A 126,311-nucleotide genomic window follows, 5' to 3' on the forward strand; every position below is an offset into this window, starting at 1 on the left:
ACATTCAGCCTCCATAGTTTTCTCTAAATGTGGATGGCACTTTTCATTGCAAGTCCATTAGAATTGCCTTGAATTATCTCATTGTTGAAAAGATCCAAATTTAAGGCAGCTAGGTGGTGATAGAGCACCAGCCCTGAAGTCAGGAGGACCTGAGTTCAAATGTAGCCTCACTTAACACCTTAGCTGTGTGACTCTGGGCAAGTCACTTAACCCCAATTGCTTCAGGGGGGAAAAAAAAGAAAGAAAAGTTGTAAATCTGGAGAGCAGTTTGGAATTATGCCCAAAAGACTATAAAAACTGTGTATCTCTTTTGACCCAGCAGTGCTACTATTGGGTCTTTATCCCAAGGAAATCATGAAGGAGGGAAAAGGACCCACATGTGCAAAAATGTTTGTAATAACTCTTTTTGTGGTAGCAAAGAATTGGAAAATAAGTAGATGCCCATCCATTAGGGGATGGCTGAAGAAGTTGTGATATGTGAAGGTAAGGGAGTATTATTGTTTTATAAAAAATGATGAACAAGCTGATTTTAGAAAGGCCTGGAAAGATTTACATGAACTAATGCTGAGTGAAACAGGCAGAACCAGAAATACACCAAGATTGTACAATGATCAGTTTTGAAAGACTTGGTTCTTCTCAGTGGTTCAGTGATCCAAAGCAATCCCAATAGACTTTGGACAGAAAATGTCATCTGTATCCAGAAAGAGAACTATGGAGACTGAATATAAATCAACTTATGCTATGTTTACTTTTTTTCCTGTTTTTTTTCCCCCACTCTCATGTGGTTTTCCTTTTTGTTGTAATTTTTCTCTCTCAACATTATTCATAAAGAAATGGGTATTAAAACAATTAACATACATATGCAAATAGAAAATTTTTTTTTAAAAGATGAAAAGAAAAAGAAAAAAAGAATCAAGTCGATCACAAGTTGATCATCAAATAATCTTGTTACTATGTACAATGTTCTCTTGGTTCTGCTCACTTTACTTAACATCAGTTCATTAAAGTTTTTCTGAAATCAATCTGCTCATCATTTCTCATAGAACAATAATATTCCATTACTTTCATATACAGTAACTCATTCAGTCATTCCCCAACTGAGGGGCATCACTCACTTTCCAGCTCCTTGCCACTACAAAAAGAGCTGATATAAACATTTTTGCATATGTGGATCCTTTCTCCTCTTTTATGATCTTTTTAGGATACAGATCCAATCATAGTACTGCTGGATCAAAGGATAGTTTTACAATCCTTTCAACATGGTTCCAAATTGCTCTCTCTCTAGAACGGTTGGATACTTCACCAACAATGCATCAGTATCCCACTTTTCCCCACATCTTTCCCAACATTCTCTTCCCTCTTTTTCATCAATTTTACTTCAATCTTCCTACCAAAATTCAAAGCTACCTCTAAAGCAGCAACTTTATTCACTATAATTCTTCTTCTTTACATTTGACAACATAAACAAGAAGTCCTTGAAGTTTCTTCTAGTGATGAGAAAAACTTTTTATGCTGCTGACTTTAGGATCATAAGCAGAAGAAATGTCATTTTTGGGGGGTAGGAGTCTAAGATTTTTTAAACAGTCAAATCTTCTTAAAAGTAATTGAAATCATGCTTGTCCTGAATAATCTAAGGTATTCATAGTTTTTTAATATCCCTCAAAAGTTCATCCAAATAGAGAACTGAGATATATGAAATAAAAGAGAGATACGATATTAGATATATATGGTGAGATAGATATGAAATAAAAAAAGATAGATATAAAATAAATTTTTTTCCAGTTTTAAATTGAAGGTGGCTCTTCTGAAGTGCAAAGTTCTGTTAAGTACAGACTATGGTTTTATTTTCAATATGGTCATTGTTTTGAATGTGTTAATGGACATGGATAGAGTAAGCAGATCTCTTACAGATATTAGTAATGTCTTCTTTTTTTCCTTTGCTGCAGTGCATTCAGCCACCTTCCTTTCTAGCTGAACGAAACTCTTTTAGCCATTGATCTGAGTGCTAAACTTAATAGTTGAACTAGAGGAAGGCAGATTGAAGGTTGGAGGTGTCTGATCAAACAGAAGTTGGGTCATTTATGATTATCATAAAGATACATACCAATCCAATTGGTTCCATTCAGAAAGGAATGGTAACAGAACCAATGGTAAAAGAGTAAAGCAAAGGACAACTTCTTCTTATGCATGAATTATTATTTCCAATTATGGACAATACATTTTATTTTATTTTTAAATTTTATTTTATTTAATTAATAACTTTGTATTGACAGAATTCATGCCAGGATAATTTTTATACAACATTATCCCTTGCAATCGCTTATGTTTTGTTTTTTCCCCTCCCTCCCTCCACTCCCCCCCCCCCCCCCCAAGATGGCAAGCATGGACAATACATTTTAGAAAGGATGTTGAGAATATCCAGAAAAAGACAACCAGGATGAAAAGCTTCAAATACATGGCCTATGAGGATCATGTGAAGAAGTTAAAGATATTTTAGTCTGAACAAGTGAAAATCCACCAGGATAAAGTTGGACTTGATGCTCTTTATTTTCTCTTACCAACCAAGACCAGCCTACCACTTCAGTAAATCTACTTTTCTTCTTTATTCTGCAAATATGCTGTGAGGTCAAGGGAATTTAGTCTTAATGCTAGCTCTGCAAGCTATATAATCTTAGGGGATTCACTTAATTTTTTTTGAAATTTAGTTTCCCACATCTATAAAATGATTACAAATTTTTTTCTCTACCATATTGAGTTATTGAAGATTAAATATAGTCTTCAGCTGTGGATTTAGTATACATGCTGGGAAGGAGGAACATGGTGATTTCTTAGAAATGAAGTTAGGAACTGAAAGTGTTGTAATAACTCAGACAAGTATATGCCAGGAAATGGAGATAACAGAGAATGGTGAGAGCATGGTTTATATATAGCTTATATTTGCTGGATAAAGATAGTAATGATGAGTAAGAGCAGGAGGACCAGTCTCTGGAAAATTAGTATCATAGATTTAAAGACATTAAAGAAGGACCTTAGTGGTCCAATACTTTCTTTGTAGAAGATATATAGAATTCTGAATCAGCTCTGCCTCTCAACCTCCTCAAGTTACAGTTTCCTATCAGTTGTAAACAGAGCACTAAAGAGAAATGATTCTGAGGAAACAGAGTCATGTCAGAATCGTGGAAAGGAGGCATAAAGAAAGAAGTTGGAAGAGGAAGAGAAAAAGGGGAAGAACATAAAATATTTCTGGTCTTTCTCTTTTCTTTGTGCAGCCTCTAGAAGGGGAGGAAAATGACAAAGGGGATACTTTGTTGCACTCTGAAAAGCAAGTGTTCAGTAGGAGATAATGTATTAAAAATGCTTAATGTTCACTAAATGGGAAGAGGCAGTGTGGTGTCATACACAGAGCATTGAATTTGAAGCTGAAAGACTTGGATTTTCATTCCACTTTCATTTATTCCACTAATTGTGTGACTATGACCATAAAGTGAGAGGTTAAACGAGATGATTTTTTATTAAACAATCTGGTCCCTTTGTTGAAGGCATGGTTCTAAATCTAGAACCCTCTTAGTTTAGGGTCAATGTTGAGACAAAATGAAGTACTTGCATGTCATTTATTATTTGACAAAGGAAATTTTCCTCATCCTAATACAGTAAGATTATACAAGAAAATGATGGCACTTCACTTCTCTCCAGAAGGGCTGTCCTTGGGCAGCTAGGTGGTACAGTGGGTAGAATATCAGCCCTGAAATCAGGAGGACCTTAGTTCAAATCTGGCCTCAGACACTTAACACTTCCTAGCTGTGTGATCCTGGGCAAGTCACTTAACCCCAGTTGACTCAGCAAAAAAAAAAAAAAAAGAAGAAGAAGAAGAAGAAGAAGGGCTGTCCTTGATCCCCATTTGGAAGCATGTCTGGTCAGTCAGTCATTATGATGAGGTTTAGATTTGGGGTGCCCAAATGAAATGAGGGTTTCTGGTGATCAGGGAGTTAAATAAGGTCTAATGGCGGCACAAGGGTAGAGAGTTCTGAGGATTCCTTTCTAGCAGCACAACCAGTTCTCTGTAAAGGAATTTACAGACTTGAAAACCTAGATTGATAAAAGACATTTATTATGGGGATTGGAAGTAAGGTTAAAATCTAGTTAAGGAAATAGGTATGGGTAAAGAGAAGAGGGCAGAGACCCTTGGCTTGCCAAGCATAGGGCTGCCATGTTTGGAATCTCTGCAAAGAGAGGGTTTTAGTTTGGCTCTTTTATAATAGGGGGCTTTGGCTACAAGCTGAAGGGGACTTGGGTGGAGTCCCAGGTTGGCTCCTCGCTGGGTTTCAGCTAGGGCTAGAATTTGAATTGAATTCAATGGGTTTCAGGACTGAGCTTACCCCACCCAGATAACAAAGATGAAACTGTTTGTTCTTGGGGTGGAGTGCCCTCATTGAGACAGAATCGAAGGATTTTCAGTTTTGGAGTTCCCTCTTCAATTAGAGTATAGCAAGGTCTCAGGGATCCACCAAATCTGAGAAGGATCTACTACAGAAAAATAGGACTGGTTATGCTTCCAAACCAGGAAGCTTTCAGCAAAGAAATTAGAGTCAACCAAGTTACATATAGGGAGGAAGCTAAATCAGGGTTAGAGAAACTGTATTAGGAAACCACTGGTTTTGGCACTTCTTGTTTTAAAAGTTAGTGATCTTGCACTGAGTGCAGGGATTGAGGATTAGAATTCTTCTTTTGAAGTGGGAAAATTAGATGTACAGGACATACAATAAGTAATCAAAGCTCAGCTACTATAGTCTTGTATGGGGAAGGACTGTTTGAGATGCCCCCTTCCAGAGCTATCCTTGGAAGGCTGAAAAGTCCAATGAAAATTAGATTGTATACTCCTTTGTCTCCAGTATTTTTGAAACAAGTGAAATTATGCTAAAGAAAAATATCAATTTTTCATCCTTTTAGGGGAAAAAAGAAGTCACAAAAGGAAAAAAGAAGTCATGCCATAAGAGTAGGGTGGTTAACCTCATTGATTGAAGTGATGGGCAAAGGGAGAGTTCTTACATGTAGTTACCACATAGCTTGAAATTGCCTTCTTTCACCACTAGATATTGGTCTTGTACCACTAGATAGTGGTAAAATATTTATTGAACTAATAACCACCAACTAGAAATTAATGAATCAGTTCTTGAGAATAATGCCCATAAAGCTACAACTTAAGGTCTAGGTGTTGAAAAGTGAGATATATATTATGTTATGGGTAAAATTTAAAATCATGATCATTTAGTTCAACTTTCAAGTGACCAGTTAGTCTTTGAAGATAATTTGAAAGTAATATTGTTGTCCAATATATGGGACAGTGGAAAGAACCTGGTTCTAGTAGGAGAACATTGAGGATCTAATCTGAAACCTAACACTTAATGAGAAGTATTGTCTAGGGAGTAGCAGAGTCTTAGTTTTTTAATTGTAAAAAAAGTAAGTTATTTTAAAAAGTGATGAATTATGAACTAAAAATTCAATGGAGGAAATATTAGTTCTATGGACAGTCTGGGATGTGATTAGGAAATAAACAATGGAATAATTAACCAAGTAGAAGAAAGCAACAAAAGTATCAGATGAAAATATGGAAAGAAAGATGCAGTTTTGAAAAGTTTTCATCAAAGTTCACTGGAAGGGTATGATATATAAAAAAAGAAAGTTTAAACATGTAGTAATAAGAGGAAATAGGTAGAAAGCTAAGAAAGTTGTCTGTTCATACTTAGTATAAATGGATGGTTTAAAAGTAAAGAGTTTGGACATTTTGGAACAAAGATTTTGAGGAAGGATTTTGATTTCAATCAAGTAAGAAGAATATGAAAAATTTTAGTTATTTTTCATAATATGGAAAATATAAAGATATTTGCAACATTGAATTATTTAGAGATAGCACGACAAAATTCTGTCCTAGGAGGACTATTAGAAAGACATATTTTACTCCTAGTGTAAAGGATATCCATTTATAATTTTATTATATGTTTGCAATTTCCATGTTCCAGAAAAATCTTGATGAATCCTAAAATGGGGTAATACAAAACTTTCACTTTAAACCTTTGACAATAGACTAACTAAAAATAGCTGGCTCTGTCATTTGAAGTACTAATAAAAAATGGAGAGCCTTTGGAAAAATTGAGGTTCAAAATATGACAATTCATTTGAGATTGTAAATCCAAATTTCTACTGATTGAAATTTGGCCCTGAAAATTAAAAAAAAAAAATATGATCTTATTTACAGTGGCATGTATTCTCCTACCAGCATAATTGTGGTAAATTTTAATTTAATGGAAAAAACATTTGTTATTAACAGAAAGGAGAAATGCTCAGAAAACTATATGAAGAAAACTACAAAGTCACATGGATTGGTAAAATAGAGTTAAAATCTGGTCTCAAATTTATCAGCTATGTGATTTACAAGTTATTTTACCTGTGTTTCTATCAGTTTCCTCCTTTGTAGAAGGGATAAATAATAATTACCACCCACCCAGAATTATTATAGGGAACATTTAACTGTAGAGTTCTTAGCAGAGTATTTGACACATGAAAAACATTATATTTATGCTAGTAAGTGTAAATACTCTATATTGGCCTTCAATGCAATGAATATAAAATGTCAAAAAAGAAAAAAAGTATGAATGATTTTTCTATGTAAGATAAATGTATTTAGCTGAACTGATGTCACTTGACTGATAATCAATTTTGTTTTGTGTTTAAATACATGATATCATGTATGATATAATTGTGTTTCTTAATTTTTTTATATTATGGAATTTGGGAAACAATTATATCAGAAATAGTCAGAAAAGTAACTTTTGTTTCAATTCAAATACTATTAGATTGTGAATTAAGCCATTAAAACAATGTGGTAAAATAAAAAGCTTGAAAACTGATTAAGAAAAAGAAAAATTAAGATAGACAAAAGTTAATACATGAAAAAGTTTTTATTATTGCTACTAATACCTAGCATCAGTATAATACTTCAAGATTTGCAAAGTATTTTTTAATATGTTATCTCATTTGATCATGACAACAATCTTATAGGTAGGTGATATTATCCCTATTTTACATATAAAAAAACCTGAGTCCCAGAAAGGTTAAGTGACATGTCCAGACTCACAAAGTGAATGTTTGAGACTGGTTTCTAACTTAGCTATTCCTTATTTCTAGCACTAACACAGCTTTAATAAAATAAAATATAAGAAATAATAAAGCTTTTTAATTTTCAAAACATATGCATGGATAACTTTTCAACACTAACCCTTGCAAAACATAATGTTCCAATTTTTCCTCACTTCTCCCCACTCCCTCCGCTAGATGGCAAGTAATCCAATATATGTTAAAAATGGTAAAAACATGTTAAATCCAATATAGGCATACATATTTATATCATTATCTTGCTACACAAGAAAAATCAAATCAAAAAGGAAAAAAAATGATAAATAAAATAAAATGCAAGAAAACAACAACAAAAAGAGTGAAAATGCTATGCTGTAATCCACATTCAGTTCCCACAGTTCCCTGAGCAGCAGGATTTATGATATAATTATGATATAATTATCTCATTGCTGCAAAGAGCCATGTCCCTCAGAATTGATCATCATATAATCTTGTTGTTGCCATGTATAATGATCTCTTGGTTCTGCTCATTTCACTTAGCATCCATTCATGTAAATCTCTCCAGGCTGCTCTGAAATCATCCTGTTGATCATTTCTTATAGAACAATAATATTCCATAATATTCATATACCACAACTTATTCAGCCATTCTTCAACTGATGGACACCCACTCAGTTTCCAGTTTCTTGCCATTACAGAGAGAGCTGCCACAAACATTTTTGCACATATGAATCCCTTTTCCCCCTTTAATATCTCTTTGGGATATAAGCTCAGTAGAAACACTGCTGGATCAAAGAGTATGCACAGTTTGGTAGCTTCTTGGGCATAGTTCCAAATTGTTCTCCAGAATGGATCACTTCACAATTCCTTCAACAATGTATTAGTGTCCCAGTTTATAGCGCTCTTTTATACACTTCAGTTACCAGCTGTCTAAACATTTTAACTGACTCTTAAGTCCAGAATTAGTCTACATTATGACATAGCATACTTCCCTCTTTTTTTTTTTTTTTTTTAACTTCCCTCTTTGTGTGTGTGTGTGTCATGTTCAGGTGAGCAGCAGGATTTATGATATAATTAGGTATAGGAAACCTCTTTATCATTGCAGACTGACACCTGCTCTGTCATCTGAAGCCTTAAGGGGTTTCTTGGTTTTGAGCCAATGAAAACTAGTTGGACTGGTTTGACTGGTCCAGCCCCAACTCCTTCTCTTCTTCCTCATTCAGGTTCCTGCTGAAATGCTACCTTAAGACTTAAATCTCCTGTTTTCTTGCTCTTCCTTTCCACTCCCTTGCTCTGCATTCCTTAGTAGATAATTTAGAAAATATTGTCACTTTACTGGTCCAATAATTTATAGGTATCCCTTGGTATCATAATGGCTCTTTGTATTAAATGATAAATGTTTGCACCCAGATAGTCTCTGAGTCTTCAACTGTAGCATCAATATCTCTTCCTCCATGTGTTACCTATTACGGACTGGAAGAGTGCACAATTACACTGATCCTACTAGTAAATATTATTTTCTTCCCTTTGTGAGTAGCAATAAAATTTGTTAAATTGATCATTGTGTGGGATGATATTTCATCTGGACTTCCCTGTATCACATTGGAATCTTTTTTATTATTGTTGTTGTTGTTATTGCTATTCAGTTCTTTCAGTCATGTATGATGTTTCATGTCCCCATATGGGGGAGTTGAAAAAAATCTCAGAAGTCATTTAGTCCTTAAAAAGAATGCTTTCTATAAAATACATGACATGTAGTCATCAACTTCTGAATACTTCCAGTGAGAAGAAATTCTCTATTCTCTTAGGCAACCCATTTCCCTTTTGGACAAATCCAGTTGAAAGTTTTCTCCTCCTTATCTCAAGTCTAAACTGTTTCTCTGTAACTCTATTCATATTCTCAAGGGCCACACTGAACAAGTCTAATCTCTTTCCCATATGATAGCCTTTCAAATACTTTGAATTTAGTTATCATTTCCCCACCTCCTACATCATCTCTTTTCAGTAAGAAGAAAGGTCAAATTTTTGTTGGTGCAAATTGAATCTCAATGCAGATACAATCTGCCATCAACTCTGACAATCATAATGTATACAAGTTCTATTATTGTGCTGTTTGCAATTTGTAAATTCAAAGATTATTTGTATGGAAAATTGAGAGTTTTGTAATACATGTTTTAATGCTTTTCATTTGGATAAATATAACAAAGTAAGATTGTTTTAAAAAACATGCAACTTTTAAAAAATTGAAATAATTTGAGAATAATCAAATATTTTTGAAATTGTGAATAATTAAATTTAAATTCTATTCTCTTTTATTGCTTTTTGTTTTTAAGAAATAAAATATCCCTTTGTGATAAAAAATACATAGTCAATTTAAGAGAAATCCAACTGAAACTGGACTACTGAAACTAGTATAGGCAAAGAAAAAAGAAAAATACTAAGTAATGAAAATACAGAAATCTAAAGTAAAAAGCCCAGATCCAGAAAATACAATTTATTGTATTTATCCCTGGTATTAATCATGGTTTTTATTGATGAATAAGAAAAATTATTTCCCTTGTATGCATGCTTTAACTAGATAGCTTGTAGGCCCTGAACCAACACCCAAGAAAATACCTACATCCCCTTCCTGCTATTCTTCCATGATATCATTTTCTTCCTTCCTCAACCTAAACTAAATATAGGCAGCTATGGTCTTATTGGCCAAAATTCAATTTTCTGGGGAAGTTCCTGAGTTTAGAATGTAAGACTCTCAACCAATGAGGATGAGGGTCAGTGGTAGAAGGGATTTCTGAATTAGGGACTGTTTAATCTGTTCATCTCTCTCTAAAGTGCCTCTTCCCTTGTATTGTTTTCTCCACTGGAGTGACACCTGCTTCTCTGGAAAACATATAATAAACCTTTGTTTTGCACCTGGAGTTATCTTCAATTTTAAAAAAATTATATGATGGTCATTGACCTGAATTACACACTTATAATTAACAAATTGAAATATGTTGAAACTATGGGGACAGCTAGGTGGCGCAGTGGGTAGAGCACCAACCCTCAGGAGGACCTGAGTTCAAATCTATTCTCAGACACTTAACACTTCCTAGCTGTATGACTCTGGGCAAGTCACTTAACCCCAATTGCCTCAGTTAAAAGAAAAGAAAAGAAAAGAAAAGAAAAGAAAAAAAGAAAAGAAAAGAAAAGAAAAGAAAAGAAAATATGCACAATATACATTGGCAAGACAAATATTTTTTCTAGAAAAATTAGATGTTTTTTAATTTAAAAAGACTTTTTGAAAAACTCTTTCACACTGGAAGGATTACTTACCTCATACAAGATTGCTTACAGGATTAATAAGTGTAAAACCTTCTCTTTATTGGAAATAGGATATTTGATAAGTGATAGTATTCTTGCAGTTCCTGGTATAATAAAAACTATGCTGGATTAATATAAATCATGCTATGCAAAATTAAGTGATAGTTTGAATGGTTCTATTTGCAAACAATATGGTAGGATAAAGAATTGCCTATATGTTTGAAGAATTTCAGGACCGATTGCTTTGAGATCAATTAATTTGAGAAACAAAAATCTTTCTATTTTTCAATGCTAGTGGATAAAGCAACAGATATAATTAAGGTGTCCATTTTTATTACTTACATATGATAGGTATTAAAGCTGTTGCTAGGTAAGATCTGTTCCTTTGAAATGCTATTGGTGACAATAAAAAGAAAATTTCAGTGTGATTTTATGAAGTTGATATAATGTCGAAGAACTATATTGGCATTCAATGATAGAGTTTTCTCTATGCGTACAAAAGGCAGGTCTACATGAATAAGCAGAGTTTGTATAAACAAGTTAACGAGTGTGGCTATATGCCTGTGTAGAAGCTAAAAGAATGTTTGAGGTCAGTAATTAAAAACTGCTGTCAATTTGCCTCAAGGTAAAATGTCAGCACTGAGAGCAGAACGAATTAGAAACTGGTCTTTTGGCCTCTGAACCCACAAATTTCTTACCTTTTATCTCAAGTGTAATATAGTCAATCCTATATGACTAGCATGTATTAGTATAATGGCTTGATTTTAAACCATCTCAAGTCTATCCTTATCCTATGCCTTCTTACACTGAAAAAAAAATATGCTTCTCCTTGGAGAGACTCACATGAACTGATGCTAAGTGAAATGAGCAGAACCATTATACACTTCAACAACAATACTATATGAGGATCAATTCTGATGGAAGTGGCTCTCTTCAACAATGAGAGGATCCAAGTCAGTTCCAATTGATCAGTAATGAACAGAAGCAGCTACACCCAGATTATAATTATAACAACCAACTCCTTTTAGGATCTTAAATTCCTTTTAGCGTTAACTATGTAATTCCCCACTTGCCAGGTTTTAATGGTGTCTTCCTCCTGCTTCTTTGTAAAAGGGCTCTGGAAGAATCTGTTCTCTTAGGAAAGTACAGTTACAAATTATCTAAATCTTCAATCCTTATTTCAGAGGCTAGAAATTTGAGACTTTTGTAGAAGCAGGTACACTTAGCTGCTCAGTTGTTTTGATGTCATCTTTTAATTTTATTTCCATTCATAGTATATATACTTCAAAGTTAGTACTTTGTGGTTCCTTAGAAACTGGGGACATTAGAATCTTAATGGTGATAGAACAGGTAAAGCAAATAAATTATGATAATCACCTTTTCCCCCTAAACCAAATAAGAGGCAATAAAAAGATTGATTTCTAACCTATTAAAAATGTGGTATATGGGGGACCCAGAGAAATCTGGTCTCATTTGTGCAAAGGGAAGGATTGGAGTAGTTTAAAATTTGAGCACCATCTAGTGGCTTGTATAAATATTGCATTCCAATTAGTTGGGAGTCATATGGCATGACCTGTCTATCCATCTGCTTACCTTTCTGCCTCAATTATCAATGTAAAAAAGCACTTCTATAGAGAAGGAAAAACCTATAACTATATCCCACAAATTATAAAAGAGTATGGTAGCACTGTCCACAACAACCTCTTTTTTTTTTTTTTTAATATTTACTACATTTAATGTGGATAAACTAGAATCCTTTCTAATATGATAAGGATCAAATGTACATTATCAACCTTATTTATCACAGAGCTAAAAATTTTATCTATGGCAATAAGATTTAATAATGCAATTTGGAACACAAATATGAGTCCATTCCTGGAGACTTGGCTAGCCCAAGACTAAGGCTCAGACTTTTAATATAGATTCTTTTCCAGCTGAATACAAAACAGTTGTGAGCAGCCTTAGGGAATTTTTCTAAATGTGTAATCCCAGCAAGGGACCTTTGCTTATCCAAATTACCTCAAGGTGTCCTCAAGACCTTTCTTTTTGTATATTCTCTTGCTGCTATATCTTTTTTTTTTTTTTTTTTTCATTATAGCTTTTTATTTACAAGATATATATGCATGGGTAATTTTTTCAGCATTGACCCTTGCAAAACCTTCTTTTTCAACTTTCCCCCTCCTTCCCCTCACCCCATCCCCTAGATGGCAGGTAGACCCATACATGTTAAATATGTTAAAGTATATCACAACAATCTCTTTTTGCATGTTCTCCCCCCACCCCCTCTTCCCACAGGGAATATACTTTGATTTTGTTCTGTGTGTTTTGGTTGGGTTTGCCTAAAGTTCCTAGAGGCCACATGTCATGTTCTCCAAACCACCCACTTTGTCTATTATTATCTCCTTTGTATTCAAGACTTTATGAGAGGCAAAATGGAAAATTGGATAATGTTGGACTTTATTCAGGAAGATTCAAATTTCATTTTAGACATTAGTTTGATCCTGAGTAAGTCACTCACCTCTCTAGACCTCAGTTTCCTTATCTGTAAAATAACTATTGCTTACATTATTTTTAGCTCTAAACCTAATCTAATATAGATTTGATGTGGTTAGTGGCAGTGATGAAATTTGTGGGAATCCCCTCTGGTTGATGCAGATCCAGTGTGAAAGAATTCACGAACCCAAAAAATCTGAATGGCAAAAGGGAAGTTTATTGGTACTGAGAGGCCAGCTTTGCTAGGAAGACAGTGACAAGGTCCTGGTAGAGAAATAACAAAAGGTTATCACTGAGAGAGAGTCTCTTCACACCAGGAGTCCTGGCAGGCAGCTTTGCCAAGAAGAGAGTTTTGTTGGCAAAGCATAATTCCTAGTTAGGACTTCTGCAAAGATTTGGAGTTCAAAATGGTCATTTTATAAGAAGTCTGGAGGTAGGGCTTCCATTGAATGAGATTCCTTCAATGTTGTCACTGCCCCCAGGCCTAGATTTCCAATTAAATGAAACCACTAAAGTTATATCAGGTCCAGATCTCCAGCTGAATGAGATCTTAAGTTCCAGCTAAGTAGGGAGTGGTCCTGGGCTAATCTCAATGAAACCACTTAACTACCCTGAAGGGTGGGTTTCTGTCAGAGGAGAGTTTCAGAGCTCACCCCAAAAGTCAAAGAGGATAACATCAGGGATCACCCCCTTATATTCTTTTGTAATTTTTACACTCTTTTCTACTGAGCTTCTTCCTATTCAAATCTGAGTATTCCAGTGTTTCCTTAATATTGCTCCCATTTCTAGGATTTCCTTGGCTCCCAGTTGATTGATCCAGTAAAGGTAATAGACACACTTTGGGATGAAAAAGAATGCACTCTTTTCCCTGGCCCTGCTACTTAATCTATCTACTTTCTTAAAGACAAGTTCCTGAAGACTCTCAATGACCCCCAGACACAGAACTAATGACATGAATGTAAATTGAAGTATAATTTTATCCCTTTTTAAAAACAATGGCTAATATGAAAATGTTTTACATAATTTTCATGTATAATTTATATCATATTGCTTGTTTTCTTAATGGGTAGGGAAGGAGGAATAGAGGGATAGAAAATGAAATTCTAAATTTGAAAAGGAAGAGTTTAAAAAAGAAAATAAAAATAAAAAGACCCCCAAACTTCTAGGGTTAGATTAACCAGAGATGATTATTGGAGAAAGCAAGTTAATACCTAGGACTTAAAAAAAGACATTTGCATGTAAATTGACCACATATTAAATAATATAAAATAGTATTTTTCCTATGCGCTTTTTTCTCTATTGCATCATCTCATTTAATCTTTCTTAGAAATTCAGTTACAGAGACTTCCTGGTCACGTGGCTAAGGAGATAGCAGAGTAGGCATTATCTGTAATCCTTATCACCTCTCCAATCTCTCACAGTATAGATGAAGCAATTTCAGCTGTCTCCATATTCTAGGTAGGTTATCAAGAAGCCAAACAAGTTAAAAACTCCGTGAGCTAACAATAAGTAACCTAACCCTTAATAAATAATCACTGAACAGTTTTTCTCCCTTGATTCTATCACACTTCCTGGATGATCCTGATCACAAGCTTGCAACAAAACTGAACTTCATAAGCCAAACTCTCCTTCAATCCTTTCAAAGGAAAGTAGATCTAAAGTAGAAGTGGTAGAAATTTGCTCAGGACCATTCTGTGCTTTAACAGAACTCTGCCTGATCAGAAGAACAGAGGAACCAGGGCAGTATAAATGAACAGGCTTATGATAGAGCCTCAAATTCACACTCTGCTACCAGTTACATGGAGATCCAAACGCCAAATAGCAGAAATCTATCCTGGAATGTTTGGGCTAGCTTTCTGGAGGTCCTTCAGATGGGCCTTGGTCTCAGCAGGATAGTTACCATGAGAATGGTCAAGAATAGAATCTAGATTCTTTATTCTGGCTCAGTCTTGATCTCAGTGCAGGAGGCAGGACAGCCACCATGAGGTTGGTCAAAGATAGAATGTCTCTCTTCTAGTCCTTGTTGATTCTTATATACCTTATTGTAATTACATCATTACAGCACACTGATTATGTGTGAATTTAGAGAACCATTACATCATGATGCTAAGTACTAAGTGTATATGTGAACTAGAGAACCATCATCTCAATTCCACTGAGTTAATGTCTTGTTTCAAGTATACTTCTTCAAAGTTCCACCTTCTACATATCCAATCTATGATTGCAATATGGTAGTATTCTCTAGGCCCATGCAGAGTATTTTGATTATAGGTGTGTGGGACGCTAGATCCCTTTCCCCCAAATCAACTAATCAGAGACATCTTCAGGTACAAAGAGAAAGCATTTATGTAGTCCCTGCAGGGAGAGGCCCAGCACACCTGGGAGCCATCCCAGCTCCTCCATGTGCTTGTGGAACCTGACCAGCTTCCAGCTTCTCAAGGATTTAAATAGCAAAAGACTCAAGCCTTTTCATTTGGTAGACTAAAAAGACATAACCATTCTTGACCAATAGTCACCGATATTGTCTGCTTCCCACAGGTCACGTCATTTCCTGTAACTTCCTACATCCCAGGGTTCAAGGCCTGGTTATAGGGATCATGTGACTTAGTTTCAAACTGAGAAAACTTCATCCAATCAGTTCCATTCAATCCCCCCTCTTTTTCAATCCATTTGAAGGTTTCTCTCCCCAATATATGTATTCCACTAGGGCATCTTTGTGACCCAAGCCTTTGGGCTGGTCCCTCTTCAGTACTGACTACCCTCTACCATTTAGAACCAACACCCACACATAAATGGAAGCTTTTAGGAACCATTTTAGCTTTTTCTGAACTTAGCTAAATCTTGAACTACTCTAATGATTAAGTGCATAAGCAAGTGGGTGACAGGATATTGCTGCTTACTTCAATGAGAGGAATCACCCTACTTCCACCAACTCCCACTGTCTGTCTTGGAAACCCCATCATCACAGAACAGATTGGCATCTAGCAGCACTGAGGAGGCCCCAGGGGCCTCAGGGCCATTGTCACATCATCCCCATCTCAAGCAGCCCAGACCCAGATTCATTTGGGACGAAGGTCTGATCTTCTGAAGCTTCTTCAGGCTGATAAGGGGAGTAGAGCTGGCACTATCCAGTGGGGTTCAGCCTGAGGGGAGACAAGTGACTTGTAGGTGGTGTCAGCAGCATCTGGAGTTGAATGTCAGAATCAGGTCTCAGGTGATTTAAAATTGACCAAGTGGTTGGAATTTCATGACTTGGAGTCTGGAAGAAGCAACTCTCACAAGTATATTAAAAATAGAAGGACTTGGGGCAGCTCAGTGGGTAGAATGCCAGCACCAGGAATACCTGAGTTCAAATCTGGCCTCAGACTTCCTAGGTGTATGATTCTGGGCAAGTCACTTAACTCCAATTGCCTCAGAAAAAAAAAAAAAACCAAAATCAAAACCAAAACCAAAATAAAATAAAATAAAAATACAAGGACTAAATATGAGCAAAAGAAAAGAATAGACAAAAATATAGTTAATATGGAGATTACTAGGGATAGTAACCAGGAATCCCACCCAGAGGAAGGCAGAGGGGTTAGATGAGGCTATTATAAATGCCTTTCCTTCAGTTTTTCCTAGGATAATTACTAAAGAATATTTCCCCCAAATTTTTGCTTTTGTTTCCTCAAAGGAATAGGTGCAATGGGTAGAATATTGTGCCTTTTAGGGAGTATGATCTCTCCCAGCAAAACCCCTAGAATCTTACAAGGGAAGACTTTTGCCCATCTAGTGTAGGCATTAACAAAACCAAAAGTGGTTTGAAATCCCTGCAAGGGTGCACATGTGCAGGCTTTTTTTTGACAGTCTTTTCAGAATTTACCTGCCTAGCAACTATATGAGGGAATATAGGAGTCAGAAGTTGGGGAATTAAAAGTGCCATGGTTAGGGACAAACAACAAGTTTCTTTGGGGTTTAACTAACAGAAGACTCAAGCCTTTTCATTGGATAGATTAAAAGAACATAACTATTCTTGACCAATGGTCACCAATATTATCTGCTTCCTACAGTGTCCTGTCACTTCCTATAACTTCACTAACTTCCTGTGTCCCAGGGTTCAAGGTCTGGGAATAAAGATCATGTGACTTAGTCTCAAGCTGGGAAAACTTCATCCAGTCTCATTCATAGGGTATACCAGGGAAGGTTGTGCAATGGATTGGTTGAAGTCAGGAAAACTCATCTTTCTGAATTCAAATCTTACCTCACTACTTGCTAGCTGTGTGACCCTAGGGAAGTCACTTAACCTTGTTTACACAATTTTCTTATCTATAAAATGAATTAGAGGAGGAAATGGTTTGCAAAGAAAACCCCAAATGAGGCCCAAAGAGTGAGACATAGTACTCTGTATGAACTTGGGAATCTCTGTGACTATAAAGCTATAAAGCTGAGAAACAGAGGAAAGAGAGGGCTGAATTTGTCTGCATGGGACTATATGGTATTACATTAAGACTGAAGGAACAAATCTAGTGTGTATTTGCAACCAATTCTATCTCCTAGAAGACACTTGGGGCAGAGATCTAGGCAAATGAATTATGAATTACTTAATGTGAGAGGAGGCTGAGACACTTTTTGAAACAAATTTTTCCCTTCTAATGAGGGTTTCCTTGGAATACTACCAATGTGTAATCTTGCAAATTATTTTTTTGTTTATTTAATTAATCTGTTTAACAGTTGCAGACCTTTTGCTAATATTGTTTTCAATATTTTGTTCATTAGAGATATTGATCTATAGCTTTCTATCTTTCCATAACTAGGCATCAAATCTATATTGGCATCATAGGAGTTTCATAGTTTTTCATGTAGTTTAAACAATATATGAATTAATTTTTCCTGAAATCTTTGAGATAATTAATTTGTAAATCTGCCTGGTAATGGATTTATTTTTTTATTTTAACATTTATTTATTGCTTATTCAATCTCTTTTTTGGTTGCATACATTGTATAATTCTCCTTCTATAAGACTACATATTTTATACTTTTATTCATATATGTCACTCATATAAGTTTTCAGTTCTTTTGGTTATTAAAAAAAATCTGTTTGGTTATTTCCTTTTTGTTTTCTTTTTTTTTGGGGGGGGGGTTTAAAGTTTTGACAGTAGTAATTTTATTTTCTTCTCTCTTTTCAAGTTAGACCAGGTAACTTCCAATCTAACTTTTTTAGTTTTATCCCCCAAAACATTTTCTGGGTTTAAAAAAATATTCTTTTTTTGGCTTTTAATTTTGTTAATCTCTTTGATTTTGAGAACTTCTGTTTTAGTGTTTAGTTGGAGTTTTTTTTTTATTGATTTTTCTAGTTTTCTTTATTGTGTATCAAATTTGCTGATTTCTTTTCTTTTGCTAATGAAAATGTTTAGAGATATGAAATATCTAAGGATTGCTTTGACTATATGCCAAAGTGTTATTATATTTTCCTATTGTTAAAATTAACTTTGTTAGAATTGTTTCTATATTTTCCTTTGAATTAATTAACTCTTCAGGATTAAATTATCTAGACTACAATTAATATTGAAATTTTCTTCAAAGATCTTTTATTAAATATTGACTGATGCTGGAGTTAAAAGGCTTGGGGAAATCCCATATTTGATTCTTACATAGCTTGTGACCATGGTCAAGTGACTATTTTCTTCTCATTTATCATTTATAAAATAATGATATTTGAGTAAAAAGTGTCTCAAATCTCTTCTATTCTATATCATTCTATGATGATCTTCTTATTAGTCAGTACAAGATGTATTCAATATTTCTACTTTTCTGAATTTATGAGAAGTTTTAGCCCCCCTCCCACTTTTTTCTTCTCTTTAAGTAACTTCCAGAGAGTTACTAATTTTTTTGTATTGAATAAATTCAAGTCTCTAATTTATTTTTTGTTTTTCTTTGTTAGGTTAATTTATTTCTTAAAAGTATACAATATGGGTCCTAACAATTTTATTATTGATTTCTTTCTATAATTTGTTAAACCTTTCATCTGAATTTTTAGATGCTATACTTTTTGTGCCCATATGTTAATTATTTATATTAATTAACAGTTTATAACCATTTTACACATAACATTACTTTCCTGTTTATCTCATTTAACTATGTATATTTTTATTGCTGCTTTCAAGATTGCTACTCTTGCTTTTTGGAGTTGACCTGAGTCATAAATTTTGCTCCCTGCCCTTATTTTAAGTGTTTATGAATCTTTATATTTGTTGTAAACAATGTATTATTGGAATTTACTTTCTCATCCATCACGTTATATTTTCTCAGGTTTTTTTAAGACATTTTTATCATCATTTCCCCATCAATTCCTTATTCATGATCTTTCTCTCAAGTTGGAATTTATTTTTCTCATGACAATTTTCTTTCCAATTGTACCATTCATGTAACCAATCTCCTCTCTCTATTCCAATTTGAATTCTATGTATATTTAACATTTTTTCGTCCAGTTTTGTTGAAACCAAAATCAAAATGTTGACCTTTTCCTTATTCCCTTCACTATGTTTGTATATTGTCATCCACCTAGATTTTGTGAGATTCCATTTCACTAATAAAATCTCCTTTTTAATGAAATTTTTTCCATCTTTATTCTTTTTTCTCTTTAGGCCATGTAAACAAAAAAATAGTGCCTCAATCCTCTCTTTGTTTTATTTAATTTCCTTTATGTCCTTGAAGGACATGAAAAGATTTTTTTTTTCTTTTTTCTCCCTATTAAAATGTAAGCAAATTGTTATTGTTTAACTCCTTTCTTTTATTCACATTTTTATTTACTTTTCTATGTACTCCTGTGTTTGAATTTTAAAGTTTTTCCTCAACTCTCATACCTCCATTAGAAATACTTGAGAATTCTTTATATCATTAAATTCCTATTACTTCCCTTCCTCTCCCCTCCCCCCCCCCCCCCCTCCCCTTCCCCCCCTTCCCCCCATATAATATTGTACTCACGTTTTTGTTCTTGGTTGCAAGATTTTATCTTTTTTCTTTGAAAATATCATGTTCAGGATCTTTAAAGAATGGATATATAAAGAAAGATTAGGAAAAAATATTTAATGAAGGATAGATCTGTGACCCCAGTCCTTAAAGACAAGAAAGGTGTCATTGATGTATCTTATGAATATGGCAGAGGCTGTGGAACCTGTATCTGGGAGAGTCATCATGATGTTTAATGAAAGTGGCTTAAGAAAGCTTTGGAACATGAACAATCATTTTATAATTGGCTTTTGTTTCTTAATCATCTATTGAATAGGATCCTTTTAATTGGCTGTGCACCAGAAAACAGGAAGATTAAAAAGCCTTAGTTAGTCTTAGACCTTTCTTTTACTTTGACTTCTCTCTAACTTACTTCTTCCAGTTAGGCAACACATAAAAGACAATTGTTTTAAGGACAGAGACTTAAAGAGCTCTTTTTCTCTTTCATAGAACCTGTGAATCTATGAAAACATAGCTCCTCACCACAGCAAACAATGTGAGTTCTCAATGACATATATATACATAGCTCAGACTCAAGGGGTAGACTGAGGCAGGAGTGGTGTCAGGGTGCTGAGAGTGGGAACAGGGCTCTGACAGGATGGAGCAAGCCACCAGAGATGGGATGACATAATGGAGGGAAGAACCCCAGAGATGGGGAGAGGCATCTTGATAAGATGGTATCTGATATTCTGATAGCTTGGGTTGGGGAGAGGCATTCTGATATTCTAAAATATAAGATCTTTTATCCTTACCAAATATTATGATTAAGAGGGAGGGGTGGTTTTACAGGATTGAGCAGAACAATTATAAACTGAGTCAGAACAATTAGGGAAACTGAGTCAGGATAATAAAAGAGAACTGTGGCATAACAAGAACAATTAGGGAAACTGAGTCAGGACAATAAAAGGGAACTGTGGCGCAACAGCATATACCTCTTAGATGTCATGGGAGGAAATGTTTGTACTTTTGCTCTCGATATATCTTTAAAATAAATAAGTAAAGATCCATTTATAAAACCTAATCACTATCAGAATTGGATAAATTTAGACTGGGAGTACTGACATCTATTGAGGGGAAAGGAACACACTTAGAATGGGTATTCAAGTTTCTGGCATTAAGGAAGAGCTGTCTGCAGTCCCTTAGGAATATTTTTTCTAGGAAAGTAGAAGTATTTGGTCTCAGTCTTAAAGAATGAGGCCAAAGAATACTCATTGCATATAAAATAAAATACTTATATACCTGTGAGCCTTGGATAATTGGAAATTATTGTCTACTTCATTATTTTGATGAAAGGTGGGAAATTTTATTTTGAAGTTTTTAATACTTAGAACTGTAATGCCAGAGAAACTGAGGCAGGATAGAGATTAGAGAACAATTTAATATTTTACTTTTAAGAGAAAGATTTACTGGGATTTACTGGGACCAAATGGATCCATGTCACAGGGCTGAATGAAACTATTGTCTCCAAGAATCCAGCTGCATATGTTGGATACAAGATTCTTTTATAAAGTAACAAGAATGATGGCATAATGGGGAAGATACCTGGGATGAGGATGACCTAATGGGGGGAAGCACCTCAGATGAAGATGACATAATAGAGGGAGATCCAGGAAAGGCTCCTGATATTCTAATGATGTCTAAGATATAAGACCTTTATCCTATCAAACATTAAGAGGGAATGATTATAGCCTGACATCTTGGGCCTAGAGTAACTGAGGTAGGACAATTAGGGAAACTGGATCAGGACATTAAAAGGGAACTGTGGCACAACAGAACACATTAAAGATACATGCCAATATAACTTAAGCTTAGATCAAAAATACAATATGAGATTTCTTATGGGGTTCTATAGAACAAAAATTACTACTAGCCATACCACAATCTAAAAATGTAAATTTTAATTATAAATTCATGCCAAGAGAACAAAAAAGAAAACTTCACAATCATAATATTTTGTAGTTCCATAAGGTGCTGTCACAAGGAAATATTTCTTATTTATTACATTTCATTACATTAATAATGGAAAGCTTTTAACAATCCTGTATCCACTTTCTCCAGTTAAATGCTGAATTTGACCCATGGGTTAGTGTTTTAACTGGTGGGTTGTTCAGCTGCCATTTATTCTCTTCCACTTCTTCACAGAAACACATGCCAAGTGAAGGGATCTAGAAAAGAGATTTTAATAGCTTGTTAATGGGGATTTTTGGCCAAGATAGCTGCTTCAGTGGAGGCAGAGCAGCATCAAATTCCCACATGCTTACTTCAACAAAAATTTTAAATTCATATAGGATAGAATAATAATTAGGAAATCAAATGAATAATTATAATGTGCTTCTTTGCCCCCTCAAGAAATACATGGATTTTATTCAGGAACCCATAGCAAAGCTGAGAGAAGCATAGGCAAACAAGTTTATAAGCAATGAGTAACTTTCTTTTTTTTAATATATTTTATTTTATTTTATAATAACTTTGTATTGACAGAATCCATACCAGGGTAATTTTTTTTTACAACATTATCCCTTGCACTCGCTTCTGTTCCGATTTTTCCCCTCCCTCTCCCCACCCTCTCCCCTAGATGGCAAGCAGTCCTATATATGTTAGATATGTTGCAGTATATCCTAGATACAGTATATGTTTGCAGAACTGAACAGTTCTCTTGTTGCACAGGGAGAATTGGATTCAGAAGGTAAAAATAACCCGGGAAGAAAACAAAAATGCAACTAGTTCACATTCGTTTCCCAGTGTTCTTTCTTTGGGTGTAGCTGCTTCTGTCCATCATTTATCAATTGAAACTCAGGTCTCTTTGTCAAAGAAATCCACTTCTATCAGAATACATCCTCATACAATATCGTTGTCGAACTGTATAATGATCTCCTGGTTCTGCTCATTTCACTTAGCATCAGTTTATGTAAGTCTCTCCAAGCCTCTCTGTATTCATCCTGCTGGTCATTTCTTACAGAACAATAATATTCCATAACATTCATATACCACAATTTACGTAGCCATTCTCCAATTGATGGGCATCCATTCAATTTCCAGTTTCTTAGCCACTACAAACAGGGCTGCCACAAACATTTTGGCACATACAGGTCCCTTTCCCTTCTTTATTATCTCTTTGGGGTATAAGCCCAGTAGTAACACTGCTGGATCAAAGGGTATGCACAGTTTGATAACTTTTTGGGCATAATTCCAGATTGCTCTCTAGAATGGTTGGATTCATTCACAACTCCACCAATAATGCATCAGTGTCCCAGTTTTCCCGCATCCCCTCCAACATTCATCATTATTTTTTCCTGTCATCTTAGCCAATCTGACAGGTGTGTAGTGGTATCTCAGAGTTGTCTTAATTTGCATTTTTCTGATCAATAGTGATTTGGAACACTCTTTCATATGAGTGGTAATAGTTTCAATTTCATCATCTGAAAATTGTCTGTTCATATCCTTTGACCATTTATCAATTGAAGAATGGCTTGATATCTTATAAATTAGAGTCAGTTCTCTATACATTTTGGAAATGAGGCCTTTGTCAGAACCTTTAACTGTGAAGATGTTTTCCCAGTTTGTTGCTTCCCTTCTAATCTTGTTTGCATTAGTTTTATTTGTACAAAGGCCTTTTAATTTGATATAATCAAAATTTTCTATTTTGTGATCAGTAATGGTCTCTAGTTCATCTTTGGTCACAAATTTCTTTCTCCTCCACAAGTCTGAGAGATAAACTATCTATGTTCCTCTAATTTATTTATAATCTCATTCTTTATGCCTAGGTCATGGACCCATTTTGATTTTATCTTGGTATATGGTGTTAAGTGTGGGTCCATGCCTAATTTCTGCCATACTAATTTCCAGTTATCCCAGCAATTTTTATCAAATAATGAATTCTTATCCCAGAAGTTAGAATCTTTGGTTTGTCAAACACCAGATTGCTATAGTTGACTATTCTGTCTTGTGAACCTAACCTTTTCCACTGATCCACTAATCTATTTCTTAGCCAATACCAAATGGTTTTGGTGACTGCTGCTTTATAATATAATTTTAGCTCAGGTACAGCTAGGCCACCTTCATTTGATTTTTTTTTTCATTAATTCCCTTGAGATTCTTGACTTTTTATTGTTCCATATGAATTTTGTTGTTATTTTTTTTAGATCATTAAAATATTTTCTTGGAAGTCTGATTGGTATAGCACTAAATAAATAGATTAGTTTAGGGAGTATTATCATATTTATTATATTCGCTTGGCCTATCCAAGAGCACTTAATATTTTTCCAATTATTTAAGTATGACTTTATTTGTGTGGAAACTTTTTTTGTAATTTTGCTCATATAATTTCTGACTTTCCTTTGGTAGATAGATTCCCGAATATTTTATGCTATTGACAGTTATTTTGAATGGAATTTCTCTTTGTATCTCTTGCTGTTGGATTTTGTTGGTGATGTATAAAAATGCTGAGGATTTATGGGGATTTATTTTGTATCCTGCTACTTTGCTAAAATTATGAATTATTTCTAATAGCTTTTTAGTAGAATCTCTGGGGTTCTCTAGGTATACCATCATATCATCTGCAAAGAGTGATAGTTTGGTCTCCTCAATGACTAATTCCTTTAATCTCTTTGTCGACTCATTGCAGAGGCTAGTGTTTCTAATACAATATTGAATAATAATGGTGATAGTGGGCAATCTTGTTTCACTCCAGATCTTACTGGGAAAGGTTCCAGTTTTTCCCCATTGCATATGATGCTTACTGACGGTTTTAAATGTATGCTCCTGACTATTTTAAGGAAAAGTCCATTTATTCCTATGCTCTCAAGTGTTTTTATTAGGAATGGATGTTGGATTTTATCAAATGCTTTTTCTGCATCTATTGAGATGATCATATGGTTTTTGTTTGTTTGGTTATTGATATAGTCAATTATGCTAATAGTTTTCCTAATATTGAACCAGCCCTACATTCCTGGTATAAATCCTACTTGGTCATAGTGTATTATCCTGGGGATGATTTTCTGTAATCTTTTTGCTAATATTTTATTTAAGATTTTAGCATCAATATTCATTAGGGAGATTGGTCTATAATTTTCTTTCTCTGTTTTCAACTTACCTGGTTTAGGTATCAGTACCATGTCTGTGTCATAAAAGGAGTTTGGTAGGACTCCTTCAATCCCTATTTTTTCAAATAGTTTATTTAGCATTGGAGTTAATTGTTCTTTAAATGTTTGAAAGAATTCACATGTAAATCCATCTGGTCCTGGGGATTTTTTCTTAGGGAGTTAGTTGATAGTTTGTTCTATTTCTTTTTCTGAGATGGGACTGTTTAGGATATTTACTTCTTGCTCTGTTAGATTGGGCAAGCTATATTTTTGGAGGTATTCTTCTATTTCATTTAAGTTGTCAAATTTATTGGCATAAAGTTGGGCAAAGTAACTCCTAATTATTGCTCTAATTTCCTTTTCATTAGTGGCGAGTTCTCCCTTTTCATTTTTAAGACTAACAATTTGATTTTCCTCTTTCCTTTTTAAAATCAGATTTACTAAGGGTTTGTCTATTTTGTTGGTTTTTTCATAGAACCAACTCTTAGTTTTATTAATTAATTCAATAGTTTTTTTACTTTCAATTTTATTGATCTCTCCTTTTATTTTTAGAATTTCAAGTTTAGTGTTTGACTGGGGGTTTTTAATTTGTTCCTTTTCTAGCATTTTTAGTTGCAAGCCCAATTCATTGAACTTCTCTTTCTCTATTTTATACAAATAGGCCTCTAAAGATATGAAATTTCCCCTTATTACTGCTTTGGCTGCATCCCATACATTTTGGTATGATGTCTCATTATTATCGTTTTCTTGGGTGAAGTTATTAATTATGTCTATGATTTGCTGTTTCACTCAATCATTCTTTAGTATGAGATTATTTAGTTTCCAATTATTTTTTGGTCTACTTTCCCCTGGCTTTTTGTTGAATGTAATTTTCATTGCATCGTGGTCTGAAAAGGATGCATTTACTATTTCTGCTTTACTGCATTTGAGTTTGAGATTTTTATGTCCTAATATATGGTCAATTTTTGTATAGGTTCCATGAACTGCTGAAAAGAAAGTGTATTCCTTTCTGTCTCCATTACATTTTCTCCAGAGATCTATCATATCTAATTTTTCTAGTATTCTATTTACCTCTTTGACTTCTTTCTTATTTATTTTGTGGTTTGATTTATCTAATTCTGAGAGTGCAAGGTTAAGATCTCCCACTATTATAGTTTTGCTGTCTATTTCTTCTTGCAGCTCTCTTAATTTCTCTTTTAAGAATTTAGATGCTACACCACTTGGTGCCTATATGTTTAATATTGATATTTTTTCATTATCCATGCTACCCTTTAGCAAGATATAGTGCCCTTCCTTATCTCTTTTAATTAGATCAATTTTTGCTTTAGCTTGATCTGAGATCAGGATGGCTACCCCTGCTTTTTTGACTTCACCTGAAGCATAGTAGATTTTGTTCCAACCTTTTACCTTTAACCGGCATGTATCTCCCTGCTTCAGGTGTGTTTCCTGTAAACAACATATTGTAGGCTTCTGGCTTTTAATCCATTCTGCTAACCGCTTCCTCTTTATGGGGGAGTTTACCCTGTTCACATTTATAGTTAAAATGACCAATTCTGTATTACTTGCCATCTTGTTAACCCCTGTTTATGCTTTTCTCCCTTCTTTTCCCCTTACCCCCCTTCCCAGTATTAAGCTTGTGAGCACCACTTGCTTCTCACAGCCCTCCCTTTTTAGTATCTCTCCCCCCACCTTAGAGTTCCTCCCCCTATCTTACCCCTTTCCCTCCCAGTTTCCATTTTCCCTTCTGCTTAGCTTATTCCTTCCCTTTTCACTTTTCCCTTCTCACTTTTCACTGAGGTGGGAGAAGTTTCACCATAAATTGAATATGTCTAAAATTTTTCTCTTAAAGCCAATTCTGAAGGCAGTAAGATACCCACTATATTCATCCCCCTCCATTCTTTCTCTCAGATATAATAGGTTTCCTTTGCCTCTTCATGAGATGTAGTAGCCCCACTTTATCCTTTTTCTGGTACAATGTCCTTTTCACATCTAGTTGCTAGAACAAGGTATACATGTATTCTTTATACATCTTTATAGCAGAAATATAGTTCCCAAGATTAATCTTTACCTTTTTAGATTTCTCTTGAGTTCTAGATTTGTAGATCAAATTTTTTGTTAAGTTCTGGCTTTTTCATCAAAAATAGGTGAAATTCGCTTACTTTGTTGAATGTCCATCTCTTCCCTGGAAAAAGATGCTCATTCTAGCTGGGTAAGTTATTTTTGGTTGCATATCAAGTTCCTTAGCCTTTTGGAATATCATATTCCAGGCCCTTCAATCCTTTAAAGTGGATGCTGCTAGATCCTGGGTGATCCTTATTGTGGCTCCTCGATACTTGAATTGGGTTTTTCTAGCCACTGGCAGTATTTTTACCTTCGTCTGAGGGTTCTGGCATTTGGCCACTATAGTTCTTGGTGTTTTGATTTTAGGATCCCTTTCAGTAGGTGATCGATGAATTCTTTCAATGTCTATTTTACCCTCTGTTTCTATGACTTCTGTTTCAGTCCTCTTTGATAATTTCCTGGAAAATAGTGTCCAGGCTCTTTTTTTCATCATACTTTTCTGGGAGTCCGATGATTCTCAGATTGTCTCTCCTGGATCTGTTTTCCAGGTCTGTTGTTTTCCCCAGACGGTATTTCACATTCTTTTCCATTGTTTGATTTTTTTGGATTTGCTTGACTGATTCTTCTTGTCTCCTGGAGTCATTCAACTCCGTTTGTTCAATTCTGATTTCCAATGAAATATTTTCTTCACTCACTTTTTAAATATCTTTTTCTAATTGTCCAATTGAGTTCTTTTGTTCTATGGAATTTTTTTTTCCATTTCTCCAATTTTGTTTTTTAGAGAGCTATTTTCTGTTTTCAGTTCACTAATCCTATTTTTCAAGGATTTTATTTGTAGTAGGTATTTGTTGGAGTCCAGCTCCAATGAATACCTAGAGTGTGAATGAATATCCCAGGCCTGATGGAAGATATACTTTGCAATTTCCATTTATTAATGTGAGAGCCAGAGTTTATATATCTTTTAGGTTACATTATTACTAGCTACCTTCAGGTGACAATCATATACCTTCCAGGGTTAATTCAAAGACCATACTTTGACATTTATTCAACTTAATTATCAATATCAAGGTACTTATCAACATAGAACTTGTAAATAATATAGTTATGATGCTCATCAATACCAACAGAATTGTAAATAGTTGTGATGTTTATCAATACCAAAGTACTTGTGAAAACAAAGAAATAAATAGCAGAAATTATCATGGTAATGTATTTACTTCATGTCCTTAATTCATTGTTAAGGGGTAAATAGTATAGTTGAAATGTCTTATTCCTGTCTCATGCATTCTCCATCAGGATTGTCTTAAATTTATCTCATATCTTTATAATTCATTTTTAGGAAGATGATGAGCCAATAGTTTGAATTACTTGCCCTAACAGATCAGATCTCAAATAAAATCTCAAGGGGATTCTTACTGTTCATGGACTTATTCAATACTTGTCCTCTACAGGTACTGTATTCTATTTCAGTATCTTTGCCAAGAAAATACAAATGGGATTATAAAGAGTTGGACATGACTGAAATGACTAATCAGCAACAAACAAGAAATAGTATTGGATCAGGTGCATACTATATGAAAGCAAATGAGCACACTAAACTACTGTTTAACAAACCCCAAATCCCAGCTATTGAGGCAAGAACTTACTACTTAACAAAATCTATAAGGAAAACGAATATAGTCTGACAGAAATTAGTTATTGATTGACATCTTATATCATATACTTGGATAAGTTCAAAATAGTTACACATTTAGATCCAAAGACTGACATCATGTAATGCCGGAGAAACTGAGCAAGACAGAGATTAGAGAACAATTTAATAGTTTATTAAATGGAGAGATATACTGGGACTAAATGGATCTTGGTTGGTCCCAGGGCTGACCGAGACTATTGTCTCAAAGAATCCGGCCCGGGGTAACAAGAACAATGACATAATGGGGGAGGTACCTGGATGGGGATAACCTAATGTGGGGAGGCACTGAGGATGACATAATGGAGGGAAGTACTAGAGAGGTTACTGATATTCTAATGATGTCTAAAATGGATAGACCTTTATCCTGTCAAACATCAAGAAGGAAAGATTATAGGCTAAAGATATAAAACCTTTATCTCATCAAACATTAAGAGGGAAAGGTTATAACCTGAAGCAGAGTAACTAAATAGGACAACTGGAGAAACTGGGTCAGGAAATTAAAAGGGAACTGTGGCACAACAATCATAAACAATTTATTGGAGTATGGAAGAAATTACTTGTCAGATCTATAGTTGGGAAAGAGTACATGACCAAACAAGAGATAGGAAACTTGACAGGACGTATGATGATAATTTGATTATATAAAATTAAAAAGTTTTTGCACAAAACCAGTGGAGCTAAAGGAGAAGAAAAGTAGGAAATTGGGGAAAATATTTGCATCAAGATTTTTTTGAAAAAGGTTTCATTTCTAGGTTATTTAGGGAATTTGATCAGACTTATAAGAATCAGAGCCATTTTCCAATTGATAATCAATCAAAGAATATGAAGAAACAATTTTCAGAGGAAGGAATTCTATGTGGCCCAATGTATATGAAACCCTTTAGTGTTCTAAGTCACTTTCAAGCTGTAAGTTGCAGAGAAAGTATTTAATTTTATTTGTGAAATTTATTCATCTAGAAGATATCTATTTTAATCAAAACACCAGTCTACTCCCTGATCCAACATTATTTTGGTCCTTCTCCATTGCCGTTTTCAGTAATTTTGAACACCTAATTTTATTTTTATGTCTCATTCCCACACTCAGATATATTGGACTGCTTCCTGAAGAAAATACCTATGTAAACACAAAGCAATGCCTGAGACACCTCTGATCTCATGTTGCTACATATGGCCTACATCAAGGAGAGAGAAGTAGTTTGAAAGAAATATGGATAGAGAGATAAAGTATGAGCTTTGAAATAGCTAATGGACATCTCTAGAGCCTCAGATATGTGGAGAAAGCTATCCACTAAATATATTCCTCGATTCTTAGAACTAGCAATCCCAGATGCTTTTCATCATTCCTAAGCCAAAGAACCTATTTAATATTATTTATTCTAATGTGTATAATGTTTGTGATTTCTGTGTTACTCCTTGCTTAGATAAATGTTTGCTAGCTATTTGTAGTGAATTTTATTGTTATTGTTGTTGTTATTGTGTGTGTGTCAAATTTTTGGTTTGAGGGAACTAAACTGTCTGAGAGTAAGCTAATTATTATTCTCTCAATCTAAGGCAGGATTTCTTCTCACCCAGAGTGGCCAGAGAAATTAGTTTTTATTCTACTTCAGAAAAGACTGCATATATCTGATATGTAGTAGGTGGATATAATTTTATCTCCATGTCCCTCTTGGAGACAGAATGGATTGTAAATGCCCTTCTGCTCTATTTGAAGATGGAAATAGCAGCATTCTTTGCAGATGTGTAATGAGGCTTCACAGATCCATATATTTAAATATATATATTTTCCACATGGGTTGCCCTGGGTACTTATGTCCACCATCTATACTCATTACATTAGTGAGCCAAAAAAAAAAAATCCTCTTACATTTATTTCTGTAAAGAAAGGTAAAGTAATAATCCTACTCCTTAGAGAAAACCAATTGAATCATTGTTAGGTTGGTAAAGGCAAGGGATCATAGTATCTAGAGCTGAAAGGGATCTCATTCTGTCCAACCTTCTAATTTTCTATATGAAAAGAGCAAGGTTGAGGGATGTAAAGTGATCTCTTCTAGATCACATGAGTCAGTATTCAAAACAAGGATTCTTTTAGCTTCAAATTCATTTTTTTTCCAGATTATACTACCCATTTAATTAGTTTCTTACTAACTCATTGATCAAGACTGGTGCAGGCATTAGGACATAGTATAGCATTTAAAGAGAAAATAGCATTCTATATAGATTTCCTATAAGAGAATCTATTTACCTTTCTGACTAGTTGGGCAAAATCACTGATGTCTCTGGGTGGGAGGTCAAGTAAAGGTCGAGTGCAGGAGTCCAGAGCTGAGCCATGGCTTACAATTGAAATTATACCACCTAAAAAAAAAAAAAAAAGAAAATGAAAAATAACCAAGGTAATAACTACTGAAATACTCAAAGTTTGGGTCAGGATACCTCAAATAGTTTGTAGGGTGAAGTCAGAAGTGTGCAAGCAAATATATAATAATCAACTTTTTGAAAATATCATACTTAAAAAGAGAAGATTCAGCAGCTACTGTTAATAATGGGTATTATGATCAAATACTTTTAAGTTTAATCTTCTCTATTATTTTTTTCTTTTTTATCAATAGTATTTTATTTTTCCAAATATATGTAAAGATAGTTTTCAACATTCATTTTTATAAGATTTTGTATTCTAGTTTTATTTTCCCTTTCTTCCTTACCACCCTCTCTCCAAAATAGCAAACAATCTGATATAGGTTTTATATATACAATCCTTTAAAAATATTTCCATATTTGTCATGTTGTGCAAGAAAAATCAGACCAAAAGGGAAAAACCCACAAGAAAGAAAAAGTAAACAGTAAACAAAAAGGTAAAAATATCATATTTCAATCCACATTCAGTCTATATAGTTTTCTCTCTGAATGTGGATGTCATTTTCCATCCCAAGTCTATTGGAATTATTTTGAATCACCTCATTGCTGAGATGAGCTAAGAATATCATAATTGATTATCACATAATCTTGCTGTTACTGTATCATTTTCTTTTCAACAAAAATAATAAATTAACCCTAATTTTTAGTATTTGCTCATTTCTAAAGTAAACAAATGTTCACCCTGAAGAATTAACATTTGGTTTTTGCAAGCCCCCTGGATGAAAGTATTTTTTATTCCTCCCAAACCTTGAGATTACCTGGAGAATAATGAGGGGGTAAGGTATATCAGCATAATGGTAGAGCTTTATGGGCAAATCAGTTTATGGTCAAGAGTGAGCAGGGCCCCTTACCAAATGTGATCATAATACCCACCATTAACAGTGCGTATTATTATAATAGCATTTTTTTAAGTTAAAAAAAGTTGAGCTGATTTGATTTTGATTTGATATCTTTACTTATATTCGCTCTAACATCTTTGCTCTGACCCAAGATATATTTGGATATGGGGAGTGAGAGCACAAAAAAAGGAGAGGAGTATAACTTCAAAAAGATTGACAAATATTAAATCAATCCACTGAATTAAACCCAATGTTGCACCATAATTCTGCTATAGGAAAAAGATACTAACTTATTTAGATAATAGTTATTTTGATGGTTTCTTTTTCTTTCATTTTTTTTTTTTTGCAAGGTAGTTGCGATTAAATGGCTTGCCCAGAGTCATCTAACCACTACACAGGAAATGACTGAGACTGTATTTGAACTCAGTTCCTCCTATTCCAGGGCCAGCACTCAATCCACGGTACTATTTAGCTTCCCCTCTTGGCTAGTTTATAATACAGGATAAAGATTCTGAAAATATAGGAAGTGAAAATAATTATATACATTGTGAAAAACAATTGCTTTTACCTGGGCAAGCAGCAACAATTTGCTTCACAGTCATAGAACACCTTTTTACATAATCATCATAACTTTCTGATGGCATCAGGGAGGAAAGTGGGAATTCAGATCTAAAAAAGAAGATAAAGGGAACAATCATGTGGTGTTACCTCCATGCCAGAAAGAATTGTCTCCCTTTCCCTCTTCTGATAATGATGGTTCTGTGATCTCACTGATGAGGATGTAAGGTAATGATGACATTGCCTTACAGGCCATAGTTCATATGTACATATTTGTCCTATGAGATTCTTGTTTATGTTTTCCTGTATATCCTCATAAGAAATTGACCTAATGGGTCTTCTAGATTTCTTGACGTGCTCATGAATCTATATATGCAATGGTTATGTCTCAGTTGCGCTATATTAGAAAATCAAATAAACGGAGGCCATTGTTCTGTACTTAATGATCCTTGCTGGCTGTTTATGAACTTAATTTAAAACATAATGTTATCTATACTTTTATATCTTTTTATTTATTTCCCTGTTATATTTTAATCTGGTTCCTGGTGCAAGGGGAAAAGGGTGCAAAGGTTCACCTTTCTGTGCTACTTGACTGATTGATATCCATTTGGATTGTTGTTTATTTCTTTGAGGCTAGTGAATATGCCTTATTTTTATTCTCCCTCTGAACTTAGTGCTTTACTTAATCTCATGATGAAACTGGGCTGTCCTAGAAAAAAATCTGGGAATTTTTCCTAAACAGTAATCTAATTAAGTTTCTAAGGAGTTTCCTAAAGAAAAAAATAAGGAAAAATGTTTAAAATGATTGCATATGTATAACCTAGACTAGATTGTTTGCTATCTTGGGAAGAGGGGAGGGAGAGAGAAAAAAATTATAATTCAAAATCTTACAAAAATGAATGTTGAAAATTGTAGTGTTCTGGTTGGTTTTCTGGAGGTCTCTGGACCAGCCTTTGTTTCAGCTGAGTATTCACCACGAGAATAGCCAGGGATAAAGTCCAAATTCTTTATTATCTCCTTCAAAGTCTTGTTTCCTTGCCTAGGGCTTGGCTAGCTTTCTTGAGATCCTCTGGAATGTGTCTTAGTTTCTGTGGGAGAGGCAGGAGGACCACCACAATGGTCTCTTGTTGAAGTCTGTCTCAGTTTGAGAGCTTGTGCTCCATCCTCCAGCCAGTCTTCCCCCAGTCTGTTCCAGTCCCCTTCCGAGTCTGTCTCTGAGCCCTTATCTTTCCCAAGACTAACTCTGGCTGAGTTTGTCCCAGTTTATATGCAGTATACTGAGCATAAGCCAATCATTATATTACTAGGGAACCATTATTTGTTGTAATATTAATAAAATCATACTGAACTAAAGAACTATTAATCACCATACTAAACTAAATAACCATTGTCTTATCAATTCCACTGACTTAATACCTTGTAAGAATCCTTGTTTCAAATACAGAGTTCTGGACCATAACAGAAAACCATTTTTTTACATGTAATTGGGAAAAAAATACTATCAAGTGAAAAAAAAATGAGATAACATGAAAAGAGCCAAGTTCATCATAGTTGATCATCACATAATATTGTTGTTCTGTGTACAATGTTCTCTTGGTTCTACTCAATTTACTTAACATCAGTTCATGTAAGTCTCTCCAGGCCTTTCTGAAATAAGCCTGCTGATCATTTCTTATAGAACAATAACATTTCATTACATTCATAGACATAACTTATGCAGTCATTTCCCAACTGATGGCTAATCACTCAGTTCCTTGACACTACAAAAAGGGCTGCTACAAACATTTTTGCACATGTGATCCTTTCCCCTTTTTTATGATCTCTTTGGGATATAGGCTTAGTAGAGACACTGCTGGGGTATGGACAGTTTGATAGCCTTTTGGAAATACTTCCAAATTGATCTCCAAAATGGTTGGATCAGTTCACAACTCCTCAATGTCCCAGTTTTCCAACATCCCCTTCAACATATATCATTATCTTTTCCTGTAATTTTAGCCAATCTTAGAGGTGTGAAGTAGTACTGAAGAGTTGTGTTAATTTGTATTTATCTAATCAATAGTGATTTAGAGCATTTTGTCATGATTAGAAATGGCTTTAATTTCTTTATCTAAAAATTGTCTTCATATTCTTTGACCACTTATTGGAGGATGGCTTTTTACTACCTTTTTAAATGGAAAAAAAAAAAAAAAACTTTTGTTTTGCAAGAAATATAGTAAGAAAAAAGAAATGCATGTATTGGCTGTGTCTGAAAATCAAGTCTCGTAATTCACTAACTTGTGATAAGAGGTTGGTTGAATGATTCATCAATGGTCTTCTGTGGTCTTAACTGGCCACAAATTGTTTTAACTGTTCTACCTCTGCTCACTTTACTCTGGGAACTAGTCTGTGGATTTCTGCCTTTCTTGTGGTATCTCTAGTCAGAGCTTTATGGTCTTTCTGTTCTCTATATTTTGTTAGCCAAAGCTTTGTGGTCTTCTTCATCCTTCCATCCTTGCTCAGTGTTTCTATCACCTTCAGAGCTGTTTACCTGAGGTTTTTTTTTTTTTTTTTAACTGATTCCCTTGAGGCTTCTAATTCTTGCAGATTTTGCCTGTCGTTTTGCATACTAATGGACTGGATTAAGGAATTTATTATTTTTTTTTCTCCCTATGAATTTCTTGGTTATTCTTTAATCTGATACTTTTTTATGGAACTTTGCTGGATTATATGTGGGAGATTCTTTATGGTCATTATGGTCTTTATGGTCTGAACCAGTAGTCTGGATTTAAATCTTTTTAATTTCTGCATTTTTTTGTCAATTGCAAAATCTATTTTATTGGCTCTTCTTAGGTTTGTTTCATTTTTCAAAAAGTTTCCATCAGTCCTATATTTTAAGATGGTCCAGAAATATAAGACTTCTTAGGTGAAAACCTAAGTTTTCACCTTTTCAATAATTTGAATTTTCCTTGATTGGTTTTGAATGTCCATGAATCTTATCACTAAACCCTGTGGTGTTTTGAGATTGGCTGTAGGTAGCCCAAAGTTATCAACAAACAATCTTTATCAACAAACAATCTTTTTAGTAAACATCAACTCCTATAGAACAAAACTTTTTAAACTGTGGGTTGCAATTCCAAGTTATGCAGTTGCAACTGAATGTGGTAGTCACAAAAATTTTTTTTGCAACAATAGAAGGTTTTTGAATGCAATGACTAAAAATTTATTCAAAAGCAAACATATGATGAACTGAGGTGCTTCTGGCAGCACTTGCCTGTGTTACATCATGTGACTTTACTGCAGTCTTGGTTCTGAACACACAACATGCACACTTTGCACTGTGCATGCATGAAAGCTGCTAGAACTGTATTGGCTCAGTTTTGAAATGGGGTTGTGGAAAAATTGTAAAACAAAAAAGGAGGGTCATAAGTGGAAAAAGTTTAAGAGGCCCTGTTATATAGGGTTCTTCTTTCATTTATACTTTGCTCGGCTTATCTTCTGTAGCAATGACAAAATTGTCATTGAGGAATATTTCCCAGATCTTGATAAAAAGATCATAGAATAGTTATCTTTGAAGTTACACATATTAAGGAATCTTATATGCTGTGAATATGCTCATGAGAAAAACCTTGATCAAAAAGAGCATTTATAGCTACATTTTCCCCCACTTAAGTCAAATTCTTTCTAGTATGGCTGTGAAGATGTGGTTTGAGGGGAGGGGGCCACATAGAACTGAGACCATGTTTTATTCCATTAATAGTTTTCTGTGCCCCGAAAATTTATTTCCTGAAGGACAATTTGAGTCTCTTAATACTTAGTCCTAAATCAATAGTCATCTTGTTGCCAAACCATATACAAAGTCTTCCTACTTTGGGAGAGTTTGTTTTTATTTCTGGGGAAGGGAGGCATGATGTCTTAGATCCTAGAGGGACAAAGTAGCACTTGCCTTCTGGGGATATGGAGAAGGATACTAAAAACTCTCCTATTCCTTCCCAATTCTGCCCTTGACTTGCCTCTCTAGCCTATAGATTTTTTTAAAAAGCTTTTTATTTTTAAAACATGAATAGATGATTTTTCAACATTGACTCTTGCATAGCCTTGTGTTTCAGATTTTCCCCTTCTTCCCCCCAACTCCCTCCCCTAGATGGCAAGCAATACAATCTATGTTATACATGTTAAAATATATGTTAAATCCAATATGTGTAAACATATTTATACAATTCTCTTGCTGCATAAGAAAAATCAGATCAAAAAGGAAAGCAAATAAGTAAGAAAACAAAATGCAAGTGAACAACAACAAAAAGAGCGAGAATGTTATGTTGTGACCCACATTCAGTTCCTACTGTCTTCTCTTTGGGTGTAGATTAGCCTACAGATTATTAAGGTTGTCAGAGTCTAAATCTCCACTCTCTTTGGCTTTTAATTTACCCCTGATGGGAGGTAATAGGAAATTTGATGCTCTTTTGTTTTTTTCTCCCTCCAATTTTACCCTTGGGAAAGGATCAGGAATTTTAAGTGTTACTTCTCTCTGTCTCCCTTGTACTGAATTCAGGACCACCTGATATATTCCTTTGGCTCCTAGTTTTCCTCTTGGGAAAAAAAATTAAAATTCTGTTGCCGCTTCTGTTTGCCAATACCCAGAATTATCTACATCTCCCAAGAATCTTCATCTTCCTTTAAAATTCAGTTCAGATGTTAACTCCATTATGAAACTTTCTTTGATCTTTCAGTTATTTCTTATTTGTGTATATATTATATCTGCCCAACCAAATGTAAGTTCTTTGGGGGTGATGATAGTGGTAGTCTTGGTTTTTTATCTTTGTATCTATAATGCTTAGAACACTGTCTAGAGATATTTAACAAATTGATTTGAAAGCACAGATCATGTCTTTTGTTAATTATATATCTGACAGTTCAATGCTGTTATTTAAGAATACTTGACAATTAAAAAGTTGAAACTTTTGTTTCAAACACTCACTTTCTTTCATAAAGACACTGTCTTCATTTTCTCACTCTTCATTTACCCAACATATCCAATAAATTGCCAAATCAAGTCATTTCTACATTCATGATGCCATATTTGTTCTATTTCTACTCACATATTTAATAACTAGTCCAACCCTCATCACCTTGCATCTTAACTATAATAACCTCATTAGTTTTCCTCTTTCTTGTCTTATTTCTCTCCAATCTATCATTTATAAAGCTGCCAAAATGATCTTTTTAATATAATGGAAATTTGGAACATACCTAGAACTTATAATACAAAGGTGCTCTGATTCTATGAGGAGATATCCTGTGTTCTTCTGTCACCTGAATAGGAGCAGCTTCTTTTGGTTGGCTACATAGCTAGAAAAGACTTCATCTTTAAAACTCCAATCTCTTTTTTCTGGAATACTCTTTCTTATATTCAGAGAGTGAATATTATGTACATCACAATTCAAATGCTCTTCAAATTCTTCTTAAAGGAGGACTTTTTTGATCCCTTAACTATTGCTGGAGCTCTTTCCAAAGTTATTTTATATTTATTTTTTTACAAAAATATGTATATATAATTTGTACACAATTGTTGCTGTACATGGGTATCTGGTGTGGTATAGTGAATATAGTGTCAGTCCTGGAACTAGAAGGACTTGAATTCAAATCTGTCCTGAGACATTTACTAGTTGTGTGACTCAGAGCAAATTATTTAACCCTGTTTGCCTCATCTGTAAAATGAATTGGAGGAGAAAATGGTAAATTATTCCAGTATCTTTGCTAAGAAAAGTCCTAATTAGGGTCATGAAATCATACATGACTAATTGACAGCATAACAACAACAAACTGATATGTATTTAAAATGTAAGTTCCTTGAGAGCACCGACTGTTTCACTTTGTTTTTTTGTATTCCTAGGGCCCAGAGAATGCTTATACTAAAGTATGTACTGTAGCACGTTAAGTATGGTGCTCGTGTGTTTCATTAATTCAATTTTAGAAGAGTAGTCTAAAGTTTAAATGATTTGAAGCATGAGAGCACAGAAAATTCAAGGGAAAAACAGAAGTTCTGGCATACCTGTAATCAACATCAACATTATAATTTGCTTTGGTTAGTTCAGTCAGTGTCATGAGGGAAGGTATTGTTTCACCTATTTCCCACTTGGTCCATTCAAAGAGTCCAGGTTCCACTCTTATTTTCAATGATTTCTCCTGTTTGAGTTCTGGATTCAAAAAAAGACGTATTTTGTGGTGATTGGATTATATATAGTTGAACCTTAGATTCCAACATCTAGCATATAAACATGCCCAAATATCATATTTTAAAGAAGATAGGTTGAAATATGTGATGCTCTTGTGAAAATTTTGCTGAAAACTCAGATGTACAACAAATCACATCATTGTGAAGGTAATGAATGACCCCATAAATTCTACATTTGTTATCGTAATTGTATAACCCAATAAATATCAGAGTCATTAGTGAGTCTAGTAAAATCACAGAGCATGGAAACCAGAAAGTTAAAAATGCAAATGGAATCATGGCATTTTAATCATTACAATTTAAATCAGTACAATTACATAGGCAAACTAAATGTTATTAATATAAGGATGAACAATTGATTCAAAGAAGAAATAAAAATATTATCTAATCTAAGAAACCATGTAATTTGAGTGATATGCAAAGACCTACTATTAACCACAGCATTTATCAAACATCTTTAAGATAGTACCATAGGGCAAAATTTCTTTTCTTTGACAACTGAATATTTGGTTAATATAATGCCACATGGGAGAGTAACAATAAAGATGAAGTTGTTCTGGGTAATTGAGATTTCATATTAATCTAATAGGTCTATAGCATGTTCCAGGGGCAGTGATTCAAAAGCCTCGGGAGAAGGAAACTCTTTCTGTTGATGGTGACTTGATTCCAAGCTGACTTTCTTGCCTTTGTTCTTGGGAGAACAAGAAGAAGAGGTTTCCTGATATATGGAACTAAGAAAAGAGTGTAACCATTACCCTAATAGGGATTATGGGATAGAACAATGTCAAAGAGATGTAGTTTTCTCTGTCCAACCTGCTAGCTATTGTCATATAACTCTTCTCCCTTTCATGGCTAAACTCCTTGAAAAAACCCATGTACAATCAGGAGTGTCCATTACCTTTCTTTTGACTCTTTTCAAATCCCTCTGAAATTTGGCTTTTAGAGGGCAGCTAGGTGGCACAGTGGATAGAGCACCAGCCTAGAAGTCAGGAGGACCTGGATTCAGACTTGACTCAGTCACTTAACACTTCCTAGCTGTGTGACCCTGGTCAAGTCACTTAACCCCAATTGTCTCAGCAAAAAAAAGAAATTTGGCTTTAAACTCATCATTCAAATATCACTCTCTCTACAATTACCAATGATGTCATTTCCCCCTATGTTTTTGATTTAAAAATGTATTTTTAATGTATTATAGACATTTGCTTTAAAAATTTTGAATTCTATATTCTCTCTCTTTCCAGTACCTCTCCTCTTTAAGAAGGAAAGAAATGTATACATATGACATCATATAAAACATATTTCTATTTAGCTAATCAATCATCTCTTAATTGCTAAACTAATGATCCTTAGTGCTAAAGCTGTTTCTCTGAGATAATCTCCCATTTTCTGTGGGCCAGGGATTATGCTTTTGCCTTTCTTTACAACTTCTATGCTTGACATATAGTAAACATTTAATAAATACTTGTTAATTTTCAGACTAGCCAGATTTAGGATTTAGCTGCAGAGATAATGTGCATAGGCTTTGGGCAGTTTCATAGATGGAGTAGATCTGATTTGTGAATATTTGTAAACATTATTGAGAGATTAAGTAACTTTCCTTTTTACTAAATAACTCCATAGACTAGTTGAGGACCTTACAAAAAGTAATTAACCTGGAGGTAGAACCAAGATGTTGGAGTAAAGGCAGAGATTCATCTGAGTTCTCCCAAATTCCCTTCCAAAAAACTTTACTATATTGCCTTAAAATGAATTCTGAATTGGCTGACAAAAAGATGGGGGAAAATACAACCTGGCCTAAAAAGCATTTCAGGTAAAAAATTTCTTCTATGATCTTCATATAAATGCTTATTCTTGTATTGTTATATCATTAAGGGGTTTAGAACCAGGAACTTTATAATTCTTTTTTTTTTTTTTTTTTGGAACTTTATAATTCAAAAGGAGTGTGCACCTTACCTAGATGCACCCAAGAGGGCACAAGTACAAAATGTGTGTTCTCAATATTAATTCTTAAATAGTATTAACCCAGCCTTACCAAAATACTATCTCTTTTAATAAAGTAGGACTCTATTTAAATTTTACATTTGATTTTACTTTCACCTTTTAGAAGTATGATAATAATGTTTATCACAAAAATTATTTCCCTGGCTTTATTCCTTGTTAATTAAGATTAGAAATACTAAAAGAAATGCTGGAGAGAATTGAATGTTTGAAAAATGGCATTACAGGAGAGTGTTCTAACAAAAAGAAAGCATGAAAGCACTGGAGCCCAATGGGTGATTAACATAGGCAAGTTGATTTCTTTACAATAGAAGACAATAAAAAGTTCTCTATCATTAAAAACTGTCCAACAATGTTGTCTTGCCAGGCATTTCCATCAGAAAAATGAAAAATATTTAAAACTACTAAATTTTTAAGCCAAATACATTTGTACACAGATGAAAAACTAGAAAGTCAGGAATGTGAATAGGTCAAGCCAACAGTTACTTAGTGGATAAATTAATAGATGGAATTTGGGACTTTTGACCATGAAATGACTTTTTTTTTTTTTTTTTTAAATTGGGATTAAATGACTTACCCAAGGTCACACAGCTAGGAAGTGTTAAGTGTCTTAGACCAGTTTGAACTCAGATCCTCCTGACTTCAGGGCTGGTTCTTTATCCATTGCATCATCTAGCTGTCTGAGATAACTATTTTTACTATTAAATAATGCTTTTCTTTTCTCTTTCTGTTAGAATATACTACAACCTTTAATAGATAAAAGTATTGCTCTGCTACATTCTTAGTAGTTGTTTTTGAGAGATGTGCCTATAATCAATTTTCTAATCCTCTGATCTAGAGAAGTACTCTAGAATTGACAATGACTTCATAGTTCATCTAATCCAACTTTCCATTATGTATAGAAATTCGCTCTCCCTTTATAAGTGCAACAGAACTGAAATGAGCTAAAGTGTGCAGCATGAAACACATATTATATATGTATTTTCTCCTTCTGTGGAAGTATCTTATTTTTCTTTGTCTTGTTCTATTGAGAAATTTTGATAACAATGATATCTCACAGTTTTAAAAAATTTGTTTTATAACTTTTGATTATTCTTAAAGAGTAGATAAAGAGTTATCTCTGAATTAATTATCATTAAATTCTCAGCTATGCTCGATTTTCTTTTGCCATTGGAAAGAAGCAGTATGCGACAAGGGAAAGAACACTAGGCTGTAAGTCAGAAAGCCTGGATTTTAAATCTGTCAACCATTTATTAGCTATATAACCCTGAGAAAATAATTTGGCCTTTTTGAGCCTCAGTTTCCTCAATTATTAAAGAAGGAATTAGACTAGATAAATTCTAAATTCCATTTTCATACACACAATATAAAATTCTGTGAGTAATCATTATAATTTTCTCAGTGAAATGATAGAAACCCATTTAAATATTTAACTTACCTTCTAGGATGTGTTTTGCTGTCTGTATACATCGCAGTGCTGGTGAACAGTACATATAGCTAATTTTGATGCCACTATCTAATAGAGCTTCTCCTTGAAAACAAAAGACATTAAATTCCTCTTTTTAAACTAAATTTTGCCATGGGTGTGGTTATAGTTGTTTTTCTAACTGATGCAGAGAGAAGAGACATACACTCAACCAAAATCTCCTTCAGTAAAATGGAAAACATGATACCTCTTGCTATAGAGTCTATTCCTTTGATAACTTTTTGTCATTACTACAAAAAAATATCAGAATGAGCATAAGATGGTAAAGTTGATTTATAGGTAGAAATTTGTGCTTATATCAGTCACTCATCTACACAGACAAATGTATACAGACACAAAGATGTCAAACAGTAGTTTGAAATACTGCAGAAAGAGATTATCTGAGTTTAAGGATATCAAGATTCCAGTTCTAGTTTTGATGCTCATTAACTTTGTGACCTGCAATAGGATATTTCATTTCTATTTGACTAATTTTTCTCATCTGTTAAAAAAGTTTATTTTTAATTTTTAAATTAAAGAGCTTTAAAAAATTAATTTAGTTCTCCTACTGTCCCTAACCCCACTGAGAAGAAAATAAAAAAGAAGTTCAAATCAAAAAAGTTCTCGATACATTGTTGCATAGTTCAGCAAAACTCATTAGCTAATTTGGAAAATGTGTTTCTTTATGTATTTTAGTTTCAACACTTCTTTTCAAGGTGCAAGTGGCATGTGTCATCTTCATTTTTTTGGATTTGTAGTTTATGATTGTTTTTTATCAGTGTTCTAAAAAATTATCCTCCTTCTCCCCAGCTACTTATTGCTTTTCTAGTTTTGGTTACATTAAAACTATTTGTGTTATACTTGAATATATTTAATATGCATGGGACTATCTGCCATCTAGGAGAAGGGGAAAGAAGCGGAAAAGTTAAGCAGAAGGTTTTGCAAGGGTCAGTGTTGAAAAATTACCCATGCATATATTTTGTATATAAAAAGCTTTAATAAAAAATAAAATAAAATAAACTATTTGTGGAAAATCTTTTAAATTTTATATTTTTAAAATTTTATATTTTTCCTTCAATGTTTCTCTTTATCACTTGATTAGGCATAAAATATTTTTGTATTCATAGATTCCAAAAATAATTTCTTTCTTTTCCCTCTAATTTAAGATGTGGTCTTTTATACCTCAGACTTTTATCTATTTGTACTTATATTTTTGTTTAATATGAAGTTAGTTTAAGCCTAATTTCTGCCAGACCACTAATCATTTTTCCTTAGAATTTTGGTCATATAAGTGAGTTCTTCCCCAGTTTTTGGGATTATCAATTTTCCTATCTTCTAAATAGTCTAAATGTCTACAATGCAGAAAGTAAAATTTTAGGTGTGAATAATATAATATTGAATTGAAAAAGTAATAGATTAATTAAAAAGAGAAAGAACTGGTCAATGCATTGAAAATGAAACTAAAAATACCTAAAAGCCAACAGTTTAAAAAATCCTCTTAATTAAATACCAAGATAGAAATTCTTAAAATAAAGAAGAAATCAACTAAATTAAAAACATTAACTCACTGAATAAATTATTAAAATTGAAGAAAAAGAAATAATAGATTCTGAAAAAAATGTAAAGCATAATTTTATTAAAAAATAAATTGTATACCAAGTGGTGAATCTTCCCTTCTTTTTATACTTTCTATATAGAGAGTTTAAAATTTCAATTCTTGGTATTAATGCTAATTAAAGAAAAAAATCTAATACATACCTGTAAGTCTGGACTGGAAAATACCACAAGAGGATAAAGGTGGATCATTTTCAAAATTTTTGAGTCCTTTCTTCCTTTCTGGAAGATTAGAAGGGAAGTTCATATCTGGTCTATAGTATTTTCCTAAGGTATAAATTAATGTTTTAGTTACAATTAATTCCATCAAATTGGTGAAGATTTGTATTTTAAACATTTTACTGTTTAAGCTCCAGATTCCAGATGGATTCAGTGATCATCTAACCAAATTTATACCAATATGGAATTTCCTCCATAATATTACCAATATGTTGTCATTTAAGCTTTACCTTAAAATTTCCTTGATGTGAAATCCATTAACTCCTTAGGCAATCCATTCCATTGTAACAGTTAGGATATTTTAAATTACACAAAGCTAAAATCTTACTCTCTACATCTTTTGGTATTAATTTAACATTTCAGCTTTACTGTAGCAACAGTGTTATTCATTGAGTTGATACTTAAGAATAGATAGTGTTTATAAACCTGAGCTTACTTCTGGTTTTGGCCAATCACTATGAAAAGAATACTGATACAGAAACTCTTATTTATTGACCTAGAAAGATGTAGCATCCATGTGCCTTTTGCAGGAAACCACTGGCACTATGCTAATGCTAGAAAGTAGTTGAGTCATGCAAAGACCGAAAAGAGATTCAGAGCTTTTATAAAACACAGTAGAATGAGAAATGGGAATAATCATGTTCACTCAGATCAGGAGAGAGGCCTGCAAGAAGAATATCTATGAAACTTAAAGGAAAAGATACCATATAGCTGAAAAATACTATTCAACCTGGATTGCTGCCAATTTTTCAAGATAATATCTATGATTTGAATGGACAGTATAAATTTAATGTGAATGTGAAATAATGGTTCATTAGTCCTTTTGGAAAGAATATATTGAACATCATTATGTTAACACTATTTAATTGTTTTATATTCCTGTTTGGGGCAACTAGGCGAATAGAGTCAGTCTGGAGTCACCAAGACTTATTTCCCTGGATAGACATCTGTCCTCAAACATTTAACTAACAGGCTGATCCTAGGCAAGGCTCAACCCTATTTGCCTCATGAATTGGAGAAGGAAATAGCAATTTATTCCAGTATCTTTTCCAAGAATACCCCAAATGAGGTCACAAAGAGTTGAATACAACTGGAAAAAAGGGAACAAAAATGTTTCTTATCTTTTAGTGCATTGCATCTTTTTTTCTGTAATTAAAATAATTATATAAAAATTAAAAATAAACTTGCCCCATACTGAAGACACATATGTGGAAGACTACTATCTTCTTTAGGGAAAATCTTAAATATGAATCATACAAGCTTTGCATTTCAGATTTCCTTGAAGAAATCTGACTTCTTTGGGGTCAGGCCCTGGGATCAAACCTAATCCATTTAAAGCATCCCTACTTGCTCCTGAGTCATAGAATATGATTACTGCTATGGTACCTGAAAAGCCAAAAACTCCTCCTAAAAAACTGAGATCAGCAACTATGATAGGCTTAATTCTTTTTAGCAATTCAGTGATGTAAGATAATTTCCTAGACTTGGCATAGAAAATGCCATATGCATCCAGAAAGAAAACTATGGAGATTGAGTGCAAGTTGAAGCATATTATTTTCACCTTTTTTTTTTTTTTTGATTTGCTCTTTTTTCTTCATTGTTTTTCCCATTTGTTTTGATTTTTCTTTCACAAAATGACTAATATGGAAATATAGTTAAAATGTTTTATGTGCATAACCCATATTAGATTGCTTGCTATCTTGGGGAGGAAGGTAGCAAGGAAGAGGAGAAAAAAATTTGGAACATGCAATCTTATGAAAATGAATGTTGAAAACTATCTTTACATATATTTGGAAAAATAAAATACTATTTCAATTAAAAAACAAAACAAAACAAAAAACAAAAAACAGAGATCAGAAAGAGCTGAAGGTTTACTATAACAAGTACTTCAAATTTTAAGAGCTACAGAGAATGGAGACAGAATGAAGGCCTTATACAAGGCTGCTCTTGACTTCTTTCCATCATTATGTTACTGAAGAATTGCGTAACATAATTCAAATACCACCAGTAAAGGGACAGAAAGCAAAAAAGCACCAGCTTTGAGTTTTGTCCTAGATCATGCTCAGATAAACCACAATAAGCCCTTTGGACAAATCAACATCTGCATTCAGAGTGATTTTACCTTTCCTGAACTGATAGGGAAGCTTTGCTGATATCTGTTTTAGGTGTTGGTTGATTTCTACTTTAGGATTGAGTAAAAATCCTGGCAGAAACATGTGAGCCTGAGTCTCAAAATGATCTCACCTTTAAAAAGCATTTTAAGGTTTCAGAGCACTTTAATTTTTTAGCTCATTTTAATATTTATTTATAATTTGTGAATTGTGTACATTATGTGCATATTTACATATTTTATTTCATTTGATTTTTGTAAGAACCCTGTGAGGTAGATGCTATTATAATCCTTATTTTAAAGATGAGAAGACTGAGAGAGGTAAAGCCCAGAGAAACAGGTTAAGTGTCTGAGGCAGATTAAACACAGATCTTTCTACTTTCAAAGAGCAGTACTAGGTACACTTAATTGCTTTAAGCTTAGGCACTTAAACTGTAGGCTAGATCATAACTATCTCTTTTTTTTTTAAATTTTTTTTCATAACTATCTCTTAATACTGATCTAAAGAGTTCCTAAGTCAGAAGAAGCAGTTTATCATGTCACACTGTGCTGGATTTGGAGTCAGGAAAGACATGAATTAAAATCCATTCTTAGATATTGACTAGCTGTGTGACCAGGGAAAAATTATTTATCTTCTGCTTCAGTTTCCTATTCTGTCAAATGGGATAATAATAGGACTTTTCTCTTGGGATTATTGAGGCTAAAATGAAATAATATTCATAAAGCCCTTTGTAAACCTTAAAGCTATAGACAAATACTAATTGTCATAAATATTATTATTAGCATGCAGTAGAGGTTCCATTTATTACCTTTGTTCTTTTTACTGATCTATGCCTGAAAGTTAATAACTGTGGCCTGTATGATAGGCATCATTTTAATAAGTGCATGTAATTAGGATTCTTCTTAGAGGTAACAAAAAATTGATGGAAGGATGTAGGATTTTCTTGGTGGGATTATTTGCATTTATAATGATTGAGTAAATCTGCCATAACTACATCTGCTAAATTAATGAAAAAAAGCAGTGGAGTCCCAGAAAGAGATAAAATTGTCAAATGTTACCAGCCTTTTAAAGACCAAAAAGGCTTTGTCTTCTTGAGTTCTCTTAAATGTTGTATGGAGTGAATGCCACTGTGGTGAGCATGGGATGGCCCTTCCTATACCTGATTTTGTTGGTGAGTAATTATCAAGTAGATCTTGTTGATAATAAGCATTGCTTTGGTGAGTAAGCTTGCGATATTAAATAAATTGTTCTTGTTTTACCATAATTATATGTTGTGTAGCTAATAAAACAATTAATGGCTTGGTTTTTTTTTTTTTTTTTGCGGGGGGAGGCAGAGAAAAGCATGATGCAATCAGAGTGAGAAGGAAGACCAATATTTTGTCAGTATTTTGAAACTAAAGATAATTAGAATCTAAAGATGACAATTTGGAGCACTTGTCATATAATATACAATGTGTATCAGGGAATGATATAGATAAATGTAATGGTTGGAGAATTGATTTCAACATATCAATCTAATTTGGATTCAGGGTATGACTTCACCTACCATCTACAGTTGAACATTGCTGCAACCAAGCCTTTCCAAAAATTTGATCTACTCTTTCCCCATGACGTACCACCAAAAGACTTCTCCTATGTGTCAGTGCCTAAGAAAGAAGAAAAAAAAATCAGTATTTCAACATCAAACATGTTCTATAATACTTTAAACCTTACATATGTAAAGTGCTTTTAAACTATCAAATGTTTTCTACATTTTAGATCCTCAAATGCACACTAGGAAGAAGGTAAGATAAGTATTGTTATTTTCTTTTTACAGAAGAGAAAGTGAAAACTTAAAGATGTGAAATGGCCCCATATGTGATATCATACAACTACATTTGAACTCAAGTCTTCTGATTTCAAACACTGTATGCTTTTTAAAACCAAATGTTCTATCTAAGCAGTATAACTTCTAATAATATTGCAGCATGCTAAAATAGAAATAGAACATTCATAGGAATTTTCCCTCTATAATTGTGGTAAATTCTGTGTAGTTCTTTATTTCCCAGAGGACACTTTGCACAGCTTCTATATAGGACAGACAAATATTTGGAAAAATTTAAAAAGTATTGAAAATTGTGACCTCTTAGAAGACGCTGAGTTGTGCATGTTCTGCCTCTTTTTTCTGGAATTGTTTTCCTTTATTTCCTCCAAGAAAGTTTTTTACTTCAAGGACTATTTTGAGGATCATCCAAAATTCTTCCTCTATTGAATGTATTAGAATTAATCTAAGTTTTTAAAGATCACATTAGGATACCAAAATTTATAGTTTTGCTTTCTATTTCTCCAAGTAATTCAACCAACTTTTTAATCAAGTTGAGAACTTAGCTATTATACCATCTGGTATTAATATATTAAGTATTGGTTTTTTGTAATTTTCTCTGCTGCTTAATATGGTTTTTGTTATCTTTGTAATCTGTTTGATTAATTATATTAATTATTCTGTTTAATGTGTAATCTTTCTTGCATTTATGCTATATATCTTTCTTGGTAATAGAGAACCATTTTCTTTAAGTATTTTATTTTATTTTTTATTTTTTATTTTTTATTTTTTTTGCTGAGACAATTGCAGTAAAGTGACTTGCTCAGGTCACACAGCCAGGAACTGTTAAGTGTCTGAGGCCAGATTTAAATTCAGGTCCTCCTGACTTCAGGTCTAGTGCTCTATCCAATATACCAACTTGCTGCCCCATCAGTATTTTATTTTAAAATTTTCTGTTTGTGTTCATTAGGTAGAGTAGTCTATAATTTTCTCTTTTTTTCTTGTCTGATAGTATCCTTTCTATCACTATATTTTAGAGTAGTTTTTTGTAAGTATGAGCTAATTGCTCTTTAAATATCTGATAGAATATACTTGTAAATACATTTGACTTAGAGATTTTCTTTGGTTATTCATTTAAGGCTTGCATAACTTTTTTTTTCAGATTGGGTCATATAAAATATTTCATGGATTTTTTTGGAAGGGAGCATTTTATATATTTTTAGATGCTAATCATTTTCTTTCCTAGTGTCATCTTTGCTGGTATTCCCACCTTTACTGGCATTGGTTTTGAGGTTTTAAAACATTTCTCTCTTAAATGAGAAAAATTTTAAATAAATTGCATATATACTATCATGGTACAATTGTTGCATGGGAGGTTATTTCCTCCTTCTCCCCCCCACCCAAAGAACTAAGAGTCACAGAACAGAAAAGAAGAGAGGGAGAAATTCTGAGTTGAAAATTTTGCCTTCCCTGGTAAAGGTGAGAAGTTAATCTTTGTTGCTTTTAGATTCTAGGCTTTGTGTCATCTTCTTCCCTTCTATTTCCCTCGTTCTCTTCATTAATGTCATTGTTTTTTCTTCCTACCTATATATCAAGTTTGAAATTAGACAGACAAAATGCCCAGAAAGAAGGGAATAGTCCTATTGTAGTCTGTCCTAATCAGACTATATCTGGTTCATATTTATTCCTGGGAAATGTAATGAAAATTTGTAGATTGTTCAGAGAAGGACAACCAGGATAGTAAAAGGTCTCTTAAGCTTTATTTTTGAGGATGGCTGAAGGAATTGGGTATTTATTTAGTAGGAAAAAAGTATAAGGAAAGATATGATAATAGTTTTCAAGTATTTGAAGGATCTTCCTGTGAAAGGTTCAAATTTATTTTTGGTTGTCCTGGAGGGCAGAATTAGGTTCAAATGAAATTTTAGATTTGATATGAGGAAAAATTTCTTAATGTAACTGATTGGTCAGTGAGCCAATGTAATCTCCACGTGGATTTCAGAACATGTACAAATATTGATTTTATTTTGCTTGCCATATGAATTAAGAGGAGCCTTTCTATTGACTGCTAAGCAAGAATTGAAAATGACTTCAAAAGATATTAAGGCCTTGGGTCTTTATCTCACCAGTGGTTTGTGTGTAGGTTGATAAGATACATAGTTTTATTATGGTAGTTATTTCAAACTCGATTGTACTTCCTCTTAAGAGTTCCTTTCTCTAGAAGTCTTTAAGCAAAGGCTTAATGAACACTTCTCTAGCATGTGATAAAGAGTATTCTTGTTCAGGTTTGGTCTCATGTTAATTCAGTTCAATTTAGAATACACCTTTGCAAGCCTGGCATTTTTTTTTATGTTGTATAAGCCTGCTATTCTCTTATGTATTTAGCTTAATGTCTAAGTGTCTACAGAGAGACACTTTCCCCCTCTTCCTCCATTTTCAATTTAAAGACATCTTAATCAGATCGACAAACTTTCAGAACCAAGTATTCTTTAGAACTCACTTTATATGTACTCTTTTCATAGGCAAGAGTCCACAATTGCAGAATTTTATGCCAGATTCAGTTCTCTGTTATAATCCTTGCTCAGCAATTTGACAGCGGAGGTATAAAAATGCCAGATATTATTATTTGTTAAAAAGTTCATATATAAAGATGATCCCTTTCAGTAGGGACCAGAAGGATATAGGACATGTGTGAGGTAATTATGCTTTATGCTTCATAGTATAAACTTTTGTGCAAATATTGCATAATTTCTAAGTTAATATTAAAAAACATTAACATTTAAAAAATGAGATGGACTCAATGGAACATGTTTTAAATGAATTTTCTTTACAAATGTGATATTTAATTCAAATATATGATTGACAATGTGTAAGTAGTTTTAATATGAAGATTTTGATTACCTGAAAAGTTTGTATTTTGCTTGCCTTTGTAGTCATTAATGAATGATGGGATTTATAGTTCATTGTAGTATTGTGGTCACTTTCCTTGGAGTCCAGTCCAAAGGCAAGACTAAATGTATAAGTTCTGATAGGAATAGAAACAATAGAGAAACATTGAGAAATCCAATCAGAGGTTTGTGTCTCAAAAAATAACACTTTCCATACCATTATAAAAATATCTATGAAGCCTGTATGTACATACCTATAATTTTTTTATTTATAGTAAAATCTGCTCTTTTCAAAACTTAGATTATTATTAGTAAATGCATTCAATAAGGCATTTGTCAAGTCCTCAGTATGTATATTGTGAAGAATACAAAAAAATAAATCGTTGCTGATAAAATAACTATTACAAAGGTAGAGTCCTACTCAATTGACTCATTATAAGGTAAAAGTGACTCAATTCTTGAGGGTTAGGAAATCAGAGTGCAGGTTCTGGTAAGTTTTCCTAAACTCAAAAAGCTCTGAAAATTAGGAAGATGACAATGTATTGAGATGTGACATACTAGAAGAGTTAGATATGAAAGAATTCTCTCACATTTAGGTACAGAGAGGCAGGGAAGACTGACAGAGAAGATATTTGAATTGTATCTTGAAGGCAAGTAAACTGAGCAAATGCAGTAAATACCTAAGAAAAGCATTTACCCACGTGTAGGTAAAGGCATTAAAAACACAGAGTCAGAAAGGTTTGGAAGTTAAAAAGCCTTCTTTTTCATTTAACCAAAAATAATTTTTAGTCCAGTCCTTTGAGACTTATCTAAATGAAGGAAATCTTATCAGTATTTGTTCAAATTCTTAGGAAACAATGCCTTCTATTAATACTTTTATAAAAAAAAAGAAGAAAGAAAAAAACACTAAAGTACTATAAAATGGAATATTGGTCATAATTAGACATAGAATGGAAATATCTTAAGATATGTCTTTCCTTATGCTTAGTACAAGAGTCCCAGGCACTGATATCATTCTCTCTGTGCCCCTGATCTCCATAGCTATCATTTGAGGGAAGCAATTTGTGAAGAAGCCAGGATTCTTTCTTTTCAACTGACACAAAGAGAGCAAGCAAATAAACTTAATAAAAATAGCAAAGCACCCTGACAAACAGACAGGATGTAGCACTAGGCAAGTCAAATTAACAACTCCACCTTGACTTCTATCTCCCCTCAGATTCCAATATGGATAGCATGGTATCAAACTCAAGAGCATCTGAAATGGTAGGAATGCCCTCAGACCACCAGTTCTAATTGTTATCTAATCAGATTTAATTCTAGCCTCATAGTCGCTATTGAAAAGAGTGCTCAGTGTTTCTATTGGGCTTATACCCCAAAGAGATACTAAAAAAGGGAAAGGGACCGGTATGTGCCAAAATGTTGGTAGCAGCCCTGTTTGTAGTGGCTAGAAACTGGAAAATGAATGGATGCCCATCAACTGGAGAATGGCTGGGTAAATTGTGGTATATGAATGTTATGGAATATTATTGCTCTGTAAGGAATGACCAGCAGGATGAATACAGAGAGGCTTGGAGAGACCTACATGGACTGATGCTAAGTGAGATGAGCAGAACCAGGAGATCATTATACACTTCGACAACGATATTGTATGAGGATGTATTCTGATGGAAGTGGATTTCTCTGACAAAGAGACTTAACTGAGTTTCATTGGATAAATGATGGACAGAAACAGCTACACCCAAAGAAGGAATACTGGGAAATGAATGTGAACTATTTGATTTTTGATTTTCTTCCCGAGTTATTTTTACCTTCTGAATTCAACTCTCCCTGTGCAGTGGGAGAACTGTTCGGTTCTGCAAATATGTATTGTATCTAGGATATACTGCTACATATTTAACATATATAGGACTGCTTGCCATCTTGGGGGGGGAGGAGGGAGGGAGGGGAAAAAAACGAAACATAAGTGATTGCAAGGGATAATGCTGTGTAAAAATTATCCTGGCATGAATTCTGTCAATACAAAGTTATTATTAAATAAAAAAAAAAAAAAAAGAAAAGAGTGCTCATTGTAGTGAAGGAACCAGTAACAATTGCTGACCAACTAACAAGAACAAGCAAATAGTCACATGAGATGGAGGAGAAGTGGACACATGGGAGCCCCAGAACACAAGTCCTGCTTCTAAATCAGTCCTCACAGCCATTATCTAGAGAAAAAATTCTTGTGAGGAAGGGGATAGCTATACTATTCAACTGCTAACCAATTGCCACTCATAGGACAGGAATGATGACTTAGCTGAAATCGCAAGGCACCCTGAAAGAAAGATAGGAGACACCATGTGCCAGGTAAATCAAATCACTGTCTTGACTACCATCTCCCTTAAGATTCCAATGGAGACAGCTCAGTATTGTGAACCCCAGAGCCTTAGGGCAGCCCTTGCCCATAGCCTGGCACATTTTCCTGCAGGTACTATAGCCATAACTGCTGAAGACCCAGAAAAGAAAGTTCTTGATAAAAATAAAAAAAAAAAAACCCAAAAAAGTTGGTTCTGTCAGAAACTATGATTTTATCAGTGGAAATGACATTTTAAAAAAGGTTTGCTCTTGTACCCTAAAAATTATGGGACTTTTTCTTTCTGACATAAAGTTGAAACTTTCCATATGTGTTGTCTTACTCGTTAAAATATGAGCTTCTTGAAAGCAGTATTATCTTTGTTTACATAGACTTTTTTTCATTAGTTCATTCATTCATTCATGCCATGAAAAGATTAGCATAATGATTAGATGGAATAAGTTTCTTAATTACTTTATTTAGGAGAAATATTTCACTTTTGAATAGCTACAGAGGAGACCCTTTGAAGAATGTGGTCAAAGAGGGATTGAATAATTTTAGGAAAACAAAAGTGTTAAATGTGTGCCAATAAGAATTAGAGATTGAGTGGATACCCCAGTTGGGAAATGACTAAATAAGTTATAGCACATGAGTATAATGGAATATTATTGCTCTATAAAAAATGATCAGCAGACTGATTTGAGAAAAGATTCACATAAACTGATGCTGAGTAAAGTGAGCATAACCAAGAAGAACATAGTACATAGTAACAAGAATATGTGATAATCAATTGTGATGAACTTGGTTTTTTTCAACAGTGCAATGATTCAAGGCAATTCCAATTGATTTGGGATGGAAAATACCATATGCATCCCAAGAGAGAACTATAAAGACTGAATGTGAGTTGAAGTATAATATTTTTGCCTTTTAGTTTAGTTTAGTTTTGTTTTTCTCATTTCTCTCCCTCCTCCTCCCCCCTCCCGTTTTGTCTGATTATTCTTGTACATGCCAAATATGAAAATATGTTTTAAAGGATTACAAATATTTAACTTATCTCAGATTGTTTACTATCTTGGAGAGGGGAGGAAGAAATAAAATTTGCAATACAAAGTCTTCACAAAAAGGAATGTTGAAAACTATCTTTATATATATTTGGGAAAATAAAATATTATTGGGGAAAAAAGAATGTGTCAAAAATTAAGTGACTATTGTTCTGTTTGATGGCACAAATTGTTAACTCAGCTTTTGCCTGTGACTTCATTGTGACTAAAGTGATTGTTTTAGAAAGATGTCTGACAATTCTACCAACAATGTATTAGTGTCCCAGTTTTCTCACATCCCCTCCAACATTCATCATTATCTTTTCTTGTCATTTTAGCCAATCTGAGAGGTGAGTAGTGGTATCTCAGAGTTTGTTTTAATTTGCATTTCTTTGATCAATAGTGATTTAGAGCACCTTTTCATATGACTAGAAATGGTTTCAGTTTCTTCATCTGAAAATTGTTCATACCCTTTGATCATTTATCCAATTGGAGAATGGCTTGAATTCTTATAAATTTGAGTCAATTCTTTATATATTTAAAAAAAAGAAAAAGAAAGATGTCTTCCCAGTTTATTGCTTCCCTTCTAATTTTGTCTGCATTCGTTTTGTTTGTATAAAAACTTTTTAATTTAATGTAATCAAAATTATCTATTTTGTGATTAATAATGATCTCCAGTTCTTCTTTGATCACAGATTCCTTTCTTCTCCACAGATCTGAGTGGTAAACAATGTTTTTCTAATTTGCTTATAATATCACTCTTTATATCTTGTTCATGAACACATTTTAATCTTATCTTGGTATATAGTATTAGATATGCCTAGTTTCTGCCATACTAGTTTTTAATTTTCCCTGAAGATTTTGTCAAATACTGAGTTCTTATTTCAAAAGCTGGGGTCTTTGGGTTTGTCAAACACTAGATTATTATAGTCTTTGACTATTTAGATATTATATTTTGAAGAGCAAAGGAGGTGGGCTGCATTTAAGAATAACTTATCCATCAAAGTTAAGTATAATTCTAAATGAAAAAAAAATGTTTGATGAACCAAATAACTTTCAGGCATTTGTAACAAAAAGAACAGAACTCAATGGAAATTCTATATAAAAGATCCAGAAGAAATATAAGGAAATCATCAAAGGCTAATTATAAGACACTAATTAAGGTTAAACTGTTTTCATATATCTTTCATGATATATGAAAATGTTTTCAGTATTCTTAAAATCATTATTATTACTGAGTTAATTTGAAAGAAAACTTGTGGCTGAGTTGTGTTATGATGAAATGATTCTAAAAAATCAAAACAGAGTAGGAAAAAATTAAAAGGAGAAATTATCTCATGAAAATGGGGCATGAAAAGCAAAACTAATAGAAAGGAAGCAGATGGCAGTGGAGGGCTGGTGATATTGAAATTTTATTCTCACCTGGATTGAAGAGGAAACAATATATTCCTATGAAGAAGTTTAGAAGTCTTTTGAACTACTACAGAGGTGAAAAAACTGTGGAATAAAAAATTTTAGAAGGTTGTATAGATTAAGATTAGGAAGGTAGGGTGAATAGATAAAGGAGGAACCTTTAGAGAGCTGGGTAAAATGAAGAATAAGAGGAAAGGAGGTAAGGTAACAGAAATAAGGTGAAAAGAGAGCCTAAAAAGGAAAATAATAACTAAAAACTTGCCATAGACCAATATCTCACACCATTTGCCAAGATAAGGTCAAAATGGATACGTGATGCATATATTGGATTTAACACATATTGTTACATGTTTAACATATAGTGGGAGGATGTGGAAGGAAGGGGGGAATTGGAACACAAAGTTTTGCAAGAGTCAATATTGAACACACCTGTCAGATTGGCTAAGATGACAGGAAAAAATAATGATGAATGTTGGAGGGGATGCGGGAAAACGGGGACACTGATGCATTGTTGGTGGAGTTGTGAACGAATCCAGCCATTCTGGAGAGCAATCTGGAATTATGCCCAAAAAGTTATCAAACTGTGCATACCCTTTGATCCAGCAGTGTTACTACTGGGCTTATACCCCAAAGAGATAATAAAGAAGGGAAAGGGACCTGTATGTGCCAAAATGTTTGTAGCAGCCCTGTTTGTAGTGGCTAGAAACTGGAAATTGAATGGATGCCCATCAACTGGAGAATGGCTGGGTAAATTGTGGTATATGAATGTTATGGAATATTATTGCTCTGTAAGGAATGACCAGCAGGATGAATACAGAGAGGCTTGGAGAGACCTACATGGACTGATGCTAAGTGAGATGAGCAGAACCAGGAGATCATTATACACTTCGACAATGATATTGTATGAGGATGTATTCTGATGGAAGTGGATTTCTATGACAAAGAGACCTAACTGAGTTTCAATGGATAAATGATGGACAGAAACAGCTACACCCATAGAAGGAACACTGGGAAATGAATGTGAACTATTTGATTTTTGATTTTCTTCCCGAGTTATTTTTACCTTCTGAATCCAATTCTCCCTGTGCAGCGGGAGAACTGTTCGGTTCTGCAAATATGTATTGTATCTAGGATATACTGCAACATATTTAACATATATAGGACTACTTGCCATCTTGGGGGGGGGTGAAGGGAGGGAGGGGAAAAAATGAAACATAAGCGAGTGCAAGGGATAACATTGTAAAAAAATTATCCTGGCATGGATTCTGTCAATACAAAGTTATTATTAAATAAAATAAAATTTAAATTAAAAAAAAGTCAATATTGAAAAATTATGCATGTTTTGAAAATAAAAACTTTAATAAAAAACAAATAAACAAACAAAACCCCCAAACCAAAATGGATACATTACCTAGATAGAAAGAGAGATTACAAAAAACTTACATGGAGCATATTATTTCTCATATGTATGGATAGGTGAACAATTCATTAATAAACAAGAGACAGCAAAGTTAAGTAGAAGATGGATAATTTGGACTATATGATATTAAAAAGATTTTGTATAAATAAAATAAATGCAGCCAAGATCAAAAAGAAAACAGAAAATTGGGAAAACATTTTTATAGATAGTTTTATCATAAAGGTATTTCTAAAATATATAAAGAACTTTGTCAAATCTATACTATTAATCATTTCTCAATTGACAAATGGTGAAAAGATATAAACAGGCACTTTTTAGATGAACAAATTCACTGTGCCATCTAGCTGCTTCATGAACATTTCTGTTACTGTCAAGGGCACTTCCATCTTCCTTGCAATCCAGGCTTCCAAATTATTACAAGCAAAAAGAATTTTTAGAAGATAATTGGAAACATTTTATAAGAAGCTCAGATGCAGTGGCTAGAGCACTAGATCTGGAGTAAAGAAGATCTGAATTCAAATGTAACTCCAAACACAATACTCCAATCATTTAAATACTGTTTGCTTCTGTTTTCTCAATTGTAAAAAGAATGCAATAGTAACACCTAGCTCATAGAATTGCTATGTTAAAATCATTCCCGTCCCCATCTAGTAGCCCTCAAATTGTTTACTTTCATTTTTTGCTATTTTCAATATACCGTTTAACAAAATATATTGAATACCTATGTAGCAGTAAGTATGAAGAATTACTCACTTGGAGAGTATATCAGACATGGGTTGAGGACTCTAGAGCTGATATTTTCAGCAATATTCATGTCATGTACTAATGAAATTCCAAGCTGTAGCTTGAAGCATTGTAGTTATATGACAGAAGAAGGGAGTGGTGACAGCATATGAAGCTGAGCTCTTCTTGTGATTAGTTGCAGAGATACCATAATTTTTTTTGGAGATTAAAGAGAAATGGTGGAATGAGAAAATTTAAGTCCAGAGATATTAAATGATTTACTCAGAGCCAAACATCTAATGAATATCTGTGACAGATATTTGAATTTGTGTCTTCCTGACTCCAAATTCAAAGCTCTATCCACTGTGTGTGTCATCTAGCAGCCTCAATTCTACTTTTATTTTGTCTATTAACTAGTTTATCAACTATTAAAAATACATATACATTTGATTCAATAAGTCAATAATTTCATGACAGAAAAAATAAACAAGAGACCACTTGGGTTCAATGGTCTTCTAGTTATTAATGTCAACATAATATAAAAATGGGAAAAATGATACTTCCTAAAAGTAAGTCACCCTCTTTCAAACAATAAGATGATTGAGGTCATTTCAAATGATCTTGTGATGAAGAGAACCATCTACACCCAGAGAGAGGACTGTGGGAACTGAATGTGGATCACAACATAGTATTTCACTCTTTTTGTTGTTTGCTTGCATTTTGTTTTCTTTCTCATTTTTTTTTTTTCATTTGTGATCTGATTTTTCTTGTGCAGCAATATAATTGTATAAATATGTACACATATATTGAATTTAAGATATATTTGAACATGTTTAACATATATTGGATTACCTGCCATCTAGGGGAGGGGGTTGAGGGAAAGAGGGGAAGATTTGGTACACAAGGTTTTGCGAGGATCAGTATTGAAAAACTATCCATGCTTATGTTTTGAAAATAAAAGATTGGGGCAGCTAGGTGGTGCAATGGATAGAACACCAGCCCTGAAGTTGGGAAGACCTGAGTTCAAATCTGACCTCAGACACTTAACATTCCCTAGTGTGACCCTGGGCAAGTCACTTAACCCCAATTGCCTTGCAATAAAAAAAAGAAAGAAAAAAAGAATGAAAAAGAAAAAGCTTTAATAAAAAAAAATAAAAGTAGATCAGCATAAAAGAAGATATCCCACATAAAGTCCAAATGGAGAAAACAATTCATGTAGATGATGAGATCCCCTAAAGGATGCTGTTTTTGGATGATATTATACTGATTGTAATCAAGCACCATCCAGAATATTACAGAGCTTCCTAAATAAGATCTGTTATTGCTCAAAAAAGCTCAGCATAATAACCAATCAAGTGAATGAAAAATAAAATGGATGATGAATGTCTACTGTCCAGATTAGGATGTGCAGTTACAGTGTAACCCCTGTGTCAAGGCTCAACCTATGCCATTCCCACATTGGGACTCTCTAAATAAATCTTTTTAAAGCATAGCACCTAATTGGTTTCTAGCTTGGGGGGAAAAAAAGATGGAAGAGTTCAACTCCACTTCAAATTGACTCTGACTCTGGAGTCATTAGAAGAATTGACAGTCTCCACATTGTCCCTATCCCTAACTTACTTCTCTAGAGTCTTGGGATAATTGTCCATTGGGTGAAATCCAGGGCACTCTTTCTGTTGAACTGAATTATCTTATTCCCAATAGGAAAACTCCTTCACTCTGTATTGTTTACTACACATTCTTCTATGATTCTCTTTTATGATTTAGATAAATAAGTTTCTTTACTATTCATTATATATGTTCATTGTGAAACTAGTTTTAAACGATGAAGAGGTCAAGCCTTGGATATAGAGCTTGGGCTTTTCTTTTTTTTTCCCCCAAATTACAAAGCTAACAAAAGTTAGATGGAACCTAATCATATCTCCTAGACTATAATATTTAAGGGAGCAGCCAGATATAATTTTTTGTGTGGTAGCCCCTCTGCCTTTGAGAAGAACAGGGTGATGGCCTCCAGTCTCAAGCTTCTGCTTTCTCTCCTGACAGAAATGAAAATCTCCCTCAGAGAAGAGTAGGGGGAAAAGAGGCTGGAAATATATAAGGAGAGACACTTGCCATATGGGCTACTCTGCAATATGAGCATGTGCATTACTTATCCTACCTATTCCTATTAATATAGAAGGAACTGGATATATAATTTGTACAGATGCTACATATTGACAGCTAACTGGCTCCCAAAATTTAAGAAAAAAGAAGAAGTGCTCAGGACTGTCTTTGGGAGACTTTACAGTGTTTTAGTGATCCTAAACAAACTTTTCTTGGAAAGAAAAGTCCACTTTAAAAAAAACTGTTCTTCTGGTGGTACTTTATGCAAATCATGCTATATAAATATTTTCAACAAATTAAAATTTAGAATTAACCAAAAGTAGCATTGCTGGCATAAGCATACTGCTAAATAAAACTAACTTCATCTTAATAAGATAAGTGGTATTTAGAAAGTTATGAGAGACTGCAAAAGAAGGAAGGTCAATTAGGTGGTAAGGATAAGAGCACACACAACCCTCATGTACCACTGATATTCCAGAAATGTCAAGAGATTAAAGGAATATCCTTAGTAATTTTAATGGATTCACCCAGAATGATTTGTGAGAAAATGTACAAAGGATAGACCAATAGAAAGACTTAATCTTCACTACTGGAAGGAATACTCACATTGATAAAATCACAAATGCATTAAAGTATGAAAACACCTTTAATTTGGATATTTTCCTATTTATTAAGTGCTTTTGCTTATATTGTTTTCTTTAATGCTCATAAATTTTAGATGGTGACATTTTTCAAACTACAAAATTTGCATTTTTTCAATGATGGCTGCAGAATCTTAAGAACAAACCAGGAAATTTACTATAAACTTATACAAATCAATAAAGAAGCACAAATCATCTAATAAAAATGAGATAATTCTAAAGCCACTACACATGCACACACATAGATTTAGCGCAGTTTGGGAGATATATTTTGTGAGTTAAATGGAAAGAAAGTAATACATTCTCCCTCTTATAAACATATATATACATGCTCTAATTTGAGGTGTAATTGTCACTCCAAGGCAGTATTTACACTAACCTGTGTTTAACCCAAGTATCAGACTCATTGGCTCTCTCTGTGTAATTCTCAGGCACAAAGCCCCTGCAGCCTGTTCGGTGGGAGATCCCAATAACCCAACCTTCACTGGCTTCAGCTTGTTGGGTTCGATCAACAAAGATGTATTCACCTGCAGTAAGCATCAACTCATCCATGTTTTGAGGCTTATACTGGAATAGTGCTCTCAGTGTCTAGAAAGGTAGGAAATTCTTTTCAGGAATCATAAAACAATTTGCTTTGGGGAGCAATCGCAACATATACAAATTAAGAAAACTTTAAAAATCCATATCCAGAATCAAAACAATATATAGTGTAAATTATCAATGTCAAACTGAAAATACAGACAACGTGGCATCCTCCCTAACTAGCTGTGTGACCATAGGCAAGTCTCTTAGCCCTGTTTGCCTCAGTTTCCTTATCTGTAAAATGAGTTGGAGAAGGAAATGGCAAACCATTCCATTATTTCTGCCAAGAAAATCCTAAAAGAGATCATAAAGAGTTGAACACAAGTAAAAACAATGATTAAACAACAAAAGCCAAATTCAAATAGAAGTGGGGGCCACTAAATTGTACATCAAATCCTTGTGGGTCACATTTGACTTAATTTTAAAATATAATTTCTCTTTTATTGTATTTTCATTTATTTTATTAAGCATTTCCCAAATACATTTTTAAAACTTTGGGCTCTACTCAGTAGTGTTATGTGCTGCATGTTTGACACCTTCAATAAAAATGATTGTGTATGGGAAAAATAACAAAACAAAACTAAAATACATTAAAGAAAAAGAGATCAGAAGGGGCCATGAAAGCAAACAAAAATGTATACTTTACAAACTAGTTATAAAGAATTCTAAGATTGTGGTTTTATGTATTATTTTTTCATTTTAAAAACATTTATTAACTGTTTTGTTAATGATTATATGCTAAGTATAGAATAAAAATGTTATCCCATAGATAAATAATGAAGTGCTTCTATGAATTTCTACACACTATGATATAGCTTTGCCCCTCCAACATCATTCCAAAGTCTAAAGAAGATTAAAAAAAAACTTTATTGGGCTATCAAAAATCTAACAAAAAAGTTCTTTCCTTAACTAATCATAACACAAATGGGAGTTAAAAAATAAATGTTGGTAATCACATTTTGACAGTTACCTCCCTCTAATATGAAATGTCTTGAAACTAGATTTTCAGAGAGCTTTCAGCCATTATCAACTACCTGACATGAAGAATAATAGATTACTAAGATACCAAGAATATAATAACAAATAAGATTTATATTATACTTTAAAGTTTCTATAGTACTTTACACATGTGAACTCTTTCTGTCCTCATTGCAATCTCACTTAGATCTGTGATATCACTGGTAAAGGAAATTAACTCCTGGTAAGGAGATTTCCTCTACTAATATGGATTGGTCACTCTCTACAATTTATAATCTAATGACTACTTGTGAGAGCAGCATGAAATGATCATTGCAAAACTGGACTCAGACAAAAAAGCAATCTAACTTCAAACTAGCTATATAATGCTAGTAAAGTCACTTAGCCTCTCAGTGCTCTTTACTTATGCAATGTTTTTGAGACACTATAATTTCAACCATCTCCCCCAAATTCTCCAAGACCAAAAGTATTAATCTCCATTTCACAGGTAAGGAAACTGAGACTCAGAATAGTTAAATTATTTTAAATGTGTTATATTATTTGTAAACATACAATCAGAAACAGACTTGAACCCAGGTTCTACTATGAGGTGGTGTACACCTCATATGTATATGAGTGTTAAACTCAAATAGAAATAGGGGAAACTAAACCATACATAAGGGTTTTTGAAGACTACAAAAAGCAAAACACAAATGAACATTACCTATGCTTTGTTGCACTTTTATTTATTTCATTATTTCCCAATTATACTTTAATCTAATTCAGGTGGCACATTTAACACCCATGTAGTATGTGTGATTTAGACAAATTTCATTCCCTTATTTCCCAATTCTTGTTTAAGACTGCCATTTCCCTGTCTTCCAAATTATTACTTGACCTTGGGCCTGTGGTGTTCATGTCATAAAAAAAGATGATGGAACACTGATGACAATTATTATTTTCTTTAAAAAGAAAATCTCAGAAGCAGGGCTGCGCTAAACAGGAATAAAGTAATGCTTAGGGATGAAGATGATATGGAAAGATTTGAAAGCTGGCTTTGTAACAGAGGTGTTCAAGAGAGAAGATAAAAGTAGTGATGAATCTGGACATAAGTATGCTATATTGAATACTAGTTCATCCATGAGATTTAGGCTCTTCATTCCATGACATGAAGAAACATGAACATGTTTACTTGCTAATAGAGGAAGTCAAACTATCCAAGCTAGTGGCAACTGAATTCAGGAATTGGTATTGTGGATTATGTGTATTATGAAGCCATAGTCTGAGAGAGATTTCTTAGCAGCCATTCAGGGCTTAACGCAGAAAACTGCTGTGTTTGATCTAGACATTCTTATCCCATTGATGAGTCTGGGATCTCACTCACTACACTCCTTTACTTCCTCCCATGTTCTTGTGGTAGTAGTTGGTGAAGGATTCTTCCCCATATACCTTAAAGAAGGTAAGGAGGAGGAGATATGAAGACCAATGTCTGTGTTCCATTCAGAGTACATTTGTGATTTTACAAGGTTTAATAAACCACACAATCACATAAAATTTAATCTTCTGTGTAATAACTGTATTATCTGTAGTATATGTTGAGTAGCTGAAAAAAACATTTCTTCTTGTGGGGAAAACTGTGGCCTTTCCTTCACAGAAACTCATAATGCATTGTAAGGGAAATATATCAGAAAGATTGTGGGCTGTGCATAAACATCCTGCAGAATGATACATGGGAGGCTCCTTCTTTGGTTGAAGTGGCATTTAAAAGGCTTTAGTCATCCATCTTCTATCCTTTTTTGCTTCATTATTTTCAACTGTGTTCTTCGTGGATAGTAGTGAATCCCTCATTCAAAATGTCAAATAAGAAACAGTATTAAGAGAGAATCCTTTTTAGCATTTTCTTCTTCTGAGGCTTTTGTGGCCTTTTGAAAGGGACAGGTGAAGACCATATTTTAAGGTCAGGAAGAGATTGAATCAAGGCAAAGTTTTGTGGCCAATGCAGCATTGATACTCTAAATATTAAGGGATCACCTTTGGGGACAGGCCTTTAGTACCTAGATTAGGATAGCTGAGACAAATCTTTCTTAGAATTTCTTCCGTGCTTAAAGATGTGGATAGACCAGTAGCTTCAAGTCTCAATTCTATTCCAAATTTCAATTGGAAAAATTTCCATTTCAAATTTCAATTGGAAAATCCAATTCTATTCTACAATTCTGATTAAATTTTTCAATCTCTTTCTTTGCCACAATTGAGGTTTCTTTTTTCTTTCCCTTTTGCCTATTGCCTCCATGCTACTAATTCCTTTGGTTACCTGTTGAGGGCTCCCTTATTCCATTCAGTCTTGTCACAAATTTTAGAGCTTTTAAACTCTGTGTCACTACCTAATCCTGCCTTCTGGCAAAAGAGATCATGGTTGCTCTCAAGGAAAAGGGGATGTTTTCCCATTCAATTACAAATCTCAGATGCCAAATAGTTTTATCATGTAACATTGTATTTTGCAATGATTTTTTTTTTTTTTGTAGGACAGAAATCTTTCTTTTTTTGGCTCAACCACCTTAGTTCCATCATCTTTAGTAGACAAGAAACAAAATAGTTTTTATTGAATTTAGGATGAAGAAATAATCTTTCATTTGAAAGAGTCAGCTTGAAGGATAACTTCCTTGATATAAGTGTAAGTACTGTTCCTTTAAGATGTGATAATTTTAGTTGCTGACAAAAGAAGAAAAAAGAAATCAACTTGAGAAGAATGTCAAGTTTTTCTAGAAGATGAATAGTTTTGTAGCTGAAAAGGTTCACAAAAAGAACTTTTGTTTTATAAAAATAGCTAAAATATATGGGCAAAGAAATCAGAAAAAATGGAAGAAATGTGTTTACCAAAAAAGACAGGAAATGAACTTTTGAATAAGCAAAAAGGCTTACATTATACTTTGTTTTTATACTCTTGTAATGAATGCAAAATGATGTCCTTTAATATTAAAAGAGTTTGCTAGGTAAAAGGTAGTAGAAAACAAACTTTTATGTCCTAAAAACTACTAAAATGCAAGTATAAAGAAATAAAGTTTTTAGAGACACTGAATATTAAGAGGACTGAGGACTGAGAAATAGGTGAAGCTGCATGTTGTGTTCATGTTCCTACAATTCATTTTTGTATAACTATTTTTAAGGCTTAGGTTAAAACTCACAAAAATATCAAATATGGTAACTGAAGACTATGAAGCCTTTTGCTTTTATAACTAACAGAAAAGGGAAGTTAGTTTTTTTTTTTTTTTTTTACCTCATAAAGGGAAAGATGAATTACTGAATAATAGAAGGCACTAATTGAATCACTGAAAGTGGTGAAGAACCTGGATAGAGCAATCAAGAATGGGCAGAAGAGAACTGAGGCAGTAAAGATTGAATGAGAAGGAAAAAAGCAGTTTCTGGCAGAACTGAGTGAAAAAAAATGCAGTAGGAAGACTAGATAACACAAAGGCTCCAGCTGCAAGTTCCTGATTTGCTGGAGCTGGTGAACTACTTTCTAATGACATCTACATGTGAATTCTCTCACAAATGTGTCTTACAAATTCTGCTGGTTAAATAGAGAAAAATTAGAAATGGCTAAGACAAGCTTCGCAGTAGATTTATTGTTGAATAGGCTAGCTGACAAAGAAATGGAATCTAGGGGTGAATAAAGAACTGACAGGACTTGTTTACATTGCTTGTGTAATGAGGGACTGATACATGTATTGACCATATCAATAAATTCAACTGATACAAATTCCTCATATGGCACAGCCATGATGATATAATGTAAATGCTTTGGATTTGCTTAATTAGAGAATTCTGAGGACCAGAAGGACAACAGTTATTGGAGAAACAGTTTTGTGTGGTATAGATGTTTCCAAATGAAAAGAATAAAGCCTGAATACACTCTAGAGTTATGATATGATTTTCTTGACTCTTATGTTTATATTTCGTTAAATATGTGTCCTCTCTCTCCATAGAGATTGAATGCATTGGTGGGAGATTGGTATCCAGGTTCCTAAGTCATAAATGTCACACCAGATACTTACTAGCTATGTGATTTTGAGTAAGTAACTTAAACTGTTTACTTAACTTTCCTCATCTGTAAAATGGGGATATTAATACCACTACCTCACAGGATTTTTATGAATATGAAATAAAATAATATCCATAAAAGCACATTATATCGTACCTGACATATATTCAGTGCTATGTAAATGTTAACTATCATGATTCCTTTATTTCTTTATATTATCTTTGTACTGGTTATTAATATGTTTATTTTATTGTTAAGTAAATGATTATGTTTAAGATCTAAGGGTATCATCATTAGGAATAATTGATTTTGTATAAATTGAATCATACAAAACCTATTTTTTTCCACAATAAGTGTTATAGTAGTGAATCTGAAGCATATATATTGTCAAGTGTGACAATAACTTATAGAAAGAATATGTTTTACCTAGAATCCTGAGCGATTTTGAATATAGCCACAGTGGTGGTTCTTCTCTGAGAACTGAGACTTACCAATGAAATCGCACATTGAGAGGAATGAGCTAACCTAGAAAGTGAGTGGTCCATGTCCCAATTAAGGGGTATCCACACCAGGTACATGCACATAGAGACATAAGAATTCTCTTAGTTAATATGATACCTTTTCTTCATTTCCACTCCTACCTCCCATATTAAAGGCAAAACCTTTCCATGGAATTGAAACTTCATGGGGAAGAAGTTTAAATCTTACCTGGTAATGCACAAAGCGCATATCCCTAGAATACAGAGCTGCAGTCCATTGACAATTGTATATTTGATCAATGGATTTTGCCAATTGTTCCAGAGTCTTTTGATGATGGGGATAAAATTTATGAGCAAGAGTAAGATGGAGTTGTTTAGTACATGGCTTTACAGTGCAATCTATAAAAAAATTTTAAATATCACAAAGTTATTTTAGAGATTTAATATATTAAAAAATAATTAAACATGATATCTCATGTGGCAGTACCACACTGTTATTTAATTCTTAAACTGTTAAGTCATTTTTTGTATTTGTGATTCCACCTAATTTAATTGTAAGTTTCTTGAGTGCAAGAATCTGTATTACACTTCTTTGTGTCCCTTGCAGTGCACATTTGCACACAGAAACACAGAGTAATAGAACATAGAGGCTGAAATGGCTTTAGAAATTATCTATTCAAAGCCCTTCATTTTACAGGTATTTAGGAGAGATTTAACTTAGTCCAGTATAATAATTCAGCTTAGGGATTGGAAATCAATAAAATACTCATGAATAATAAAATTTAATAAAAATAAATTTATGGATTAAAGATTAAAATGATATAATTTCTATTTCCTAATTTAAATGTAGGTTGTTTCCCTATATATACATCTAGACTGCTTTTTATGCCTTAGGTAGCAAAAAAGAAACACTGGTGGTTCAAATCCTAGTCTCCCAAATCATATCACATCGTAAGAATATCCTCCTTGTCACCTTAAAAAAAAGCTATCTCAACATGCATATAAAAAGTGCCTTATGCTACCATTTAATATCAACATTCTTCTACTTCTTTTTTTTTTTTTTTTGGTAACTTTCACTTTTATTGATGGTATTTTGTTTTTATATTTCACATATTTATAGTTTCTCCACTTTATGAGAAGTTTCTTTTAACAACAACAACAACAACAACAACAACAAAACAACAATAACAGTAAAGTAAAACAAATATTATGGTGACCTCACTGAAACATTTTATATCAGTAAAACTCCCACCTATCTATTTCAAAATGAACAAGGATCTTTTTTCTCTCTCATCTGTTACTCATTAAAAAAAAATTCTTACAATAGATATGCATCATCATCAGCAAGGCAAATTCTACCATATATGTCTCAGTCTTCACCTTAAATCCATTATTCTCTGTAATGGATAACAAGTTTCATCATTCATCTTCTGTAATCACGAATGATGGATGATTGTATTGATCCCAGTTCTTATAGATTACAACGTTGTTTTTACAGTAAAAATCAAGAGTAATAATTATGATTTCAGGCAAAACAATAACAAAAATAGACTTAATTTAAAGACCCAAAGAGAAAAATTACATTTTGCTTAAAGATAACAGAGAAATTAATTGATTTCAATTATATATATAAATACAGACACACACATATATATGCCCAGTGGCATAGTTTATAAATACTTAAAGGAAAAATTAAATGATTACAAGGAGAAATAGACAATAAAACTGTAATAATACCAAACCTCAATTTGCCCCATTAACCCCTGGATAAATCTAATAGCTACATTCAAAAATCAACAGAGAAGTTAAGGATCTGCAGAGAATTTTGACAACATTAAATATGATAACTCTCTGGAGAAAACTGGATGGAAATATAGAAAAAGATCATGGGAAGATGGCAGCATGGCAGAGGATTCTAGATTACTAGCAACATTCTAGTGAAGTTTAAAAATGAAGCATTTAAAAAAGGAATAAAAAGACACACTTGTAGATTCTTCTATGTAGACCTGCAATGAACAGAAGTATTGCTAGAATTCTACATAAATCTTGAAGAAACAAGCCCATGTGGGTAGAAAGATCAACTCAGAGTAACTTCATGACAAATGGAAAGAAACAATCAGATGAGGTCTTTGGTGAGGAAGAGGGCCGAAGCACCCATCAGTTAAAGGCTTAGGGCCTCATGTCAAGTAGTGAAACTTATAGCAAAGGGTAGAAAAGCCCTATTGAGTCCAGTAAGGGGGATTGTTCATAACTCCACAAGAATAGGAGAGGACCTGTGGGTGGAACCCTGTGTGAAAATGACCAAGAACCCCTGTAAGAGTAAGAAAAAAATGACTCAGAAGTCTTCTCTGGTCCTAGCCTGATTTAGCATCCCAACAACCTGGGGACCCTTTTGGGTCAATTTAAAAAAAATATAAGTGATAAAGAAGTTTAGGTCTTCAATAGAAGTTTTTTGTTATAAACTATTTGTGATTATTGAAGTGGGAGTTAAAAGGAATATATATATAATCTTAACCGTTCACAGTAACTTTACAAAATTGTCCACATATTTGAGAGGATCATCTTATTGAAAAACCTAGTTAAAAAAAACTGACTCTACCTTTAACGAGTGATTAATCTGTCTATGTACCAGGTTTTTTTCTCTATCCAATCTTGGACCAGTCAGTATTATTTTAGCAAATACTGCAAGGTTCTTCTGATTATAATCAGTTTAGCAAACTTTATTTAATTCAAATAAGGTTAACAAACTTCATTTTTAGCAAATCTAATCCATGTAAACAAAATGAACAAATTTTTATAATTTTACAATCACAATAAGGAAGATTTCACTCTTGGACACCAAATGACTCCCCTTTTTATCCCCATAAGATTTTCCTTCCACTCAGTCCTTGTATATGTTTCCAGTAACTACTCTTTTGAGTATTCATTCATTCAAAAGAAACTTTTGAATGTTTATTCTCTGTCCCTTATCTATGATCTATTACCAATATCAGGGCATACAAATCTCATGAACAAATGCAGAAGGGAGAAATTTAAATATATATATATTTTAACAAACAATTATATTAAATAAAGGGTCATGGAATAAGTGATTCAAAATTAGAGACTAAATGACTTAATCTGATAGAATGGATGGTTCAAAGAATAAATCATACAAATAATAGATAATTTCTCTAAAGATGATAATAGTGACAAAATGTAACAAAATTTGGGGATATAGTTAAACTAATTCATAGCAAAATATTATACCTTTACATACATTCATTTACAAAAGAGAAAAAGATTAGTGAATTGGGATTTAACCGGGGAAAAATACTTAGAAAACAAACAAATTTAAAAACTTCAATTAAATATCTAAAGAAAAATTCTGAAAAATAAAGAATTAACAAGATTGAAAAGAAACACAATTATTAGAATTAATAAAACTAGGAGCTGATTTTTAAAAACAAAAAAAATAAAAGAGATAAACTTAATTTGATTAAAAAGAGAACAATTAAATGATGAGTTGTTTAAAATGAAAAAGAAGGTAAATACACAAGAAATAAAGAAGAAATAATAAAAATTATTAGACACTAATGAAATTCAGGAATATTTACAAAATTAATAAAATACATTAACAGTATAAAAAAATAGAAGACTTACACAACCCTATTTACATAACCTATCCATGAATTTTCAAAGGAAAAAAAAAGAAACTAGGAACAGATGAATTTATAAGAGAGTTATATTAAACATTCAAAGAATAATTAATTCTAGTATTACATTTATTTAAAATATAAGAAACATGATATTGCTAAGTTCTTCCTCTGACATAAAAATGATTTTAATACTTAAACCAGTAAGAGTCAAAACAGAAGAAAACCAAAAACTGTAACATTAAAAGAAAAATAGTAAACAAAATGTTAGCATCATATACAAAGATTTTACATTGATATCCTGAAATTAAGGGTTGGTTCAATATTAGGAAAAATATGAAAACAATTATATCAATTTTTTTAAAATGATGACTATATTGATGCAAAAAAAGCTTTTGACAAGATAAAACACCCACTCCTATTTTAAAATATATGTAATATAAAACTTAAGAACAAATATATTTTTCTTTAAAATGATAAAATAAAAAGTGGGGCAGCTAGATGGAACAGTGATTAGAGTATTATCCCTGGAGTCAGGGGGAACTGAGTTGAAATCTGATCGCAGACATTTAGCACTTACTAACTATGTGACTTTGGACAAGTCACTTAAACCAAATTGCCACACAACCTCCTTCCTCAAAAAAAATTATACGTAATATCTATTATGGAAGAAAATATCATATTAATATTTTGTTTAACTTAGTATTAATCTAATATATAAGTATTTCTAGCTTAGAGACAGAAATGTCCAAATTAGTATACTTTTCCCTTGCTCTCTAACATAACTATCTGTTCCATGGTTATTTTAGGCAACATTTATAGGAGCCTTGAACAAGGAAAAGATCACAATATGTAGAAATACAATTGGAGTTAAAAGTTATGGAACTACTGACCATCACCAGGTTCCCTCTTCTACCACTCCCATGAAAGCCAGAATAAATAAAAGGTTTTCCTCCTTTCCTAAAAGTCAATATACTTTCACAGTGGAAAAGGGTGGGTCAAGGAGTCAATTTGCTCCCAATGGGTGGGGAAGCTATGAAGTAAATAAGAAAAGACTTACTCTTTGTTAAACCTTTGGGTGTCACTCAATCTAATTATTTAAGAAGAAACTTTTTTTATTTACAACCTATTCCTTATCTTTCTAAGGGACTTTTCTCCTGAAGTCTAGAAAGCACTTTGTAGAAAAATAATTTTGTACTATTTTCAATTTTACTAAAAAGGAGATTTTAAGATGCTATCACAATATTTTAAATCAAGACAAAGCATTATATGTAATGAGGATTAACTAGAAGCTTTTTCAATAAGCTAAGTGGTAAATCAGGGATATGCAGTATCATAATTATTATTCAATGTAGTATAAAAATTCTAGCTCCAACAATGACTAGAAGTAATTGATGGAATTATCTTAGCATGATGTCATACAGAAAGCTTTTCAAGTTTTATTTTTATTTTAAAATTTTCTTTAAATAAAATTTTCTTGTTTTTTTTAAAAAAAGAAATGGTGTATATTTGGGATAGAAGCAAATAGAAATGAGTTTTAATGTGACTAGTTTCCAGAAAGATACTTAGAACAATGTCAGGTATGACAATCTTGGCAAGTTTCTCATTGCTTCATGGTACCAAGGTAGAGGTGCTAAGCACAGTAAGAAGGAAACAAAATTATCATTGACCTTTTTAAGTTAAGATCTTTCCTAGATCTCAGTTTGTTTGAGGCAATGCCCATCAGTAATTAAAAGCTAGATAAGAATGGAAGCAAAACATGTCCTTCTTTATCATAAAAGAATCAGTTTGAGAAGGGAGACCCTCAGAATTTCTGGCCAGACTAGAAACAATTATGATTTATATTCACTCTGAGCCATCAAAACCTAGACAATGTGCAAGTGAGTCTTGGAATGGGACCTATTATTGGCTAATCAGTGAAGACCAAATTACCAACATTCATTGGATTACGGAGAAAGCAAAGGAATTCCAGGAAAAAAAAAATCTACTTCTGCTTTACTGACTACACTACTCACATTAAAATATGGCAAATCCTCAAAAGGATGGAAATACAATACTTGAATTTTGAGGAACCAGTAGGTGGGCCAAGAAAGTACATTTAGAGCCAAACATGCAATAACTAGTTAATTTATGATTGGAAAAGAAATATGACAAGGCTGTATATTGTCATCTTATTTATTTAATTTATATGTAGAGTATACCATGAAAAATGACATAGGTGTGTTATTCAAAAGCTAGAATTAAGGTTGCAAGGAAAAATAAAAACAGTCTCAGATATGCAGATGATATCACTCTGATGTCAGAAAGTGAAGAGAAATTAAGACATCTCTTGACAGGAGTGAAAGAGGAGAGTGTAAATTAAAAGATGTTTGCTCCTTTGAAGGAAAGTTATGGCAAATCTGGACAGTCTACTAAAAAGCAGAGATATCACCTTGCTGAAAAAGATCTGTAGAGTCAAAACTATGTTTTTTTTCCAGTAGCAATATATGTCTATGAGAGTCAGATTATAAGAAAAGCTGAGAGCTGCATAACCTATACTTTTTAATTGTAGTGCCAGAGAAGACTGAGAGTACTTTGGACAGCAATGAAATCAAATCAGTCAATACTTAAAAAAAATATTTCAGTCTATTCACTGGAAGTTCAAATATTGAAGATGATATAATGAGAAGATAGGACTTATTGGAAAGGACCCTCATCTTGGAAAGGATTGAAGGCAAAAGGAAAAGATCACAGCAAAGGATGAGATGGATAGATGGTATTATGGAAACAACATACACTTGTACAGACTTTGAGACATAGTGGAGGAGAAAAGGGCTCAATGTGCTATGGTCTATGGAGTCACAAAGAGTAGGACATGACTGAGTGACTAAAGGCAACAAAAACAAAAAAATCTAATGCAGTTAATAATTAGAAATTAATTCTCATATAGCTGGAGAAAATCTTTGCATAAATATAAGGAAAGATCCTTATTCTTCCATACTTGAATCAGTTTCTTATATTTCTTGGAAATGAGATCTTTGTTAGGGACACTTATTGAACTAGTGGAACTCTGCAGCCAGTAGAAAAATCTTAGCTCCCATTAAACCATGTTCACTAATCACTGTTATAATTATTATATAATGTAGATTGTTATTTAAACCTTTCTCTTTGGACCAATCTAAAATTTCTCTTAGAGAAAGTCTACTCGTGACCTGATGTTTTATGGGAGGGAGTCATTATTAAAGAGGTGGAAAACTTTTTTTTTTTTTTTGGCCAAGGATCATTTGGATATTTATAAGATCATTCATGGACTATACAGAATTATCAACTTATAGATACTCAAGCAGTGGGATATTCTTGTGTTGAGATGTAAGAATTGAGGGTTGAGAGATCCCATCTGGTTGATGTCTCAGATTCTTTGGGAAAGAATTCGCAAACCTGAAGTTTGTGGCAAAAAGGGATTTATTCACACTAAGAAGACAGTTTTCTTAGTAGGCAGAGAATCCTTTTAAGATTATTTTTGTGAAAACCTGGGTACATAGCATGTGATTTTATGGGGTCTCCTTGACTCCAAGCCAGGGGCCAATTTCCAGATGAATGAGGGACTAAACTCCAACTCAATGAAGGGCCTTGGCTATGACTTAGGCCGAGCTTTCCAATTGAATGAGATTACTTATCTGGGAGTTGCCCTTATGGACAGAAGGATGGACCCTTCCCAGAGGCAGAGAGGGTTTGAGACTCAGGACCACCTTCCCCCATGGTTTATATCAGCGCCTTTCTAACCCTTCCCCCTTAGATTAAAGGGAACACAATTTACATCAGGGCCCCTGTCAAATATTAAAGGGGACACAATTTACATCACTTCTCTCTAACTTTCAGCTCATCATCATCTGTGATTGGTTGCCTTAGCAAATGATTTTGCAGGCCTTATATAGCCCTCAGGCTGGACATTCTTGACCCCTGTCTTAGAAGATAATAATAGGATAAGTCCAAAACTAAGACCACTAGCTATTCTTAATTCTCAAGCACATTTTTTGCTCCCATTTTTCTGCTTTATAATGCTGATTTCATGATTCTCCAGTGAGAATTCTGGGCAGTAACTATACTTCCTTTCCTATATAAAGTCTATTGGTTTCTACATAAATCAGCAACATCCTCTCACCTGTGTTATGATTAAATCATAATTTGCCCTACTCCTCTTCACATGTAATTAGGAAAAACAAAATAAAAAATAACAAAACCAAAGAAAAACATTCATATGGATCTCTAATTGTTGATTGGGCAAGCTGATGTCTTAATTATTGTATGTTTTTCTATTCCTTGTTTTTTGGGAAATACAAAGCCATAAGCTAGATCTCATTGTAAGTAATTCTCCCTGAGATTAGATAAAGAGTGCAAAAAGTCATAAAAAATAAGTAAAAGTTTCCCTTCTCTTTGGAGCTCAGGTTCCCTTCAGACAAAATCTGGCTTGTTTCTGTTATGAGTTCAGAGTTGAGAAAGGGCTCCTTTGACTGAGAAGGAAATCATGAGGACACAGCTCTGTTTCAGACTTAGAGGGGTTGTTCTCTGTATTTTTATATGAATAAATCTAGAATGGGTTTGAATCTGTTTTTAAGCCATTTTGCCATGTTTGTTGCTTTTACAGTTAAGCAAGAATAAATTCTGAGTGACTTCCAGTAAGTCACTTAATCACTATCGTGTATGGCAATTTATTGAGATTGTCTGATTGAATCTCTCAGTACTTCTGCTGTAGCATGCCATTTTTTTTTTTGGTTAACATATATTGTTTGAGATCAGGGATTGTAGTTATAATTTTGTTGAAAGTTGTAAGTCCAGTAGATGAAACCCCTACTCATACAGGATTGGTCCTTTCACTATAACAAGTAAGAGGCAGGATTTAGACCTACCATCATTTGAGGTTGACTCTTTAGCTAGTATACCACACTGCCTCTCCTGTAAATTTTCTTATTTTTGACATGAAGAGACCTAAGACAGTTTCCCACAAGGTTTCTTTAACAAAGTTAAAGACATTTATCTGATAATCAGAATGAATTCAGTGTTGAGACTGAGTTAGCAGTTTTACAGTTTACTTTGAAGTTGGCTACTCTATGACCTTGTGAAGGTCGCCTTTTTTCTGCATAATCAATTTCCAACTATAAAGGAGTTAGAATGATAGCAATATCTAATTAAACAACTTAGAAGTTAGCAGCATTACAAATGTGTCAGATATATATGCTGTAAATGTCAATCATGAAAATGTCAAGTACTTATGAGCAATCTCTGAACTAGCAAAGATGATAAAAATACAACCCTTTAGAGTGCCGTAGGTTTGGAAGATATTCTAAGTGATAATTTACTAAGCATGAAGATGGGGTGGATTATAAGACATTAGTCATCAGTACACTCGGAAAGGCCAGATTTCCCCTGATAGTCATTCTAGTACTAATTCAAAAAGTTTTGATTTCTGAATCAAATCTTTTCTTCTTTTAAAGAGTGACTACTTGTATTCTGATGGAAGTGGATTTCTTTGACAAAGAGAAGATCTAACTCAGTTTCAATTTATCAAGGATGGACAGAAGCAGCTACACCCAAAGAAAGAACACTGGGAATGAATGTAAACTGCTTGCATTTGTGTCTTTCTTCCCAGGTTATTTTTACTTTCTGAATCCAATTCTTCCTGTGCAACAAGAGAACTGTTTGGTTCTGCACACATATATTGTATCTAGGATATACTGTAACCTATTTAACATGTATAGGACTGCTTGCCATTTGGGGGAAGGGGTAAAGGGAGGGAGGGGAAAAATCGGAACAGAAATAAGTGCAAGGGATAATGTAAAAAAATCACCCAGGCATGGGCTCTGTCAATAAAAAGTTATTAAAAAAATAAATAAAGAGTGACTACTTTAAAATAGAGAAGATCAGTATAATCATTTGCTTTTCATATAAAGTTGTAGAAAATCATGGTAAAATTTGGTTGCTGGAGAAGTTCATCAGTATCGTATGCCAGTTTCATGATGGCATACTTACACATGCACTGGATGAAGAACAATGCTTTCATTCTTTCTCAGTCACCAATGCTGTGAAACAGGGCTATATGCTTGCTTCTAAGCTCTTTAGAATGATGATTTCTACAATGTTGTCAGATACCCTTAGTGAAGATGAAAATGGCATCCAGGCCAGCTACTGTACTGATGGTAAGCTAACCATTTAACTTGAAAAAGCTACAAGTCAAAACCAAAATGGAGGGAGAGTTGGTGCACGACCTTTTGTTTGCAGATCATTGTGCACTCAGTGCAGTCTCTGAGATAGAGATGCAACAGAGTATGGATCAATTCTCTGCTCCTTGTGCTAATTTTGACTTGACAACCAATACCAAGAAAACAGAGGTTCTTTATTAACCACATAATCCATGGTGAAACCATTGGTCAAAATAAATGGAGAAATTTTGAATGCTGTAAATAAGTTCACTTATACTTTCTAGGGATGTTCACATAAATGATGAGGTTGGTATGTGTATACCACAGAGCTAGCTCAGAGTTTGGGGGGCAGGAGAAAAGAGATATTAGACTACTTACTAACCTGGAAGTCTACAGAGCAATTGTGCTAACTTCATTGTTCTATGAACATGAAACCCAGACTGCCTATCAGTGCTATGCCATAATCAGAACCATTTCCACTTGAATTGTCTTAGGAAGATTCTGAAGTTCATTTGGCAAGATAAAGGACTGGACATGGAAGTCCTCTTTTTCTTTTCTTTCTTTCTTTCTTTTTTTTTTTTTTTTTGCTGAGGCATTTGATGTTAAGTGACTTGTCCAGGATCACACCCCTAGGCAGTGTTAAGTATCTGAGGTTAGATTTGAACTCAGGTCCTCCTGACTTCAGGGCTGATATTCTATCTACTGCTCCACCTTTAGCTGCCCCTATTGGTTGTTTTCAAAAACAAAAGGATAAATAATATTCAGTGACAATTATTTAAGCCCATAGAAGAATGTTAAAGTTTATGTACCACCAAGCCTGGCAGCAAATCCACTCTAAATTAGGGCAGAATCAAGAGTCTCAGAAGGGAATATGTAATAGCAGAACATACATCAAGATTACGGTAAGAGGGTGGGGGGATATTTGAAGTCTAAAACCAGACCTATTATTCCTATATCTTTTAGATTAAAGAACTCTAACATTCTAAGTTATAGTTTAAGCACACTTTTATTGCTTGATAATTGCCCATTAAATTGAATTCATATTGATAGTTGTACCAAGTAATTCAAGCCTTAAGTAGAATTTTTTTTCTTTATAGTAATTTCCATTCTGGGTAGTATAAACTAAGTATAAAAAGATTTCTAAAAGTTTTCTGTTTAACAGGTGGGGAAAAGAGGGATCCTTGCCTTTATGTCATAAATTAAAGTCACAAGTCTCCATTTGTAAAAAGGAACATGGACCATGTCTGTAGGAAGAATGTAGGCCAGTTCCACTTTGGTTTGGTCTTTCTAGTGTTACACTTATCATGGTTCAGATATGTCTAAATGTTCATGAACCCAGTTGGGACTATCTTGGCAAAGATACTGTAGTGGTTTGCCATTTCCTTCTCCAGTTCATTTTTCAGATAAGAAAACTGAGGCAAATGGAATTAAGTGACTTGCCCAGGGTCACACACGTAATGGGATATTAGGAACACTTTATTGAAAGGATTCAAGTGAAATTGGGAAAAAGTCTGGATAGACTTTGAGGAATCTTTTATTTTTTTAATGTCTGCCGAACATGGATGTGGGAATGATTAACAAAAGAGATAAAGACATGTTCATTAGTTCCTAGTTATATGGGCAGTCTCTCTCTGCTTCTGACTCTATCTCTTTCTTACACACACACACACACACACACACACACACACACACACACACACACACACACACGCTCACATTCTTCTTTTGAGGAAAAAAAAGTGGACAGTGGCAGTAGATGGCAGCAGTAGCTTAGGGAGAGGCAGAGATAAAAAGCATTTGCAAAGACAGACCAAGACAAACCAAAGCAGAAAGAATGGACTTACAATATTACCCTGAAACCAGCAACAATCCTGGAAATGTTCTATCTCTCCAAAGACTGGACCGCTGTGGAATACTGTACCTCTTCATGTAGGGAGACAGAGAATTTTCTCTTGTTATCTAATTTATTAGTCTGTTCTTGTTCACATCACATGTTTTGCTATTTGTTTTTTGATTTCTACTTGGTAGAGAAAATACTAAATGGAAGTTTTACATAATTGTGATTATTTAGAAGACCCTATACTGAACTTAGGAAAGGACACGATCTCAGAATAATATTATATAGAAAATAATTTATTATCAGCAATACTTGTTAACCTCTCTAAATCACAGTTACTTAAATATTTTGTTTTTTGAAATTTCATAATAAACTTGAGAAACAGGTAGATAAAGAATTATTCCACCGTGTATAAATGAGGAAGAAAGTTAAGACTCAAAGAAATTAAGTTATTTGCTGAGTTGCACAGATAGGTTCAAATAAGTCCTTTGACTTGAAATCCAGTTCTCATTTCATTCCACAACAATTAGGCCTACCTCTTTATTTCTTATATAAAATCACATTAGCTCCCATTTTTAAAAGCATTAAAATTTTTTGTTGCCATTTTTATATAAAATATTACTCTACATATTCAAGTAGCTGACATAGAAGATTATGCCAGGATTGATGTTTTGGTGAATTTTTTCCTTTTCCTTTTCTTTTGGTAAGTATCACAAAAAACTAAACTCAGAACCAGAACCGTACACTTATTATATCAAAATTTAAAAAATAACAAAGCATATTAAATACATTGCTCTCATTAAAATATTAAATTTGTTTAAATATTTCTTTAAATTTTATTTTATTCTCTTAAATTCTATTCTTTATATATTTATTATGAACACAATATTGTAATACAATAGTACATGTATTATGTACATAATTTATCAATAAATGTGGATGTATTTAATTAAAAAAAACAGGTATATGATATAAAAAAAAAAACTGGAGATCACTGGTCTAGAAGATCTGATTTCAAATACTACCACTGTGTGATCTTGGAAAATCACTTCATCTCTCTAAGTCTGTTTCCTCTTATTAAAAAAAAAAAGATTAGACCAGATGAATTACAAGATCCCTTCTAACTATAAATTTATGTTCCTCTTCCTCTTATTATCCTAATATCTTATGGTATCTACTGTAACTTGAGGTGTCCACCATTCCTGAAAACACTCAATTGCTCAGTACCTACTTTAATATAGATTATCCCATATTCTCTCAAACACAGATACAAGAGGCAGAGGGGTTATAATAGTTCTTGTTTCCCACTGTCATTTTCATATAATCATACAATTTTAGAGTGGGTGGATCTCAGTGATCATCTATTATAAGCCATATATAAATAGAATTCCACTTGAAGTTCTCCAATGTGAGTGTCATAAATTGCTTCCATTACACTTTTGTATAGTTCTAATTATAAGGAATATTTTCCTTATATTAAGCTCAAACTTGTCTTTTGTCAACTTTTACTCTTTTTGCCTGGATCTGCCTTCTGGGGTTAAGTAGAAACTCTCTTTTACATGATCTTTAAATATAAGAAGACAGATAGAACTACATGTCAAGGACTCAAAACTCTTCACCATCTTCATTGCCCTTCTTTGGATATTCAAGGTTTTATTGGAGGGTTGTGGTTAAACTCACTTGCATGTCCACTTGCATAGTGGACTTCTTGCTCTTGAAGTTTCTTAAAGACTCACTCTTTACTGTTATATCATAGAAATCAGTAAATGCTACAACTTGAGATTTTACTTTAAAAAAAATTTTTAGACTTACAAAAGTGATGCATAAAATATTAATAATGTAGGTTAAACTTAAAAGTATGTCATGTTTTTGGAGAGTTGATTGTTAAATCAACCGTACTGTAAATCAATTGTTAAATAAGTATACCCTGCTTATTTTACAATGTGTCAGACTGCTAGATGGCACAATGACTTCACTGGAACTGGAGTCAGGAAGACATGAGTTCAAATCTAGACTTAGATACTTACTAGCTATGTCATCATAATCAGATCATTTCATTTTTGTCTCCATTTCTTTGTCTGTGAAATTGGGGAAATAATAATAACTACTTTCTTGGATTGTAGTGAGAATAAAATGAAATAATATTTGTAAAGCACTTAAAGTGCTATATAAATGACAGCCATTACTAGTTATTATTATTATTATCAATGTTCATCTTAAAATGTGGCAACTCAAACTGAATACAATACTCCAAATGTGGAGTATAGTAGAATTCTCAGTATTTTATTCTGAAAATCCTTCTTTTAGACTATTTGGTGTTTTTTTTTTCAGTTACATGTAAAGTGATTTTTAACATTTGTTCTTAAAATTTTAAGTTCTGGATTCTCTCTCTTTCCCTACTCCTTCCCCTCTCCACTAAGAAGGTACATGTGAAGTTATGCAAAATATTTCCATAAAAGTCATATTGTAAAAGAAAACATAGATTTCCATCCTCATCCTCTCAAGAAAACCAATTTTCAACAAAAATAAAAGAAAAAAAAATTCCATTCTGGATTCAGACACAACCAATTTTCCATCATAAGTCCTTCAGAGTAGTCTTGGGTCACTGTGTTTCTGAGAACAGCAAAATCATTCATAGCTGATCATCCCAGAACATTGCTCTTATTTTGTACATAGTACATTTCATTTTGCATGAGCTCTTGGAGGACTTTTCAAGTTTTTCTAAGAGGATCCTATTTGGCTATAATTTCAACAATATGGGGGTTAAGGAAAGCATATTGGGAAACATCACACTAAAGAAAATTAAATTGTTTTGGGAATTTGGGGAGAATTCCAGAACATTATGCTTTTCCTTGTTCAAACCTCTCCCCTCCCCACTTGAACTTTGTACACAGTACATTTTATTTTGCATGAGCTCATGGAGGACTTTCCAGGTTTTTCTGAGAGCATCCTACTCAACATTTCTCATAGGACAAAAATATTCCACCATAATCACACATCACAATTTATTCATTCTCCAGTTGATGGACATCCACTCAATTTCCATTTCCTTGCCACCACAGAAAGAGCTACTACAAACATTTTTGCACATATGGGTCTCTTTTCCTTTCTTATGATCTCTTTGAGATACATTCTATAGTAGCACTGCTACTACAGGTCCTGTAATAATATATATCAACAATCAAAAGAACTAGGTTTCTGGTCAAAAATATCCATATTCAACAAAACTAACCATAATATTGAATGAAAAAAATGGATATTCAATGAACTTGCAGATTTTCAAGACTTTGCCTTAACCAAACATGAACACAATTGAAAAATTAACATAGAAAAGGCAACATCAAAGAATAATTTACAAGAAAGCAAAGAAGGACAGTCATGAAGATATTATTACATATGTTTTCTTGAAATGGAAATTTATTTTTACATATTTTGACTCCTTTTTGGGATTCTGCTAAGCACGTTTTTTTTTTTTTTTTTAAATTTTGCCTTTTTGTCTTTCTTTTTCTATTTTGTTTTTTCTTTTTTTAATCAGCAAGAAAGTGTGGATATTGTATCATTGACAGGAAGAAATGCTGGGAACAGAGAGTGAATTAGATTTCATTGCAGGGTCAGTAGAACATTTAATAGACTATATAATCTCTAACTGTGGCTTGCATAAAGCTGAATCCATTTTTTTTTTTTTTGCATGAGTCAGGTCATTCTGAGAAGATGAGGAGATGGAGTTGGGATACTGATGAGTCTGTGTGGATATCTGTTCATATAATGGGCCTTGAGTAATATTGGGGGATTTGAATTGTTGAGTGAATTGGGCTGCTTCAGTAGCTAGAAGTTGGATGTAATTTTGTGTAAAAACTTACTTTCAGTGCTAGTACAGGAGTTACCTGTGGTCTGACTGGAGGAGGTTGTCTTGGTAGGAGTAGATTATAGGACAATCTCTGACTCAAAACTGTAATGCTCCAAACTGAAAGTTTAAATTTGGTATATCTCTTGAGCCAGACATCAACTTTTCCAGAGCAGAAGTCTTTGAGGTTTGTCTCTGGCTTTGAGTTGGCTGAAAGTTAGAGATCTGGATGTCTGAAGACCATGGGGACATGAGTGGAGCTGAAGTAGATTTGCTTGGCAATGGAGAGGAAGGTGCAGAGATGTAGCTAAAGAAGTGGTTATAGCAGTTTGGCTTTTTCTGCAGGAACATTTTCATTATGGCTAAAGATGAAGTGAAAGCCTAGTGCTTTGTTAATAGCAAGGTTTACAGCAAGGTTTGTTAGTTTGGACTCCTAAATCTATTGGGTCCTTCAAATCATATTGCATTAGCAATGAGAATTGTGTTGTAGAGTCTGTGTCCCAAGAGAAAGTGATAGTGCACCTGATGGGGGGAACCCTAAAATTGCCCTCCCTGACTATTGTGGGGGGAGCCTTGGGGTGAACTCTGAGAAACTCTCCTATGGGAGAGGCCCATTTCAGGGAATCAAGAAAAAGTGGCTTCATTCTGTTATCTTGGTGGTGACTAGCTGCACTCTCCATTGAGTTGAAAATTAGTCCAGGATCACTCCTACTTAGCTCTACCATAAGTGGTCTCATTCATTTGGAAACATTGAAGGAATCTCATTCAATTGATCTCTTATAAAAAAGGCAATATTAAACTCATTTCTTTGCAGAATCTTTAAAGCAGGATTATGCCCTGTCAAGGAACCTCTCTCTTTGGAATAGTTGCCTGCCAAGATTCCTGCCCATTATAAAGAGACCCTCTTCTCAGTGAAAACTTTTATTTCTCTTTCAGGACCTTGTCACTCAGAAGTCTGTCTTTCTAGCAAAGCTGGCTTCTGCAGTGCCAACAATAAAATTTCCCTTTTGCCACTCAACATTTTTGGGTTCGTGAATTCTTTCACATTGAACCTGTACCGACCAGAAGGGGATTTTTATACCTCAACCCTTTGCACTGCCACTAACTGCATTATTCCCACCTGATTGAGTACTAAGTTGCTAACTGGGCTAAAATTTGGGCTATCTTAAACTGCTCTAAAATTGAGAGCCTGTGGTGCTACCAATTTCAGCTTTGCTGACATTTCCAAATCCCTTTCCTACGAGGCTCACTAAGATATAATGGAAGAAAGAGCTTTTTATTACAGGTTGTGATATGGTGCTCTACCCTGAGTTACTGAATACCATGGACTGGGAAAAGAAAAGAGCCTGATATGTATCAGCTTGATTGATTCATTCTGTGTTGAAGTTGTTTTCCCTTATAAAACAGCAAGGTCATTCTAACAAGTGGTGATTATCACTTTTTTTGTAAGCAAAGACCCTGAAAACATATTAGAGGCAGTAAAGCTCTTGGTCTCAGAAAAATATTAATTCCAATCTTCTGTATCCCATTCCTCTGTCACAGTGCTCTATGCATTTATCCTATTGTTTGGCTCAAAATGGCAAGCATTGTATCACATTGCCACAATTTTCACTAGTGGTGGTTTTTTGTTGTTCAATCATTTTTCAGTTATGTCCCACTCTTTGTGACCCCATTTGGGGTTTTCCTGGCAAAGAGACTTGATTTGGTTGCCATTTCTTTCTCCAGCTCATTTTATAAATGAGGATCTGAGGCAAACAGGCTTAAGTGACTTAGTGAGAGCCCCATAGCCAGGAAGTTTCTGAGATCAGATTTTAACTCATGAAGATGAGTCTTCCCGATTTCAGACCATCTAGCTTCCTTTGGTGTAGATGATTCTGATGAGGTCTAGATTTGGGGTACCTAAATGAAATTAGGATTTAGTTGAGGTCTAATGGCAGGTTTGGGGTACAGGAAATCAAACAGAGCTCCCCTGCAACCCCCTTGGATTTGGTGCAAGGATATGGCGGTAAATGAGGTCTAGTAGCAGCGTGAGTCCCCAGTAAAGGCATTTATTGGCCCAAGAGCTAGACTGATAAAAGAGATTTATTATTGGGTTTGGAAGTAAGGAGATAGGTGAAGGTAGAGATAAGGAGGGCACTCGACAGAGGGTACTCACATGGCTAGCATGTTTGGGACCTCTGCAAAAAGGGGATCCCAGCTTGTCCCTTTTATAATGGGAGATTTAACTCGGGAGGGGCTTTGGGGTATAGCCCCGAAGTTGGCTCAGATGGGGGGAGAAAGGGCTGGGACAGTCCCAGATCTTCTATTGGAATACAAAGGGACCAGGATTTATGAGTTAAAGGGTAATTACATTAACTGGGGGGTGGAGGGTTTGGGAGTCACAAAGAAAGGAATCTTTCCCAAATCAATTCTGCATAATTGGCTGGGTTAAAGGTTTCTTGGGCAGAAACCCATCCTTCCCTCCTACCACTTGTACCTCTTTTAGATGCACTTTCAATCTTAGCACCATGTAGTCCTTAAACTCTTATCCATGATTGGTGCCTCTACACTTTGGTATTTCATCAAGTCTCCTTCCGTAGTCTCTGTCTTGGTCTTGATTATCTTTGATTTCCTTATTCCATCTATCCACTGTCTCTCTGCCTCACAGTCCTTTATCGCCAAACATTTTCCAGGAATGCATATCTGGGTTCTCTTCCAGATTACATTGATAGCTCTATTTGATGCGGGCAAGATTCCTTTCTTTGTAACTCAAAAGGGCCCAAAAGCCCCTCAAGTTAAATCTCCCATTATAAAAGGGATCCCCTCTTTGCAGAGGTCCCAAACATGCTAGCCATGTGAGGACCCTCTGTCCACTGGACTCTCTGTTCAGTGCCCTCCTTATCTCTACCTTCTCCTATTTCCTTACTTCCAAACCCAATAATAAACCTCTTTTATCAATCTAGTTCTTGGGCCGATAAATGCCTTTATTGGGGACTCAGGCCGCTACTAGACCTCATTTACTGCCATATCCTTGCGCCAAATCCAAGGTGGTTGCAGGGGAGCTCTGTTTGACTCCCTGTATCCCAAACCTGCCACTAGACTTCAACTAAATCCTAATTTCATTCAGGTACCCCAAATCTAGACCTCATTATATTGACATTTCTATTACAGTCATGTAAAACAATCACACATTAATTCTAGTTCTTGCCTGTGATATCAATCATTTGCTTTACCTTTTCATTAAAGTCATCATTGTTATGGTCCAAAATCATCCATGTAGGTTTACTCCATTTTGTAGTAGTTTCTAGCCTCTGTTTGAGATGCATTTGCTTCTGTCTCTTTGTCTACTTCCAATTTCCCAGGACTCGGTGAATCCTGATGTTATCATTTATAGTACATAAAATAACTGTATTTATGAGGTAGAATGATCAGTTTCCTCTGCACTGACATCTTGAATGACACTGCCCCTGTCATCCAAATCTGGTTCGGATAGCATTTAAAAGTAAGCTCCTTGAGTTTGACACTTCTGCTCTTTTTAATGTTAAAAAATGAGCCAAGTTGGAGCTATGCAATTATTGAATGCCACTGTAGTTGTGCAATGGAATATTGTACTAGACTGAAACTGATCCTACAGGCATTAAAGTTACCATGTACATTTTGTGCCGTAGATGGCATATTTAAAATATATCTAGAGCATTACTTTGCCTTTACTAGTTTACTAATCTGTGCAAGAGAAAATGGCACTAGTTTAGTATGACTTTTTTGTTTTTGCTTACAAAGATTTTCTTTTTAGTTAGTTAATTGTAGATTGTTATATTTATAGATATTCTCTGAAAATCTCAAAGTAGTCTGAAGATATCAGCATAAATCACACAAAGTAAAACATTCATTTAGATAAAAAAAAGTTATACATCACAGATGGAAAGAGCTTACAGTATGCTTTATTCTTTCTTTAATTTTTTTTTTCCCCTGAGGCAATGTCTGAAGTCACATTTGAACTCAAAACCTCCAGACTTCAGGACTGCTGTTCTATTTATTGCACCATCTAGCTGCCCCAATATGCTATATTCTTAATGAAACTATGATGACTCTTTGCTAAATGTTCTTAGTCATTTTTACATCAATCTATCATATAACTTTTCCAGGTATCAAAGTTAAATTTGTTAGTATAGCAAGAAATAAAAGTAAAACAATAAATGAATAACAAAAACTAGTTTAAATAAAGTTTGCAAACTTTATCCTCCTTCATTTTTTGAAAATCATGAAAACATTTATTCTTCTTCAGTCATACAATACCTCATCATTTTCCATAATCCTGTGACAATGGTTCAGTCATTACATTCATTAGCTCTTTTAGTACCTGAGGATATTCTTTATCTTAACCAAGTGACTTGAATTCCTTCAAGCTAACTAGATGCTCTCATGTTGTCTCCTCAATTATCTTGGGTGTCAACTCCCAATTTGTTATTTTTGCATTTCCAATAGAAAAGTCATTCAATTCTCTTTAGTAAGAAACAAAATAAGAATTGAGCAACTCTACATTCTCTCATTCAGAAACTCCCTTTATCACCATCACTTAGCAGGATTTCCTTCTTTAAAATTAAATCTAAGCATCCTGTTCAGATTCTAATTGCTGTCATGATATATGTATGCATGTATGTATGAATTTCCATGTCATTTTCTTCTCCAAAAATAAACTCATTACTTTATTAACATTTGTCTCTTTTGACCCTAACCCTTATTGAACACACTGGTGTTCTAGTTTGTTTGTTTGTTTTATCTCAAAAAAATTCTCAGTTCTTATCATCCCTGTTTCTGGTTTCTTTGAAACTACATACATGTACCTTAGATTTCCTCTTTCCCCTGTGTCATTAAGTGAATTTCCTATGAGTACTAAAATTCCTTTTTATGGCCTTGGCTTATTTTAATATTACAAATGAACAATTTCATTATTGAATAATCTCTGTAGTTTCAATGGATAATGGTGGCCTACCTGCCAATATAGATGCTTCCGTTGCAAAACTCATGGCAAATTCTCGAATAACATCTGCAGAACTATCACTAATGAAGAATCCAAGGTAACTGATAGAAGAATGGAGATTTAAAGGGATAGTAGAAGGGAAGGAATTCAAAATCTTGTCACCAGCTCTCTTCAGGGCCTCATAGAGATATTCCACTTTCTGGTCTTCACACTAAGAAAAAACAAGTAAAAAATGCATTGTCCCTGAGAGGAATCATACAAACTTTATATATAACTAATGGATAGCTATTATGATTGACAATTAAGGTGATACTGATGTAATATAGCAATGATTTTTGCGGTTCCCCTGATTTTAGGGGGGCTTCTGTTCTAGCAGTAAAACAGTAATCCTAAATTTTCTGGCTTTGGAGTCTGCCTCAGGGACTTCTCACACTTCCAATCTAAGAATTTCAGAATAGACCACTCCTCAATTCTTAGCTGACTGATAATCTGGCCAGTGAGAACCAAATTCTGGAGACCACTCCCTGACCCTGGCCCTACCTTTGGGTCATAGAATTAGCATGTCCATGATAGAAAGATAGATAAAGATGTCTCTTCTCTCTTAGGACTTTGCTAAATTGTCTTGGAATTTATAATAAAACTATGCCCCTTGACCAGGAAATGGGTTTGAGCCTGCAAATTCTTTTAAGACACCTTGTGACACTAGTCTATGACTCCAACCTTTTGGGATCCTCTTCCAATCTCAACAATATCCTTACTGAATAATATTTCACGAATAATAATATCACTTTGGAGTACAAGCAGGTGCTTCCCTCTTCCACCTATTATCCTTATAGATCAAGTCAGGATTTTAAAAAGTTTTGGAGCACCTGCAACATTCTTTCTCACATATTAGCTTCCAGAAAAGCTATCCTTTATTGGATATAATGTCTCACAAATTATTGCATCAGTGGGAAAGAATTTTTATGGAGAACACATGATCATAAAACTTGCTCTGAGGGCACATATGTAAAAAGAATGAATATGTATAGTGAAGGGAAATACTCCTCTAATGTTTCAACACTTCCAATGTTCTCTGGGTGATACCATTCTGCTATTATTTGCTATCCATTATCAATATTTCATTTTTGGTCTTTAGTGAGTATGTTATCTCCTGTGGTCTCTATTTAGTTTCTACCATTAAGTTACTGTTATCCTTATGAACTTTATGTTTTCAGGAAAATTCTGTGGAATCTTTGTTGCCATTTACCTTGGTGGAGTGACTAGAAAACCTCTCCCTAATAAAACTAGGCTGAGAGATCGTTAGTCCTTAATTTAGGTTAAAAGCCCCTTCATATATTTCAGGGCAGCCAACAAAATCCAGCCAGTGTACTTGTTACAATTAAGTTTATCCAATTCACTGTCAATTTATTACTGATTCAAAGTCTGTGGTCTAGGCAATTATCTGATTAGGATAAGAGATCTCTTTGTAGAAATCATAAAATATGGAAAAGGACCTACATGTGTAGAAACATTTGTGGCAGCCTTTTTTGTAGTGGCCTAGGCCCTAGAAATTGAGTGGATGCCCCTCAGTTGGGGAATAGCTGAATGAGTTATGATGTATGAATAATGGAATATTATTATTCTATAAGAAATGATGAATAGACTGATTTCACAAAAGCCTGGAAAGACATACATGGACTGAGGCTAAGTAAAGTAAGTAAGTAACCAAGAGAATATTGTACACTGCAACATAAAGATTATGTGATGATCAACTGTGATGGGACTTAGCTCCTTAAACCAGGGAAGTGATCCAAGACAATTCTAATAAACTTGCAATAGAAAGTGCCATCTGCAGCCAGAGAGAGAGCTATGGAATCTGAATGTGGATCAAAGCATAGTATTTTCACTTTTGTTGTTGTTGTTTGTTTGCTTGTTTTTTTTTTTTTTTCCTTTCTCATGTTTTTTTCTTTTTGGTCTGATTTTTTTTCTTTTGCACAGCAATGATGAATATGGAAATATGTTTAGAATATATACTAAGCATTAGGTTTCAAAAATCAAGTAGCCTCTGTCTTCACAGAGTTTATTGTTAAAAGAAAGTATTTATTCTAGTAACAAACATAGGAGTTGCCTGGAGAACTTCCTTGATCAATTTGCTATACTGTATGATTATATTTGCCTTCTCTCCACTCATACAACTCTCATTCTAGTTCAGGTTCTTATCATCCAGATTATTTCAAAAGGCTTCTAATTAATCATCCACCTCAAGTCTCTGCCCACTACAATCCTGCCTTCACACTGCTCTCAAAGTGAGTTTCCTAAAGTATAGATCTGAATCTCTCCCACCAGTTCTCTATTAGCTCCAGGATAAAACATAAAATGCTCTGTTTGGTATTGAAAATTCTTCATAATCTCATCTCTCCCTCTATTTCTAGTCTTTTGCTATTTTATTCTGCTCCATATATTCTAAGATCCAGATAAATTTACCTACTGGCTATTTCTCAAATATTACACTCAATATCATCTGAAGCCTTTGTAAGGGTTACTCAACATATCTAGAGTATACATAGTAACTGGGTGTATAGATTTTGATTGGATTTTTAGACAAAAAGTTTGCCATGAAGTGGATCTCTTCGATAAAGAGAGCCTTAATTGATCAAAGATGGACAGAAGCAGCTACACCCAGAGAAAGAACACTGGGAAATGAATATAAACTGCTTGCATTTTTGTTTTTCTTCCCGGGTTATTTATACCTTCTGAATTCAATTCTCCCTGTGCAACAAGAAAACTGTTCGGTTCTGCACACATATATTGTATCTAGGATATATTGTAACCCATTCAACATGTAAAGGACTGCTTGCCATCTGGGGGAAGAGGTGGAGGGAGGGAGGAGAAAAATCGGAACAGAAGTGAATGCAAGGGATAATGCTGTAAAAAATTACCCTGGCATGGGTTCTATCAATAAAAAGTTATTAAAAAAAAAAGTTTGCCATGGCAGCTGTCCTGTTGATGGGGGAAGTGATGGCCTCAGGAAAGATGAACCAGTAACAAAATGGATGAAGGTTTAAAAATTTTAATTAGGAAGGCCTTCTTAGGTTAAAGAGAATGTAAATATAATAATGCCACATCAACAATTTGCAAAAGAATCAGCAGATAGATAATTCTAACCAAAACACCATTCAGATTAAGTCCCAATCATACAGGAGTTGTGTAATAGAATAGACAGTCCTGGGAGAGTGGGATGACAGACTTTTTTGGTTATTCCATTGTAAGCATCTTTAGGGCAGCAACAGTTTTCCCTTTTGTATTTTTAGTACTTAGCACAATACCTGAAATAAAATGAGCTTTTAATAAATACATATTTCCTGATTGATCTGCTAGGTAAATGGGGATGCTGAATCATAAGATTATATCTTATGGAGTTCATTCAAAATACCTTATCTTTGCCTTGTTATGGATCCATTCAAAGTTTATTGTCGTGAAATCTAAATATAATTTAGAACCTAAGTTTCCACATATATGGGTCAAAGATTCACCCACATTCCAAAGCAGTGTTCAAGGTAATACTATTTCTACAATCTAAATCACAATAATAGCATACATTTATATAGCATTATATATATGCTAGGCATGGTGCTGAGACATTTAGAAATGTCATATAATTTGATCCCTGGGAAGTATTATTATCCTTGCTTTACTAATAATTAAATTGAACAAAATAAGGGTTATGACTTAGAAGATTGAAGGAAAGGTCTGTCTCTCTATGGTTAAAATGGTGGGCAGTCTAATGCAAGCCATATCACAGAAAGCCTTGGCTTTGGAGCCTTGGAGGTGACTGAATCAGTATTGGCATCTTCCAGGGCTCCCAGATCACAAATAGTAAAAAGATCAGACAATTGGTCAGAAGGAGGTAGCAGGGAACACTTTAATTTCACTGGTGTTAAGACTCAGTTCCATTGTGAGGGTTGAGGAGAAGTACTAGTATTCTACAGGATTCACCCACAGAGGTGCAGAGTCTCTCGTGACACTTCCAGGGTGGAAAAAAGTGCTAGTGGCTCACAAACCAGAGCAGAGGTTAGGAGAACATGACCATACCTCTCCTTTTATCATGCCATCATGGACAAACTGATAGCTTATGAATTCTCAGAACTAGTTCTGAAAATAGTAGTGTGAAAAACCTGAAACTTGGGACAATACTCCCTTATCTTGGAAGCAGAGCCCAACTTTCACATAAAGTTAAAAGTCAAGAAACAAGTTAGAAAAATGAGAAAACAACAACCACAAAAAGAACCTGACTATAGAAAGTTACTATGGTGGCAGGAAAATCAAACCATAAACTCAGAAGACAATAAACAACTATATGTAAAGTGTCAAAGAAAAATGCAAATTGGATTCATCTCCCTTACCCCCTCTCTCAAAGAATTATTGGAAGAGCTTAAAAAGGATTTAAAAAGCTAAATAAGAGAGGTAGAGGAAAATTTGGGAAAGAAATGAGAGTGATACCAAAAAATAAATCATGAAAAGAACACTAGCTTGGCAATGGGGTTAAAAAAAATACTAGAGAAAATAACACTTTAAAAATAAAATAAGTCAAATGACTTTTAAAAAGACAGAAATTTACTAAAGTAAAGAATGCTTTAAAAAGCAGAATTGGCCAAATGTAAAAAGATGTAAAAAAAATTCACTGAATAAAAGAACTTAAAAAGTAGAATTGTCTAAATGGAAAAGGAGGGTCAAAAGCTCATTGAAAAAAATAATTTCTTAAAAATTAGAATCAGGCAAGTGGGAGCTAATAACTTCACTAAATATAAAGGAACAACAAAATAAAATCAAAATAATTAAACATTAGAAGGAAATCTGAAATTTCAATAAATAGTATCACATTTTAACTGTTTCTTTGTATACAAAGAACATACTTGTGCAGTGAGGATATTTTAGAAAAATAACCAGGCTAGTATAGCAAGTAATCTATGAATTTTCCATTCCTTTGATTCAAAAAATGTATCCCCTGACTACAAACCAAAATGTCCAAGTTATACAAATTAAAAGGAAATCATACTTATATTTATTTTTAGTACATTATATTTAGGTCATAATGATCTGATGGAAATGTTATTTATCCTTTTGTCATCACTGATTTCTGAAGCTTATAGCATAAAGGAGAAAGGAATATTTTATGTCTTGACAACAAAGATCCTTTAAAGAAATTATGTGTTTTGTCTTATCAGCAAAAATACTAGAAATCATGGACTTTATTCGTGTTCTTGAGAACTAAGACAAAGATTTCTACTCCTTGGAGACCCATACAGCAAAAGCCTGAAACATCTTTTCTTCATTCAGATGGAATTTCTAGAGGCATTAAAACTACATGAAATAAAAGGTCCTCAGTCGTATGAAGTTTATATATTAAATTAAATTTGAACTTATAGTGCCTACTTAGAACACAGATGAGAACTGATGGAATACTATGCATGGTTTTAATATTATAAATATTTATTATGTTTTACCAGATAATCTCATTCATTTTTCCTATATGAAAAGCTGTGATAGTTTTCCTCCCTTCCCTCAATTTCTAATTGCCCACTACTCTGAACCTATGTAGCACAAAGAGAAATGCTGTAAATTATTTTTTCTTAAAACCTTTGTCAGTATCAAAATATGAACAAATTAATTTTAAAAATGCAATTATAACTTAAATGATAGCAAGACAAGAAATCAAGTTGCAAACAAACTTGATGGAAGAGTGCCTCTCCCAACATCTCAGCAACAAGTGACTGGAATAGTATTTCTCTCTCTCTTAAAAAAGCTTTTAATTTTCAAAACACCTGCATGGATAATTTGACAACACTGATCCTTGCATAGCCTTGTGTTTTAGATTTTTTCCTGTGTTAAATCCAATTTGTATTAACACACACACACACACACACACACACACACACAATTCTATTGCTGCACAAAAAAATGAGATCAAAAAAAGAAAGTAAATGAGTAAGAAAACAAAATGCAAGAGAACAACAACAAAAAGAGTTGAGAATGTTATGTTGTGATCCACATTCAGTTCCCATAGTCCTTTCTCTAGGTGTAGATGACTCTCTTCATCACAAGATCAGTGGAACTGGGATCAGTCATATCATTGTTGGAAAGAGTCATGATCATCAGAATTGATCATCATATAATATTGATGTTGCCATGTACAATGATTTCCTGGTTCTGCTCATTTCACTTAACATCAGTTTATGTAAGTCTCTCCAGTCCTCTCTAAAATCATCCTCCTGATCATTTCTTATAGAATAATAATATGGAATAGTATTTCTCTTCCCATAAGAGTCTGGCGACTAGGTAAGATATGTGCAGCTACTAAGATAAGCTATCGACCTCTTCCCAATTTCAGAGCAGGCTATAGAGCAGACAAGAGATGCACACAGCATGATAGCATACACATGGCCAAATGGAAGGCCTATTGCCTCTCCCAGACTTCTATAGGAGTCTGGAAATCAGTCAGGAATTGGATTCTGTGAGCTAGAAATATGAGTGGATTTCTCATCACACTAAGGAAGAAACAAGGTCAGATGGAAGCTTCCTTGCCTCTCCTCTTCAGTTTCTATATGGATAATGCTCCCTGATTCTTTATCCAAAACCTCTGAGAAAGATATAGCACAATAAAGTTTAAGGTAGGCCCTTGGAAAGGGTAAATATCATTTGAAGTGATATATCATAGTAAATGGCCTAAAGAGGAGTCTATGATATGGATTCAGGGAAAATTTCTAAATAGAGAAGAAGATCAGCCCTAGACGATCCACATTGGGACAAAGCTCTATCTCCTCTAACCCTGTTATGATTCTGTATATAATAGAGAAGATTTGTGGTCCTGACAATTCTGACGGAATCTGTTTCAAGATTCAACTATAATCTTGAAATGTTCCCTTTCCATGAAGCTGTTCCTATTCTTTTTGGGCATGTAAACAATAGAATTGCTGCTCTTGAGATTACAATTGAATCAGAGTAGGGAGTAGATCAGGGAAATGTATAAATAGCTATGACACAAATTAAATATAATCTAGTGAGTAAGAGAGATTTTAAAAACTGACATTAGTAATTTACAAAGAGAAATAATCATTTCTCGTTAGAGAATACTTCATAAAGAAAGGGGCACCTCATCTGAGCCTTATGGGATAATATGGGGGGGATGTTAGACAATGTGTGCAAATATTCATAGGTAGGAAGAAGCAAGACAAGTCATAGAACTTTTACTATTGTTAGTATTCCAACTTGGCTAATGCAGAGAGCATGTAAAGGAGAGTAATAAGAAAAAAGGCATGAAAAAGGAAGTTAGAATCATATCATGGAAGACCTTTAAAGCCAAGTTAGAGAATTTGTATTTTGAGAAATAAAAGAAATTGTCTTACCGTGAAGAAGTCACAGAGTGTCACATGGGGGAAAATTTCATGTGCTCTATTTTTGCCACACTGACGTTTGCTTTCTCTCCAAAATTCCTGTAGGTTTTCTAATAGAGGTCCAGTGGGGCACAGGTAGAGGGCATATTCTTGAGGGATTGGATCATCTAAAGAAGGATCATTGTAATGAAAATGCAACCTGTAAGGAAGAATTGACCTTTTACAAGTTAGAAAGAAATTTCTTCACTGGGACTGATGCAAAACCAAAGAAAAGAAATCAAAATTTGGCTCTCAGATTGGCTCTAAATGTTCTAATAGCCTTTTCACATTCTTGGTTTCTTGAGGTTTCATCTGGAAGTTATTTGTTTCTTAAATTTTGCTAATATTTTGATTCTTACATTGCCAGACTTTTCTGAAGTATATTTTTTCTTCCCTCTCCCAGAGAATCATCACACATTATATCTTAAGAGTATTTTTTGTGGGAGGAAAAAAGTATCAGCAAAATTGATCAATATGTTGAAAAAGTCTGAAAAACAAGTGCAATGTGTAACAACGGTTAATTCCTATCTCCATGAATTGGTTGGTTGATAGTATCATCTTATATCTCTTTGAGTTCTGTTTGATCTTTATAATTTTGTTACATTTATTTTTGTGGTTTTTCAGGTGTGTTCTTTTCATTTATCTTGTTGTAGTTACTGCATATATTGTTTTCTTATTTTTATTTATTTCACTTTATTCTGTATCAGTGTATGTATATGTATACACACATATTTCTTTGTATTCAGCACACATATAATTTCTTTTTAGCATATCAATATTACATAATACTCATCTACCACAATTTGTTTAGAATTATATATATTCAATATATATTTGGACACCAAACCCTTATTAGAGAAATTTGGTACAAAGATTTTTTTCCCATTCAAATATTTCCCTTCTTATCCTTTGCTTTGTTGTCTATGGTTTCCTTTCATCATAATGTAATTTTCTTGTTTATCATTTTTCTTTATTTACTTTTTGAATGATTGTTTTTACCTATCTGATAACATGAAGGGAAATTCTGCTTCTTTTGGGTTCACTTGATACAGCGTCATCACTGACCCCCCATCTTGATATGATAAATATGGAAATAAGTTTAGAAGAATTACATGTATTTAACCTATCCAGAGGATGGGGAAGGAAGGTAGAGAGGGAGAAAAACTTGGAACACAAGGTTTTGTAAAGGGAATGGTGTAAACTATCTTTGCATATAGTTTGAAAAACAAAAGGCTATTATAAAAAAAATTAGAAACTATATAGCATGATGTTCTTTCAGTTACTTTAATGTTAATTTAAAGTTTGCTTTGTTTCTACTGGCTCTCTTTTCTTTATCCCTTATTCCCCGTTCTTATTTGTTACCTCTTCGGGATTTTGTTTATTAGTTCCTTTTATTCTTCTGCTTTTTTATGGCTATAAAATTCTTCCCCCTCTTTTTCCCTCTCAAGTCAAATTGATTCTCTCTTCCTGTACTCTTTTTCAACTAATCATGAAACATGAAAAAAAAAAAAAAGCAGTCCGCATCTTTTACAGAAAAGAATTTCTCTCACTCTTCATTATCCTTCTCTTTCTATCTACTCCAAAACATCATTCTTTGAGTTATGACTACTTTAATCCTCTAGTCTTTCTTTTTCTGCATTCCTCATGTAATTAGAGCTTTCAGGGTACCCCTCCTAAATTCTCCCTCTAGGTACCTTCTGTCACTGCCTTGTAGGATTTGCCCTCCATATTTCCCTATTCCATTTTCCAAACTCACAAAATTATGCCTAATTTTGCAGTTGTTAGAGAGACTGTTTTATAATAGGGCCCTTCCCCTACCATATCCCTAATTACACAGTCCACCACTGATCTACATCATTTATTTCCTGTTTATCTTTTTTTCTTTTTGACATTTGCCTCAAATTCTCCCCACCTCCCCCCATGTCCATGCCCTCTTATTCCCCTAGATGCCATTTGCTGCAGGGGTTCTCAAACTCTACCAATATGGGGGTGAGTAGATTTTTCCAGCAGTAAATTCCTTAAATCACATTCGGTGTAAGGTTGTCATTTCCTTATACAAAGGATGTGTGATCATAGATCATACACACTGATTCATCAGTGGAATCCCCTCCCATTACCAAAGTAAAATCTTTTTCCTTTCTCCCATTCTTCTAATGCTTCCCTCCTCAACCATTTCCTGACAGTCTTCTCTTTCTGAAACTACAGAAATATTTCCTTCAATACTAGCTCTTGATTCGAACCCCCAAATCAAAGACTCTTCCCTTTCCTTCTTTCATGTACTTTCCCATATTTCAATTTAGTCCTACCAAAATAGATTACCTTTAGGGAAGGTATCACCAGGTTCTATCTGTAATAGCCCTTGAATGTCTCTTCAGTATCTATCAGATTTCCACCTTTACCCTGGTCTCCTTGTATACATCAAAAAAAAAAAAAAAACAAAAAAAAACTCTTAGTTCTTTACACTGTCATTCTGTTGTTATTGTTGACCTTTCTTTATTCATTTGTTCACTTCTGTGTTTCTGTTGTTTGGGGTGTTCAGGAAGCAAATAATGTCTTTGGTTCTGGTTTTCTTTCTTAAAATGTTTCAGATTCTTTATTATTAAATGTCCATTTTTTTTTTCCTTCTATGGTTAAGCTCAGATTTGCAGGGGTGTTCACCCTGGGCTGCATCCTTAACTCCATTACTCTTTGGATGAAATTATTCTATTTGCTCCTACATTGTCTAGAGAATGCAAAATAGTCTTGTATTATTTAAATATTTTTTTCATTTATTTTATAAGTCTTTAAAACCAGCAGAGCCTGGAATCAGGCCAACTACCTTGTTAAAAAAAAGAAAGTCAGTGCCAGGATAGACAATCCTGTAGCAATCCTATTGTGATACAATCTTTCTCTTGATCCCTCGAAGAACTTATTTCCAAGTTGAATTGTTAAATTGATCCACTGTGTGTCTTAGATTTTGTAGCCTTTTTTTTTTTTTTTTCTTCTGGAAGTGATCTATGAATTTTTTCAATTGGAATTTCATTTTTTATGTTCAAGAGTTCTGGATATTTTTCTACTCTTATTGCCTGCATTATGATTTTAAGTGGGCTTTTTTTTTTTTTTATTCTGTTGTGTTATTCTGAGTGACCTATTGTTTCTACATATACTATATTGTAGATCACTATGTTTTGTGCTTGCAGAGGAAAAAATTTTTCTTTTAATGTTATTGTTTTATGTTTTTCTTCTAGATTGTCCTTACATTCATAGTTGATGGTTTTCTGTTTTGTATCTTTGGTGACCCTTGCCATTGCAGATTCCATTTTTCTATTCTGTCCATTATTTTTGCTGTGTATGCCATAAATTCTGATTTGATCATTCTCATACCTCTTTTGAACCCTCAGGAACAGCAAATTGTATTTCAATATTTTCCTCAAATTCTACAGGTTTTCAACAATGTTGAATCTTTTTTTTTTTTTTTTTTTTTTTTGTATAGATGCCATTCATCTATGCCTGAACTTGTTTATTAGATCTGGAGGCCATATTTCCTTCTGTTAATACTTCCTTTCCTGTGATTTATCTGTTTATGGTCTTTGAATTTTCTTCTTCCTGATATCTTTGATATTTCCCCCCCCCCCCCCACCCATTTTCCCTATTACTCACTTTATGACTCTCTTCTCATAGTGGTTCTTTTGGGGGCTGGATCTCAAAGTGTCTTAGTAACTAAACATTAAGTAACTCAAGGTTTACCAGCCTAAATCTTTGCTCCAGCTGACTTCATGGTCAGAAGTGACTCCAGCTGGATACTGTGCCCTTTACCCCAAGCTTAATGGAACGCTGCATAGCCTCCCACACATGATGTTCTATCTTGTGGCACTCTTCTGCTCCCTTTATTCCTTAGTTCTTTAGTACCCAGCATAGATCTTTACTAAGCGATTCTTACAAGACTGTCTGTCTTGATACTGGCTCTCTTGTCTTTACAAAGTAGTTGGCTTGGCTCCAGGTTCTGCTGGTTTTACAGGCTTGTTGACTCCCACATTGAAGTTCAGAGTTTTGAAGTACTAGAGTTATAGGATTGGGAGCTTTAGTTGGCATTTGCTTTGAAGGAGCTATGGCCACGTGTCTGTCTGTCATGAGCGGGGCAAATTTCCATAGCCAGGATCTTCAGTGAACTTGAAAGAAAAAGTAGGAACTTGTGTATAGACTTGGGTTTTATTGTAACTCTTTGTCCTTCAGTCAGTTAGTTAGTCTCACTATTAGTAGTGTGGGAAGTGAAAGAGGATTGCTGAGTAAGTTTAGGGTCAGTAAGCATCAATTCACTTTTTAAAACATTAGTTTTAATTCTGGATGTCTTATTAAAGCAGATTTAACTCAGGTACCAAAAGCTTTCTCATTTATCCCGATAATTTATTCATGACTGAAATATAAAACACTTTCTTTATCTTTGTTTTAATAATAAATTTATCACCAGAGCAAGGCAATGTGGCTCTCACAAAACAGATTTAGTAAACTCCCATGAAACTAGGCCAAGAGTTTTCACATTTGTAATGATATTAATTCTTTCTCCACCCAGTCCTTTAAAAAAGAAACTTAGATTACATAACTATGGAATGTTGTAAGATCACATAATTTAAAACTGGGACTTTAAGAATCTTTTGATCCATTCCTCTCAATAAGACAAATAAGGAAACTAACTTTCAGAGAAACGAAGTGACTTGCCTGTTTGTACAGTGAGTTAGCAAATCAAATATTGATAGGTAAATACTTTTGCCCAACCCTACTCTCAAGTAATGAAAGGGTCAAGTAATAGGCAACAGGAAATTGTTACTGTGACTAGGAAGGATAATGTTTACTTGCTTCCTATTCCTTTTTTGATCTTGGCTTTTGATTTTATTAGTGTAAGAAACTCAGTTTCCTAAATCCTCTCTGCCAATGCAAACCAATAACCCTTTTTAATCTAGTCTTAGAAAGTTGCCTGGGACATCAAAGATGAAATGAATTGCCCAGGATCACACAACCAGTCTCTTTCAGAGGCAGTATTTGAGTTCTTCTCTTCTACTATAGTCAGTTTCCTGCCTCCTGACATTTATTAGTGTCTCATTTGCTTAACAGTCCTAAGAAAAAAATGTAAAAGAAATGAGTATTACATCTCCAAAGGTCTTTTGAACTCACTGGACAACTTTGGAAAGTCAGTTCACCTATCTTGGCCCAAATTTTCTTGGTTAACAAGATTATATTCCTAAGAATGGCTCAGTTCTGATTGTTCTCTAACTTTTCGAAGTCAATCTTTTCATATCCTCCCATCTTAGCATTAATTTTCTCAGGCTTGCTACCTTATTGACTGGTGGCTGCAAATGATTGATAATGGTATTAGATTTCAAGAAAAGAATAATTCTTCAATTCTTTTTTTTTTTTTTTTTTTTTACAATTAATGTTTTTGTACACATTGGCACTATTTTAAGCATATCCTCCAATTCTGATTTGCACAAAATAAGCATAATCTATAATTGATATTTAAAAGATAATTTTAGGAATATGATTTTGATTGAATAAATATTGATGAAGCACTTACTACATGATGTGGGAGAAACTAAAAATGAATAAAATACTAAACTAGTTTAGAATCTAGTAGAAGTGAAATGAAGTATACACAAATAATTTGAGTTAGAAAATTATTTATTTAATTATTATTTTAATAATAATATATAATATAATGTTTATAATAAAATAATATATTATTTAATACACAGTGGAATCATGGAAGTAAATATAGGTCCATACTTAAGTACTTATTTCTAATTAAATAAACTAAGTACTAAATATTTAAGAACCCTCAAGGTTACACTATTAATTCAGAACTTGAAGATGCCAAACCATGGACCAAGTTCTTTTTAGAGTATAGAAAAGTTTGTTTAAAAAAAAAACATTTATTTGGCTCCTAAAATTACTCCTGATGTCATTGAATAGACTACCTTCTTTCTGACAAACAAATGAGAAGATATAGACAATAGTCACCCAGAATCATGATTATATATAACCTGTATTATTGGAGAGACTATCCAAATCAATTAAATATCATTCTAATATTTGAGAACTGACTCTTATCACCTGCAAAAAGCAAGAGCATTTTTCCTAGGGACTTGAGAAGTAAATATAAATAGATACCATCTCTAGAAACTAGAAAACTTTCTGCCAAATGAACTGGTATCAACAAATTCAATAAACATTTGCTAAGTATCTACTATATGAAGAAAAAGTATATATAACATTGTTCTTGTTCTCATGGAGTTCACATTTAGTAGTACCTTAATGAAGTCAAGGGGGAAGCAAGGTGGCACGATGGATTGAGTGCTGTTCTTGGAATGAGAAAGCCTCATCTTTATGAGTCTGGCCTCTCACATTTACTGGCTTTGTGACTCTTGCCAAGTCACCTAACTCTGTTTTCCTCAGTTTCCTTATCTATAAAATGAATTAGGAGAAAGAAAAGGGCAAGCCATCTCAATATCATTGTCAAGAAATGTAAAGTCTGGGATAGCTTCCTGGAGGCCTCAGGATCAGCCAGAGTCAGGATAAGTAAAAGTCCTTGGTCTTTAGGAGGAGAAGCAGGCAAACTGCCAGAAATTTTGTGAAAGATCTTTTCTCGATTCTGGAGTCCAGAATCTCCATCTTTCTTCTCCTCATCCTGCAGCCAAGTGAAGTCTTGCCTCTTTGACCGCACTCTCTAATCCTTGCCTATGATTATCTTAACATCAAACATTGAGCCAGCAGTAATGGTGAGAACAGCCATTTCCCCATACATATGCTAAGAGAGTCATTGTTTCACATAGAATAGATAGTTAGCCTTAAGTGCTCGGTTGTCTGATTCAAGTGCACCTTTTCATAATTTTAGCCCTTTACAAAGAAAACCCCAACTGAAAATGACTGAAGAAAAGTGGTTCTATTATGTCCTTATGATCTTAAGAATTGAAAGAATAGAAATAAACACATGGTAGGGATGGAGAAGAAGAGGAAGTGAAAGCAATGTTAGAGAAAATTATCTCACATAATTGGAGTATAAAAGTACAAATGAACATTTATACGGGGGCTGATACTTGAACCTCATTTTTATATGAATTGGTCAAAAGGAAAATGTGCATGCACACACAGAGTTGGGTAAAGAAATAACTTTGATTCAAGAGGGAAGTCAGATGAAAAGAGGAAATGGATAAGAGAGACTAGTTCTAAACAAAACAAATTCTAAGCATGTAAAATATTTATAGTTCTTTTTGAAGTAACAAATAATAGAAATATGGATGAATGTCCATGAATTGGGGAATAAAAAAGTTATGATATAGAAATATGATGAAAATCTATTATGTTGAATTCTTTTAGCATAATGATCAGCAATAATTCCAAAAGACTAGTGATAAAACATGATATCCATCTCCTGATAGAGAGGTGAGAAAGTCAATGTAACACTAATTTTTTTTTTTTGGACATGGCCAATGTGAAAATTAATTTTGTTTGACAAGCTTTTTAAAGGGTTTGGGTTTCTTTTTTGGAGAGTGTCATTTGATATGAGAGGGTAAGAAAGCAGATTTTGCCTAATTAAAGCAAATAAAAATATTTTTAAAAGAAAAAAAAAATTTCCATTCTTACTTCAGCACCTGACACATTCCTTGAGAATATTTATTGATTGACTCACTTAGGGTCTGCAGGAATGAGGGTGCTATCAGTGTGAAGCCCAGGAGTAGAGTTCATTTCCAGAATGAGGAGTCAGGAGTAGATCCTCAAGAGGAATAAAGACATATCTTATACAGAATTTTTCTTTAGAGATTCTTAGAGGAACCAGCCAATTAGAGGAAGGGGTGATATACTTTATAATATATTTCAGCTATGGAGCACTAGCAAGTCATAGTGACATTCTGACTCCAGCATAGGATGTAAGACTCAAGGGTTGCATTGGCTGTATTCAAAATAACATATGGGCCAGAAGAATAGCAGTCTTCCAGACGGAGTCCCTCTCTGCTATGGGTCCCAATAGCAGTGACTGGCAGAAAGAGATGAGGGCTCTACTGGGAGAAGGAGACGCTAGGAGAGCAGACGACAGAATTGGACCCCAGTACCAAAAGTACCTCAGCAGATGAATCAGCACCCACATGGATAGTAGCAAAAGGCAGAACAATTGTCAATTATTATTTATTATAATCTAATACTGATTGGCCCCTCTATGTTGCTGCCAGAAGAATCCCCAGTGAGGACTTGGAGGGAACGATGAATGACATTATTAGGAGTCATGCTTTCTGGTAACAAGGAGAGAAGAATTTTCTATTTGGCTCTCACAGAAGAAAGGAGGAAGTCTCTCAGAGACCTGTCATAGGGGGTAGATTTCATATTTGATCCTCTTCATACTATGTACTCAGAAGGGAGGAGGAAGTGTTACCTGGTTGGCCAGGGAACACTAAGTGGGGCATATCACAAGGAAACCTCCCTTACCCATGATAATGATTGGTAATTTAGGATTAAATTGTTCTCTATAATGTCCAATTTGAATGATTTAACTACCTCTTAATTGGCAGATTTCCTTTCTTCAGAGATGATTTGGACAAGCTCGTATGAAGTCTTTAGCAAGGTTAAAAAGTGGGATTATTGTGATATTTTGCTTTTTCTGATATATAGGAAGTGAAAATTTCTTTTCAAAAATTATTGTGGGCACTAGTGATGGTCTTGTTGCTATTGCTGGATGTCATTTTTACTTTAATGGCAGGAAATCTCTATGTCCTTCAAATTATCTCACTGCACAAGTTGTACCATTTTAGATGATTGTATTATTTTGTTGTTTTGATTTTTAAAAGAATTATTTAAAATTTATTAACCTTTTTCCTTCATTGTTATTTTTGTTGTTCAATCATTTTTCATAGTTTCCATTGTTCAATAGAGGCCATTTATGGCCTCAATTGAGGTTTTCTTGGCAAAGATACTAGAGTGATTAGCTATTTTCTTTTCCAACTCATTTTATTAATGAAGATTAAGTGACTTTCCCAGAGCCACCCATCTACTAAATGTTTGAGGTCATATTTGATCTCCTGAAGATGAATTTTCCTGACTCCAGGAGTGGCACTGTGCTATTTGCTCAATTTTATGTTAGAACTTTCATTTCTAATCATTGGTTCAGATTATTTTAGTGGTGGAAGATCTTTTTTCAATATTTTCGGGACCATATCTCCAAGGTCTTGTTTATAGTAAGAGCAACATTTGTTTTCTGTAAACTTATTTGGTTTCACTATAAGGCAGCAGAAAGGCTGTTTTGGGGATTATCATTACTTTCAATTCTTTTGAACATGAAAAACATAGCGTATGGGACATTAATGTTGGAGGTTTGGTAGAATTTCTACTGATCAAGGAGAACTAATGCCTTTTTGACAATGTGAACAACTGTCATGGAAAATATGAGGTGTTTAGGGAATATACATTTTATTTGAAAATGTTTTAACTTTGAAATTATAATCTTTTGATTACTTATTATTAAGTTATTGAATTTTATGATTTAAAAGTATCATTACATTCTAACACAAACCTCAATCACTGGAGGATGCTGATTTGGGTCTGAGCAACAGGGATTTGGACTAGTTTTGTTACATTTTTCTTACTAGTGATGTGTAGATTGCTTTTCTATCATGATTCATTCTTTTGAAACTTCAGTCCTTGTGTAGTTAAATTTTTAAAAGAATTCCTCCCCTAGCCATTTCTATGAAACATATCTCTTCCTGTTGTCTAATTTAAAAGAAAAAAATGTGACCAATTATATTAGTGTTGTACTCCTTTGAAACTTATTGTGGTCTGCTGCATAAAATTTTTGCCAAAATGCTTTCCAGTTTTCCCAGAAATTCAAGTAAAATTTCTCAATAAATTATATTTTGGAGTTTATCAGTTACTGGACTAGTGTGTATTAAGCCCCCATCCCACTCTCAGTTCTTACTCATCTAGTCTGTTCCCTGATTTACCTTTCTATTTTAAAAACAGGTATTAAATATTTTTAAGATTTTTATTTTATTTTCAGCTCTAGCTCTCTCTCTTACTTTGTCCAACTATTGAGTAAACAAGAAAAACAAAACCCAATACGTGTATAGCCAAATAAAACAATTTCTCACTTAGCACATTCATATATACATTGATATGCATATGTATATTTCTCAATCTGCCCAGTGAATCTATATAAAGTGAGTAGCATGTTTCATCACAGATCCTATGGAATTGTGGTTGATTGTGTTTATGAAAAGTTTTAGTCAAAAATTTGTTTTTATGATATTGTTGTTATTAAAAAAAAAGGGCTCTCCTGATTCTGTTCACTTCAGTCGTATCACTTCATACAAATATTCCCAGGTTTCTCTGAAACTATTCTTTTCTTCATTTCTTACAGAATGATAGTATTTCATTAATTTTATGTACCATAACTTGTTCAGCCATTTCCTAATTTAGGGAGAAAAGACTTAGATTCTAATTCTTTGCTACTTCAAAAGAGCTGCTATAAATATGTGTATACAAATGGGTTTTTCCTTTTTCTTTGATCTCTTTGGGATAGAGAGATATAGCAATGATATAAGTGGGTCAAAGGGTGGGTGCAGTTTTATAACACTGGGGGCAGAATTGCAAATGGCTTTCCAGAAGAAGGTCAGTTTACAATTTCACCAATTAATTTCTTTGTTGATTTTCTGGATATGGACAATTTTATCTCTATATTCGTGTTTATACTTTTAATTTCGACTCTCATTTTAATACTATAATAATATTTTTGATATTAATTAATATAAATAAATTAGTTAATAATAATTCTCATTTAAATACTATATTACCTGGAACTTTTAATAAAAGAGAGGAGGGGATATTATAGTGTACATACTACCCAGAGTTCCTTCCCTCACTATCTCTGGTTCTCTAAAAGATATATTCTTGTTTCTCTGTATTTATAGTAGGCAAAGTTCTGGTATTTCTCTTTTGTAAATAATATACTTTGAGCAAATTTTTAACCTCATCTTTTTGAATGTATTATTTCCAAATAAATAAACAAACAAATGTTTATACATGCACATAATATCTATATCTTTATCTATACATACCTATATATGTACATACATGCATATATGTAATGGGCTGAGGCTTGAGTTGATGCACTGAGGTTCCAAGCACATGAGGCTAAATAGTAATTGGACCATACTCTATTAATATATAAGCTTGGAGAAAGAATGGCCCCCACCCACTCTTTGTGCAAGTCCTGATGTGTTGTATAGGAAATGACGATTTTGGTGGGTGGAGGCAGGGGAGTGGAAAAGGAAGGGGAGGAGAGGCTTTTGGGATTGCCATTGCCACGGTTGGCTTGGCTCGCGTCACTCTCTCTTAGCTGGCTTCCTGTCGCAACTGCCTATATTTGCTATGCAATCTTTCTTGCCTATATTTGCTATTGCAATCTTTATTCACCTCTTCACTTCAATAAATATTGAAGATTTTTCCCTTAACCTGAATTCCTGACTCCGGCTGATTTTAAATACGCGGTCATTACACATATATATGCTTATATATTCCTAGCACTATTTGTGATAAAGGATATTAGAAGTTTTCTCAATAAAACATGAATAAAGCAAGAACAAAATCATTTCTGTTTTTAGACAATGTGAAGACATATTTAGAAAATGCTAGGAAATCAGCAAATGAACTAATTTAATTGACTAGTAGCTTCAGAATAGTAGTGAGACGGAAAAAATTCACAAAAGGAATATTATATATATATATGTATACATATATACACACACACACACACAAACACACACACACATATATATAACAAAATCATTTATATGTACCATTCTTTATTAGATCAAAAACATATATGTATGTACACACATATGCTCTTGAGCATAATAAAATGACAAAATGCAAATTTTCACAAATGATTAAAATAGCAAAGTGAAAGCACAATTTCTAATATATAAATCTTCTTCTTAGTTGACTAACTCCATCAAGAAAACTATAAATCTACATCTTTTTTATGTATTTATATATATTAAAAAAATTTTAAAAGAAACTTACGTAGATTAACATTTTCCTTCCTTAAAGGAGAACAAAAGTTAGTTATAATTTTTGCTATACAAATGACTATACTTTATTTAAAAAAAATCCCAGCTACTTAGTTTGTTTTCTAACCTATCTACTGTTTGATATACATTAATTCTTAGTGGATAGTTTATTAAATTTTTACATCTCCAGTTGACATAATTTATATGACCTCTGTACCCAGATGGCTCTAGAGAGAAAAGTGAGGTAAATGAGTTTGCACAGCCTCCCTCACTTAACTCCATTTCACTTGCATATAATGGCGTCTTTTCTCTGATGTCATAGTTCTCTTCAAGAATGAAGGACAAATAGCAACAACTTCTGAACACATAACCTAACACTATGTGCAATTGAGTTCAATAATATTATGTTAAAAGATAGAAGTTTGGGGGGAGGAGGGGAGAACCATTTGAATTGCCATAAACTCAACACAAAATCCAAATTTACTCACCATTCTGATGCCTCTTCTATTGTCCTTCTTCCTGTGGCTGCCAATGCTTTTTGTCTGGAAAATAGCATAGAATAGAGCTGAAGATTTAAAATCACACAGCTGAGAAGGAAAATAAGAAACATCCTAATGATGTTTTATAGTTGTTACCAAGACTTTTAAAGACACAAGCAAAAGGAAATCAGGAAATTATTTATTTATCAAATCTAGTCCCAGCTAAATTTAAAAATCCAGAAAATGAGATGGATATAAATGACAACTATCATCTCATTTGTTCTTAAAGAGTTTATCTTTTCATTATTTTTAAAGTAATATAGCTTTTAAATATTCTATAATCATTCCCATTAATTATTGAACTTAAATAGATAAAATTAATAAGGATTATAAAATACATGACAAAAAATGAGAGGCACAAAAGATGGAGAATCATAGACTAAAAAAACACTGTGATAATTTAAACTCATCTAAACTCACACATATGTACACATATATGTGTTTTATAATGTTTAATGTATAGTATTTGTTTATGTAATAAATGTGATGTAGATGGTAGAGTAAAGGTAGTATAGAAGTGATGATGATTAATTAAGATGTTATTACTATAAAGATCCTAAATTCCAAAGTAGATTCACTGTTATAAAAGCCTATATAATTATAATTCCAAGAATTGATTGATTTTCCACCTAAATTTTTTTGGTGAAAACTCCTAAAAATGTGCCCATTATGTCTGTAGAGTTATTTTGTTAAAAGAGAGAAATATTGCTTCAGAAATAAGAACATGTAACTATCATTAATAATATTTTGACCTGACATTGACAGCTCTTGAAAAGTGAATGGAGCTTACACCAATAAATATTCCCAAAAGATCCCAAGTTTTTCTTTAGGAAACTCAATTTCTGAATGAATTACAAAGTTTGTTTCTATCTCTGAAAACTCATGTAATTTAGTGGATGCAGATACTGATCTAAAATGACACATACCTTCTGGACTAATGTCAGATCATATACCAGAGAATTTGGGTTGCATTTATTTTCCAGGAAACTATGACAATCTCTAGTTATTACAAGTCAATTTTTCCAAATTCTGGATAGAATATACAGTAAGAGAAAGGTGATAATATACACATGGTTAGAAAACCATGGTAAATTGGTTGTGAAGTGCTTTAAAGGCTTATCAGAGACTATTCATAAAGACCCTGGAGCTGATTAATTATGCATGTCATATGATCAGATTTGTGCTTTCAAAAATTCACTTTGGCAGCTGGGTGGAAAATGCACTGGTCCGGGGAGAGATTTAAGATAGGGAGACTAATTTAATTTTAGTCTAAGCCAGAGGTGGTAAGGACCTGCACCAGGATAACAGTTACCCAAGTAGAGCTAAAGGGATATATGTGAGAATCTCTGAGGAGCTCAAAAGAAAATATTTTGCAATTAATTGGATGGGGCAAAAGGCAGAGTGGAAGAGGGATAAAAAATGTGGAATAACATGAAGGACAACTAAAACAGTGGTCAAAATCTTGGCAGAAAGAAGAAAGTTCAGAAAAGGGGTGGTTTTGGGGGAAAGATGAGTTTTATTTGGACAAGAGTTTGAGATGTTAAATATTCATTTTTATGTTTTCTGCAAGAAATATTTTGAACTCTATGTTTATTAAGATGCTTATTAAGTGTTTGTTGAGATGGACTTTAAAGATGAGATATAACAGTTTTGGATGTGAGCAATGTGTGAATTGTTTTGCTGGAAGTAAGGGAGAAAGGTACAATGGAATGGAAAGATAAATGCTCATATAAATAAATACTAAATCATTATATTAAAATGGGATCACTTTTGGTTAGGGTCAAACAGCAGATGGATGTCAGGCAGAATTTGAGCCCCAGCTCTTTCTTACTCTAAGTCAATATTCTGTCCACCACACAATGATGCCTGTTTTTAAGGCACAAGTCAGGATATTTGCTGAGGTACAAAAAGAGGTTATCTATGTTAGAAACCCTTATTTGTTGAATTATATTACCCTAACTAACAACCAAAACAAAAATAAGAGACTTATTTGTGGTATAAATGAGAAATGACTTTCAAATGTTTATTGAAATAAATTATTTCTTTTACCATGCTATTTAGCATAGTTCCATACTCAAATGGAAAACAATTTTTTGATGATTAAAATAATAATGAAATTCAGTTTAGGGAGAGAGATGTGAGCATGAAAGATTATTTCATTCAAATTGCCCTGTTTTAATGTTAAGATTTAATTTAAAAGATTATCATTAACCAAAATCTCAGACCCTCTTTGGGCTCTAAAGGTACATTTTGTAGAATTTTTATCCTGGTAATTATGGACCTGAAAACATATTCTTTTAACAAATCTTGAAGTCAGTTTAATATAGAAAATCTTAATTTAAATGAACCACATGATAGCCAATAAATAATGAGTTATTGATGATAATAGTGTCTCATTCCTCTGCAAAATGGAGATTAATAAATTGTAACTTTTTGATGGAAAACATATTGACATGGCAGAAGATGAAGGAATCCAAGAAACGTATGATAGATCATTTACAATTAAACATAGCTATATACAAACCTATTTACTACTTTATTTTGATAGTTAATAAAAATTGGCATTTCCAAAACTGCTGAAACATATAGTAGACAGTCAATAAATTGTTTATTGATTGATCACAGGACTCCTTGACACACAGACTTTCTATATGATAATCTTCATTAAGCAAAATATTTCTGTAAGGTAATGAACTAGTTGGGGCATGTATTGAAAATATTTACCTCCAAACAAAGTTAAAGGATTTTTAAAAAAAGAAAATGAAGAATCTACTCTTCAGTGAAACTTCTGGAGGAAGAATTTCAAGCTTGAGATTTAAGCCAAGAATGAGAAAGTGGTAGTAACAGATGCCTCTGGCTTGAATTTCAAAGAGCTCAAAGTTACAGGTTCTTCAAGGCAAACTTTCAGGCATATCAAAAGCAAAATTTCTGAAAAAGAGTACTCACGCAGTATGTGCTGGGAACCCCATAGCCAGAAGTGCTTCCAAAAAAGGGAAGGTCATTTGGTCCTTAAACTTCTTAGAGATCTTTGTGTAGAGTTGAGTTTCTTTAGCAGCCATGCTTTGCTACTTCAAGTTAAATAGGTATACCAGATAGACTAAAATTAGTATATTTAATTTTATAAAAGAAGAGAGATTGAGGTTGTTAATACCAAACCCTACATCTACTTGTGATCTCTCTGACAAAGCTGACATCCTGTTTGCAGGATAGTGGTTTCCTCTAAGTTACATGAATTCTTTTTTTTTTTTTTTCCTTTCCTACTATATGCTTTACTTGAACAAGTCTCTAGCTGTTCAATCACACCCATGCTGGGGAACCCTATTTGGAAGAAAGAACTGAATGGTTATAGTAATCATTTTTGATTTCTTTGTCTTTTGCATGTTTATGGCGTGACTTTTTTTGGGGAAAATCATCTCATAGCCAGTTGATTTAAATTGACCCTGCTAGAATGAAAATAAACATCAGTTCTCCACAGAATGAAACAAATTTGATGTTTGAGATTCAATCTCTTATTAAATGTATTTTCTTTTTTATGAATTACTTATTATTATTATTATTGTTATTTTGCAATTGGGGTTAAGTGACTTGCTTAGGATCACACATCTAGGAAGTGTTAAGTGTCTGAGACCAGATTTGAATTCAGGTTCTTCTGACTTCAGGGCTGGTGCTTTCTCCACTGTGCCACCTAGCTGCCTCATGAGTTACTTTTACTTTTAAGAGAATTGAATTTATGGTTATTGCGTATCAACTTAGTAGTTAACATTGTAGCATGGACCCAAGATGGCAAAGTTCTAAGAAATATAGTAAGGTCCCTCCTATCCCCAAACTCCTCCAAACAGATCAAGAAAATGCACCAAGGTCTTGATTAGGAAATCCTAGAAAAAAGTCATGGTGGATCTTTTATATACCTCAAGGAAGCATAGAAGATATAGAGAGAGGTCTGTGGATTCTGGGGACAAAATCTTATCAGAACCTCAATATACAGAGAATTCTAGTGCAAAGAAAGGCAATGTATTAGGTCAAAAAGCATCTCCAGATCCAAGGTCCTAAATTCGTGGAGGATGTGAGAACAGGTGCTAAATGACATGTTTGTTACATCCTACAGAGTTACAAGTCAAAGACTCAGAGGCACATGGAGGAAGAGATATGACTCAGAGTGGTATTCTAGGTTAAGGAACAGTTACAGGCCTTTGGCTAGGTTCTAAAAGGAGAAATTTTAGAAGTAAGCAACAGCTGGGTGGCTTTGACTGCAGGAGCTTAGCAGCATTTCATTCAGACCTAGATTCTAGACCTGCCTGAAACCCACAGAAGATTAACTAGGGCAGGAATCCCAGACTAAAGGGAAGTCTATAGTTGTTATTCTGAACCAGCAGAGCTTTCCAGCTAGGTGATAGTGGCTGAATTCTATGTAGCTACCTATTATTTCTCACACAGTTCAAGGACTTGTAGAGCTTAAATCAGGGTGGGCAGCAATTATACTTTGTCCTGGATCAAACTACTTTGAAAGCATTGAAACTGATGAGGTTTGGCGCAGGGCAGAGTGTTGTGGGAACCCCTTTCGGTCGGCGCAAGTCTAACGTGAAAGAATTCACAAACCCAAAAAGTTAGCCTGGCAAAAAGTTTATTGGCACTGGGAAGTCAGCTTTTGCTAGGAGGCTGACTTTCTCAGTGGCAAGGTCCTGACAGAGAAGTAAAGGTGTAGCAGAGAAATTCTGGTATAGAGAGAGAGATAAAGAAGGGTGTTAATATTGAGAAGAGGGTGTCTTCTCAGCAGGCAGGGTCCTGGCAGACAGCTATGTCAAGGAGAGAGAGGGATTCCTTGGCCTGCTATAGCCCTGCTTTTGGGCCTGCAAAGAAATGAGCCCCAAATTTGCCCTTTAAAAGAGATCTGAAGCTTCAATTGAATGCGATTTCTTCAATGCTGTCATTGCCCCCAGGCCTAGATTTCCAGTTGAATGAAAAACTACTTACTGGACGTGTTCCTGTGCCAATTTTTAGCTCAACAGGAGTCAGGTCCAAATCTCTAGCTAAATGAGACCACTTAACTACCCAGAAGCTAGGTCCTTCTGAACTCAGAAGAGTTTCAGGACTCACCATAACGGTCTAGAAGGACAGTTTCAGGGTTCCCCCATCAAAACTGTGCAAGTAGCCAGCCTGAGCTTTCCCTGACATCCTAGAATACTACAACATTGAATGGCCAAAGAGGGCAGCTGCAGGAGAAATGCAGATCTTTCTTCCAGAACTGCTGCAGAGCCCAGCATTAACACTGAATTGAAAGAATTAGAAGAATGAGTAAATAAACCAACAAATAAGAATCACCATAAAAAGCTGTTAGAGTGACAAGGATGCTTCAGACACAAACTTAGAAGACAATGACCCTAAGTTATCTATAAGTAAAGCCTTAAAGAAAAAATAAAAACCAATGTAAGCACAAATTAAACTAGACTTCACCTTAATGAACTTCAACTTAAATGAAATAGCAGAGCTGAAAGAAAAACATTTCCATGGAAGAAATAATAATAAAGGGAATTAATAGCTTGGCACAAGAAATACAAAAACTCAGCCAAACAACAAATTCCTTGAAAATTAGAATGGATAAAACAGATGTCAATCAACAAGAAATATTAAAATAAAGTCAAAAGACTGAAAAAAGATGTTTTAATATTTATTAGAGCAAGAACAAATTACCTAGAAAACAGATAGAGAAAAAAATTAAGAATTATTGGATTATCTGAAGATCATGTTAAAAAATAGAACTTAAACATCATATTTCAAAAGATCATAAAAGAAGATTGTCCAGATGTCGTAGAGCCAGAGTACAAAGTGAAAATAGGAAGAATCTACTGGTCACCTCTTGAAAGAAATAGAAAAATGAAAACTCTCCCATAAAATCAAAGTCCAGACCTTCCAGTTTAAAGAAAAAAAAAATACTGCAAGTAGACAGAATTTATAAACTAAAAAGCCAATCAAGACCACATGTAATTTTGCAGCCCATAATGAGGGAACAAAGAGTTTAGAACATGATATTCTAGAAGGCAAAGGAAATAGGCTCATAGTTTCAAAACCAAAACCAAAACCAAATAAACAACTTTTCCAGAAAAAGTGAGTATAATGAAAAGGGGGGTGGAGGTGGTGAGGGAAGAGAAATAGACTTTTAATAAAATAGAGCAGGCTTCTTAAACTTTTTCTAACAGTGACCCCTTTTGGCCAGAGGAATTTCTATGTGACCCTAGGTATATAGATGTATAAAATAGATATACAAATCAATTATTAAACATTTACTGACAAAAAATTCATAATTTCATGACTGTAACATTCAGTTATAAGATACCATATGGGGTTATGAATCAGTTTTAAAAGCTGGAAAACAGAGGATTTTCAATCATTTCTGATGAAAAGATCAAAGCTGCTTGGAAATTTTGAAGTTCAAACACAGGAGTGAAGAGAAATATTAAAAAAAAAAAGAAACAATAATAAGAGATTAAACAAGGCCTAATTGTTTATATTCTATTATAAGAAGAGCATAATGTGTCCCCTCTGAATCCTATCATTATCAAGGTTCATAGTGGAAGTCTAATTAGAAAAGACCTGGGAGTCAATTTGTTATATCTTAATGGCTTTAAGAGAAGAATGGAAAGGGGAAGAGGAATACACTAGTGATAGAAGAAAAAGGAAGATTAAGAAAAGTTACCTCACTCTGAGTGTGCAAGTAGAAATCTATACTAACAATGAAGAAGGGATTGGAGAAGTAGTTGATTTTTTAAGTGGTCTCTCATATGAACTTTTTAAAGGAGAAATGGATATGCACACACAACTGTATGCAGAAATACATTTACTCAACATGGAATAGTAGAGAAAGGAATGTAAAGAAGAGAAATTAGAGGGAAGGAAAAAGCAATTTATATAATTAAAGTAGTTTAAAAACAAATGAAAGAGGAATAAATTTGCACCTATGACATTTTTTGTCAGAGCACTAATGATAAAATATACTACCCACCTTCTTATAGAGAGATGAAAGACTTGGTGTATAGAATGAACTATATATATGTAATTAGCATAAAGATTTATTTTGCTTGAATACACATATTTGCAATGGGTGGGAAAGAAGATAGCAGAGTTTTGATGACTGAAAAACAATTAAATTATTTCTAAGAGTGTTAAAATTGTGTTTATTTCTTTGAAAAACAATACCAAAAGATTAATTTGTTTGAGGGATCTGACTTTGGCCCAGCTTCAATTTTTGTCCACTTTTAAAAATTTGAAGAATGAAATTCCTATTCTAAAACTGAAAAGAAAAGATTTTCCCCAATTACTTAATCTTAAAACATTTCATTCACCCTATGGAAAACATGTGTAGCAATAGATTCCTTAGCTTTCCATCAGATTTAGATATTAAATTTCTCCTTCATGCATATTATATTATAATAAAACTGGCTTCTTTGCTATTCTCTGTAAACAAAACTTATATCTAATTCACTTTTGTACAAGCTGTTCTTAATGTCTGTTAAGATACTCCATACTTTGTTCTGTTGTAGAAACTCTAGTTTCCTTCAAAGCTTAATTTTGTTGCCTCTTTCATCTAGCTTGATGCCTCTTCTTTACTTTCTAGTACCTTCCCCATTCTTTGGATATTACTTTTATGTATTTTACATAAATTTTGTATTTATTCCTTTTTATAGATGTTTGCTTCTAATAGAATATTTGCTCATCAGAAATCCCTGTGGCTGGCCAGGATATGATCTTTCTTGAGGTCACTACTCTCTTTATCCTCTCTTAGATTGATAGAAAAAAACCCCAGAGATTCCTAACGCAAAGCAAACTACCATCTAGGAAAAAATGAAATTAGCTCAGGAAGTGGAGATTAAAATCTAAGGCTTAGTTCTTCCAGACTTCTTTGGGGGAAATTCTCAAAGCACGTGCACACACGCACGCACATACACACACACACACACACACACACACACACACACAAATACATATACCCCATGAAGAACAAAACTTCCAAATATTTGAATATACAAATAGTAAACTGAATTCACAAAATGTTTTTATGTTGGTTGACAAACCAGGAGGGGGATCTTATATCCAGTTGAATTTTGTTTTTTTCAGAGGTTTCTCATCCTCTCTCTGTATTACAAAAACACAAATATAGGAAAGCAGTGAAGATGATCTTTCTTTTATCTAGCTGGGGAAAATATCTTTGGCTTAAAGTATTTTTCCCAAGAAAGACTTCCATCAGGATTGTTCCTATTCCTCCCCACTTCCACAATTGCAGCTTGCATGTGTAGTAAATTACATCCAGGTAAAATATCACGCAGCAACTAGGTGACACAGTGAATAAAGTAATAGAACTGAAATCATGATTGGTCTGAATTCATATCTAACCTTAAATCTTTGTTGGCTGTGTGACCCTTGGCAAATCATTTTAACCTGATTTAATTGTGTTCATTTGTAAAATTGGGAACAAAGTAGCATCTATCTCACAGGATTGTTGTGAGGATAAAATGAGATCATATTTATAAAGCAGCTAGTTGTTATTATTATAAGAATTACATTCTATTTTTTCTCTCTTAAAGCAAGAACTATCCCCTCATAATATTTAAATCTTTATACTGGATTGCTAGAAACTGTAGATTAATCAGGGGGGTAGGAGTATGGAATGCATTATAATTCTGAAAATCATGCCTTTTGATTCCCGTAGTTGCTTCTGGGGAAAACAAAGTAAAGGGAAGGAAGGAAAGAGGAGAAGGATAGAAGACTAAAGGAAGGGAGCATTTATTAAGTACTTATTATGTGCCAGGCACTGTACTAATTCCTTTTACAAATACTGCATTTGATCCACATTTGATTTTTGGTAGGGAAAAAAACCAGTATCAGATGTATAAGATGATTATAATACTAAAAATTACCTAAATGAGAGAGAAAAACTTCTATACTCATGTCTTACATTTCAATCATCAAAATTCTGCTATCTTCTTTCCCACCCATTACAAATAAGTGTAGTCAAGCAAAATAAATCTTTATGCTAATTGCATACATATAGTTCATTCTATACACCAAGTCTTTCATCTCTCTATAAGAAGGTGGGTAGTATATCTAAATCCGAAGGAAATCAATTGCTCCCCAGCTCCAGTTCAAGACAAACCTGACATAACCAAAGGTTTGTCAACCCATCTTTGCTAACTCCTATCAGGAGTTTGCCTGCTAAGAAAGCTGTCTTCTTAGTGTAAATAAACCCATTCTTGCCACAAATCTCATGCCTCTATTTATTGTTTGTGAATTCTTTCACAAAACCTACGACCAATCAAGAGGGACCCCATTGCTCTTAGAGTGGATGTCTCAATCTTCAATTCTCATACCTCAACACAAACATGTAATTGCAATCAGTTATAACAATGGAACAAGAAATGTCTATATGAACAAACAAGAGCCCAATTTATCCTGTTTTATACTCATCAGGACTATGTGAATGTGTTTTGGGAGTTAATCTCAATGAAAAATCACCATGATACCAATCATGAAGTTGATAGGGACTGAAGATTACATCTAGATAAAGAAAAGGACTTTAAAAAAGTTCTTTAAAATTAATTTTACTTTTTTTCTTTCTCTTTTTTTTTTTTTTTTTTTTGAGGCAATTGGGGTTAAAGGACTTGCCCAGGGTCACACACCTAGGAAATGTTAAATGTCTGAAGCTGGATTTGAACTCAGGTTCTCTTGATTTCAGGGCTGGTACTGTATCTCCTGTGCCATCTAATTGCACCTAGGAGCACTGTTTTTAATGAGCAACAAAGAATCAATCAATCAAAATGCATTATTGGATGTACCATCTGTTATATGGTAAGCACTTAGAATCCTACTCAGATGAAAGGGAAAAACATCTGAGATGAGGCATTACAACTCTTATTGACTTCTACTTGGACTGAGAGATCAGACTATCTACCAGTAAGAGAAGGTTGATTAGATTCTAGTAGAAGTGGGAAATAAAGATGTGAGTATCTTACTATCTTGTCTTGTTCACCTTCTCCTTGGTCATTCAACTGTCAAAATGATTTTTTCTAAAATGCACATCTGACCACTTGACTTTGTTAATGCAAGCTTTGGGAAAAATCACTCTGATGGCTTAATGGAGAATAGATTGTAGTGAGGATGTGACTACCTGTGGCAGGGAGTCCAACTAGCTGGCTATTGCAGTAGTCCAGACATGAGTACAACAGGGTGGTGGCAGTATCAGAGAAAAGGATATATTTGAAAGATGTTGCAAAGGTGAAATCAAAAGACCTCTATAGCAGATTAGATATAGGGGAAGGAATGAGAGACTGAGGAGATGAGGATGACAAAAAGGTTGTGAGCCTAAAAGATTGAGAGAATGGTGGTAAAAGGGAATTTAAGGGAGATAGGTTTAAAGGAAAAGATAAGTTCCATTTTGGACATGGTGAGTTTAAAATATCTATTGGACATATGGTCCAAGATGTCTGAAAGGAGGTGTGAGACTAGAGGTCGGCAGGGAGGTTGAGGCTGGAAAAATAAGTCTGACAATCTGCACAGAAATCATATTTGAATCCATGGAAGATAATAAGATTACCAAGTTAAGTAATACAGAGGGAGAAGTATAGAGGGCCCAAGACTTAACCCTATGTGATACCTCTAGTAACTGAGAATGATGTGGATGAGGATTGAGTAAAGGAGACTGAAAAAGAAGGATCAAATACACAGGTGGAGAACCAGGAGAAAAGAGGATCAGGAAAGCCTAGACAGAAGAGAACATAAAAGACAAGAGGGTGATAGAAAGTGTCAAAACCTGCAAAGACTTTTAGAAAGATTGTAGAGATATTATTGTTTAATCATTGGGCGAGTGATTTTTTGTCAGTAGTATTGTGACATCAGGTTGGAATTCTTTTAAAGTCATGGGCATTTCAGGTGAAGAAACAAAAAAATGGAACAGAAGCAGTGATGATATTCTCCTTCCCAAAGATCATAGCTAAGGCTGGAAACTTGTTGTTATAATGGTGTTTTTTCTCTTCCTCATAGGATGCTTCATACTAGACAGAAGATAGACAGAATATGATCATAAGAGACCCACATCTTCACAATCCAACAGGGGGCTTTTTATTCTTTTCTTTCCAATGTAGCTCACAGGTAGAGGAACTGAATAGATATGAACTTAAACCTATATGAAGTAACAGATTGAACTGTATATCTATATAATTTGCTTTGTCAAGTTCTACATATAATCAGGCTTTGAGATGATATAATTCCTTTAGTCTGCCTCTTTACAGAGGAGAGATATAGACTTGGACTCAAATGACATCTAATCTCTAAATTATGTCATTTTGAGAACACTCTGGGGATGGGGGCCGACATCCATACCAATTCACTTATTTTTGTTTTAGTCACGAGCTGCTACATTAGACTGTAAGATCCTTGAGATCAGAGATTTAGTTTTATCATAGGGGGAAATTTTATGTCTTGTCTTAGTGCCTAATATTTCCATGAATATAGTAGACAACTTTAAATGTATACTGTAGTTTATAGATAATAGAGATAGAAGAGTCTGTTGATTGTAGATAATAGAGATAGAAGAGTCTGTTGAGATAATTTAATTCAAGGCCTCATTTTTACCAGAGAGAACAGAGGCAGAGTGTGAGTAGTGAGTATCTGGGTAAAGATTCTAATTCTTTAACTATAAATTTTAACTCCTGTACTATTTATCACCATTTTTATTGAATCAGTTAAATAAAGGGAGAGGAAAAGTTCAGCGTCATCTTTAGTGAGAAACTACCATTTCATTGTCCCCAGGAAACTATGCTATTCTTAATGAAAATAAAAACACTATTCAAAAGATTCTTTTTTTGAGAGGCCCCTAGAAGGATTCGGTTACCTTACCTGCTCACACTAATTAAAAAAGAGGCAGTCTTTTTTTTTTTTTTTTCTTTTGCCTTCCCCATTTCTGTAGTCCTGCCATCTAGGCTATCAGATATCCATAGCCGTAGATAGCTTAAATTTCACAGACTACAGCAATAATGTCATTTGCTACAATTACTGAGCCTGCAGTGCTGAGTGAATTGGTGAAAATATTTCCAAAGTGGAGTAATTTGTTAGATTAGTTTCTCATTGAGTTGATTTTTATAATGAAAAAGGAAAGCCCTTTTGTTTTGAATGATGGATTCTCCAGAAATGGTGAGTAACATGGGGGTGGGCAATGACGCATGTTTGCAAGGAAGAATTCCTTATACTCAGTGTTCTATATACTCAATTACCTAACTGAGAGAGAAAAACTTCTATACTCATGTCTTACATTTCAAAAAGCATTTTACACATACTTTCCTTTCTTTTTCTACTTTTCTCTTCCTCTCTCTTCCACATACTTTCTCTTTCTGTCTGTCTCTTCCTTCCTTCCTTCCTTCCTTCCTTCCTTCCTTCCTTCCTTCCTTCCTTCCTTCCTTCCTTCCTTCCTTCCTTCCTTTTTCCTTCCTTTCTTCTTTCCTCTAAATAATTTACTGAATGCCAATAATAAGCTGCAAAGATAAAAAAGATAAAAAACCAAAATGGCTGAAGCTAAATTCATGAGTTGCATTGGATATTCCACAAAGATAGAATGAACAAGGAGAAAAAGAAAATATCAGCATGTTGTTTTTATTTGGAATTGAACTGTTCATTTTAAAAAAAGATTAACTTCTTTAAAAGATTAAATTTGTGCAACAGGGAACGGGGCTGGCCAATCATCCAAGTCCAGTCCCAGCCTCCCTATTATATGTTTATATAGTTTAATAAAAACTGATTTGAAACATTACTAAAGCAAAGGGAATACAAAATTAAAGTGATAAAGGATACTGCCAACCATTTATTAAAATATGTTTTAAATTTGTATAAATTATAGCTATGCAATTGTTCTTGATCTCTGCAATTGGGAAAAGATAGAATTCCTTGATTAAGGAAAAAACCTATCCTCTTGTAATTGTTGGAAATGACATTCTTCTTCAGACTTTGTTACATAATGGACAAAGAGGACAAAAACACATAGAGAAACAGCACCAAGCATTTATTTTCACTCTTAATTAGGCCATATGTCTAATGACCAGAATTTTTTTTTTAAGGAATGCCGATATTTAGAATTGTCTTCAAAATTAAAATTTTATGGTAGTTGCACTAGCATAGCTACAGACAGCACTCTTGAAAAGTCATAGGATTTACTTATTGAAAAATAGCCTAAGGATAATCACTAGATAGAGGGTCATCAAAGAATTGAAAATTTTCTCTCTTCCACTTTCTTTCTTTCTTGAAAAGGAGGCAGAAGTGGAGTTGGAGACAAGCCGTGGAAATTCTGAAGTAGTGACTGTAACTAATCCTGAATTGTCAACAACTGAGGCACCTTTTTCTTTTAGGTCATTTTTTGGTTTTGATGATTTAAAAATGGAACCTAGTGATCTTGGACCAGGTACGTTTTTTTCTTATTCCAAAACTTAATGCTATGGAATATGCCTCTTAATAATCTCTCTCCAGATGTTCTTATGTCATTGAGAATAGAACATAAATTTCTTATAATCATGGTAGATTCAAAAGGAAAAACAAGTGATTTATTGGTTCAACACTCCTGCCACCTTTAACTAGGTACAATTGAATTTACTTATTGAAGATTTCTAGATAGAAATTTTCCTCTATGTAGCTTGTTGCAGCATTTTATTATAACAAGGAAATTCTCTTTCATCTTTTTTTTTTTTTCCTGAGGCAATTGGGGGTAAGTGCCTTGCCCAGGATCACACAGGTAGGAAAGTAGGAAGTATTAAGTGTCTGAGATCAGATTTGAACTCAGGTCTTCCTGACTTTTGTGAGGAAACTTCCTGTATCATTTCAGATGGGTTCCTTTTCTTAAAAAATTGTTAGAGGGTTCTAAGATTATATTACATGCTTAAGGTCAGAGAATGGATTTAAACTCAAATTTTTCTTTCTTTGAAGCAAATTACCTACTATTTACACATGACTTTTACTCAGGCTATTAATTCTTTCTTCTGTTTAAACAAATCTACTTTAACTTAACACTCATTTTCTCTGTTAGTATTCTAGGAGTAAGGAAGCACCAGAGGTATTTTGATGTAAAGGAAAGAACATTTAATTTAAATATAAAAGAGATTTAAGTACTGGTATCACATTTAGCTATGTGGTTTTACCATAGGTACTTCTCTTGAGACACTATTTTCTCATTAGTATAATGAACATAATAGAATCATACTATATATATCAAAGAGTTGTTTAAATGAACATGAAGAAAGTGCTATGTAACCTTAAAGCACTATACAAAGTATTTTATAAATTTGCAACAGTGTATGTCATAATAATATGATTGTCCCTCCTTAAGCTTTTTGTAGAAATGAATCATCATCCCTCATTTACTTCAATTCAGATCAGATTGCTTCTAATGTGAAATCAGGTGGTTGATTGTAAGTTTCCAGAAATATTTGTAGCAAGTTGGGAGGGAGGATGAGCAAGATGTATTTTGCACTTTATTCTTTGATGCATAGGAAAGGCAAACTGTATAAATTATGAATGAATGAATGAAATAGAATCAACAAGCTCTTACTATGGGCCAAGCTCATGCCAAGAGAGTGGGGATACAAACACAAAAGCAAAAATAGGCCCCTCCCTCAAGTAACTTGCATTCTAATATGGAAGAATCCTCTGTCCATCCTCTATACATCCCCATTAGTGGCAGGAAAGGAGAATATTGGACTAAGAATATTATCTGGAATTGTGAATAAGACCAAATTGTGAATAAGGCCATTGGGTAATAAATTGACCCACTTCATCCAGAAGCACTAACAGGTTTGATATGATCATCAGTGGCTCATAGTTTCATACCTAAAGGTGAGTGGGAAAGAAAAGTGATCTGGGAAAGTTAGTTGTTAAAGAGATGTAACTCCATCCTAAGGCTCATTGGCATGGGACTGGTTCCATATTGGTGGAGATAAATGCTCTGCCTTGTATGAAAGGCAAACAGGAGTTGGTGAGAGGCAAGAAAGTTTTACCTCCCTAGGCTAGTTCCCTTTGTGACTCTCCAAGCTTTAGCCCTCTTCGATCCTTAAAGCTTCTCCTCTTCCTCCTCCTCCTTCTTTTCTTTCTTTCTTGTTCTTGTTCTTGTTCTTGTTGTTGTTCTTGTTCTTGTTCTTGTTCTTGTTCTTGTTCTTGTTCTTGTTCTTCTTCCCCCCTGGATCCTTTAAGTTTTGAGTTTGCTTTGGATGCTTTTGGCTTGTATCTTTAGGAGAGAATATTGTAGGGGTTAACACATTTCAGTTTACTAAAGGAAAGAACTCAGGGAAGAAATGAGTGAAGTTATTAGTTTCCCTAATGTCCCCAATCCCAGTTTACCAAACTAGAGACTGCCACATATTTCCCCTTGGGTGAAGTACAGGACTGTCTTGAGTTATGTTACTGTCAATGGGAGAGCTTCTTAAGTATGTATTTTCTGTTATGCATTCCCTCATACATACATTCTCTGGTTTCTGTCTTCCTATAATTTGGAAAAATGATTTTTTTTTTGCTATTTGTTGTGTATTCATTATGGAATATATTCAAACCTTGGATATAAAGCTTGAGATCCACCTTCCCCTTGATAATGATGACAAAGAGATCAGAAGTTAGATTGGACTCCTAGATGATATCCTTTGGAGTAATACTATTTGGGGAACTAAATATAATTCTAGTCCTAGACTTCTCTCTTTCTGAGAAGCTTCTGGACTTAACTTCCTGCTTCTACCTCCTTCTCTGGCAGAAATGAATCCCTTCCTCTACTCTCACTTTGGAGAAGAGTGGGCACAGAAGAGGTTAGAGACATCTATTTTGCCTTTCTTTGGGCCATACTTCTCCTTATGTGTGGACTCTTTATACTTAAGAGTTTTTTCTATGAAGATTATAGAAGAGGTAGTGAAAGACAAGAGAGTAAGGTGTAGCTTTCCTGAAATTGTATTCTGGGAAAAATAGTCACTAACTAGAAGAATAGTGTCTTACAGTAGGAGCTTCTTTAAGTTAAAAAAAGTCTTTGGTGTGGGACTGAAGAGGGCAAGGAGTAGTTGGCAGGAGTAAGAAATCACTTAAGGTTTTTTAAAGCAATCCGTTGATTTATATAATTCAGTCACAGAAAAAGAAAGAATCTTGCGAGGATTTGGTCTAAATCTCCAAGAATAATTAAGTGGATGTGCTTTAATTGACTTTATTAAGCAATCTAGGCTATTGATCTAGAGAAAAGCATTAATAATTACCAGAACAATATCTTCTGAAATTCTTTTCCCTTCCCTCTCTCTCAGGCTTTTCCACTGAGAAGGAAAAAGAATCCCTGATGAGGAAAAGGTTTTTCTCCAGATCTTCCAAATCTACCACTTTGTTCTTCTATTGAACAGTCTGTTTCTATATTACTTGAGAATGAAAATTATTTTACCCATTAACTTCCCACTTTCTGTATGAACATTAATTTGACATTCAATCTTTATATTCCTTTCCTTTTCATTTATTTATTCTAAATGTACATTGCTTTATGAATCATGTTGGTAGAGAAAAATAAGAGCAAAAGGGAAAAACCATGGGAGAGATGAAAAAAAAAACAGTAAAAAGAAGTGAACATAGCATGTATTGATTTACATTCAATTTCTTTAGTTCTCTTTCTGGATGCAGATGGCATTTTCTATCAAAGTCTATTGGGATTGCTTTGGATCACTGAACTATTGAGAAGAACCAAGTCTTTCATAGTTGATCATAACACATTCTTGCTATTATTGTATATAATATATTCTGGGTTCTGTTTGTTTCACCCAGCATCAGTTTGTGTAAATCTTTTCAGATCTTTCTAAAATCAGCTTGATCATCATTTTTTATGCAACAATAATATTCCATTACCTTTATTTATCACAACTTGTTCAGCCATTCTCCAACTGATGGGCATCTATTCATTTTCCAATTCTTTGCTCTCACAAAAAAAGCTGCTATAAACTTTTTTGCATAAGTGATTCTTTTCCCTCTTTTGTAATTTCCTCGGGATATAGACCAAATAATGGTACTGCTGGGTCAAAGGGTATATACAGTTTTATAGCCTTTTGGGCATAGTTCTAGATTGTACTCCAGAATACTTGGATCATTTCACAATTCCACCAACAATGTATTAATGTCCTAGTTTCCCCACATTCCTTCCAACATTTATCATTATCTTTTCATATCATCTTAGCAAGTCTGAGAGGTGTGAGGTGGTCCCTCAGAGTTTTAATTTGCATTTCTCTAATCAATAGTGATTTAGAGCATTTTTTAATATAACTATAAATGGCTTTAATTTAATCATCTGAAAATTGTCTGTTCATATCCTTTGACCATTTATCAATTGGGGAATGACTTGTATTCTTATAAATTTGACACAGTTTTTTATATATTTTTAAAATGAGACCTTTATCAGAAATACTGGCTGTAAAGATTTCCCCCCAGCTTTGTACTTTCCTTTTAATCTTGTTTCTGTTGGTTTTGATTGTGCAAAAGCTTTTTAATTTAATGTGATAAAAGTAGTCCATTTTGTTTTTCATAATGTTCTCTAATTCTTTGGTCATAAATTCTTCCCTGCTCCAAGATCTGATAGGTAAATTATCCCTTACTCTCCCAATTTGTTTATGGTATCATCCTTTATGCCCAAATTATAGATCCATTTTAATCTTATATTGATATGGGCTGTGAGATGAAGGGCTATGCCAAGTTTTTGACATTATTTTCTATTTTTCCCAGCAATTTTTGTCAAATAGTGAGTTCTTATTGCAGAAGTTGGAATTTGGAACTTCTGGAGTTTGGAGGTTTATCAAATACTAGATTCCTATGGGCCTTGATTATTGTATCATGTGTATTTAATCTATTCCACTGATTCACCACTCTATTTCTAGCTAGTAGGGAACTGGTTTTGATGATTGCTGCTTTATAATATAGTTTTAAGTTTGGTATTGCTAAGCTACCATTCTTTGTATTTTTCTTTCATTAATTCCCTTGATATTCTTGATTTTTTGTTCTTCTAGATGAATTTTGTTATTATTTTTTCTAGCTCTATAAAATTGTGGTAGTTTGATTGGTATGGCACTGAATAAGTAGACCAATTTAGGCAGAATTATCATTTTTATATTATCTTAGCCTAGCAATGGACAATTGATATTTTTCCAATTGTTCAGATCTGACTTTATTTGTGTGAGAAGTGTTTTGTAACACTTGTAATTGTAATTGTGTTCATATAAGTTCTTGGGTTTGTCTTTATGTTTCTTTCCTTTCCTTTCTCCTAACTTGCTTTTACTTATTTTTCTTTTCTTTTTCTCTTTACAAACCTCTTTTCTTGAATTTTGAGTTTGTATCCTTTTAGAGTTTCAAGAGATCAATATAGCAAATTAATCATAACACATTCTTTTCTTTTTTTTTTCTTTTATAATAACTTTTTATTGACAGAACCCATGCCAGGGTAATTTTTTACAACATTATCCCTTGCACTCACTTCTGTTCCGATTTTTCCCCTCCCTTTCTCCATCCCCTCTCCTAAATGGCAAACAGTCCTATATATGTTAAATATGTTTCAGTATATCCTGGATACAATATATGTATGCAAAACCAAACAGTTCTCTTGTTGCACAGGGAGAATTGGATTCAGAAGGTAAAAATAACCTGGGAAGATGCAAATAGTTTACATTCATTTCCCAGTGTTCTTTCTTTAGGTGTAGCTGCTTTTGTCCATAATTGATCAATTGAAACTGAGTTAGGTCTCTTTGTCAAAGAAATCCACTTCTATCAGAATACATCTTCATACAATATCGTTGTTGAAGTATATATGATCTCCTGGTTCTGCTCATTTCACTTAGCATCAGTTCAGTCATAACACATTCAAACAACATTTTGACTTGCAAACCTCCCAAACTCTTAAAAACCATGTATTATTATTACTCTTATTTTATGAATGAAGAATCTGAGGCTCAGAGACATTGGGTATCTTGCCACTGACAACACTATTATTCTAGAATTCAAATCCAGGTCTTATTCTAAGTCCATTTCCCTTTCCACTACACCATTATTGAACACTTGCTATTTACAAGGCACTAAGATATGCTAATAAAAATAAGAAAATTATCCAAACAGAGATAAAAAACCTGTACACAGGGAAGAAAAATACAAAATAGAAAGTAATAAGTCTGTAGAAGACATGAACAAATTGCTATGAAAATTCCCATAACCAAAATCATTTTGGGTCAGGAAAAGAGGAAAGAGTGAGATGAATTTAGAGAACAGTTCATAAATGATCTTG

The 126,311-nt window shown here is 33.8% G+C and overlaps 1 protein-coding gene across 3 annotated transcripts; it reads right to left on the minus strand.

The window, feature by feature from the left end:
- Positions 1-21,792: 21,792 nt before the first annotated feature.
- UBASH3A (ubiquitin associated and SH3 domain containing A) lies at positions 21,793-110,198 on the minus strand. 3 transcript variants are annotated; one of them, XM_051984820.1, is made up of 14 exons: positions 109,964-110,198; positions 106,967-107,020; positions 94,426-94,612; positions 87,053-87,251; positions 66,818-66,987; positions 60,911-61,119; positions 50,876-50,999; positions 47,723-47,822; positions 43,991-44,068; positions 42,206-42,298; positions 38,587-38,731; positions 32,569-32,669; positions 30,992-31,101; positions 21,793-22,079 (listed from the first exon to the last, which is right to left on the minus strand). In XM_051984820.1, the coding sequence occupies exons 1-14, from the start codon at positions 110,074-110,076 to the stop codon at positions 21,945-21,947; spliced, it is 1,818 nt and encodes a 605-aa protein (XP_051840780.1). In that variant the 5' UTR covers positions 110,077-110,198; the 3' UTR covers positions 21,793-21,944. The 3 variants fall into 3 exon arrangements, with proteins under 3 accessions (XP_051840780.1, XP_051840779.1, XP_051840781.1); XM_051984819.1 differs by having other exon boundaries at positions 43,991-44,113; XM_051984821.1 differs by lacking the exon at positions 32,569-32,669 and having other exon boundaries at positions 21,981-22,079; positions 43,991-44,113.
- Between the last annotated feature and the right edge of the window lie 16,113 nt (positions 110,199-126,311).

The sequence above is a fragment of the Antechinus flavipes genome, chromosome 3, assembly GCF_016432865.1.
Source record: "Antechinus flavipes isolate AdamAnt ecotype Samford, QLD, Australia chromosome 3, AdamAnt_v2, whole genome shotgun sequence".
Classification (NCBI taxonomy): domain Eukaryota; kingdom Metazoa; phylum Chordata; class Mammalia; order Dasyuromorphia; family Dasyuridae; genus Antechinus; species Antechinus flavipes.

Excerpts from the sequence above, each read along its gene's own strand:
- UBASH3A (XM_051984819.1), bottom strand. The coding sequence starts at position 110,076 with ATGGCTGCTAAAGAAACTCAACTCTACACAAAGATCTCTAAGAAGTTT. Across the intron at positions 47,823-50,875 it reads GCAAAATACAAACTTTTCAG|GCACTGACACATAGGAGAAG; the intron begins GTAATCAAAATC and ends CTTCTTTCTTAG. Across the intron at positions 44,114-47,722 it reads GCAATGTTCAACTGTAGATG|GAAAATACTATAGACCAGAT; the intron begins GTAGGTGAAGTC and ends TTTATACCTTAG.